We start from the raw sequence: 144,179 nt of genomic DNA on the forward strand, positions 1-144,179 counted from the left end.
CTTGGTGTGCCGCTCCTCCTTCCGTCCTGCTCTCCGCGCCGGGCTGCGCGGCGGCGCAAGTCCCACGCCCGGCTCTTCTCCTCCTCCTCCTGCCGCGGCGCGCACTGCGGATCTCGCCAGGGGAGAAAGAGAGGGACGTTTTGGCGCTGCGACCCCCCCCCCCCTCCGCGTTTTGTTGGCTTTGTGTTTGTTTTGTTGTTTTTTTTTTTTTTTCTCCTAATTTATTTTTTTTAATTCTTATTTTTCGCCCCCTCTTTCTTGCCCTGTTCCGCTCCGGGGGCTTTGCCGGCGACAAGAACAGCAGTGCCCCCCCCGGGGAAGCCGGAGCCCTGCCGATGCGCCTCCCCGGGACCGGGGGAGCTGACTCTCGGAGTGGATTTATTGACTCGCGGTTGGTTCCGAGCTCCCCGAAACAGCCCGGGCTGGTGTCTGTGCGGATTGCAAACTGCGGGGAGCAGTGAGAGACACGCAGGAGGAGCCTCCCGCCGAGGCTGTGTCCCTTTCCTTACCCCCCCCCCCCCCCCCGACCCCTCTCTCATTTCTCTCCCCGCCGCTTCTGTCCTTTTACCTTTTTTCGCTCCTTTCCACGCGAGCCGTAGACACTGTGAACGCGTCTGGCGCACTGGATCCAAATGGGAGTTGGCAGTTTGAGTGGCATCTTCCGAGGCAGCCGGGAGACCCCCGGTCAGAGGGAGGACTGAGGCGGCGGCGATTTTTTTTGTCGTTCTTGCTGTCGTTACTTCGGAGGTAGCTTTGGATCTTACCTCGCAGGAGAGTTCCCTACGTGCGAGTGGCATACGTGACTCAGTAGATCTGCTTGCGGCTCTCACCGAGTGCATCGTCGTGATTTTTCTTTTTTTTTTTAAACTGTTTTTTATTTTTTTTATTTTTTATTCTTTTCTTTTTCGTTCTTTCTTCCCTACCGACCGTCCCGGCTGTTGGGATACCGCCCCCACCCGCCCCGCCGTTGCCGCTCAGGTGCCGGGGCAGCGGCGTTGGCGAGGCTCCGGGAGGGGACGGACGGACCCGGTGCCGCCCGCCACCATGGCAGCGCGGCGGCGCGACGCCTCCGCCTGGAAGTACTGCTGGGGAGTCGCGATGGTCTTGTGCAGAACCGCGCTGGCCAGGTCCATCGTTTTAGATCCCATCTACTGGAATTCCTCCAACCCCAAGTAAGTTCCCATCCCGGGGGCCGGCGGTGCGCGGAGCTGGGAGGAGGGGTGCCGGGAATCACGGGGGGGGGGGGGGGGGGGGGGGGGGCTGCGAGCGGCGGCCGCCGGGGACTTTGGGCCTGGGGCTTCCCCGGGGTCGGCTGGTCGGTGTGACGGCGGAGCTGGCCCGGGAGGGGGGGCGGCGGCAGGCTGGAACCCGCGGGACTTCGGCCGCGGAGCTGCCGCCTCCCCCCCCCCTCCCCGGGGTCGTAGCGGGGGAGGCGGGCGGCCGTGGGCTGCCGGGGAAGGGGGGCGATCCTCTCGGAGTCGTCCGTCTGCGGGTGCAGACTCATCCCACTGACTCCCGCGAAGTTCCGTCTGGTTATAGCAGGGCTAAATTTGGTCGTGGAGTTGATGGTATGGAGGCACATGGCAGTGAGTAATGAAGTAAGCATTACCCGTCACACAACCATTTAGTGTCATTCTTCATTAACAAACCCAGGCGAAAAAGTACATGCGTTCCCAGGACTGCGCTCGCAAAGCCCACTCCTAAAACAGAAGCGTATCCTTTAAAAGACTTCTGTACTTAAACAGACAAAATTCTTGCTGTGGGAAGAGGAACTCTTTGCGAAGTGGCCCGTCTTTCTAAAGAGAAATCCGAGTCGGTGATGAAAAAGTGTTCCCACTTCTCTTTTTGTCCCCTTTCATTTTTGACATGCAAACTAAAAGTTGGCTTGGTGCGGTTGTGAAATCCTCTGAACTTCTGTGATTAGAACCACTGTTTTGGAGAACGCAGATCACGGGGGGAAGAAGTGGTCTGTAATGAGTTTAGGGCGTTTTACACCAGAACTGGGTTAAAATAACTCCTTTTAACTCGTGCTGCGTCTTCACTTCTGTGCATTTGAAAGCAAACCGTATGCACTGTTAGCTGAATTTCGACTTTCCGATGAAACCCCCGTCTTGTTTTCCCGGGGGACTTTTTAGAGGCAATGTTGGGGGGCGATGAGGCAAGGCGAGCAGAGCGAGTGTTTCCTGGCTCGGGGGTTAACGCTGGGTAGGTGGCAGGGTCTCCGGGAGTGGGGTGGAGATTTCAAAGTTCAGAGCAGCATCTCCAGTTTATCACTGACGGCTGGAAAGCGAGACTCCTTACCTACCCTTGCTCCCTCTGAAGGAAAAACTCTCTGCAGATTTCTGCCAGTGTTTTTTCAACAATGGACATATTTTCTGTAAAGAATGTTACAGAGATGCAGCAAAGTTTTCTGACCTCTCTTTAAAAAAAAAAAAAAATTCATATGGAGACCGACAGGACTGCTGCCGACTGCTCAGTCCGGTGGCTTTATTCCTAGCACTGTGTGACAGATGATCGTTTTATCTCTGCGCCAGGCGGGAAGCCAGTTATAATAAAGTTTAGCTCCAGCCTGTGGCTCGGCAGCTTTGCTGCTGCCGCCCAGCCCGAGCCTCCCTTCGCCGTGAGAAAGGTACGATGGAGCATCCGCGAACCAAGCGACCTGGCCGCTGCATTCTCGACAGTCGGGAGGCTGCGAGCCGGGGTCGCGTCGCCCGGGTCCGTGGGCCGGCGGGGAAGGAAGGAAGGAAAAGGGTCCCGGCCGGGAAAAGGAAAAGGGTCCCGGCCCGGCCGGTGCCTCCAGAGGTCACTGTGCCAACGCGGGAGAGCCCGGGCCGCGCCGGGCGCTGCCCCCGGCCGCTCCCCCGGCCGCTGGCCGCGGTGTCCCCCGTTACAGCCGGCGGGGACGGGAGGGCGTCCGAGCCGCCGCGGTCAGCCCTCCGTGCGGGCCTGGGGATACGGTTCCCGTGTCAGCTGCGAGCGGCGCCTTCGCGTTCGGCTAATTCTGAACTCCCTGATTAAAAAAAAAAAAAAAAAAAAAAAAAAAGGTTTGGATGTTGTTAATGGTAGATCTAATGATAGTGCCTAATTACTTTTTTAACTTAAACGCGCGCTTAAAAATAGGCTGTGCTGTTGATGTAATTGAGTTTTCTTGAGTGATTCATCGAGGCTTAATCACCACGGTGAAGGAGTACACTATTAAAATTAGTCTTTTCAATTGCTGGGGCTAGTGATTTATAGGGCACTCGCAGGCCCGGAGTTCGAGGAAGCTTACAAACCCATTACTGATATTGCTGCCGGTGAGACTGCTCCGCTTCTGGGAGCAGGATTTCTTACTAATTCTCATCACAACTGTTCGCCTGAAGGATACTGAATAATTTCTCCTTAGACGAGGTTGTCCTCACTCTGGATTCAGGCTGGATGTTAGCTCCAGAAGTAAGCTGCTGAATGGGTCTTGGCGAAGTATAATAATAAAGCTCCTTCCTCGGTTTGAAATAATAACTATCTTCGGTGCCGGTTAATTTATTCAGGGAAGCTGTGCATTTAACTCTATTGAAAGCCTCAACGCATAAATCTGCCGAACAGGTAGGCAATTAAATGCTGGGAGAAGTTGTTAGTCAGGTAAATATAAAGTATGAAATAATAAATTTTAGGTGAAGGTGAACGTATAAACTGAATTGGTTTTGCACAGAAGTTTAGAGGTTATAATTTCTAGCAGGTGGCTGGGACGGAGAGCACGCAGTAGCCACTTGAACACAGAGCTCCCTCCCCCTTTCCACCCCCACCCCTCCTTCCCTTCATAGAGATCTGCTCTTATTGCCTCAACCAAATCGTAAGATTGAAGTGACATACATAACGTAATTATACCTGCGACTTTATTGCTGGGGAGGTTAAACATCAGTGTTGCTGGATGCTTTTGGTAGACTTTACAGACTTGGCCTCTGAAGAACCTTAGATCTCATGATCCTGAAAACACAAGAGAAAAATTGCTCTGAGGACTTAACTCCTGTTGACACTTTTTAATGGGGGACTTTCTGCCTGTGTTGTTTCTGCCAAGACAAATAATGTATATAAGATAGCACGGCTTACCTCAGTTTCACCTCACAAGGCCTCAGCACTGCCTTTGGCACACAGGACTGCGCATAGTGGTCTATGGGGTGCCTTTTAGTCAGCCGGTGGAGAAATCTCATTGAAAAAACCATTGCTTATGTCCAAGTGTCGCTACTCACTGCGTGCTATAGGCCGGTGAGCAACGCGGTTCCCCTTGGTGACATGTGGAAGGTTATCCTCACAATTGGTGCCTTTGACACTGATTAAGTTAGATTATATAGCTGTTTTTCTCTCCCTCTGATAACCAGTTATATATGGGACATTTCACAGCCCGCCTCTGAATGAATGCTAACATGTCAGAAACTGATAAAATAAACTACAATTGATGACCCTGTTAAATGTTCTATTCAGTAGCATATAGACTAGTCTGCTTCTCATTGTATCTGAAATTCTTATTTTTGTAGGTAAACAAATGCGCATTCACTGCGGATTGAATAGCCCCTTGAACTATGCTCTGCAGTTTGCATTTGGGTTAATCTTGTCGGTTTTAATATAGAGAGGGGAAAAAAAAGGAGAAAGCACCAGGGGTGGAATTGTTAGTGCTTTCACATCCACATTCCTCACATTTTGTCAGGATGATAAACTGTAGGTAATGGACAGCCGTTGTTCCGCAGGACAGGCGAGCCAGCCGGAGCACAAAGAGCTTGCTGAAACGATATCTCACAACGTGTTTGGGAGCCTCTCAGCTAGACAAGAATTTATTTGGGAGCCCTGTGTCGTGGGACCGCACTTTCTAACCTCGGCAATTACAGCTTCAAGCTGGAGAAACAGGAGTGGAAGGTTAAAATGATTTAAACACATGCTCCTAAATTGTACCCAAAACATAGCTGTTGACACTTGGCATGCTAATACAAGGAGTGAGTGGTGGCTTCCAGGCCATTTGATATCTCTGGCATTCGTAGCCAGGTCTCCGAAGCACAAGTGAATTAGCAAAATGAATTCGGAACAAACTGAAGGCCGAATTCTTCAGCTGGTTATTTTCCTCTGCCTTTTATACGTGGAGTATAATTGCTGTATTATTTATAGTAATTATCTTAAGGCATGTTATCTGTAAGTTGTGCTATGTTATTTCACTTTGTTTAATGAACTAATTGCCTTTAGAAAGGCAGTGACTAAAAGTCAAGCTAAAATCACTCAAGTTCTCCCTCTTCCCACATGCAAGAATGCCTCCCTCTCCCCCCCCACCCCCCTTCCCTTTTCCCCCTCTTTTCCTGTTTCATTTTGAGGAAGTCCCATCACTTTAGGTGTGACGGATGGTCTCGAATTCAGCCCAGGCTCCTGTAATGGGAAGTCAGGGGAGGACCCGAGGTGGCTGCCCTGACGTGCTGGCACAGAGAGGGACCTGCGCAGCAGCCAGGGCCAGGGTTGCTTTTGGGGCTTTTTTTTTTTTTTGAGAATCTGATCTTCGTGTATTGCGCAACCTGCAGTACTTGAAATTGCTTGTTGCAAATGAGAAGAAAGTGTTCTTCTGAAAAAAAATAGTGATTAAAATGTTATTCATGTGTGCCTAATGTCTGCCTGCCTTGGCTGCTGACATAAAGAAACCTGTTTTTCTGGTCATTTATCATACATCTACATGGATTTGCTTATGAGCTCATTCTTTGCGAGGCGTTGTGGAAACTTAAATAGGAATGTTAAACTGCTCGAAATATTTTGATTAAAATACGCAGTGCCACAGAATACAGACTTTTAAGTGGAACACTGTTGTCTTGAGCGAGGGGAGGGTTTTTGGGGGGGGCGGGGAGGGAGTGGCAAGGGAGAAGAGTTTTGAGGGGGGGAGTTGCATGAAAAGCAGAGGAAGGGAGGGATGGCAAATGGACAGTGTCAGAAGAGCTTGGAAAAACTCCTGTGGCTTCATTGTCTCTTTAAAGCCAGAGAACACAAAGGCAAATGCAGTTCAGCCTTTCTCCCATGATGGAAAATGTAAACCGTTGACACAGCTCCCATGTTTAACTTGTTTAATTCTCATTTTAAATTCAGTACTATACCAGCCGTGTGAACTCTGAAGATTTCTTTAGTAATCCATTTTGTAGTTCCGAATCAAAAACAAAGTGAAAAGGTCTGACACAATTTGCTTTTATTTTTAGGCAAATCAACCCTGGTCATAGTTAATAAGGGGATTACAACCCAGACTAGGTCTTTACAGATGTAATGTAAATCAAGGGCAGAGTATAAAGAAACTGATCCCTTTTGATTGAAGTATGGTAAAAAGGCATAGAGAAACTAGCAGCAGTAATCTGATTGTATGGCAATAAAACCACCATTTTCTGTCTTTCAGATAAAAATAATGTGGTAAATCCATGCAGTTCATAAGATGTAAAGGCAGATAAAGGGTGATGCCATGGCAACATATAGATTAGCTTGATGTTAGAAATGACACGTCTCTGAAAGGGGTGTTGGAGAGGAAGGGCCTTGCTCCGGGCTGTAAGGTATTATGTGAGAACCACACAAAACTTGGGGGCCGGGATTAGAAAGTATGAAAGGCCTACTTGTGGCTTGGGATGGTTAAAGCAGTAAAGAAAAGCTGCTCAGTTCTTGCTCATTGGTGGCGTATAATATGGTAAAGATAGATTTCATTTACTGCTTTCTGCCGAGATGGGGACCGATTATAACTTGAGATGGCTGCAATTGTTAGGTGTGGAAGATTTTCCTTTTTAACTCCTGCCCTAGCAGCAGCCTTTCTGAAGAATTAGCTGCACTTGGGGTTTGTTGCCTTAATCTGTTTGGGCTTTGGGCAGGGGCATGCTGGCAAGGAACAGAGCAGAGGGGATAGGTAGGACCGGGGTTATCTGGAAAGAAAACAGACCTTTTGATTTCAGCTGTGTTTCAGGCTGGGGTCTCCATCTCACACTCCATGGGAGCAGCAAAGATAAACATGCTGCATTGTCTGTGCCTTGGCCAGGTGATACTTCAGCATCTCTTGTGTTTCCCATCCTGCAAAAATACAAAAGAAAAAACCCAACCAAAACCCAAACCACAAGCAAACCAGCATCCATTTCTATTTACCAATAAAGCTACAGATAAGCAAATTGATCTGGCTTAGTCTCTAGGTGGTATTTATTTCCGAAAGGCAGGCTGAAATCTAGAAATGAATGAGATAAGCATCTGCCTACCCCTTCTCCCCAATTTAAAATCATTGGGATGAGTTTGCCGTCAGCCTCTGGAGTTCAGCCGGCAGACAATTTAGCCATTGTTTTGTCATTTACTTCAAGCGATTTGCGGCTGTATAGGTAGTAAAATACCTCTCCTAGTGCAGCTGCTTGGATTTTTTTTTCCCTTGCCTTTTCTCTTCAAGAGCCTTCTAAATAGTTAAGACTTGCTTTTCCACCCACCTGACAACCGTGAACAGCCACAACTTAAAGTCAGCATTACATTGCAAATCAGGGGCGCGATTCAAACGAGAAATATTTACTTTATTGCCTGCTCATTTCTCTGCTAAGAGGGGAAAGAAAGCACTCTGCATTTGTTAGGCAGAGTCTAGACATAAGGAGAAAAAACACCGAAGCCTACAATAACAGTTGTGTCTTTCTTTAGTGGGAATGAGCCTGGGATGAGCTCGGCAAAATGGAATTCATGCTGTTTCTTTGGCAGTGGCTCGGACACTTTTTAAGTTTGGGGTTTGGTTTTTTTCCTTCATTTTCTGGATTTTTTTTTTATAAAGATGTTGATTACATGCTTGATTTTGTCATTCTTAGCCTACCCTGTAGTAAGCTGGAAAGCTTCACAATTCTGACTGAAAAGGGAACCAGAACCAAAACTGTCAAGCTGCTGGTGCCGAACAAATGCAAAATAAACAAGTGCATATAGGGAGCCGAACGGATTGGCGGAATATACGGGGCCTGAAGAGCTGAGATACGTCTCCTCTCTTGCAGCTTAACCTTCACAAACGTATATCAAAAGACCCGATTCATTTGCTGAAATTCTCCAAAGCGCAGGGGCACTCTCATCTAATTTACAGGCCGGTCACATCCAAGCACCTTGCATTCTGCATTTGACAATGATTGCTAATGGGCCATTCAACTAAAGTATTTGCTTGTTAACAGGGAACAGAGCATGATAAATGTCCAGCAAGCTTGCGGCCTCCTTCAGCTTTTCAAATGCAGACTGGTGCATATTTATGGCAGGCAAATGACAAAGGGAGAAGCTGAATTACTCTGGCCTTATGCTTTCTGTTCGAACAAGGGTTAAAGTAATTAAAGAAATAATGCAAAAACCGATGTCCTTTGTTTGCCCACCATTATCCAACATTTAGCTTTCGAACCTGCCTGTCACGTCACATTTCGGAGATGTACCGGATCGGGCTCGGCGGGTTTGGGAGAGCCAGAGCGGGGGTCGGGGGGCAATTCTTCACGGGGCCCACCCCGGGCAGAGCAGGCCCGGGCTCCCTGGGCCCCTGCCCAGGCTTCCTCCGCAGGCTCCCCTCGCCTGACGCGCACGTTTTTCACTGACATACATCAACTCCAAGATGTACTTAAAACACAGAGGTTTTGCCATTTGCACTCCAGTTCCCTAACTGGGGGGGGGGAAAGACCCCAGCGCCAGCCCCAGGACAGCGGAGGGGCTTTGGGGAGACAGGCCCGCCGCTCTGAGCGCCAGGCCTGACGCCAAAATGGCGGCACAGACCCGGGCAGCTGGGGCTTCAAAACCGAGGCTGGAGAGCGGGCGCACAGAAATTCCCTAAACCTGAAGTGTCCTCAGGGTCACTTTGAATTATTTGCTACTTTTTGTCATTTTTTTTTTTTTTTTTGGTGCTTGTCAATGCACGCCTTTAATCTTAGCCTGATTTTCGACAGTCTTCGAGCAGTCTTAGACGCAGCATTACGAGAGACAATTTTAAATTCTGTATTCAAACGTGTCATTCAGTACTTTGTGTTTCTAGTTGCAAGTAGATAAATAAGTTCAAGGCTTCTGTCTAGCTCCTGTCCAACTCCATCAAAATACCTCCAGTGATTTCAGTGAGTATTACATGCGCCTACAAGGGCTTTACATTATAATTGTTTTTTCGTTATAGGCCAAATTTTAATTTTCTTGTAATGAGCAAAATCTATCATTTTACTCGAGGAAAAAGAACATCCAGATTTCCCCCCCCCCCCCCCCCGCCTCCGTTAACTGTGCTGCAGAGAACTTTTCCTTTGATGTGATTATATACTTTGTCAAAGACAGCAAATAAGGGCAGGACCTCTATCTTTTTTGGCAATCCTGGCCAGCCAACACCCAGTGTTTATTGCGGTATCAGCATGATAATTATAATGCAGCTGATTTAAACTTTGATGTAATAGTCTATGCTTTCTTCTGGTCTTAAATGTAGGTTCCGAGCCAAAAAAGATAAAGGCTCCTAGAGGATTATGTTGCTAGGTGAATCATTCCTGATGTATGGCATATACATAACTATGAGATGGGGTTTCTACCTATAGTGTTCTTTTGAAGTATCTCGTGGTTAATGGCTAAAATAGGATTTACAAGACTTTATTTAGTAGGCTTCAGAGCTGTGTACACTTTAAAGCATAATCAAGTTTTACACATCGTCAACAGAAAATGAGAAATTATATGGCTTGTCTTACGCAGGAGGATAGGTTAGGTGGTGGAATGATACGTTAGGCTGAAAAATCCGTGATGCTGCAAATTACTTCTCACCGTTTTGTTAGCTTTTGTTTGAATAGTGCATTTACTCCGGTACCCAAATCAAAGAACAGCGGTGGGGAAGGTGAACAATGCACTGTAAAGGGAAGTGCATGTTAAAGCTAATAAGAGGGATTTAAAATTTATTATTATTATTAGTTAAAGCCCATTCGCAATTGAATGCTATTTTATTTTGGATTGGGAGTTCTGCCAGACTCCAGCCTGTCAGAGCTCAGAAGACTCAAATCAAGTCCAGGCCTATTTCTGCAGCAAACGGGAATCCTGGCTCCTTGCCTGTGGATTCATTCAGGAAGACCCATCTGGCTTTTGATGTTCTGCAAGTTTGAAGCAGTTTGTTTAAGGAACCTATGCAGCGAGCACTGATGAAAGCACACATAACTGCGCTTCTGACTCTTCGAGTGGTGCATCGTTTCACATTTTCATTTTTGCTGGTGCTTGCCATCTGCTTACCTACTGCCTGAGCAGCAGTTGGTTTCTATACCTGACTGGATAAAAGTGTAAATTTGGAGTTGGGAACATCTTGACTCCTTTTGAGGATTTGCAATCCCATAGCATTCACTGTCCTCACTTCGGTTGGTTTCTTGATGTTTAATTAATTTCAGTTTAGTTCATAAGCAGGCTAGCTTAATTGCTGCACAACACCTGACCTTTAGGTTTTTGGGGGTTTTCTTTTTCCAAGGTATTTCCAAGCTATATAGATGAGCTGAACAGGGAAGGTCACATTGGCAGGCAAGATTACTAGTCTGCATGATAAATATTTTGAAAGAGACGATTTTTAGTGGTAATCGTTCCTTCTATCAGACAGTTTTCAGGCACTTTTTGAAGAAAAACAAAAGCCGACTCTTCATAAATTTGTTGCTTATTACAGTCTTTTCCATTCTGTGATTGGTCTGTGACAGCAAGGCGAGCAAGATGGCACTGACGCCTGACTTGGGAAACCGTCCTTGTTGAGAAAATCTCGTGTTAAGCATGTGCTGAATGCTGAATATTTTTGCTGAAGCGGGACGAATTTAAGCATGAGCTGTCTTGAACCAAGGCCAAAGTGAAAAGTTTTCTTGGGGCTGGACAAATACAGATCTCTCTGAAGCTTCATTACAGTTTTTTTTTTATATCAGAAAATGATGTCAGAAGCTACAGCCCTGTCTGCGTTTGGACAGAGTCTTAATTTTCACGTGGCTTGCCAGTAGTCAGCGTAGCCGTACCAATGGTGATACCTTATGCCGGCTGGGAAGCTCGAGCGGGTACACCAGCTTTGTTCTTGGAGGTCTGGCTGCAGCAGTAGCTCTGCTGGAACCCAGTTTTCTGTGCTTTTGCTTGCATTTCGGTGTAATGCCAGCAGCACATTTCCACTGATGACTGATTGCTGAGAGCAACCTAGCTGTTCCCAGGAGCCTGGGTGACCCCCTGGGAGAGAACCCAGTTTGCACGGAGTGCACAGGCTGAGCATTTTGTTAAAATGCCAGTGTCTGGCAATTTCAAATTTCAATCAGTGGTTTCAAATGGAGTGGCTGGAGCTCCTGCTGTTCCCAGCCGTCAGCTGAACCCCTCTGATGGACTCTTCCACCCGGGGTGGGGATGACTGATCTAGTCTTGAATGCACTTCTGGACCTTTACAGGAGTTTTTAAACTATTCCAGCGTCAGTTTAGCTTAGTTCGAGAGGCTCGGACCTGCAGTGGGCCAAAAACTGGTTCTTGGGAGGTCATATATTACTACTGTCTTGGAGGTGGCAGCAGCCACCCCGTTTTATGCTGCTTCTGCAAGTCAGTCAAACTTTGGAAAAGCTGGTATTTAATGTAAGAACATGGGATCTCCACACTTGCAAGTGGCTGAATCTTGGGTTTAATGTGAGATGCAAGTTCAGGCTGATTGTAATCTCCCATTTGGATTTTTGCTCAAGGTCATTTTCTCTCAAATGAAGACTGTCTTTTTAATATAAAGAGGAAAAGGTTGCAGTATAGCACTGATAGAGAGTTGTAACTGGATTCTGAAAATCTTTGCATAAGAATGATTTGCCAAAATAGCTTTGGTTTGTCATACAGTGCTGTTATTGATTTGGCATAACTTTTCCTGAAAGTTGTGAGTTAATGACTTCTGCTGCTTCCAGTGTTTACTTATGCAGGAAAATGGTATGCAATAATATATTTTCTAACAACTGCAAAGCAGCTGAAATTTTTTCTTTGAATTTGAGATCTAATCACCGATTATTAATGTCTCATCAAGTAACAAGACAGTCCCCGCCCTCTTTTATAGACTTTGCTCGGAGCATGTCTTGAAACAAGACTGTACAGGTGTGAACAAATTGTAGTCAAGAGAAGGAAGACTGCAAACTTTGGTTGGTATCCTTGTATTGTGGCCGACACAAGACATTTGTTTTTGTAATAGGAGCGGTGGAGAAGAGCACAGAATAGCACAGCAATAGAACAATCTGGTTTTATTGTTTCTCTCTTGCGATTTACAGTGCCCTTTTTGAAAAGTAGGTCTTTGGCAAATGCTGGCTGCTCTCTGTCAGCTTTGTAAAACCAAAGACTTTAGTGACTTGTGTAAGAAGCACACACGGTTTGGTTTGACTTTCCATTCCATACTAACTACTGCTCTGCAGCTTTTCAGTAAAGCACCATCTTTCTTGGGTTTGGCACACCCCACCTCTGTGAGCACAGGTCAAGTAGAGCAGTGGGTTTGTGTTAACGCTGAATTCATGGCACAGATTCCCCCCCCCCCCCCCCAAGAAAAAAAAATATCCAAGCCATATAAATACCTGATTATCTTTGCTGCAAGAGGAAAGAACTATTTTAATATTCCCAGTAGCATATTTTGAACAACAATTCTTTAATTAAAACAACATTGGTTTCTTCCTGTACTTCATGGCTAGCAAATGAGAGAAAACACCAGTGTTAATATCAAAGGGAGTCAGTTTTCATTACAGTAATGGTTCAATTGTGCAATGCTGTAGGCAGTGAAATTTAATATTATTGTGACTTGTATTGTAATTGTAAGATGACAGAAGAAAATGGATTAAGTTTAAATATAAGTCTACACAGCGGCACATGGACTTTGTCAAATGGAAGCTGAGGGTTGGGGCAGGACAGGTCCCCCTCTGGCTCTGTCATAATGAATTAGTGTTTTGTAAATAACTGGCCACTAGACTGTAGATTTATTACCTTTTGTAGATATAGGTGGACACACGCAGACATACGTGGATTCCGTACTGACTGTAATTGCAGTGCGGAGTTGCAGAACGGGTTTATGCCTGTAGGCTTGCAGGGTATTTGAATGTCTAGGCTTCTTGTCTTCACCTTTCATGAAAGTATTCTTGCCTGCCAGTTTGTGAAGTTTTCTTCTGAAGGGTACACCCATCCTTTCAGCTAAGGGATCGCTAACACATGAACGGCCTCTGACTGGAAAGCCCTTTGTCATTCTTTTCTTCCTGATGAAGAAAACCAAATTCGAGTTGCAGATGAGCTTTGCTTTTGAAAACTCTCCTAGAGAGACAACTAGTGTTAATGAGCAATATCCCCTTCTTTCCGGGTTGCCCATATACATGGAGATGAAAATGGAAGACGGTGATTTAGACCATCCATTCCTGATCTCTTCCATGGAAGATGAGGGACTGTGAAGGCTCGGTATTTTATTTATTCACAGCGCAGGCGAGCAGAAGGTGTCCCCGAGCAGGGGCCTGCCGGTGCGGTGGTCTGTAAGGGGGGGTTCCCGGTGGCTGTACCCTGAGCCCATACCCCGAGACCCGCTGTGCTGCTCGGGTGTTGTGCTGAAACCTGTCCTAATGGGGAAGTGCCAAAGGGGGCAGTCACGGGCTGTCCAAAAAATAGTTATTTTTTAAGGGTCCTTTTTGTGGCAAAAGTTGCATTTCTCAATAGGCTTCTAAGCTCCCCTGTTTAAAATAATGATCACATGAATATCTTCGGTTCGAAAGGCTTACAGATGTGGCCAGAGCATATCGTTAAGCATTGCTGGAACGGTGTTCGCTGTGTGTATTTCCATGTTCTGTCCCTTAACCCAGTCCTGAAACATGCTACGTATTTGGAAGGAATCGAAGGAAGGAAGCTTTCGTCGGATATATTTAGGACATAGTTATACTAAGCACTTCTGAAAGAATTCCAACTTTGCTACTCATGTCTGGTTCTCAAGTTGTGCATTACCAGCACCGCATTTCTGGAAAAACAAAAGAATGCTGAGGCTAGGGGTTTCAGCTTGAAGTACTAAAGTGTGTAGTGGTGGCATGGGTCAAGAGTTGGGCTCTCATCCAGACCCGCATGCATCATTTGTCAAGAGGTAACTAGAAAGAGCGACTAATTACAATGCACCTACTGAGTGTTTTCTCTTTCAGAAATTCCTCAGAATAAGCCATTTATACAGATTGGCTGCTGCTCTCCACTGCAGCCACTTGCAGTTTTTAAACTCTATGTAGAAAGCATGTTTCTGCTGAAATGCAATAAAAAGGAGAATGTGCCTGTGTGTGTTTCCATGCTTGTGTAGGAGAGCGAGCAGTGATTTGAGGAGTGATTCCCTGTTTGCTGAAGCTGAGAAAGTCCAGCACTGTTGCGAGGGTTCATATTTCTGTAAATGCTGATGAAATGTTAATATAATACACTTTAAAATAGAACATTGGTCATATCCATCCTTCCCCCATCCCCCCCCACCCCCCCCTTACTTAGAAGACTGTCCTGAAGCACATTAGCGGTTCTTTTGTGGTAACAGGAATTGATTTAGTAAATGGATCAGAATTCTCTAGTGCTTTAAGTACTTTTAGCAGAGCAGTAATTGCTTTCTGCACAATAATACAAAAAGTTAATTGCTATTAATAGTGCTTTATGTGGAGGTCATGTATGAAAACTGAATATAAAATCTAGATCTTTTTTAAAAAAATACCTGTGTCAACTTTGGTAAAAAACCAAATCGTACATCTTCTTAGCATTTCAAGCCTTACCTATGTGGTAGATGTTCTAAGCCAGGCTACATGTCCTTGTGCAAAAACCCCGGATCTCGGTTCTCATTGTAGAGGAAAAACCAAACAGATCTTTGCTCTCAGAGGGGTTTTTTTAAGGCAGAGGAAAATGTGCTTCCCTTTTACAGGAGGAAAAACTGCGCATCCATTTTTGCAGCCTGGATTTACATTGGGGACAGAGGGGTAAAAAGCACAAGTTGGTCTGCAGGTTTTAGTTATGCGAGTGGTTTTTTTTGCGTTGTTCTGTGAGTGAGAGCCAAGCACCAGGGGAAAGGGCAGCTTTCCAGCAAAACTAAACCATCTCTTGCAGGCAGCGGTGGTGTCCAGTTGAACCAGACAAGGCCATCTTACAGCAAAACCCTCCCGGCAGCTGCGCGCCGGTGGGCTGAAGGCAGGGAGGGCACTGCCTCTGCTTGGCTGGGTGGGCTGGGGAGAGGGGGCTCCTGGCACCCCCGAGTCCGTGGCCACCCTGAGATGCCCTGGTCCCCTGGGCAGGAACAGCAGAGTCAGCTGCCTCTGCCGGAGCCCAGGATCGGGCTAGCCCTGCAGGAGAGTCTGCGGCACCTCCTTTGGCTCGTTTCCTTTTTCCACGGGATGAGTTCACATCCATAACCTCGTACATCACAGCTTTTAAGGAACCAGGGTTTCTCTTAGAGTGTCTCCAAGAGGATGTCTTTGGTGCTGCCTTGCAGGTGACCTTCCATATCTGCGAAGGATGACGGGGTACGGTTCTTGCCAAGTGTCACGTCTTGGCTGCAGGTTTTGGGCTCTCTCGAGTGCAAGGCGCCTTTAGACTTGTGACCGTCCTAAGCTGGATGGAGCAAAGAAGTGAGTGTCTGTATCTCTGCAACAGCAATAGTCACACCAGTTATTTGGTGAAGGAAGCTCATGACACATCTTTCTAGGAGACCGGTCAGGGCATTTTCTGACATGTTTGAAGAGGGATGGCATCTGTGGGTGTCTCTCTGTACACTGGAAGCTCTGTGCCTTTAAGGCTGTGATGAGATGGTACAATTTGACTGTCAAATCCTGCAGGTCCATGCAAAAAAATGTTTTCTTTGGGGAGAAGTGTATGCACTTTCAGCCCATCCTTGTTTTACGCTTATTAGAAATCCTTTGTTGTATTTTAAATGTGTTCCTCTAGTATTCTTCAAAAGGTAGTGCAATGACTTGTTAAATGAAACAGTTAAAATTTCATACATGCTCCTCATTCCCTGTCCACTTAAAATTTTGAGAAAATGTAATAATGGTGCAGAATCATTCTGTATAGGTTATTAAGATTTCAGTTGTAAACTTATTGCATTGTTTTGCCCTACTGGAGTCAATGGAAGTTTTGCAGCTGATTTCAGTAAGAATGGGTCCAGGAAAAGGCACCAAGAACAGCATCCGTTGGCATGGCTACTTGAGAGGCACGAGATGGTGGCACCACTACCCTTTTGTGTCCAGGGTGGTGATTAAAAGAATAAACCCTTGACCGTTCCCTTTCTCAGTGCCCTGCAAGCATTTCCCCCAGGTAGTCCCAAAGCAGACGGGCTCCATCAGAGGCGAGGAAGGAGGTGGACAAGGAGGTACCACAAACCCCGGAATGGAGATGAGCTACAGTTTCAGGGGACTCTTTGAAATTATTTATGGGCTTGCTGCAGTATTTTATTGCAGGAGAGCCCGAGCCCCGAGAAGAGGTTCTTCCCTTCCAGTGGAAGTGAGGAATACAAGTGCTGCAGCTTTAGAAACTTGTGTTATGGTATTTTATAATCTGGTTTTGTATAATGTGGTACTCGCCATTAAAGATCTTAAGGGATGAGCGTGAATGTATTTGTTTATTTATTTGTTTGAATTCCATTTAGTTTCTAGCCTGCAAGTCCTATTAATGCAAGTAACCATTGCTTACATTAATAGTTTCATTAACTGTGTGGAAAAAAGTTACATATAAATAAAGGTCAGCAGATTAAACTTCTTAAATTTATTTAAATTCAAAACTGTCCCTATTTAGCATGTTCTGTAAAACTTTGTTATAGTATTAAAATAATCTAATAATACTGCACTGGCAAAGAAAAGTAGCTTCCAAAACTCACTTTAAAAATTTAATAATATGAAATGCTGTACTTACTTTGTTTTCAAAGTTTCATTTGTTAGTCTGTGTATAAAACCAGTCTGTCGTCTTGCTGTGTCACACTATGGGAATTTTTCTTGCGGAGACTTCACCTAAGAGTGGTGCCTTTCTTTCTAACGAAATTCCATACCCATTTTGAGGCAGTGACTCCACATTAATCTTTTTTGATAAAGCTTTTTTCCTGTCTGTTCCACAGCAGTTACTGATCCTCTTCTCAGTGAATTCACGTTTACTTAATCCATTTAAACTGGAGTGAGATCAGTCCTATAAAATCACTGCTTCTGCAAAAAAAGCATTTTGGGTTTACAGCTGGGTGTATACCTTATATCCACATGGCATATCTTTGTATATGATGTTGAGTATGACAGAAACTAATGTGAAGGCTCTGTATGGATCAAAGGACTCTGACAGAGAGCTCTGGTCTATGTTTTTGGATTTTAGGCAGTTCAGAGTCTTTGGGAATCGGTAAACTGGTTTTCATCTGGTTCAGCAGGCTGTGATTAGCACACTGCTACTTCACTGAAATCACTAGGACCTTTTCTTGGAACTTTTATTTGCTTTGCATCAAGCTGGTAGGACTTCTGCTTTGCATCAAGCTGGTAGGACTTCTGCCTTGCTCAAATATTTCTCCTGTGGACAAAATGATATTTAAAATATGAAAGTTGTTATTTTCTCAAAAGCCAGATGATGAATACATACACAGTTTAATAACTATTCTTTTTAAACAGTAAGGACTTGCATGTGGAATGCTATTCTGTATTCTGTTTCGGTTTGCACTTGTACAAGTAACGGGCTAACGTACTGTGTTATTAGCATTCATGACATTTCCTTAATAAAACTTTTCAATGAATAACTTTATAGTCAGGCTGGTAGTTAAACTTCATAAAGTTAAGTGGGTAGGATTCCCCAGCAGAAGGTTTCAGGCTGCATTTTAAGAAGCGTCTTGATTGTTCGCATTTTTAGGGTTATTTTTTTTTACATTAATTTAAAGCTAACTGCTTACAACAATTAGTTCAGGTAAGGTATTAAAGCACAGAAATTTGGCATTGTTTCCCCAGTTAAATAGACAAGACTAGCAACGAGTACTAACATGCTTTCTAAAATTGCATTTATTTTATAATTACTAGGATATAGTTAAAGCTGAGAGTGCACATATATATTTATAGTATGTGTATATATATAGTTTTACAAGTTGGGAAAAGCATGACAACACATTTGTTACATCAGTCAATACTGATTAACAAAATCTCTTTAAGAATTTATTTCTCTAAGAATTTTAACTGTCAATAGTCTTACAGTTTCAGAAATGTCTGTGTAGTAAGGAATAGTAGATATTTCCAGTGAAAAAGTGCTGACAGGTAAAGTTCTAATTTTTTTTGAGAATGTACTACAATGAAATTAGGCAGGTTTGAGTGGTTATCATTAAGGAAAACCCCTTTATAATTTAATATGGTTGAATGTGCTAACTTTCTCTAAACAAGAAGTAGATTCTTAAGAAATTAGTTGGAAACTGTGCATAATATAAATTTTATTTTTGGTAAAATTTCAAAATCAAATTTAACTTCACCAGGACTTTGAACGGTAAGGGTACATTAGTGCCAGGAACTGCTGGGCTTTAAAATAAGTGCGGTACAGAAAATTACTGTAACATTGGTGGGAGTGGGGAACGGACTGCTCTGTTCCTATTTTCTGTTTGTGTCTTGTGACTTTTTGGTCTAATATAGTACTTATTTTTAAAAAGGTTTGGAAACTCTGCATGTTGCTGTTATTTGATAAGCGGCCTGACTAGTTGGACGTGGGGGAGGGATTCACATCCATGGGCTTTGTACAGATGTCAAATGTCACCCGCAATACACCAGTTTTGGGCTGACAGTAAAAAATGCCCTCTGTATCCAAAAGTGCAAGACAGAAAACACACTAATTTCATCGTACAGTTTTTACTGTACTTAATATACTTTTCTGTGCTTTCTCATGGTAAGCACTAGGTTATTAATTGCGAGCAAGATTCTTCAAATGCTTTAGCATGACTATATCTGGCTGCCGACAGAAATGAGTCGGGAAACTCGCTAAGCTTTTCTCCTAAGTTTCTGAAGTTGGGGTACAGGGGCCTGTATTGGGATGTAGGTTTCTCAGTAAAGAACATTGAGAGCTGAAAAGCAGACAGTTAGAAGGTTAGCTTTTTATAGAAAGAAATTGTTCCAGTGCTGTCTCTATCCCAACTGCTCAAAGAGCACGTCACTGTCCCAAGCGACTGCTGGAGTAAAGCAGCTTCCTCAGGATCAGTCATAGGGTTCTGAAAACCTCTTGCTCTGTCTTTATTATATTTCTGTTTGGGGAAAAAAAAAAAATCATCCAATTAGTTGAAGGCACGTTCTGATCAGACTTTAAAAGCCAGTTCATTAACTTTATTTTTACAGATGCCATCCTGCAAACATTTCGTGTTGATGCTACCTCAGAATGCTTAAGGCTACCTCAGCACTTGCAGAAATAAAGATTCAGAAGTAATCCCGAAGTTTTTGTTAACCTCTACCAAGGCTGAATGTACATTGTCCTTCCCCCCCCCCCCCCCCCCCCACGTATAAGGTTTTCAAAAATAGGATCATAAAACAGTAGTCGTAATCCTCCTGACATTTAATAAATACCTTCAGAAAATGCTTAGTACCCAGCAAATGACTTATTTAAATTCTTCATGAAAATACAATAGCAAAAGTACTATACTAATGCAGGGATAATCATCATGCCTACTACTCATAGGCCACTGTAAGTTTTGTGGTCGAACTGAAATGCATGAGGTGAAACTTTTTTATTCTCTCCATCCACATTTGTGCTTTATTGTTGTAAGAAAATCAGGAAAGTAAATTGGAAAAATATCTTTCTCGCAAAGGTCACGATCAAAACTGCAAACTGTGGAAAAAATTTCAATACAATCAAGTTCTTAGATTAATCCTTTCATTTTCAGCCTTTTTTTTCTTTCCTAATCCCACCAGCCTTAGATCCTACAAGTTCAGACCCTCAAGTGGAAGGAGATTTACCGAGTTCAGTTCTCAAACCGTACAGACTTCAGAGCCATAGCGAGAATATTCCCCTGCCATAAAGTCTAACAACGAGTGCGTCGGTTTAAAGCTCCTGTAAAATGTGTTTTAGCTGTCTGTTGGGGGTGGTTCTGTCCTCTACCTTTCATGGGGCAATTCCTGGCTGCTTCCCCAGGGCACACGGGGTGCTGTCTGTCCGGTAGCCGTTTCCGAGGGTGGCCTGGCACACCCTCCCTGTTGGCACTCGGAGAGCGTGTACTACTGCTGATTCATTACGCACACCTAGATGTACGCAAAATCTAAAATTAGAGTCGGTGGGGTTTTGTTTTTCAGGGCAGCATTTAGGTCATATTATTGATAATGACAGACAGGTGCATGTTTCTGACCACATGAATTTCATATTTATTATGCATGGGAATCTAAATTGATTAAAAGCGAAGATCCGGTGCTCTGAAATGTCACGTGTTTCATGTTACACATTCCCATTACGTGAAGAAGAATTACTAGCAAGAAGAAATATTTGCAGCGGTGGGGTCACAGCATGACTGGCCTTTGTCCTGGCATGCGGATGGGGGAATCCGAGTAATTCTCTTCTTTCTGGTACACCACCACCACACAGCAGCGAAGCAAAATGGGGCTGTGGTCAGATAAGGCGGTAGAGTCAGTCGCAGGTGATGGAGATCAGCTCAGAAACTCTGTCCTTTTGCCTTTGCCCGGTTGGAGTCGATCCCTGAGGAGAGCCCAAGTCCGGATCCGTGCTGCTCCCTTGGGAATGTTTGCAGAGCTGGGTTCCCCGCCGTCTTCCCTCACCAGGGTGCTGGCTCCACGGAGGATGCGTTTCCACCTTTCCATTTGTTTCACCCTTTTGGCTTTTGGGAGGTGGTGGTCACTGCATTCCTTCGGTGTCTCCCAAAACTGGAGGAGGAGGCACGGCTTGGCCCTGTCTTCAGCGCGTCTCGGTCTGAACAGCCACGGCCAGGGCTCGCTTCTGTAGTCTGGAAATTACACTGCACAACACAAAAGAGCGCAGTGATTTATACATCAACGGTCCCTTTTCTTGCCATAACTTTTCATTGTTCTTTTTCCCTAAATCTGTAATTACGTGTATTTGTCCTCCTACATGTTGCTTCCCAACAAATACAATTCTTACACAGGTTTTGTGAGTGAAAATAATCCCGCTCAGTTAGCACAGATGATGAACTTGCCTTGTGTGGGAGCAAGCAGTTGTAAATGATGGATTTGAAATTTGGGGCGTCACATCATCCTTTTCTCTAATTTAGCAAGTTCTCCCCCAGCACTACTATATGCTGGTGGGCTCCTTTAGCCAAGCCAGAGGCTGGAGGTCACCGATGCCGACAGCTTTGTTCTTCTTGGGCCTTAATACTCTAATTTAGAGTTTCCAGGAAGGCTGCCTGTGAATAAGCTAGATTTACTATGTGTGCTGTTTAAATGCTAGCACTTGGAGAAGGGTGTTCATTAGGCGGCAATTGTTTCAGTTGGTTTTTCAGGCCGATTCTCCATTAAGGAAGATCTTTGGAAAAGGCTGGCAGGCAGGAGAAAGAGGAAAGAAAGTCAGTCTTTTAGGTCTGTGCATTCAAGGATGTTGTGTCATTGGCTGTAGTTCTAAAACACGCACTTCTTGGCCTTAATTGGAACAAATACATCGTACGGAGAAAGAAACAAACCAACCTGCTGTGGCTTTCGTCCTTGTGAGAACAAAGCTCCTCATTTTGTGGATGAATCAATACTATAAGTAATTATTTATATTTTTCTTTCCTGGAGAAGTGGTGAAGTTTGCCTATTAATTAATAGTAGTAGGAAAGATACAATATTGAGTCTAACCCCAAACATTAAAGGTCACTGCCAGTTTGTGTAAGAAGTCTTCATCTACACTAAAGTGGCAGAAGCACACCCATGTTTCACTTGTAGCACAAGAAATTTAAAACGCTAAAATAATTACGGTAATGGTGGAGTTTATGAAGAGAAGAAATCATTGTAGTGTAGCAGTCACACTGTCTTGGAGGCGTGTTTTATCAGAAGCATGTGTGGTCCTTGGGTCAGGTAGATCTCTGTCCAGCCCAGGTCTGTAAGCATGATCCTGGTGAGTGACTGATGTTCCTTTGTGTTGTACTAGTAATATCAATCAGCATCTTAATAGGTTGTGAACTCTTAAAGTCTAAGTTGTTTCCTTTCCCATGTGGCCGCTCAGGGGGTTTGAAAGATTATTCTTGTCGTTCTCCCATGTCCAAAATTAGCAAAATACGTGCAAGAATAGTAGAAATGTTACCAAAGCAGAAACACAGGATAGTAGCCCACCAGAGGTTGTACTAGCTGCTGTAAATGGCCAAATGTGGAAGAAGCGGCAGTGCCTGCCAGAGATGTAAAACCTACCTGAGTTCCCCAAACCAGGGAAAGGACCATAAGACTCAATCCATCTGTAATTTCGAAGATCTAAATAAACATCTTGTTGATACTAAATTGAGTCAGGCCCAAACTATTAAGATCTGGTTTGCTCAGTGTGTGATTTTGGTTTTGGAAACTGTGTGTTTGTTCCTTTCTGTCCACTGCAATTGCCACTTTTCTGGATGGGATTTTATCAAGTGTCTCACATTTTCCTTTTTTTGTTTTTCCCTCTCCCTCTCTCTTTTTTCTCCTGTTTTCCTGGTTTAGATTCCTTCCCGGACAAGGATTGGTACTATATCCACAGATAGGAGACAAACTGGATATTATATGCCCAAAAGTGGACTCTAAAACTGTTGGCCAGTATGAATATTATAAGGTCTACATGGTTGATAAAGACCAAGCAGATAGCTGTGCTATTAAAAAGGACAATACACCTCTACTCAACTGTGCCAAGCCAGATCAAGATGTTAAGTTTACCATCAAGTTTCAAGAGTTCAGTCCTAATCTCTGGGGCCTGGAATTTCAGAAGAACAAAGATTATTACGTCATATGTAAGTTCAAAATTTCAATTGTTCATTCTTTTAAATGTAATTGTTCGTTCATATGTTGCCTTGTACATTATAAGCAAACAAAGAATATGAATGGGTTCGTATTTTTTTCTCTGAAAATATTTTCTTGCCAGCATATTTTTGACATTGTTGTTGACTTCCATGGGGCTTCTGTCTCCTTGGTCCTTGGTTTGTGTCAACCAAATTAGATTGTATTTCTGTGCCCATAAAGGTCTTCTCCTTTTGCGCACAATATGGTCTCCTGTATTCACACCGAAAGTTGCATGCAGCTCAACCATGATGTCTCCTGCTCGCAGCCCTGGCAGTGTGCCGTGTGACTGGCCTTGCCCTCGGGTGGTCTTACACCAGGAGGAGCGGTGGGGTGGCCCGCCGTTCCGAGCTGAGGTGTTCTACCGGAGGTGGCTGGCCGTTGCTTTAAGCGGTCCAGGGATTCTCGCAGGAAACACCTTTTCGGTGCCAACTTTAACAGTACAATTTCCCCATGAGGATTACTGGTGGGCTCTAGTTGAGCATGCCTAGCTGCGATACATACCTACTGTGTCCAGACAGTAGCTAGGAGTGTTCTTGGGCAAAACCTAGACTGGGATGGTCATGAATTTCCTCCTTTTTCATGGTCCTGGACTTCTAAAAAGAATGTGGGTGATACAGGCCCGTGTCCAACAATATAAACGTTGTGCGAGTTTTAGTCTGATCAGGCGTTTATGGCTGAAAGCGAGTCTGGAGGTAACCGCTGTGTTTAGTGATTCAAATTAGTTATGATGTGTAAAGTTAATGATGTGAATCAGGAGTTAGCATAAGCTGAGACCTCAGCAGTGCAACAACAATTTACATTCGTTTAGGTTTTGTCATTGTAATACTATGGTCTGTGGATCTCGTTTGGCCCCATGGGGACTTTTGAAGTCTTGAGCAAGGATCACCAGTTAGTAGGAGACGGACAAATACCATGCATTGGCTTTTCTGCAGTTATGAGGAAGTTAGGTACTGGTGTGTCTTATTTCTTAGAATCATAGAATGGTTTGGGTTGGAAGGGACCTTTAAAGATCATTTAGTCCAACCCACCCTGCCATGGGCAGGGACATCTCCAACTCGATCAAGTTGCTCAGAGCCCTGTCCAACCTGACCTGGAATGTTCCGGGGATGGGGCATCGACCACCTCTCTGGGCAACCTGTGCTGGTGTTTCACCACCCTGATCTTAAAAAATGTCTTCCTAATGCCTAGTCTAAATCTATGCTCTTTTAGTTTAAACCCATTACCTCCTGTCCTATTGCAACAGGCCATGCTAAAGTTTGTCCCCAAACAGATTTCTGCCACCTGCTTGAAAACTGGAGGGCTGATAACTATTTCATGTAAAGTCTGCCACTCTAAATATTTCTTAATTTCTTAATTAAAATTATTGGTAATTTTACAAGTGCTCTGAGCAAGTACTTTTAAAATGGAAATGGCATTTAATACAAATTAACGCTCCCTTCCCAGTTACATCCATAATGGTACACACTCTGTAAAACAGGTTGTATGTCACAGAAACTAAGAATTCACTGTATTAAATATTAAGTGTAGAAATTACTAAATAACAGTTGTGGGAGATATAAAATAGCATTCTTTGGATTTTCAGGTTTGACAAAAAGATCAGTTAATATAGGCTCTTTCTCTGTTTAGTCGGGGGTATATAAAAACCTGATCCCACTTACACAGCATTTAACTTTGACGAACTTCCTGCTGAATTCCAGTGAGATTTACTGGGGTAAAAGCTGCAAGTTTAGATGTTGAGAGACAGTTGTCTGTAACTCCAGTGAAAATGTGTAGCGTAAAATGACCACACTCAAATAGTTGGCTTTAATGATGAAATATGTTCAGTCTTTAATGCTGCTTTTAAAAACATCCACAGCAGACCAGCTGTAGTGGAACAAATGGCACTGTTACAATTATTACCTGAAAATTATGGGCACAAATGGAGCTTTCTGATACCCAGTCAGTTCTGTCACATCTATGTCATGGATTTACCCAGAGAATTATTAAATATGTCTCATTTTCATTAGTTTTGTATAATTGTTTCATTATAGCAATAAGACATAATAGACGTTGCATTTCCTGGAAGATTACAGTATCGTTTGGTTGAAAGAACTTGCTCAGCCTTCAGCCTAATGCCTCAAAAATCACACTGGCCTTGCAGTAATAGTGGAGTGCCTTAGGATATTACTTTCCCTGCTCATTCTGGCATAAACAAATGGCTAATTTATCACTATATTGCTAGCATACTAACCGAGCTGCAGCGGGGGTACCCGTACATTTTAATAGGTTGGACAAAAAAAAAACCCCAACCCTGAAAACCCAGCCATCCTGAAGCTAAAATTCTCGCTTTTCTATCATTCAGGGAGAAAACAATGAACTCAGTGATGTCGGTCTCAGAAACACTAAGAGGGGTAGAAAACTAGGCCAGGGCTCAGCTAGGACACCATTTTACAGCGATACCGGAGCTAGATAGGATTTTAACAGTTTGTGTTCAAAAGCTCATGACCCGACACAGCCTTGTCAGATGCAAGTTCTGGTAGTCAGGGCCTTTACTGTCATTTTTATAAGTAATATAATACATCTTAATCATGTACGCAAATCAGGCCGCAAATCATTTGCATACATCCCTATTCCCAGACCTGTAATTTAACAGGTGTGCTCGGGCCCCAAAGGGGAATGCACTGGGTCTCCCACCAATACTGCTCGCTCTTTCTCTTCTCTTCTTTTCTTTTCCTTCCTTCCTTCCTTTCTTCCTTCCTTCCTTTCTTTCTTCCTTCCTTCCTTTCTTCCTTCCTTCCTTCCTTCCTTCCTTCCTTCCTTCCTTCCTTCCTTCCTTCCTTCCTTCCTTCCTTCCTTCCTTTCTTTCTTTCTTTCTTTCTTTCTTTCTTTCTTTCTTTCTTTCTTTCTTTCTTTCTTTCTCTTTCTTTCTTTCTTTCTTTCTTTCTTTTCTATTTGTTCAGGAGTTTTGAGTTTTGTCTTAATTTATTAAGGGCCTTTTTTGCGAGTTGGGAGTGCTGTGAAGTGAAAGCAATGATGCATTTTGTGTGCCAGCTTTTGATTTTGAAGTATTTTAGGATCTTGTATTCCCTCGACTAAGGGGCATCAGACAAATCTGATGCAAGAGTTTACTGAGCCCAGCATCTTTGCAGTGCTTGCTATGGCTGCATCTGCAGCCTAATCTCACGCTGTTTATGCTGGCAAGCTGTTGTCAGTCCTTTAAGTGTTTAGTGCATTGTCATGTACCTTTATCAACTTGCCATTGTTTGAAAACACAGTTTGTTTTCCTGAGGTAATAGTGTGTGGTTTGTGGAGCCGTATTAAACAGTAAAATCTCTATTCAGATTAGGGGGTTAGTCATTTTGGGATGAGGAGTTGTAACACAGGGTGAAGCAGCTTCCTGAACCCTGTGTACTTTTAGGGAAATGTGATTGTACAGGAATTCTTCAAGCCATAATTTTTATATCATCCAGGTGTATTTGTGATAGGTGTAGCAGAAAGAGATCTTTTCTACTCAATACTCCCTCGGTCTAAGCATATAAAAGAAGCAACTTTTCTCACTCCACAATTCACATTTTTTTAAAAAAGTAAAAATGTAGATGGGTTTCTGATACGTTTAATGGTTCTTTAATCCAAAAATAATCTAATCCACTTCTTGGCAAGATATTCCTCAATATGAGTGTCAGGGTCGAAAGAGTTAATTCTGTGAACAGCAGTACTTGGTAAGATGATACTGATGGTATTGTGAAAGTGAATAAATGATGTAACAGAGTGTCCTTGCTTTTCTTTTCTTTGCCATCATCAATTTTTGGTTACTGGGAAATTAATAGATTCATTTTCCTACAGTTACCTGATTTCTTTTCAGCAGAACTGGAGAAGGTCAAATGTACTCGAGATCTCAGAAGTATTAAAGTTAGATTATCCTAAAATATGCGACCATTTAGCTAACATATCGTGAGTCTCTAAGGAAATCCTTAATCAGATGCATGAAGGAAGATACATCATGCCCAACAACATAAATATCTTCGCGAAGGGCAAAGTTAAGCAGAGGAAGGGTGTGCAGATTTGCAACTCTGATGTTTGCATTAAAAAGTCTTTGTGTGTCTTTGGATGGTGAGGGAATGAAGTATAATTTTCTGCTGTCGTGGATGGCTCGGAAGGAGCAACGAGCGTCTTCTCGGTACTAGGGGACTGATCTGCACGTACTTGGGTGGTGGTGTAAGTGCGTGCTGCAGCACCTCTCTCGGACGCAGCATTTCTCGTACGGCAGGGAGAAGTGTTAGCATGGCGCAAGCGTATACGGTACGCCAGAGTTGTTTACTTTGGGTGAACAGGAGTTGCCCTCAGCCCTTCCCGACAAATTTGGCCCCCGGTCAGAGGGCATGGAGAGCGCGGCGGTCCCCTGGGCATGCGAAGCCTGCGGGGAGCTGCGCCGGAGGGAAGGGAGCAGTGCCGCTCGCCTTCCAGCCGCCCTCGCGCTCCGGAGATCGCGTGGCCCAGCGAGCATGTCCCCTGCTCTCTTCGGCTCTTCTTTTGCGTAAGTAAAGCAAAGATTACGAGCTGGCATCATCAGCGTTAAAAGATAAGTCGCCTGCGATGAAGTCTTCGCCTGTTCAAAATTTGCGAAGGAATGGCTTGAGGCTCGGGGAGAGGCCACAGGGTGGTCCGAGGAAAGGTTCCTCGCAAACGCGCGCTCTGCCTGCGACCTCGTTAGCCAAGCTCGCCAAGCTAACGATGCTCATTGGCTTTGACATTGGCAAAACGGAGTACACAGCTTCCCTTAAATGTTTTTTTGTCAACTTTTTTCAAGTGACCCACTTACGTAATTGGCCTCTGGCTTAAATTAAAAAAAATAAAATATATACATATATATATTTGATCCCTGGCTGATTTAAAGGTTTATACTGGCTAGTAGCGCTACATTTTGGATAACTGCTTTAATGGTACTGTGGCTTTTAAAATTGAAACAGTCATTCTGAAACTTTAGCATTAGCTGGGTTTGAAAAAATCACAAGGCTTTTTATGTTTTCACTTTGTCATTCTGTTACAATTAAAGGGCAATAACTGTCTGAGGAAGAACACATTAAAGGACAGTATAGATTGTGCCCTGAAATACGGCCCAGCTGGGAAGAATAAATCTCTTTGCGTGGCCAAATAGATTTACATTAAAATGTTATTTTAGTATTCTGACCAAACAGTTTAAGCGCTGGTTGATCTGGCTGGCTGGGCATTCTGACACCTCTCTCGGGCAAGTTTCAGTCCGCAGCCCCCTGCAACCTCCCGAACACCTAGTGAGAGCTACCCGAAGGCAAACAGTAGGTTTTCCTTTGTTTGGAGGTTAATTCCAAACTAGCCAAAAAAGGGACAAAAACCGTATCAGAATTTCAATTCCATTTCTTTTGCAACAAAGACATTTTTCGTGCTTTTTTGTTAAAGACTCTGTGGTCCAGGAATCTATTGTTCTTTATTTTTTGGTGGTGGTGGCGGTGTTGATGAAAGCCTATGTGATAATAGCCGCCCCGATTCCAGTTGTAGAAAGATCACATTTTTTTCTTTCCTTTCTCCTCCTCCTGCCTCAGACAATTAGATAAATGATTTCTTCTTAGTGCAAAATGATATCCAGAGGTCAGTCTTTGACTTTGCTGAGAGTCTTTTAAGCGATATATCAGCAATACCACTTAGCTCTTGTTGAATTAAATATAAATACAGCTCATACAAATAATATTATTGGAGAAAAAAATCAGTCTGTGCAGCTTCAGATTTCTAACAGAGTCTAAGACCTACAGGATTAATGGAGTCATGGTCCTTTGGGGTTTTGTCCCAGACCACACAGGTCTTGTAAGGGAATAAGGCTATTTTAGATTGATGGACTTTGTTCATATTTGGTGCCATTACCTAGGCAATACCGACCGTTTATCTCCTTTAAAGTAGACAGAGATAGTTCAGCAGGAAATCTTTTATTATTTCTCTATTCCTAAGGGAAGGAAATGACAGATTGGAAGGCTCAGTTTGTTAATTGATGGCATCTTGTGAAAAAATACATTTATCCTCCCCCACACCCCCCCAGGTATTCCAGATAGATATGGAATCAGATAAAAATGAAGAATAATTATTCAGACTGGAAGAAAGAATTATTCAGGAAATACTTAGGAATTAAACAGGTTTTAAAAATTCATAGGAAGCTGTTTAATATTTTTAGTCACTATTTATTTTCCTCTTTTTTTTAGTTCCTCATAAACAATTTATAAATACTGAAAATACGGTACATTCACAAAGAAAGATACAGTATTCTCACTTAGAAGTCTTTATATATATAGAATACATCTCAACAATAAGGGTCACTTGAAGTGCTTTGCAAAAACCAGCTTAAACCCTGATCTTCTACACGTTGTATATGTTCTTAGATTTACATATACATCCTTAATAGGACTACATCCAGAAGAAGGTTGTGTTGAGTGTGTATTTTATGCTTTATATGCAGGGTATGAGTAACTGTTTAAATCAGGAGAGTGTGTATTGGGGAGACATGCCATGCGGTGAGGAAAGTACCTGTCTAAACTGAAGCTTAGAAGTGCACTAGCATAGTGGAACACATTTGGCTTTTGATTTGTACCTAAGTTCGGTGATAAGCATTTATGTCCTCTTTATTTTATACAGGTGCTTTTATTATATCTGTTACATATCATGTCCTAAAATAAAAGACCAGGAACTGCCTAAGTGTTTATAAAGGCTTTAGTGAAATTTAAATACTTTGTTTGCCTCATTAAAGTCTTCACACAGCTGGATCGGAGGGAAATACGTACTTTTGCCAGAGACCTGCATTAGCTAAAACACAGGGTTGAAATGGTTGAAAAACAGGGTTAAATGTCAGTCCAGACTCTCTTTCCTGACTTTAGTCAATCCTGGAAACTTCAGAGGATGATTATTTCAGGATTTATTTCTGATAAATCAGACTGTAAAACTAAGCCCTAGTAGGCAGTCTTCCAGTTGCTTTTTTTCAGTCTCAAGGAAATGATGCAGATATTTCTGTGAGTAAAAGCAGGATTAGGCTTAAGGTAGTCTTAGCAGTTCTTGGAGAAGAGTCCATATTAAGCTGATAAGGCTGGTTTTAAAAAGCATGTTCGGATCTTTGTTAGCACGATTCATCTGTTTTCCATTCGCTAGATAAAGACAGCAAAAATGACTAAACCGCAGCAGCAGACTAGTCTTTTGTGCGCTCGCCGAGCTGCTGCGAGAGAAGCAGAGGTCTGACTCCAAATCCTGCCGGGGCAGCCGAGGGGGATCTGTTTCTTCAAGGATTCCACGTTAGCACGTAAACGCGCTCGACCACAGCGGCGCGGTTGAGGGCGGAATCACGGAATGGCTGCCTTGGGACGGCGCCCCTGGAGATCATCCCGTCCCGGCTCCAGCCCTTGCTGGAGCAGACTGGGCTGCGGCCAGTCGCCCGGGACCGTGTCCACTCGCCTAAGTCCCGTAAGTCCGGCTCCGTCGCGTGCCGGGGAGCCCGTGGATCCCCTTCCCTCCCTCGGCCGTGCTCTGCTGAACGTGGACCGGTGGCCGGTGGCCGCCTTCACCGTGAGGGCCCGTCGCTGGCTTGTGGTCGGTGTCCACCGGGACCCCCGCCGCCGTTTCTGCCCAGCTGCTTTGTGGGTTTTTGGCCCCGGGGCCGTGCTGGTACTCGAGTCCAGCTGCCATCCAGGGGCTGCTGCAGCAGATCTGGTGGCAGAATCAAGGTGTTAATTAAATAATCTGTGTTGCAAAAGGAAAAAAAAAAAAAAAAAAGGCTTACTAACGTTACACTATTGAGACTCTAGCGAAGTATTAAAATCTGAATGAACCTAACTATTAAAAGTATCGGTTCTCCTCTCTAGCTATGACTTTTCAAAATTCCGAACGCTGGAGGATTAACATACCCTCCCATCAGAGTTTCTTAAAAAGAACCGAGGTGTGCCTGTGTAATGATTTCTGAAGAAGCTAAACCCCTTAATTTCTTATGGCGAGTATTTGAACTACAGGTCCTGTAGCACTTTGGAAATTCAGATCGCTTTATTTCAGCAGTGTTCCCTCATTAAGTTTTACTCGGGGGGTATTTTAAAGTTCTAAACACAAACATAAGCATACTGCAATCAAAACAGTGCTTAGCTTCTGATCTTTGCCAAATGCACAGTCATCCAATGGTATCATAATTGATCTCGGTACTGAGGTGCCAAACTCTGTGTTGCTGAAGGATAGTGAGATGATGTAAATAGCTTTTTGTGTTTTGCAATAAAGCACACTTTTATTGTGCTTGATGTAAAAGCAGGAGATGAAGGTATTCTTTTATCGAAGCAAACATGTGGAAAATTGCTCTAGATTGTTATAGTACAGAGCATCTCCCCTGAAAGGAATGAGGTTCATCTATAGGCCAAACTCTGACTGTGGCACTTTATTGGGGTTACTCCTGGACTCTGTGTGGTCAAAGCAAATAACATCATGTCCATCTAAACTGTTATAACCATGAGACTGGCACATTTTCTCATCTATAGTGTTATATTCTAAACTGTCACTAGGCATTAACTCAGCCACTGGTGAAGTCCTACCACCTAGAGATGAACTCTGCCTCAAAATGATGTTTTCCACTTCAGTGCTACTCGTATAGCAATTACTGGGTCATTAATATCATTGCATGCAATTAGTGACAGTAGAATGAGCAAGAGGTTTGTTATTTATTTAATATGAACTTTCACTATAACCCTTTCTTATCCAAGTGCTACAGACAGCAACCAGAGAGATTTTCAAGGCAGATGACCATCCTTGAAAAGCGGTGTTGCGTTTGTATGATAGAGAAAAGAGGTCCTCGTTTAACGTTAAAGCTTCTGCTTTTGTTTCCAGCAAGCCTGCTTGTCATTAGCAACAATCAGTGTAACCTGAATGCTAACTAATTCTATTAGTTATGTTCAGCTGAACTGTTAAGCAGAGCCTGCTGTGGCAGTGGGGAGATGTTTCTCCCCATCCGCGAGAGGCTTTTGCTGGTAGTGTGCAGGGAGAAAGGACAGACTCACGTAAAACACCTGTTTGTGGTTGGTGAAGTTAACTAGGTAGTGATCTGTTTTAGATGCATACTTTCTGATATATGCTGAATACATCATAATTAGTGGGCTTACATCTGCCACAGTTACTTCAGTGCTCACCAATGTATAATTTGTTTATGTAAACTAGAAGCAACCATGTGTGCAGTAGACCATTATCTGACAACATTTCTCAGAGTATGTGAAATATAGAACTGAAATACTTTCAGAAATGCTTAACCGTCATGAAAGACTTAAATTGTCATTCATGGTGATGCAGTATTGAGATGCTTTTATTTCTTCTTTTTTTATATATAATCTCTAAACCATTCCAAGAGAATTTTGCAAACGGACACTTGACAGCAGCAAAGCAAGCAGGATTTTGTTGTGGGTGGGTAGATGCTGTGACCTTCCGTAATGGATAATAATTCAGCAAATAGTTTACTGTTTAGTACACTTCAGCTGTGGTGTTCCTTAACCCAGAGATAAAGTGGTGCTGTTTTTAAAATGATAGGCAGCAGAAACCAGTCGGAGCTCACAGCTTTTTTGATACTTTCCAACTCCGTCTTGCTCGCTGTCTCTTTTTCCCTTTATGGAAAGATTTGTTGACATAAAGGGCCTTTTCTTTTTTACCACCTGTATTCTTGTTGTATGATGCCGTGTCTCCCTGGAATTAATAGAATCATTCTGAATGTAGGAACTCTCTCCCTATTTTGTGCTTAACGCTTGGGTGGTCCTTCTCAGTTGGACGACATGAGATGCGGGAAAGAGAGTCTATGGATTTCCAGAGATGTGCCTGGAGTTAAGCAGTTGGTATATACCAAGGTATATTACACTACAGAACGGATTGGCTCGGTCTTGTTTGTGTCCTCCTTGTTGCATCCCCCCAAAGAAAATTGAAACAGTAATAAAATCTGTCTCTCTCTTAACATACGAATACAAGCGGGGATTTTTATGGGGAATTATATAAAGACCCCTATATCATGAGTCCCATCGAAGTACCACAAGTCACGCCATTCGCATTTGGACAAGATACATTTTAGAGCAGTGGTTAGAAAAGTGAATCACTCAAGTTTCACTGCGAGCCTTTGTCTTCTTCCAGGCAAGAAGAGGCCTGTTTTTTATTTTACTTCATTTTGTTCTGGTTTTAGCTTGACTGGGGAGAGCATTGCTGCTTACTTGCTGTGCAGAATATAACTTGTGGATCCTGTTCAGATATAAATCCTGAGACATACGACATAGGACTTAATTTAAAAAACAACAAGGATGAGAAGCGGAAAAGAAGAAGGGAGAATTCTTGTCCTTTCCTTCGCATAGAAGCTTTGCCTTGTGGGTGGATAGAGGGGAAAAAGGACTGGCTTCAAGAGTATTTATAAACACTCTGTAAGCCTTAGTTTAAGAAAAAAAAAAAAATCTACCTTAATTTGAAGAAATGTGTGGAATAAGATTGAGAGAATGAGTTGCTGAATGGCCTTTGGGTTGAGAAACTCCTCAAAATTCTGCTGCCACCTTGGCTTTGCAAGTAGGACAAATAAAAAAGCAGATGTTAGGAAAATGCAAAATTATTGGTAAACCATTTTTATATATTTTTCATTACAGTCTCGCGGTCCTAAATCGTATTAATTGAGCAAATTCAGCAGGTTTTTATCTTTTTTTATTAAGGATCCTTTTTTGTCTCTATAAGATCAGTAGAAAAGTTAGGATATGGGTTTTTTTGTCTGTAGATAGAAACACAGACAACATATTGACACTAGTCAGCGCAACTATTCCTAATGCCTTTCAGTTTTAGCACTTGTGGTCCAGGTTTGGGACTGCTGTTAGTTAAATTTTGGAAGACAATTTCATTTTTTTATAAAGTGAAGATTTCAGTGTCAGTCTCATTTTTTGTCACTACAGGCCAGGGTAAACCGTTAGTTGCTAGTAGTTGAAATTAGTATATTTATCTTCTCTTCAAACTTTCTGCAGCTCACCCAATGTAGTGTTTGCCAAGCTACCTGTTCTTTGGTGAGTGGCCTGAACAATTTCTTTTGGTTGTTTCAGATCTCCATGCAGATCTGGCATTGCTACTAAGTGGGAGGAAAAAAAAAAAAAAAAAAAAAAAGAATTTAATTTCATTTAATTAAAACACTCTTTCTATTACCTCAGCTGCCTTGTTCTTCATCCCTGGCTGGTCTAGAAACAACCTCCGTGTTGTGATCTGTGATTTGTGGTTTCGCAGTGTGTGATTTCTGGTGTTCTTAAACCTGTCCCATAAATTTAGATAATTTATGGGAAAGAAGAATTATTTATTCGGTGCTTTACTAAGAGAGTCATTAAAAGGACCAAAAGCAGATGAAAGCAGCCAGAGCACAAACACACAATGCCTGGCCAAAATAGTGTTCTATTACTTAATAAAATAAAAAACCCTCAAAAGCTTTACATGCGCTTAGTAATCCCGTGAGTGCATATGAGATCAAGTGCAGCTTTGCTTTAAGAATAACTTCTTACTACTGTTGGATCTAAAGCTTTCGTGGATTTTTGCTGCTGTTTAGGCTTTTCCATTCCATTTCTAAGCACAGCTGGGGAAACGTGGAGATGGGTAGGGTTATTTGATTTTATTTAGCTCTTGATTTTGAGAAACCTGTTTTCTGATGCTGAGTTCAAGCAGTATTTAAGACAAAAAAAATGGTGAAAATCACTACTATTGGACAGTAGCGATCTACACCGAAGAAACCTGTAATTCTCATTTTTCTATTAACAGATCCACACCAGCAGCAATTAATTCTTGATGACCTTGTCTTTGATACACTGCCAAATGGCTTGTATCATCCAGCACATGGAGGGGGGACAAAACCAATTTTGCCCTCACCCATCAGTTGACATCACTACTCATTCATTCCTATAGTCTGTGGCTTAAGGTCCATTTAGTTTTCACAGGAAAATTAAATACGACAATCACAATTTCTCTCTGCAGCTATGTAGTCCATTTCATATTCAAGCTCTAGAAAGAAATGTGTTATAAAGTTGTGTTGGTTCAAAGGATGTGACATTTAATTTGCAAGTAGGTAATGTTTTTCATAATCCTAAACCATAAAAGTAGGGGTAGTAATTGTGGCAGAATTAAGAGGCTGAGATTTTTGTCTGCTGGTGTTTTCTTAAAGTAATAGTCATGGCATTTTTTCATTTTGTAATGTGTGTTTTCAGGAGCGAAGGAAGCTGAATTTTTGTGACTGTGCCTTCATTTCTAATCTCTTTGTGAATGAAAAGCTATATACAGGCACAAATCCAGCAGCTTAATTCTCCATCTGATTAGAGCAATGTTACCAACCTGATAGATTGAAAACAGCCAAGATCCATGCAGTGGCTTAGCCTGCTGGGAGGTAGAGTAATAACAATCAAATGAAGATATATTAAAATGTAATATTACTTCCTCTCCACGGGGACTGTATAAGAATCATAGCCAGGAACTATTCTTGTCAGCTGACTCTGTTTCGCTTACTGATTCCCTGCCTCTGCATTTATGACTAATGCATTTTGTACAATAAATACTTGTGAAGTTTTAAAAGCAAATAAATGTAGAACATCGTACATTGATTTATGTGAGTTCCGGGGGTTTTGTTGGTTTGTTTGTTTGTTTTTTAATAATTTATATATTTCGAAGAAGGGAAGGGAGAGCTGGAATGAAAATCTTCGGTCTGAATCATTTCGTTTCCTCTTGTGTAAGGGAGAGGATATGTTAAGGCAGTGGTTTACGAAACTGAAAATGTATGCTAGCTTCTCCAAAGTGAGTATGTATCAGCAGACTCTTAGCTATAATTTTGTAAGGAGTCAGTTTTTTCTGAAAGTTAAGAACCCAAAGTGATACTCCTTATAAAATGGCAGCTGCTGTTATATTCAAGGAATGCAGACACACAGTGTTTATATGGGGCTCAAACATCATTTTTGACTGACTCCTGTAAACATTGCCTATAAATTATTATGATTTTGTCAGAAAGTCTTAAAAATTAGTAGAGATTTTAGGGAAATTATATGTGTTTATTTATAGATGTGGATAAACTGCTGACTGAATAATTTAGTGCGCTTTTGACTGTAATTATTAGTTTTGCAATTGACACCGGCGGAACAGGACAGGTCTTAGAAAATCAGAGGTACCTATCCATCAAAAAGATGTGAAAACGTTTTGCTGCCTGTTTAGCAACATTGTACTTACTTTTAGTTTCCTATGTCTTGCTGTATTAAGTGTGGCATCCTGAGAACATTTAATACTCATGAGAAACTTCATATTAATCATTAATTATGTTTATTAATGTTAATATTTAAGTAGTATCTAGTCTTCTTAGCACAGGGCTGTGCATGGTAGTTTGTGTGTGAGTAATGGCCTCTAAAATATTCCCATATTTAGACCTAAATATAAAAAAACCCAAACCTGTTCTTTTATATATATATATACATATATAAAAATAAACTGGATGGAAGGCCTAGAATTTGATCATATAAACATACCAGAGGGTAGTAGCATTTCCATTTTACGTGCAAGGAATTTGTGTTACGTTTCTGTGTTTATACCCACAACTCTGTCACAGACACTCTTTTTTTTGGCAATACCCTTTCAGTGTGAGCAGAGCTCCAGGTACGGGGTCCCATTCCTGCTGAAGCGTGAGTACAGTGGGGGAGCTTACATGATAGCGGGTATAATTTTCATTTGGAGATCAATATAGAAAGGCAGCAGCAAGCGTTTGAGGAATATTTTGGACCCGATCCCTTGTTTGACTTCTGCACACTAAACTGTCAAGGGACATTAGCAGGATGAAACTGTTTTCTCCGATGTCCCAGGTTACTTTTTTTTCTCCGTGCAGCTCTTCAAAGCTTGAAACTATGTGTTTAAAACTACCCACTTTCTTCCTGGTACGCTAGGGATATATGAGGTTATATTTCGATAGCCTTAATGAATTTTGAAAAATAATTTCCTCCAGTGGCCTTGGGTAATTGTCAGTTTAATTACAGGGAGAAGCTGAGATGGAAACTTTGCTTTGTCGCTGAAATGCTCCTCTTTGAAAATTCCCCGGTTCTCGGGACGTAGCAGTCTCTACTCTGAGCTATAACATAGGCTTTTCGAAAACCCCTTGAAGAACTGTGGAAAAATTGAATACTTCTGCAAATTCATTCATCTGACATCAAAGCTATAAAGCATTCTTTCAGCAAGCAGGCGAGGCAGATTGCGCTCACATAGGCACACAACCAGACTCATTGTGCATCTGGGCCTTCCCGTTTGGAGACTGTATTTGAAATAATTTTGCATTCTTTTTGCCGTCTTACTTTCTTACTCTGTACTGTGGTCAGACTGCATCCTCTGCATCTTATTGAGGTCTCCTGCTCTGTGGGTTAAATGGATAGGCCTTTAAAGAATAAAAAGGCATTGATGTTCAGAAGCAGCAGCACTCTATTCAATTAAAATCAAGTAGAAGGTGTTTAAGGAGATGTGAGCCCCCATCGCCTTGATTGAAAAACAAACGAAGAATATAAAAAAATGCAAGACAAAGTCAGTATTTATTAGTTGTACTTTCAGCTGATGCTCAGCTTTGGTGTTTCTATTTACTGCTTTTCTTCCCTTGTCCTTGTGCTGGTACATTGGCAAATAGGTCATAAAAACCACTTTCAGCAAAGACACGTTTGATTTATGTCCAGAACTGGTTCTTAGTATTGATTTTTTTTCCCTCTGGAAAAAAAACAAAAGAAAACAAAACTATATGTCTCCATTATTTTCTGAGCCTGGCAATGCAGTGGCACATTTCAGATCGGCTTTTATCTTAAATTACTCATTGTGCTCTTTTATATTTTAAAAAGTCTTTTTTGTAAGTTGGAAAAAAAAAGAAATAGTTGCATGTACGGCCTTTGTCACGTTTTTACAGGGGGAGGGAACAAGAGGAGGAACTGGGAGGGACCAAGTATGAGGAGAAGGGAATTTTGGGAAAAGAAAGCACAATTTAGGAAGTTTTTATGGTGGCTGTAATTTGAGTTAGTCACAAAAGAGGCAGAAGTGGAACAAAACCAAGAAGTAGATCAAAGGCAAGGAAGCAGGGTTCAGCGGTATGGGGTTTATATCTTTATGGCTAGAGAGAAGATTAGAGCAAGAAAAATACTGCCATGGGGCTAGGAGGACATTGTGAAGGAAAAAGGAAATACACATAGGCTGCATTTGAAAGAAAATCCCCAAGGAAGGTGAAAGAGAAGGAGTGAGAATTAAAAACAAAGATCTGAACAGTGTGAAGCCCTGGCTGAATTAGATCCCGAGCTGAAAGGAGAGGGGCAGAGGCAGGAAAGTGCGGCTTAAGCAGTTCACCGCAGCCGCGACAAGCAGCGAGCTCCGTTATATCCCGTTATATATAACGAGCTCCGTTACATCCCATTTTCTGTTTGTTTTCTCCGCCTGGCGGTCTGGCGCTGGTGCAGGTGCGCGCACCCGCCGGCATGCGCGTCCTGTGCCTTGGATGAACCGGCTCCGAGAAACGACGGCGAAATTCCCACCCCCAGGACAACCGGGGTGGGAAAAGCCCCTCTGCCTTCCCCACGTAGCGAAGCCGGAGCCCACCGTCGGTGGCCGTGTCTGCTTTGCCACCCGTGGCCGGGACACCAGCCCGCACGCCGACACGGCCGGTGCTCGGCACGGTGCGGGACGGCCGCGATGCCCGGAACTGAGGAGCTGTGGAATAGTTTTCCAGCAGTTTTGGGGGGTTTGCAAGCACCAGCCGGCTGGGGCGGCAGCGGAGGTGAACCCCTAGACTGTGACTCAACGTTTTGGGTCCTCCGAGGCGGTTGCGCTTGGCGCGTAAATCGCGCGGCAGCGTCGGCTCGTGGTGGGGTTGCGCGGTTCCAGCCAGCGCCCAGATAAGTGAGAACAATATAAACGCGGGGGAAAGCACCCGTTTGTAACGAGCTAAAAGGTTTCCGTGAGAATAGAGTGTACTCCCCTCCGCCCCCGCGGAGGCTCCTCAATGCTGAGAAAAGTGAGATTGTACTTTAAAATATTAAATGGTTTTCCAATCGGCACAGAATCTCAGCTTTCACCTGGGTCTTTTGTATGCGTTCACTTCTTCCAGCAGGAGATTTGTAATAGAGGAAGCAGGTGTAACGTGGTGATTATAAAGATATTGTTGGGGGGGGGGGGGGGGGGAAAGGTGAAGTTTCAGTGCTTTGCTCCTCTGAGGCTGCCAGGGCTTCCTTTTCAGCTGAGTCCCTCACCTTTTAGCAAGGTGCAGTGTTTTCAGCCAAGTCAGTCAGTCAGTCAGTCAATTGTGCATAGAGAAAAAGGTTGCTGGGTAAATCTGAAACCTTGACAACACATTCCTCCATTTGTATATATTGTACGACTTACCAATGTATTCATTCCTTTGGCTTTCAACATTTCACAACTTTCCATAGGTCAGCCCAAGCAACAAGAACAGGTCCTGGTAGATTGAAAGATTTCCGCTTTCAGACACTCATGTTCACATCACTTTGCCTGTTGATTTTCCGGTTTTTATTTATTTTTATTTTTTTTATTTTTCTTTTATTTTTAATCAGCAACATCAAATGGGTCTTTGGAGGGCCTGGATAACCAGGAGGGAGGGGTGTGCCAGACAAAAACCATGAAGATCCTCATGAAAGTTGGACAAGGTAAAGACCATCTGCTGTTTCATGAACTCACTTTGATCAGTCTCAATGTCCTTTTAGTTTTCAGGCTTCTTTTAGTGGTGTAGAGCAGAGAGCCAGCCGACTCCAGTGTGGTCATTCCTCCTCGACAGTCTGAAAGCAAAGCCTATTTTCTCTTCCTCGGCTACTGACAGATTTCTACAGAAGGAGGGTTAGCGTAATAAGATCTCTTCACTGGAGAGATCCCTAGAAGGAAAGGTCACCTGGGAGTAGTGTGTTTTAGTCATTTTTATTTTTATTTTAAAAACAAAAGCCACAACTCTGCTGCTCAGAATTATTTAAAATACATGAAAGGAGGGAAGCTAATATTTCTATAGTTTGCTTGTTATGAATTCTGATTACAGAGAGGTTTTTGTTCATTGTCTCTTTCACATATAGATAACCTATTGTGCAGGAAGAAAGAATTATTCTTCCAAGTAGAAGTTGGTTTAATAGTCAATCAGCATCCTCAGTTAAACCGAAATGTCATCTGCAAAGCTTTTCTTGCCAATTACAGGAGTCCCTATAGTTTCTGCAGATGGCCTCACAATTTAAACCTCTGAAATAACTAATATAACCATTTCGCTTTAGAAGGGAAATTACGGTCTTATATCTCCCAGTCCTTTGCATAGAGATTCCTCTGTTAAAAACCATTCGTGTCTCACGAGGTACCTAGAGCCGGCTTATAAGGCTCCATACCATCAAGCGCCGAAGCTGCATGAGTTCCCTTTCTCTCCCCCAGATCCCAACTCGGCGGGGCTGCCCCGGCACACGGATCCCACCAAGCGCCCCGAGCAAGAAGCTGGCACCAACGGGAAGAGTTCCACCACCAGCCCCTTTGTGAAGGACCACTCAGGTAGGTGTGCTGGGGCTTGTCCTTGCCGTCGGGCTCTGGCGGAGTCTCCTCCTTTTTCCCCAAATGCCTTTTATTTTACCATTAAAGTGCCAGAAAACCGAATGTTTTCGTGCTGAGAGGAAGCGAAAGCCAGTTCTGATGCTCCGGTGGATAGTGTCTGGGAGCTGCAAGTTTTGGCAACAGCCGCTCTCTCCCCTCTTCCGCTCTGCAGTAGAAGTTAATTACATCTTGGGAGAATATCACTCATTTACAGGAAACTTTTTGGATAGGACATGCGCTAGGCAGCTTTACGATGGTAAATGCTGCCTTACATTTAGTAGTCTGGCAGACGAACGAGTCTTTCTGTCTATCTCTTCCCGTATAATACATTATCAAGTGGTTCTCGACAGCCATTTATAAAGTTTATTTCAAGGCATCTATAATTAATGTCCTGATCTTTTAACTGACCCTATAACGTCTACACATGAATGGCTGGTCTTTCACTAAATTTAAAGATTTATTTATTTTTTTATTTATTATCTAAACAAGATAAACAAGATGGTTCCAAACCAGTATCTTCAGGATGCATTTGAGACATTAGGTGAACAAGAAAAAAACTCTTAGGACCCAAGGATTCCAGTCAAAAAATTTGGTTAATTGGGAATGCTACAAAGCAGAACTTGCTGACACTTGATTCTGGGGTTCCCGAAAATGGCTGCAAGTTTTCCTCGCTAGCTCTGTCATTAGTTACTGGTCTAATGAATCTTTGATATGGCGGTCACTGGGAGGCTTCAGCCATTTCCTGCGGAGGTTCCAGTGGGAAGAGTTCACAGTTAGGTGGACATAGCATCTGCAGCGTTCTTCCACCTGTGAGCGAGCAGCAAGAGAGGGAAACCAGTTCAAATTTTCAAGTGAGAAAGTGTCAAGTGAGTGTTTTTGTGACAAATAATACGACAGTGTGATGGCACCAGATATTCAACAGGCTGTTCGGCACCTGAGCTTTTCCCGACTACCAAAGGCGTGGTGTTGCTTTCTTATAAGTAAATATAAGTTAATACAAACAGATACATGCCATAGGCATTTTGCCTATCTATCTCCCGCACTGACTCAAGCTCCTTTGTTTCATGTGGAAGCAAGAGGATTCCACTTAAAGAGGCACTAAGGACGGTTTAACTTACATCGATATGTGAAAGATAAAATAGCGGAAGAATGGTGTGACGCTGAACAGTACCAGTTGTCCTGAGAATTGTCATTTCCCTGGGTTATTTTCCCCTCGCAGTCCTATCCCACCCCTCTCCGCTGCCTGGGGCTGGCCGGCATCTGTTAAAAGATGCAGTCTGCATCAAAGGCTGCCTTGTCAGTGCCAGTCCTCGCCGCTGATGGATGGTGATGTATGAAACGGGGTGGTTTGGGAGCAGCACAAAAGTGAGACCAACAGACACAAAGTCTTGTTTAATATTGATTGCTGACTTCGGCTGTTTGCATTTAGCTATCTGACAGGGTAATTGGTTTGTCAAAGTTTAGCTGTCAGTTAATTCTTCCAGTCGTGCTTACTCTACACATTTTTAAGCAGCGTAAACGGGTCGCAGGATGGCAATAACTTCTGTCTGTTGTATTTCCGTTCTTTCCAGGATCTAGCACAGATGGCAGTAAGGCTGGGCATTCCAGTATACTGGGTTCAGAGGTGGCCTTATTTGCAGGGATTGCATCAGGGTGCATCATTTTCATCGTCATCATCATCACTTTGGTGGTTCTTTTGTTGAAGTACCGGAGAAGACACAGGAAGCATTCCCCGCAACACACGACAACTCTCTCACTTAGTACGTTAGCCACCCCAAAACGCAGTGGCAACAACAATGGTTCTGAGCCCAGTGACATTATCATTCCTCTAAGGACTGCAGACAGTGTCTTTTGCCCCCACTATGAAAAGGTCAGCGGCGACTATGGACATCCAGTGTACATAGTTCAAGAGATGCCTCCTCAGAGTCCAGCAAACATTTATTACAAGGTCTGAGAAACACACAATCAACTCTGTGGTACAGTTGAGTCGTAGAGGAAACTCACTGGTCAAATGCTTTCTGTTGGGGTTTGTGATGACGCCTTGTGCGCTAGCATTGACTCAAGCACAGGGGGGAGAAGGCGACAGCTCTTTCGCTGGGAGCCGACGCGAGCTGGACAGCTTACCTAGTCTGTAGAATTCCTATCTCAGTGAATAAGTATTCACTAAAAGCTGGAAGACTTTTACGTAGAAGATGCCCATTCCGATTGCTGTACTCTTGTTACATTCATCATCCTCAAAGCCATGTGCTGCGGGCGTTCAGGCATGTACAAAAAGCCAAGGGAAGACGGAGCGATCCGTGGATGTTAATAGCTCTAGGCATCCTGGGAAGATGCTCTAGGATATATCAAGCTTGAAATGCAATCTTCTGACTTTTGTGTGTCTCTCTCAGTGCGTACTGGATTTGTCACACAAACCTTAGTGTCTAAGTAAGACTTGTTAAAGTTCTCTTGCTTTTAGTCGGTCACTGTTCCATTTGTTTCTGTTATCCGGGGCTCTGCCATCCTTCACATAAGATTTCCTTTCACTCCACCTCCTGATTCACTAATGGAACATTAATGTTTGGAGATCCGCACTCCATCCATCTGCTACAGCAGCCTCACTTGAATGGGTAATGCATTTATAGAAATTGTGTTTGATAGTAAGGAGCCTTCCAGCCAAAAAGTTAGGCTGTCAACAAAGTCAAGAGCAGGACTGGGTGGTGGAGGGAAGGGCTGACTGCAGTTGCAGTTCAAACACTGCTGCCTCAAAAATAGAAGCTGGGAAGAAAAAAAAAGACAAAAAAAAAAAAAACATTTAGGTAGCACAGCACTTTGGTACGCTAAGTTTTAAGAGACAAGTAGGAGACACAGTAACGCGCAGTGGATTAGGGCTGCATTTGAAGGAATTCATCGTTATCGAATACCAGTGTGCAGAAAAAAAATAGTACCTTCAATACAGTAGAACAAAGGGGTATTGTTAGTAAGCGAACAAGCTTGGAGAGGACAAGACAATAGCAGGCCGCCGAGGATACATTAGGGCAGGGCTGTTGTGGTACTGGCAATAAAATACACAGCTTTGAAGCTGTAGCGAAAACGTAGTCTGCTGTGGATGACTTTTAAGCAGACTCAGCTGCTATACTATCAGATTGTAGTAAACACAGGGAAAGCGTTTAAGAAAATAGCAGAGAGCCAAATCTGGCCAAGATGATTCTAAGCCAACAGGTCAAATGAATTGTAATTCTGTCACTGGTAAAGTTGTGGAAGAAAATGAAATAAAATTAAAAAAACCAACCAAAACACAAAACCCCCTTTCTCATCTCTAAAAGTAAGACAGAATTTCGTTCTGACTGAGCCTTTTGACACTTTGGTTTATCGTAGTGCTGTCCCTGCACAGCGGGGGTAGGTACTGTGACTGACACAGCCATTCGTTGGTGCTCTGTTGCAAAGTTAAAGCACATATGGCAAACCTCTTGCAGTCCGTAAGAATCAAATAAATTATGACACTGAGATGGAGAAGGAAGATATGTCTTATTTATAATAGGTGTATAGAACACAAGGGATATAAAGTGAGAGTTTTTCTTTCATTTGTTCTTTCTTACTTTTTTGGTTTGGTTTGCTTTTTTCTACTAATATATATTTTGAGATTGCACAGTATCTACACCAGAAGATGTGAAATTCATTTGCGGCAATTAGATAGTCTTAACTTGTCATCATTTTACATATATATGTGTGTGTTTGTATATGTGTATACAAACATATGTATGTTTATATATGCATATATATATATGTATACACACATGAAAAAAAAAAAAAAAAAAAGAAACTGCTTCTGGGAAAAACATCAGCCATCCAAAAATAACAATGGGAGCATATTAAAAAAGAAATAGATCCAAAGCATCTCATAAGAGAAAACTAGGAAATATAAGGCCCAAAATACCAGGAAGTCAATGTTACTGCATCACGGATTTAACAATGACAAGGTGTGCCGGCATTTATTTTCTGTGTTGTGTTTTCCCTTGCCTTACGGGCTGATGTGTTCTGTAGATTTCGTTGAGGTTCGGGGGGGGGGGGGGGGGGGGGGCGGGGGGAGGTTCAGGTTAAAGTTTTGGTTTTACCGTGGCTATTCCCCTAAAGCTCCCACCCTGGGGAGGAAATAAAAAACCTCTACTTTTATATGTGCTATGCAAATAGACATTTCTAACATAGTCATGTTACTATGGTAACACTTTGCTTTCTGATTTGGAAAGAAAATGTAGCAACAGCATTTTGGGGTTCTCAGACCTCCGGTGAGCACCTGCAAGAAAAAAAAAAGGAAAAAAAAAATCTGTCATAGAAATGATCACTCTCTCTGTTTCCTGAACCTGAAAATGATGTTGGGATGTTGGTCCAAAAGAGAGAAACAAAACAAAAAAAAATCCCAACCCATGGTTCTGTGGAAGGTTACCATGGTGACTAACTACAGTACATATGTAATTCTTTTCAACAACCCTTCCTTTCTGTGAATCCATCCATACAAGGTTCTCTTGTAAGTCATTAAGGTTTTATTTTGGGGGAGGGGGAGGAAGGGAAAAGATGGGTTTACCGATACTGATTTTTATTAAATCAAATTACGCTTCATCAGTTGGCTACATTCTAGTTATGTACTAAACTGTGAAAAAAAGAATCGGACGAATTGCTCAAGAGCAACCTGCAACCAATTGAAAAAAAAAAAATGTATTGTGCGTCTGTTTTGTGTCTGGTGCAAAATTATGACAATCTACCAACTGTTCCTTTATTTGACGTTGGTCCAGCTTTGAAAAGTTACTGTGAATGCCTTGCTTGTATGATCATCCCTAGTCACCCGACTTGGAATTTGCACCATCATGTCTAAGTGAAGATGCTGTAAATAGGTTCAGATTTACTGTATATGGATTTGGGGTGTTACAGTAGCCTTATTCACCTTTTTAAATAATAAAAAAAACCCACATGAAAACAAGACAAAAATGGCTTTTCTTAACCAGATTGTGTATATAGAGCAATGTTGGTTTTTTATAAAGTCCGAGCAAGATGTTTTGTATAAAATTTGAATTTTGCAATGTATTTAGCTACAGCTTGTTTAAAGGCAGTGTCATTCCCCTTTGCACTGTATTGAGGAAAAAAATGGTAAAAAAGGTTGCCAAATTGCCGCATATTTGTGCTGAAATTGTGTACCATGAATATTTATTTAAGAATTTCTTTGTCCAGTTTGTAAGTAACACAGTATTATGCTTGAGTTATAAATAATTTCTTCTTTCTGTTTTTTTTTTATTTTGTTTTGTTTTGTTTTGTTTGTTTGTTTGTTTTGTTCTGTTTTAAAACTAGCCGGTCATAAGTTTGAAATCTGCTTTAGTTCCACATTACAATTAGTTCCCAGAAAATGAAAATTATGAAAATCACATTCCACGTCTGTTTCAAACTGAATTTGTTCTTAAAAAAATAAAATATTTTTTTCCTATGGAAACCTTGCCTTCTAAGTATTTTCTTCTTTTGTTTTGGGATTTTTTTTCTGTTTTAAAAGATGAAAATAAAGCAAGCCACCAAGCCTGTCTCCCTCCCTCCCTCCCTCCTTCTCTCTCTTTCTCCTCTCCCCCATCTCTCCACCCTGATTGCTAGTGGTTTATAGGAAAGAAAGCGCCTTCTAATACACTGGCTTCTGTTAACCTACTTCTTCCCCAGGCTTTCTCTTACACCTATCAGCAGATTTTAAAAACCACATGGAGTTCTTAAGCCCTTGGAAGTCCGTGAGCTTCAGCCAGGTGCAGTAGCCAGGTTGCCCGGATGATCTGGGAGGTGAGATTATAACCACACAAATAATTCCCAGACATTATGGAGTTGAATTATACTGTGGGCAGAGTCAGGGGAAAAAAAAAATAATATATATATATTTATCTGAAGGCGGGTGCTGTTGCTGTTCGTGCTGCTCTGGAGAGGAGGAGCGGCAAGCCTGGGGTGGCGGGGTGAGCAAGAAGGGACAGGAGATGGATGCCCTTGGGAGAATGGCGACGGGTTAGAAATGCTGCAAAATCACAACATCTCTGCGTGGTTCTTTCGGTGGGGCCATGCACCGTCCCATCCCCGCTTTACTGTGCCTCGAGTTACGGGAGATGGGGCCGATGTGTGTGCAGGTGACACAAGCCTTAATGCAAGAGCTGTGGCGGTGTTGCTCTAATTTTTCATTAGGATAACCGATTCTCTCATTTAGTAAATAACACCTTCATTTTTTGACACAGCCCGGTCACCTGGAAAGTGAAGCACTGTTCAGTTTGTTAGCAGCGCATAAATGGTGTGATCATCCAGGGAGTAACAGGTGGGGAGGTCTACGGAGGGGAAGGACGCATTTCTCACTTTGACAACAGATGCCAATTTGTCACAGAATTTTCACTGAAGAAAGGCGGCTGGTTATTCATAGCATTGGTCACGCAATTCCTGTTTGTCAAATTATTTTTTCTTTTCTGAATAATCGGGGGAAAAAAGTACTCTGTGGCAGAGGCGCTGTATGTATATGTTGCAATGGCATAAGTATTCCGAAACTGGACATACAGAAAGCCCTAGAGGCTGTGGAGCGGTTGGGTGAGCGTGGCTTCTTGCTGATGGAGCTCATTTTGCAGGTCCAGTTTACCGAATCTGGGCTGGAAGTTGACCTTAGAGGGAACGTCCCGGAGTGGCACTTAGGTTCACCTCCTGGCTCTGCTACGGATGTCCACGGGCGAGTTACTTGCTCCAGCAGAAGACAGTAAGTGTCCGTGGGGCAGCGTGTGAGCACCCACTGGCTGCTCGGGAGCTGATGTGGGTCCGATCCTGCGCCGAGGGCTGGGAGTCGCCTCCAAGGAGGTGGTCTCGCGTACTGGGAGGCACAGGCGTACTCGTCTGGGCTGGAACTTCGCTCCCCGCTCCGGGCTGGCGCACGGGGGGGGGGTTCGCCTGCTCGTCCCAGAGGGTCGTCGTGGGGGTCCCCACGCGGTGAGCGGCTGTGGGTGCTCAGGTCCTCTCCGTGCTGAGGGCTGGTCGGGTAGAGCTGGCTGTTAGAGCTGTGGCTCCAGCTCAGTTGAGGCCAAGGCTGTTGGGTTTGGTTTAGGCCTTGGTAAACGCTGGGAGACAGTGCTAAGAAAAATAATTTGATAGTGTCGAGTGTACATGGCTTTTTCATTTCTGAGCCTCTTTTTTCCATCTATGATAAACACGTATAATGATGTACGTATTTATAACTACCGTGTATACTGACACCCACACGGCCCTATTTTGGTCACTCTTTTAGCAATAAGGGAAAAGCAGCGTTGCTATAAACGGTGTCTCCACGGGGAGGTGGGAAACGGCTGGCAGGGGAACTACCGGTATAGGTACGCCTGGGGACAAGGCTGCCGGGTTAACGGGAGCGCCTTGCACACCGCCCTTTACCAACATAACGGAACCTCCACCGAGCCTGCTGAACTCATTTTCGTAAATGATATGTGCCTTAGACAGTCAGGATAAAGTCATTGACTTATAACCCATCTTTTATAACTTGCAGAGGGGGGAAAAAAAAATCATACTTGCATTTTGCGCTGCTGCTGACAGTGCACTATTAATTATCAAACAAGCACAAAATCAGAATTTACTGCCTTTATTATGAAACCGGTTCCCTGGCAAGAACTAGTCCAAGTCAATAGGCTCTGCTAAGTGGAAAATAAAATTATAATTCACAGTTGTTATCCATCTAGAGTGGAATAAGGATCCGTTACATAAAATAGCACCTCACAAAGTAAGCATAACAGTGTTACTGCCTAGGTTTAAAACGTTATTCCTCTTTCTTTAGCCTTTCTCTTTAGCTTTGCCGTGATGCATTGATCAAATGCTCAGTCAGCAGCATGCTCGTTTTGAATCTATATCGGCACCGCAGATTTTCTTTTTGCAGAAAAGCTTAGAATTGTGTAGTGGTGAGCAAAATAAAGGCAAATGAAAACTCAGTCTTTCTAAGAGACGCTCTCCACCTTTGTAGCCACAACAGAAATTTTGGTGGGGAAAAAGCCCAGGGTTTAAAACCACCATACACTCCTTACACAGTTGGCATGTCATTACATGAAGCATCAGATCAGAAATCAATTAATATTTGTTTTGGAAGAAGACGAGTGTTGGAGGGTATACCACCGTGTATTCATGACTGTGCCGTTCCTAATCCGAATGGTGTTGGATTCAGCTGGCTGAGCTGTCGTCTGTGAAATAAAACAGTATCTGCCTCTCACCTGGCTGACGGAAACACTTTGATGCTTAATTAAGGCATAATGCAACCAGCAGGAGTGACCCCACAGACGAAATCACGGGGCTGACGGTGGAACCGGAGTTCCCATTGGAGGTGGGGTGCAGATGCTGTCCTCCGACGAAGATGATGGGCCCAGCTGTGGGGGTGGTTGGAGAGACAGGGTCTTCACAGCTCTGGTAAAGGCTTCGGTGGAAAACAGGTAACAGCAAGCAGAAGAAAAACGTTGACAGATGAAAGGCGTAGTGACTTGGTCGGTGTTGGCTGTTGTTTCGAGCAGGTGAGGAGATCAGGCCAGGTTGTTCTGCCAGGCACTGAGAGGAGAAAGAGCCTACGTGGGATGGAGAGCCACCATCAGAACTCCGTGCTTTCTGCAAGCTGGGTGCCTGTGAAAAAGAGACCAAAGATCTGCAAGAACTGAGTAGCTGTAGGACTATTAAAAGTCTAAAGAGCAGAGAACCTTGAGCATGGCTGTCATAACCTCTGCAACAGGACTTGCGTTTTCCTAAGTGCATGCATTGACAGCCTCATGTGCTTAGGCTGCTGGAGAAGTGCAGTTAATTTAATACGGGCAATCCGTTGAGTGTGGGAGAATGGTTGCTTCTAGATCAGACCTTCAGTGGATATAAATTAGTGTAGTTCAGTTTGATACCTGATCCTGCTTATCACAGTTCAGAATTGCAGATGCATAAGCAATACTCATACAGATTTTATTATACCTCTTAGCTATGAGAAAGTGCTTTATAAGAGTGTTGTCCTGAATATTACGAAGACTGTACTCAAAAACATACCAACAATGACATGCTTTTATAAAAGACTGCTATTAAATGCCATAAAAATTGTAATTTGCATTTTATTGAACATCTTCAGCAATTTGTTGTATCTGTTCATTAAAAGAAGGTTGGATTACTAGCAAATGTATAATAAAAAATTGTTCGCATTTTAATGTGTCTTTTTGTCCGCTCTTCTAATATTTAAACTCATTCCTTCCTATTCCTGCATTCAATTCATTCCATACGCATGACCAGCAGGTCAGCTGTCCGCTGTTATTACATTATCTGTTAATCCCCACACGCCGTGTTCCCAGTGTTTCCAAATCCTGAAATTCGATCAAAATACCGAATTTTGGCTTCGTTTAAACTCAGCTGTTGGAAGTATATGATCACGTGAACAATTCAGTAATTATTCAGAAGCAATAGCATTTTAGCCTTCATCACCGTGAGGATTACTGGGGGACATGAGGCCAGAAGGCAGAGGAAGATGCAAAAGAATTCTTTGTGCGTCATTCCGAAAAATCTCAAGATTTGGGGAAGCCCAAGTGATGATGTAAGAGTTAAAAATAGTTGCATGTGCTGCTTTTGCTTCACACTCTTTCCTTCATTATGTGCTATGTTTTCTTTTCGTACATAACCAACAGAGCACATGTGAATTTTCCAGGCCCCGAAACAGCGTTCAAGCTGTAGAGATTCATACTGGTGGGTCTGGAGGTCTTTCGAATTTCCACTATTGAGAACGTGGTGGCTGCTTTCCTTCAGCCTGTTGATCCCATTCTCCGATGCCATGCCCTGCTCACCTGCCTGCTCGGTACCCCAGACCTGTCAGTCCCAAAGCCCTCTCTGGGGCTTCCTATCTTCCCAGATAAGGTTTCACTTCTGGACAAAGCTTTTGTTGCTCACCCTGAAAGTTTCTTTTCAAACATTGCCCTAGGCTTTCCTCCTTTTATATGACTGGCTCTGGATTTCAGCTGGTGACAACCTTTTCCTGGGGAAAAAAAAAAAGTTCTGATGGAACACAGGAACAGTCCTTGTACCAAGAGTGTGTTTTCTTCCAAGCCCCTTATTTTCCAATCAGCTTTAGTGTGAATTTTTATGTGGCTTTATCTTTTCCTTCTGTATTTATTCAATTGCATCTGAAGGAAAGCAGTATGCAGTAAAATTCCTAGATACAATTTAAATATAGCTCATTTCAGTCCAGTTGGTTTTACATCTCCATTCATCAATAGCTTAAGCTAAAAATATCTCAGATTATTTTGTCTTGTTTCTTGTAAATTTTAAAAAAAAAAAATCTATTAAAATCTCTTTTCAGAAAAGTGTAAGCAGTTCACTTTGGAAGGCATCATTTGAGCAGAATTAAGAAACAGTGATTGCTGTGCGGCTCCAAATTGAGTGAGCATATTTGAAAGACAGAATGACTTTTGGCAATAGCCAATATATGGTTTTGTTTTGTTTCCTTAAGCCAGCGCAATCTTGAGAAGAAGAAAGTGCTGTTGGTTTTTCTGTCTGTGCACCAGCCTGGTGGCAGCCAGCTTGGGGCTTATTTACGTAGCTTTGTCCTTTCAGTCTCTTACGACGAGCAGTGATAAAACTAAAGTCTGGATGCTTTGGCCACCGGTAGGTGTAACCTATGTGATTACACACAATACAAGGGATTTATACTAAGACATTGTTCCTGCAGGAGAAACGTAAATCCCTTCTGCCAGCTCCCCTCCGCCCCCTTCTAGTGCTGCGTTTTGAAACAGCAGACGTTTTTTTCCTTGGGATTTTTCACCCAGTCTAAATATTTCAAAGATAGCATCAGAACTATATTTATCAAGTTACACAACGCTCTTGGTTTTTCTGTGTAGCTGGCTGCTTGCAACGTTTCCACAGCATCCCGTCACTCAAGACACCGTTAACAGACCGGTGCCTACAAACGTGCAGATGAGACTCAGGAGACTTATTTTTGCATCGTTTTTTTGAGACGTATCTCACCGTCGTGTTTTACTTGTGTCACATGGGGAACGACCCAGGGCTTTTGGCATACCTCCACGCATCTGCCGCGCTGCTGCTGAGCGCGCCGCCGGCCGTGCTTTGCAAGAAACGAACGGCGAGGAGGATCCGGCTTAATTAAACCCTTGGAAGCCGCACGGGTGGCAAGAATCACAGAGGCAGGGAGAAACAAGTGCAACTATCACAGCAGCATCTTCTGCAGACCCGGAGGTGGGCTTCTCGGGAGAGGCTGTTTCTGGGTCGCGGAAGGAGGTCGGGGAAGGCTCCTGCTCTCTATTTATTATTTGACGGCTCCACTTAACATTACTGCCGGCTCCTAGAACAGCGTTTGACCTCAACGTGCTTCCTTAAACCTGAAGTGGAGTTTTTTCATTGATGCAGTTGACTGACGTCAGCACGCTGAAGAAATTGGTCCCAGATTGCTAACCGATTGACACCCGTGAATCGGGTGGCAATTAAATCACTGTAAAATATAAGACCCATTTAGTAACATTTCCAAGTCTTAGAAATAATGGCTCTTGCAAAAATCCTACCCGTTGCCAGCTATTTTAAGATAAACATAATCGTTGAGTGTACCAAGCTCTTCTTCTTTAAAAACAATGAAAATCAGAACTCTCAGCACTCTTAATCAGTGTTCAAATTCTGATTTTTTTAATCTTCCTAAATTCTAGGCCTGAGTGGCTTTCTGTGGAGGTGAGTTTTATAGTTGAGTCACACATCATATAAAAGAGTGTTTTCTTTGATCAATTTTTAGCTTCCCACCTTTGAAACTCTGTTCATTTCTTCTGAGACAGAGAAATCAACTCCTAAGTTCTATCACTTCTTAGCATATTTCTACCTTTAAAAAAAATGGTTCATCTCATTCTCATTGTTATGGTACCCATGCTCCTCAGTCTGTTTCCATTTAGTGAATTTTCCATGCCCCAAACAATTTCCATGCCCACAAACAATACAAAACTGTATTTTGAACTCTCCTTTAGTCCTGCTTTATCCTTTAAAAAAAAAAGAGAGAGAGAGAGTATATATAGTTTGCTAGCTGACACTGCATGGCTTTTTCCTATAGTGTAATCTTAGAAGAGCTGAAGAGGAACTGCGTGTGGAAGAGTTTGGATGTCATCATGGCCAATTGTTTTGTTCACAGCATTGTGGGAAACTGCTCCTGTAAAACATCTTGGATGGTGATAAGCACTTTAAGCTTGCATTAATAGTAGTAGGATTTGAAACTGCTCAGCACCTCTTAGGCATCCTATCCAGAAAGAGAGGATTATATTTTTGGCTGCAGTCACAAAGCTTAAGAGGTTTCTACGTATGTTTCTCTAGAGCAAAATCAGGATGTTTCCTTCATAATACATTAGCAGGAAACGTTTCTCTGAATACTCTGTCATTGTATCTTCCAACCTGGTGCATAAAACTCCATTTTCAAATAGGCCTCTTAATCCATTTTTTTTTTTCCTTACAAACTGCATGAATCTCCCCTGTACTAACAATTTGCCTTATTTCTCAATCCATCTTTTGTAGACAGACCACACTTTGAGCAAAGGCTGGGTCCTTTCCCATGTACTAAGGGTCCCTGCTAGCAGCCAGGCTGTCACCGCCTCCATCGCCTCCAAAATCATCCATTTGCCTTCCAGTTCAGGGCATTCGCCAGGGGTGTGGGAGCCCCGGGTTTATATACACGGCCAGCGTGACTCGGGACAGAGATGGATGTATGATCTCGGGTTAGTGCCCTGCCGGGTGTTTTGAGCGTCGTTCTTTTCTGGAGGAGTTCTACCATCACTTTTGGCAGCTGAACCACTCGGTAGAGCCTCCAACGTACTAAAATTCAGAAACCAGTGGTCCAGGGAGTCAGGCTCTAACCCTGCTGGGCCAGCCCTGCCAGCGACGTGCAGTGGCATTACCTTGCAGCCGTTCAGTAAGGGGGGCGGATCGAGGATATCCCCAAACCTGACGTTTAGGGAATTCCCCTTTAACATGGAGGGCTGGCTCATGTCGCAGAAGAGGCTGCAAGCCCATCTACACAGCCCAAATCTTGTCTGAGGGCTCCGACCCTGACATTGTCCCGATTCGACACGTGTCCCAAGTGGGAGATTGGGTCTTACTGGCAGTGTGCCTGGTCGTAAGCTCTCCCCTGAGCTTTTGGCTTGGGCTGAGACCCCACACACTTCATTAATGGTGGAGGGTGAGCTCCGTCAGGAGGGGGTTTTTCAGAAATCAAGGCATCTGCTGGGTCCAATGTTGGGAACGGGAGGGATGTCAGCAGTGCCCATCTGAAGGATTCAGATGAGGACAGGTGCAGCAAAGAGCCTGACCGCGTCTGAAGATGCGAAAAAAGATGAATCTGTCAGTTTTTGCTCTAAATGGGAAGCTGAACTTTAAGTCATGGCTTAACCAAAGGGCAGCATATGGCGGCACTGCAGCTGTTGGAAATCCGCTCGCACTTCGCACTGGCACTTTGACAAACGCTATTGTGTTACGAATACTGGATGACCCAGTAAATCCAGGGCCGTACTCAGCCCTGGCCTACGCAGGCATCATTCCTGCTGACTTTGTACATGTCTACACCCAAAAAATGTAGGGAAGTGCGTAGGACCAAAGCAAATATATGGTGCTGGTAGGCAATCCTTCTGGCAGGCTGCGAAACAATTTCGTAGCAGGAAGCGTGAATGCTGTAATGTGGAAATGGAGGAAAAAATGGGGAATCCATGAGGTCTAGGAGACACCTGGTGATTTTAAAGACCAAACTTGAATTTCTGCATTGGAGCCAGAGGCAGGCTGGCTGGTTGTTATACGGGGAAAGGGGCTCCCCCCGCCGGGATCCATTTGCCATCCTTCATACTTTGTTTCTCATCTCTCTGCCAGTTTCTATAAGGAAAGAAAGAACTCAGAGGGATTGTTTTCTGGAGTGAGGGCCTGCAGGAGGCCTGAAAAGAGCATTAAACAAATATAGGAGAGAAGAGATCATGTTGCAGGGGAGCGGTGGCTGCCAGTGATGAGATCTTCAGTTTTTTAGTCACTTTAGGTCAGGAACCAGGTGTTTCGTTGTTGATCCCACGGCTGTTTGCCATCCCCTGCCTCCTCCGGTGACGAACAGCCTCAGCCGTACAGCTTTCGCAGCTCCAGATGTTTAAAAATACACTTTTCGAGTGCTTGAACAATAAAGTGCTCTTTTCAAAGCACTGCTTTCTATGTTCAGTGGCTGAGCCGGTGCTGATGCGTATACGCTGATTTTTTAGAAGGCATTTTAAAAGCTTCAACAAGTCTGGACACACATTTTCTTTGCTTAAAAACCTGCTTAACCCCTTCAGCACTGTGGTTTTAGATCCCCTGAGGTTCATATAACTGCAGAGGGCTTAAAATCAGAACAGTGGAAAATAAATAATAGGAAATCAATGCCCTTCTTTTTCTCAACAAGAGTAAAGGCAGACGGGAAGACTGCTGTAAACATATCTTATGAATTCAACTTACTTGTGCATTTTCTACCACTAAGAGCCAGAACAAGCTGGCTTATACCGAATGGTGAGGCAGCAGGGACAATTTTGCAAAGTGTACAATAACTGAAGAAAATACCATCCCACTGGAACATTTGGGGGACTTTATTTTATAACAGTCACAACCCCGAATTTATTAAACGAAATGTCATTACGAACGCTTGGAAAAACAAAGCAAGAGAAAAACATTGTTTAGGGTTCAAGAAATAAAACCTATCCTCATGTCACAGACACGTACTTTATCCTAAAAGAGGCAGAGCTGGTACTGGCATCAAAGACAAGGATGTCAGCGGGAAGTGCCGAGGAAGCAGCTGAGGCCTTTCGCTTCAAAAAGCTTGGCTCTGGGTGAGAGATGTTCCCACCAACAGTCAAGAGTCACAGATGACATTTTCAGGTGTCTGCAGTACTTGGCATGCAGGCAATCGCACGATGTATCCCATGCCGCACGTCTCTTCCACGGGCTTCAGTTGCTTAGGTGTCTACAACTGCTTTCAGTTCTCCACTATGAGGTGGAAAAGAAGTGTATGAAAGCCTCCCTGGTTTGTCTTGTTATTTTAGAATTAGTTCCACGAGATTTGGACAGATTCCTATCTCTCTTCCATTAGCAGAGATGACAATTTTTCACTGCTTAATGCAGTGTTAACCATTTTCTCCGACAAGGACATGGCCGACCCATCAGATTCCTGACAAATGACTGATTTAACCTAGAAATGTCGATATACAAGCTAATGCAAAAAAATATTAAGGATGAGTGAACTAATTAATGAGCAGTGTATTCCCCATGGCAACACGAATAAAATTACTGCTAGGTCAACAGAGAATTTAACATTGCTCCATATGCTTCTTTTACTGGTGTTCCAATAGTACAGGTGTAAACTTTGGGTCACCTTATTGTTTCATATTTAAGTGGGTCATTAGAGGAAGCTGTCCCCTATTGAACTGGGTTTTTTTTTTAATTCCTTCCTGCTGCCATGAAGAGGAATAATAAACTTCTTATCTTGCTAATACATCTAGAGTTCTTATAAAACTCCTGCTTTTAGAAAAACTCTGTATCCCTGGAAATGAGGCTGAATTTTCCCCTAAAATCAGAGGCACCCTCTTAAACATTTGTAATCTGAAAGAGGGAAAGGGAGACTCTGTGTCTTTAATGCCCTTCATCCATTTATTTGCTAAGGTGGGGCAGAAAACCTCAGTCTGAAGGGCTGTGGGAGGGAAAAGCAGCCTTAGGCGCAGCTGATGTAGGTCTCCGTGCCCAGATACTGAAAGAATTGTAGGCATGGCAATGCTCAAACCTGTGCTCAGACCTAAACTTCAGGTGTCTGACTTCTGCCAGAGACCCAAATGTGGTGCGTGAATTCCACATCTAGTGCCTGGGGAGAAGAACTAGGTGAATCATAAGCTGCACAACTACATTCAGCTATTAGGTACAGGCTCTGAAGTCAGTGGGGTTAAATTAAAAATTAAATGGGGACCACTTGGCCTGTGGTTTACTTGAAAGAGAAGAAAAAAAGAGTAAAAGTGTGTATTTCTTTAAATTTTCTGCTGACAGACCAGAGATAATTAGCCTACAGCTGCAAACTGGGGAGAACTGCTCTTTTTTTCTGCCTTGAAGCAGCAGGTGAAAGCCTAGAGAGAGAAGCTGGGTGCCATTGACTTAATTTAGTTGCTTGAATTGAAAGCAGCGTATAACACCACAGAGAAACAGGGAAGCGGCAAATCTTCAAGACCAGGATTTTTAAAGAGTGGCAGTTAATAAACAGAGATGACAATATGGCTAGGGAGAAGAAAGGATTAAAAATATGTACTTATGACACCCCTGTAGTATCTTAGATACCTTGGAGACGGATCAGCTAGACACAAGCCCGGTCTCAGAAGTATTGCAATCTGATGAGAAACGTGATATAGCGATGGAGAATTGTAAACAACAGAAGACAGAGGAGAGTTACCAAAACCATCACGCACTTATATACTGCTGCAGACATATCTTATGTAAAAAAGCTTTCCCCAGTTTTTGGGTGTGCTCCCACACGTCGCTCTGCACCCTACCAAGGGCTGCTCTTCAGCCAGGTACTCGCTCCCGTTGTGAGCCAAAACACGCAGCCATGCCTTGTTTGTAACGCTTCTTGTATTGTGAGAACCTCTATTTTAGAAATCTGTTAACGTGCAGATTATTTGACGCGTGTTAAGGGGGAAATTATTTGTCTGTCTTAATAGGCAATAGTTTAGGAATAGGAAAAGGCAGTAATAATCGTAATAAATTAACGTAATTATCTGCCCACATAATTTCATATGATACCTGTTCTATTGGGCATTTGTTTGAAGAAGTTTTTTATCTGCATGAGATGACATTTATAGACACAAAATTGCTCCATCTTTTTTCAGGAAGGATCTTCAAAGTAGCCTGATCGCTGTACGCTGACATTTTAATAACATCAATGGGAGGACTTGTGGAGTAAGTTTAAGTAAGTGTGGCAAAGTAAGGCACAAGGTTAAAATATATTAAAATGAATGGCTAGAAGTTGTCTTTCCAGCACTTTCATTTGAAGAGGAGAGAAAGCAGTGTCAAAAGACTACTGTGCTGCTTTGTGAATCAGGAGATAAGGTTTCTATTACCAGTACTGGCCACCACCAGTCTCTCCTTCTTCCCATGGGCCAACGCACGCACGAGGTCAGGTCTGGAGAGGTGAAAGGAGGAAACCTCCGTCTGAGACCTCGGTAGATACATTCGAACGTGAGTCCAGCCGTGATGTAAAGCCAGGTATGGCTCCACTGAAGCAACACGGATCTGGCCATACTTATTAGATCAGGTATCCTGCGGCGTGAATACTTGGAGCCGTTGTCCAGAAACAATAAAGCTGCATTTGACCGGCCTTTACCCAAGATGAATATTCTAGCATTCTAATATCTCTAGTTAGAAGAGGGCTCACGAAGTAGGGCACAGATCCAGGTGAAAAGAAGCCGCAGTACCTTGTGGACCGGGCTGGGTCTTGTTATGCCAGGATATGGAGAATTTATTTCTGAGATGCGATAATGAAGCATGCCCATCCTCTAGTGCAGTATATGCTCGAGGTATTAGAGAATGTTGTGGGTTTTCTTTAAAGCCTGCTCTAGCAGCTGTTGAGTTTGATACACCGTCACATCAGCAAATCTATATGCTCTTGATTAAAGTTCTTGTTTTAGAATGACACCTCATATTAACGCACGCGAACAGAGCCAAGTAGAAGAGCAAACGGAAGGTGGAAGAACGCTGGGGGAAAAAACCTGCGGGCCTTGGAATAGCTACTTAGAGATTTTGTGCTAAAACACGTGAAGATTTCCTCTGTCACCGAGCAAAAAAAAGATGGTTTTAGAGGTTTATAAGAAGTGTTAACAACTGCATATTAGGCATTATTTTTCCCTTGTTAAGCATGATAAATCATTAATGTACCAAGGCTTTTCAAAGACTGTACTAAGTGGCAAGTGCCAGCTTTTTGTTTATTTAGTTACTTTTATAAATTAGTGGTATATTGGATGCAAAATCATTTGAAGGATTGCATATTTATCCAGTGAGCATCAATTGTAAGACCCGCGTTAGATTTCTGGTAGCGCAGCGAGACTCAGCCATGCCCACACACCTGCATGAAGTGGGTGGTTTTGTTCCTTGGATCATATGGATTATCTCCATTGTAAACTATGCATTAATAAAAAGCAGACCAGGCACTTACCATATTCCCTTTTGGAATTAAGCAATAAAAGGGAACTTGCATACTTGGCTGCCTTTGAGGAAACTTTCAGAAAAGAAAGTTCAGAAGGAAAACGCCAGGAGTATAATGACTAATAAATTAAGGAAAAACACCGTGCCATTTTAAGTGTAAATTTATCTTGGAAATACCAACGCAAAATGCTACTGAGTAGCTAAGGAAGATGTCTGTGTTCTAAGTGCCCTTTTGCTGGCCATTTAAAAAAACAACAAAAAACCCCAAACAATGAAATCACCAAACCTAAAAATCCTCTTTTGCAGTGAAATCATATATAAACTACAACTGCTGATGAGTCTTACACCTAAAAATTTGTATTTATAGACAATAAGAAATGTCATGCCAATCCCTTTGATTTTTCCACCGATGCTGGCCCCGGGAAAGGAAACAGAAGCCAGAAAACAGTCACGCCGGACAACTCTTTCATCATCAGTTATCATACTGCAATGCTGGGGCAAGGAACAGTTCCATTGGGAGATTAGGAGTGTGCAGAGCTGGGAGTGCGGAGGGGAGGTATTCCTGGAGAAGGATGGGCAGGGAGACTGGGATGCAGGACAGGCTGGATTCGGTAAGCGAGGGCAACACCGTACAGACCCAGAGGAACAAATGCTGGTAGGCAGGGAGCAATGCTTTGTAGAGACCCGCTTCATGTCCTCTTAGTTCCTTATTCCCTGTACTGGCAGCTTGAGGTCGGTGTGGCGTGCACAGGGCGTGGCACGTAGATATTAAAATCTGGTCTCCGCTAATCGGAAATATCGTGAAGCTTTTGACCACTAAGATCCGGGGCACTGGGAAAGTGGAAAGTAGTCCTATTCTATTGGCTGTGTTTGATTCCTTGCTCATTTTGTAGTAGCATATACACCTGGTATAGAACAGATCAATTTTTTTTTGTTTGTTTGTTTGTTTTTTTGTTGTTGTTCTATTACATTTTTTGTTATTTTATTTTCTAAAAATATTTTTTTTTGGTACCAAAAATGTCACAGTAGTATATATTAGTGCCACCTTGTTTCAAGGAAATGTGTATACATTACCACAAGACTAATCGTGTGATTCACACGCCCTTCAGTGCTTCGTGGCTGTAGGCTTACATTACCTTCCTCTTACGGGAGGATCGTGGCTACTGTTTCTTGTTGATTTGTTTTGTGCAATATCTCTTATTTTTCTTAAGGCAATATGCAACTATTGTGGATAGGCACAGAACCGCTCTTTCCCCTTTGTCTCTTCATTTTGAAGGTGTGCTCACGCTGTAAAACTGTGTAATTTCACGAGGATATAAATGAAAGAACAGATTGAGAAATAAGTAACTTCACGTATGTCTCATACTTTAAACTTGTATCTTTCATGCACAGCCAAGAATTAGATGATGGTATATAATTTTTTCCTCTTTAGTTTTGTACTTGAACATTTATTTCAAAAAATCAAGTCCAAACTAATCAGGTCCGCACCTTTGTGCATATACCCATTCCCTGAGGCAGAACTATTAGGCAGATTGTTGTACTACTGTCTTATTAAAAAAAAAAAAAAAAAAAAAAAAAAATTGCCATATTTTTCAGGGTTTTTTTTGCAGATTGGTCAGGATAAATTCCATCTCTTCTCACGTGTTTGGCTATTCAGTCTCATCTGATGTAGCTCAATGAGTGTTCGCGCCCATTAACGCGTGGGCCAACTTTGCAAAGCGAAGTGCTAATTGAAAGAAGCCGCCATTGCCCAGGGCTGTCAGTTTTGTGGCTAGGACGGCTGATTTTACTGACAACATTATCAGCTGATGTTTCCAACCCAGATGATGAAAATGGGACAGTATGAGCTGGGTCGTCATTTTGATACGATTAAAATGAAAATGTTTGTTGAGTTGCCGGGGTTCGGTAATCTGCCAGCGGCCACTGCAACTTTTAGAAGGGAGCGTATCTGTGTCTGATTCAGTTCAGATAATCACGGGTCAGCTCAAACGCTACAGCTGGAATCTTGATCTCTTTTTGTAATAGAGCTCATTTAGGCACATGGGTTCATTGACACCGGGGCTCTTGTGCAAGAATTTAGGAAGGCAGAAAAGGTTCCTGGATTACTTCATCATTGTGAAGGCCTTGTTCAGCTTTTAAAAGGACAGTTTACAAAAGCCCCTCAAAGCGAGAGCCTGGAGGTATCCGAGCCGCACGCAGCGAAGGTGCCGGTCGGTCCCTGGCGTGGGTCACAGAGGTGACGGCAGATAAAGGAGTTTTGCAACCCCTGCGCAGGCGCGGCGTGGCTCGGCGCGCCGCGCGGGGAGCGCACTCCCTCCGCCCAGCAACTTCATGTCCCGGAGGAATGAAATGACAAGTCTGCTCCACGCCGCAGGCCTGTCAAAAACCAGTAATAACGACAACGGGATTCCCTTAGGAGAACTCTGGAGAGTTTTACTGGGAAGATTTAAAATCCTTAAGTTTTGTGATGCAAAGTCGTAATTAAATCCAGTAAGCTCATGTGGCATATGGCGAAATCAAGTTAAGCACTAACATTCAGAAATACTGATTCAGCCATTTTTAACCATTGCACGTGGCTGAAATAGTTAACTCCTGGTATCCCTGTGGAGCACGATGGTTTGCTGGAGAGGAAAAGACAGCTTGGTCCAGGAACTTACGTTGCATTTACTTATTGGTTTAGCTTCAAATTAAATGGAAATTAGAACCCTCAAATTAGACCTTATCACTCACTCGCAGGTGTACTGAGCCTCTCTTAAAAATAATGTGTACACATGCATGTGCCACAGTATGTGCTTTCATGTCCGTGCTCCTGTAATCTTCGTGTGCTTGTATTTAATTAAAACTTATTAAATTAATACTTGGGGAAAAAAGGAGGACAATATGTCACAGCTGCTGCTTTTCAGAACAATAACCATTTATAAAAAGCAGGAAGAATATTTAAAAACAAGTGAAAACTGGTAGCCTATTATAATTTTTTTTCATGTTATGCATTCACACTCTGCAGAAGGACCGTACACTTTATTCTGTGATAGGTTGCAACAATTTTTTTCTAGTTAGAGCTCATTTTTACAAGCTTTGCTCAGGTACAGCAGGATGAAGGATGACTCCTTTTCCATCTAATGAACACTACTCCAATTACGCCCTCAAAATATTGCTTTAAATTTAAGCAATAAGATGGAGCCTCTAAAAGTGTGAATAAAGGCATTTTATTATCACTGCTGATAGCATATAAGCTTTAGATAATTAATTAGCTCAGTTTTTTCTTGCATCACACATCGAGTTTTGCTTTGGTTAACCACAAATTTAGGGTAAGCTTGTCACTAGCACAGCAAATACATGAATAACAGCCATTTAGTATTCAGCAGTAACTGGGCTTTATTATATTCAGTAATATCCAGCACACAATGACTTGGAATGAAGCCATTTTTAGAGTGCAGCTTTGAAACTAGTTTCAGAAATCATGCATAATAGGGGAATGAAATACGGTTGCCATACAGGAGTAATGTTTGGACAGTTGTATTGTAATTGTATGCTGTATTTCCTGAAGTGAAATCCATATTTGAGTACCTGCAAATGTGAACCTAAGTTCCAAAATCTGCAGACTTTCTACCAAGAGTTCCCGTCTGCTTTCTATTCTGCTTGGCTCTAGTGTTATGTCAGAATATCTCATGTCACTGTAAAACAAAAGGAAGGTCATTCAAAAGCATATATATTACCTTGTTAAGCTAAATTGCATTTCCCACTGAAAGATGAAGTTTTTAAAGAAACCCCTCAACATTCCCAAGTTTCATAAAGGATTTTACAGACCATGTTACCTCTATCCTGACTTAAGGATAAAGCATCTTTATCACCTGACTTAGCAAATGAATTGGTTGATTACTCGATTGTTTCTCTCTCTCTCAAACCCTTAACATTGTGCTTTGAAATATGCATTTCTAAGTGCAGGGCTAGCCTGTGGAAGGCCTGGTAACAGCTCAAGGGCCCAGATAAATATGGTAATTCATTTAACCTTTGCGTCAAAACCACTTATTTGTTACAGGCACCAATCATGTGTAAAAGCTTGAAGATGAATGTACAACCTTGTCATGCTTTAACCCCAGCCGGCAGCTAAGGACCACGTGGCCGCTTGCTACTCTCCCCGGTGGGATGGAGGAGAGAATCGGGAAGGGTAAAAATGAGAAAACTCACGGGCTGAGATAAAGACAGTTTAACAGGTAAAGCAAAAGCCGTGCACGCAAGCAAAGCAAACCCAGGAATTCATTCCCCAATTCCCATCAGGTGTTCAGCCATCCCCAGGACAGCAGGGCTCCAGCATACCTAACAGGGACTTGGGAAGACAAACGCCATCGCTCCCAACGTCCCCCCTTCCTCCTTCTCCCCCCAGTTTTATATAACCGGTCATGACGTCCTATGGTGTGGGATGTCCCTCGGGTCAGTCGGGGTCAGCTGTCCCGGCTGTGTCCCCTCCAGCTCCTTGTGTCCCCCCAGCCTGCTCGCTGCTGGGGTGGGAAGCAGAAAAGCCCTTGACGCTGTGCAAGAACTTCTCAGCAATAACTAAAACAGCCCTGGGTTATCAACACCGTTTTCAGCACAAATCCAAAACACAGCTCCATACCAGCTACTGTGAAGAAAATTAACTCTGTCCCAGCCAAAACCAGCACAAACCTGCATTTGGATGTGTAGTTTGTGTGGCCAGGTGCATAAACACATAAAGTACTCATGTCGTGTAAGCAGATGAAATCCCTGCAGAAGTTGGCGGCACAGTCAAGGTGTGACATAGCAGCCTTGCAGCTTGAATACTAGATCAATGAAGCCTTTTAAAGTTGGTTTTAGATATCTGCTACTAGATTGTTAATGCCTGCATTAAATATTTTCTGGTTTTATAGTTATTAATCTATTCGGTTGGCTCATACAACTCAACATTTTTAGTTTTCTTCAGCTATAGCCCTTTTTATTTTGTGCTCTATATCACAGAGATACCATGTCAAACTATACTTTTCTAATCCTGTTAGAGCTGTATCTGTTATGATATTAATTGGTGGAAAGTAATATTTAAGAGTTATCCTATTATACAGTCTTTTCCTTTATCACTGCTTTGTTTTGTATCTCTAGAGCTCAGATTTTCCTCTGGCTTTGATTCAGTACATTTGAAAATTCAGAGCCTCAATAAAGGCATGAATGGAAGAACGATATCCTCACTCCTTCTTTTTGGCTAGCACAAAGAAAGCGTAGTATGTCTCTTCTTTGTTTCTAGGTAAGGATTTAGAATGGCTTTTAAAATATCTCAGATTACTTTTCTCACATTGTTTATCCAATATGACCAATCATAGCAGGCTCTCTGCCAATCCTCTTGTTTAACTTATCAGCTTGCTTAGTTCTGTGGAATCTTTCTCATACATTTTTTTCCCTTCACACTACACTCACCACAGGTGAAATTCATTCCTGGGTCTAGAGCCAGATCAAGGCTCATGTGATAAGTTATTGTTTAAATTTATAGCAATATTATGAGGGCTTAAATTCATTTTAAGGACCTGGCATGGTCCTCTGGACAGGTGTGAGTTTTAGCTATTAAGATAAAGTTCTCTTCAGCTGGAAAACTTGCAGCTTTGGCTGTACTTTCAAACAATTTAAAATTTCAGTCTCTTTTACTATAAATGCAACCTGCAGGGAGTGAAGCCCATGGTAATGTGACGCTTAAGCTTCATTTGTATGGAAGACAAACAATGGCTGATAGAGAGTTTCAGCATGGTGTGGGGGACCAAATTATCCAGTAGTTTCAGTACGAGCGATTCAAGGAAAACATTCAGAAGTTTCAGAAAAGTCAATTGACACCTGCATGCTTGGTATTATCTACAGCTGAATTAACTTTGAGAAGCAGCTACCAAGAAAGTGATTACAATAACGATATGAAAAAGGATGAGCTAATTTCACTGCTTGCCTTCTTGTTTTTGTAGATTAATAACTCTGTACTAGATCTAGTTTAAATTAGATCAAGAAAATACTTTTCTTTAAAATCTTTTTTCTTTTTTTTTTTTGGTTTAAAGAGGAAGGGAAAAGAGTAAGACAAAAAAGCTTACGTAAGTCTAACATTTATTTTACTTTCAACCAAGAATCGACTTCTCTGTTGGAAAACCAAACATTCTCATGTCGACATTTTCTGTTCTATATCTTAGTCAAAAATTCAAGAAGATTGATTCATGGATGATATGGTATTTTTCATTTAATTCTATGTATCCAGGGTCATGTTTTCTGAGGCATTTAATTACAGCTCTTTGCATAATGATAAAGTCAGGATCTGTGCTGGAGACAAGGTCTTGTATTAGACCTTAAGCTGGAAGTAGAACTTTTCTTGTGGGGCACCCTCCGTCCCCTGCAATGCAAGGCCCATCGCATCCATAAAGATCAGTCTGCTTTTTATTCTAGAAAGTTCACTAAGAGGGACAGTAGGAAAAAACAAGTCTTGGTGCACCTTTCCCATCTCACGTGTTGAGCAATCTGTTCAGTCACAGTCCGCAGTTCATAGCTGGTGCAGCGGTACCCACAGCAGTTGTGCTGTCGTCCTGGGGGCACTGGGGGTTACTGATGGGGGGTGCAAGTACAGAGGGAGCGTGTCTTCTCATCAGGCTCCCTGGGAAGGACGTCTCCTTTCATTTTTAGTGACGCAACTCTGCCGTGAAGGTGTCTTTTGGAGGGAATGGTGTCTCGGTGGGAATGGTGTGTCACACAGCGGAGTGTTTACCTGGTCGGACTTGTCCTTTGCTGAGGTTGTGCAGTCCTACCCCCCCACGGGAGGCTGATACCGAGGGGTAAATTTGGTACTGAGGGTACCTGCTAACAAAGGGAGTCTTTACGAAATGCTTCCCAGCAGCAATGTGCCTGTGAAACAAAAGCAGCTATTAACTGAACAGCTTTGTAATAATAATAGTAAAAACCCAAATACAGTAAAGAAAATAAAAGTCAGTAACAAGCAGCAACTATTGCTGACCGAGACAAAAGAATAAAGATGAACTTTAATTAAAGGAAAAAATTCACAGTGTTTTTGCTTCTGTATTTTTTCTTCTTTGAGATGCCTCTCTCTTTCTCAGTGTTCCCTTCTATGCTTTCGTTTTGCCTCTAGTGAAAAATATTCTAGCCTGGATTACATTGTTTTCTCACTTCTTCTCTTATTTATTTTCAAGTGTTGTATTGAAACTTCTGATTCACCATGTATGATATCCAGCACTTGATATATTAGACAGTGTTACTGCATTGACCATTTTTGCCATGCTTCCTTCCTGTCTTAATATCTGTCTTCACAATTAATCAATCATTATCTTTTATATTATCCTGTTTCTCTTGTGCCTTATCTCTGTTTCACTCATCTTTTCCATCCCTGCAGCTGGCCTCCCTCTCCTGTCACCTCTTTGGAGTCTAAAACTAGGCATGTGTCATCAAAGAAATATCTCATATGCATTGATTTTTTTTCTAAGTGCATCTGCTTGTCCCTTTAGTTCTGCTACTTGATCTTTCAGTACCATGAATGATAACATTTGTAAATGTTCAGTTTTGCTTCACCATTTCATCCCTTTACGGGCAAAAAAAAGAGTTTTATTGCATACCTGAAAACCTGTCACCACTTGAAAAATCCCCAGTATATTACAGGAATGCAGATGATGATTTACTGTGCCCACATTAAAAGCTAACTTTAAGAGGAGGTTGTACACCACGTCTACAGAAACTGGCAATTTCTTATTCTAAGACTACCTCCACCAAAGTTAGAGCAATTTGCTCTGTTGAGGAGGAGAAATTAGCTCGGACTGCTGCCACTGGAGTGGTAATGATGTCTGAGCTAACTAGGTTAAGTTAGTCCAGATAGCTCTGTGCTTCAGGGAACTCACTTCTCAGGAGCCATATCCTAGGAACAGTGAGATAATTGGGGAGCAGTCTCAGATAACCGGTGGCAGAACTTCACTTTTTTAAGGTATTGCTGTATATGCTGGAAAATTGAGATTTTTTTTTTGAATTAGTGTTTTCAAATGCCTTTAAAAATCAAGCCTTTTAAACGCAGGATGGTTACACGAAGTCAGGGCAATCAAAGTCATACATCAATGTTAAACACAGTGGTAGTATAAGTATTCTAAAGGGCATGTTTGGAATTACATTACCTCCTGATTAACAGTGACTTTTCTGGCTTCCTTCACTGCGAGGATGACAAAAACTTTTCTATCTTCTTGGAAGTTTTGCAAATCCCTTTGGGTAGCCGAACCTCAACGGTAGCTTCATTGTTGACTTCTGGTGGTGAGATCCTTTTCTGGCTATTGTGTTCGGGAGGGTGGGAAAAATTTATTTTTCCTTTCTTTGCATCTCAGAAAGCCTCATGGGATGTCCAAGGAATCCCTAGAGACATAAATCTGGATCTTCAGCATCTCTTCATTTTGTCTCTTCCAGGCCCCTACTGAATATCTGAAATGGTGATCAGTGAATGCTTAAAATAAATGGAGATTGTTGTATCAGTCTGTACCGTATTAATCAATGATGTTTCTTTAAGCTCTGTTTCACAGCTATCAAACAATGACTTTCTGGTGAGTGAGACAGGATTTTCATAAACAGCATATGGAGCTGACTGCAACCCACATTTACTTTTTACTTTTTAAAAAAATAATTAACCTGACTCTGCCAATGTTAGGTGACGTTGGTCACGTCCATGAGGTCCTTCTGGAACAAACAATAGCATACTCTTCTGACTCGGTTTTTTTCCTCCATTTTCTTCACAGCAGGATTTTTTTCTCCTTAAACATCACACTTATGGTCGTATTTTTACATCCATTAAAAATAAACAAAAAGAAAAAAAAAATGTGGGGAAGACCTACCCAGCCTATTTTGAAGGCATGTCATTTGAGGGGTTTCATCTTGACCATCATCCGTTAAAGGAACAGCAGAGATGAAAAGACGGGGAGCACAATCATTGACCCTCTGGAGCCTGAGAAGGCAGAGGGAAATTCGGAGCCCTCTGCAGTGTGGTGGAGAGGGGTTTTTTTGGCGAAGGTAGGACTTCAGTAGGGAATATCAGAAACTCTCTTCCCGCAGTGACCGTCTCTTCTGCCACGCACAGCTCTAAACCGCGGCAGCCTCTTGGAGAGGGACGGAGTTCTCACGGGTATAAAGGGGCAAACAACAGCAAACAACGGCATAACAGTTTACAGCTCCCTCCACATCTTTTTATTGTTCTTTTCCCCTCCTTTTCCTTTTAGTGGGAGGTACTATACAGTCGAATATCAGATTTTAATGTGAAACATTTGTGCACATATTAAATCTTGTGATTGCTGCTTGCCCGGCACTATTGGGTAATGATTTGGATGATGGCTATCTGCATATTCTGTACTCTAAAATTGTAATAAACCCCCTGATTATTATGTTTTGCTGTCATTCTCCCCACTCTCTGAGTAAATATATATTGAAATGAGGTAGAGTTCAAAAACATTACATTGGACTGTGATGGAATCAAGATGTAAGGACATCTGTCAGAAACAACCTCATGGCTAATATTTTCACAGTAAAGTTTCTCTTTATTTATATATAGAGTGAGAAAATGATTCTCATATATGATCTCCCCTTGTCTCAACTACAGGCTTTTCCTGAGGAAAGGCAGTTGGCTCAGATTTTAACCCTTTGTCCCCTTTCTTTGTTTTCTTTGGCTACTTGTATAGCAAAAATTATTATTTTTTAAATTAGAGCCAATTACGTTACTGGCTGCACATGTCTGACAGACCATCAAGATTTAATTGCCACAAAAATTGCTTGCAAAAAATCAAAGTTACCTACATAGCCTGCAAGATAAAGACTCACTCTGATTTTTCAAGCCTATTTGATAACAACAGGGTACAAAATAGGGAAAATGCGAGGAAACTGGAGATGATAATTATTTTTTATTGGTGCACCAGCACCAGCGTTCTTGTAAATCCTCCTTCACAGATTAAAACAAGAATGTCAGCTCTAAAGATCTTACAGTTTAATAGGAATCTGATTTATTTATGATTTGTTCTTCCCAGAACCAATGCTTACATACAAAACTAAGCTATACATAAACCTATGAAAATACAGAACACGTAAAAAAAGATTAGGATCTATCTGTGCGAGAGAACTATGCAGCATGAAGTATATTTATTATGCCAGTTTATTGGCAAGTGGTTTATATATTTGTCAATGCCTTTGAATGAATAGAATTAGTAGACAACTTAATGTAAATGTTTCCAGCTCCTTCTATCAACATTATCAGAATTAGAATGGTATCATGGGGACTGGCTAAAAAAAAATAAAATGAATGATAAACATGAAGTTATTTAGTCATAAGAATATTTTCCAGCTTTTCAGCTGATAAAATAATGGAGCCTGGAAAGTAGATAAAACAATCAAATAATATAAATATTCCCTCCCTACCTCACATATGTGAAGAATTAAAAGTCCACGATTAAAAATACATTCAAAAATACCTACAGAAGTCTCTTGTTTTAACACAAAACTGGCAAGAGCCAGCTCGTCATTTTGCAGATAAATTGCTTCTGTTGTTATTTCACTCTTGCAAAACAAAGATTAGGGGTTGATTGCAGTGGAATTCTGACACCTGTGAAGCCCATTTTGTTTATTAACTGAAGTAGGTCGTAGCTTCAGCCTTAAGCTTCGCTGGTGGGGCTTATGTTCTTTTTAGCTATAACCTGCCTTGACTCAATGGGTCTTTGATGTGTTCGGTAGACATTAATAGAAAGAACGAGGTATGCCACTGAAAACAAGAGGAAACGATGTCGCTGCGGTACATGAGCCTGTTTAGGGCTGGATCAAACATCCTCGGAGCTTAACGGCAAAGTTCCCCCCGATGCCAGCGGAGCAGGAAACATAAGGGGAACAGACATAACAATTGGTTTTGCTTGCTTTTCACACAGAATACTACTCATAACAGGGAAGGGGACCTCTGTGAAAACAGAGAAACTTGCATAGACGAAGAATCATCCATAAAATAAGCTGTATCCACTGAAAAGAGTTTAACCCTCATGGGACATTTTGTAACTAGTTTTATTTCGGGTAAAGAAAATAAAGCTTATGAGTTGCCGGTTGCAGACTATATGAATCGGTAGCAAGAAGCAGGAGATCTTCAGAATCTGACCTGCATTTGAAAGGAGTGGAGTGGGATGTGTTTCTTAATTTAGGTGCTCCTGCTGCCTCTGAATCCCCAGTACGAGAGTCTGTGCTCGACCTCCCGCATGAGTGCAAGCGTGTGTGTACGTGTGTGTGTACCCAGGGATAGGAGAAAACTAAATGGATGAGTAATTCCCAGCAGATTGGCAGGAAAATCTGAAGTACAGGGAGATAATTGAAAGAAATGGCAGACAGATGAGCTTGAAAACCTGAAATCCCAATCTTATGTGCTATACGGGGAAATGAAGGCTGTTAAGGACTGCCCCAGATCATCTCAGCTGAGGAAACAAAAAAGCTAAACGCTTTCTTGAACTGGAAGTCCACCCAAGAAAGGATCTAGGCAAGCGTTTAAATCTCCCTGGTTCTATCACTATTTCAGTTAGAGGTGTCCTTGCCTTTGAGGAAACCCCAGGCACAGGAGCAGGGAAGGTGCCGATGCACGCCCCGCTAGGTCCCCCCCGGTTTGGGTGGTTAGGGGACCCTCTCCATGGGGTGTACGGTGGAGAGTGACAGCCCTGCAGCCGGGCTGGGATTGGGGATCACGCACCTGCCCCGCAGGCCAGAACAGCCGCTACCGACCGCTGGGCGCTTCAACGCTTCCTTCGGTGGCATCCCTCACAAATGAGATGCAGGACTCGCTCCCTGTCCTTTCTGTGGTGGAAGGGGATGCTCAAAAATGAAGCACTGCGAACCACTCCCCCAATCTAACCCTAAAAGAAACTTCCTGCTTTCCCAACAATGTCATAACTTCAGTTTAATACAATTTTCTACCCGGACCCCATAGAAATGTAGGGTCAAAGTGAAGGAAAGAGGTTGTTGAGGGAGTTTCTATTTTAACTCTGAAAATGACCCCACTGGAAGAGGTATTGTTGTAATTACAGGTAATGGACATAGAAAATTATTTTTTTTCTGTAAACAGATCTCCCAGAAGATATTCCTATATTACCGGCTAGTGGACATAATTGTATAATTCACCAGGGAGACCAAGGCTGTGAATATCTTACCTTCCCCCCCCCCCCCCCCCCCGCAAAAAGGAAAATATATATATATATATTCAATTCTGTGCCCCTGAGTTTGCAGCCAGGTTTCACAAGCAGTTTAAAACTGGTGTCAGCATTAGAATTTCAGCCTTAAAATCAAATTCTTTTGCTGACTTGTTTCAATTAGTTTACAAAGATAATCTGTGTTTCCAGTGAAACTGCTGTGGCAGATAACTATGAGAATGTTAGATCTGGTTGAGTAGTAATGATTTTTTAAAATAAAGTATGGGGGGGGGGGGGGTTAGCTTTTAGTTGAAAAAGAAAATACTATATTGTTTTGTTTTCAGGAGCCATAAATATGAAGGGTAGTTGATTAAAAGCAGAAGTGCTTCTAGAAGTGCATGATCAGTTTTCATATGTTTAGTCAAAAAGTGACTGATTAGATAAAATACATATTTTGTCACATAATAGCCTCAAAATACCCCCAAAAGAAATTGAAAAATAACATTCTTGGTTTACAGTGATCATCTGTATGGCCATTCAAAGAGCATATACCAACTCATTCCTTTCTATCTAAGAACCGGATCACTGTTGTTTGAATTTGTGATTAGTATGAGCGTCTCTTTGAACTTTCTGTATCAAAAAGTCATCTTTAAAGATGCAGATGTTAGTAAGGTTAATATTTTGGACCAACATACTTTTAAAATCTCCTACGGAGTCAGAATGTCTCCAGCATAATACGTGCAGTAGAGCATAGCACCACAAGCTATTATTATACAGGCAAAACTTTCAGAGAAAAACACTCCTCCTTGACTAGCTGTATTAACAAAAGAATCAAATTACAGGAGCCATCAAACCTTGTGCTTGCATAAATAGGTAGATCACCATCTGTACTTTGGCAGAAATGTTGCTTTATGGTATAGAAATCTATGGTTGCATACAATGTAAGGGTTTTACAGCTGCTTCTGAAATATCCAGCTTTGACTATTGTTAAACAGAGGAAGAAAAACTGTATGAAATTGATTAGTGTAAGTCGTTCTGATCCTTCCAAAAAATTTCCCGCATTGTGCTGTGTAGCTACTGAGCCTATTACATGTACGTATAGCGCAATCCATCCATTCAGTGAGACATACTTAGGCTTACTGCAAAGTTATATTAATAAACAAATGTTGTGAAGGTTGAGCAACAAGAACTTTCTTCTAATGAACAGAACTTTTGTCCCAGATTGTTTTGTTGTGCTCTTGATAAAACATAGCCTTTTAAAGATTGCTGGTATTTCAGCCTCTGTGTTGGTGTATTTTATGCATAGTTTTTTGTGTTTATGGTTAAAAGCTATAACATGCCATTTATGCTTTTTTTTCCCTGAAGCATATTGTGGTCAAAAATAATTTTTCTTTGTCAGATAGTATAATTTAATGTTACCAGCTTATCTGTTGTATTTGTGAACATCCATGTAAATTACATGCTGGTTCGGTGGATATGCACCAACCCAAGGAAAGATGAACTTGTAGACCTGGCAAAACGAAACCTTGTATACAATATCCTGAACAATTCCCTCTCATTCACACAGCAGTGATTACAGTTGTATCTTCTTCTCCATTTAATTTAGGAATAACTTTATGGGATTAGATCAAGTGTACCTGATCGCCTACTACACCTAGATGAGAGAAGAAAGCTCGAGAGAACGAAAACATTGAGGAAAGATGCACACGATTTGAGGATAATTGCCTTAAGCGCCCAACATTTGACCAGAACACTAACACGTCCAGTAAGGCTGGCTTGCCTGCCAGTTATTGTGACGGTGTCACAGCACGACGATCCCTGTTCATTTCAGACTGATCCCACGTAATTGATATACAATATATCAATCATTTAATAAATCTGCGTTAGGAAGCTCTTTGCAATTTTGCATCTCATGGAAGTATGACATCAGATTTCACGGTCTTATCCTATTTTACGACGTGTTCCCCAGTTGCTGTAGCAACGCTGTTGCTATGGCTTACGCAGTGGGAGTCAGTAGGGTCAGCAAAGATCAGAGCCCCGCCATTCTTCATTCAAAGGCAATTGTCCCTGAAAAATGTGACTTACTTCAATATTTAAGGCCTGGGTACTGATATTAAACCAGAATGATACTTCTGTTAAAAACCCATAATTAACCTTGTCTTCAACTCTAGGTCACACACTAATAGCAATTTCATAAAGTGGACATTCCTCTGTCTTTCATTCTCGAAAGCCTAGACAGGTTTTAAAAAATATGTCTCTTGGAAAAATACATGGGTAATCGTTGCAATTTATTTTATGTCATTATCTAAGCCCTTGAGACCTCACATTCCCAGCTCCTCTCCCTGAGGTAATTGCATACATCTTGGGAATGTGTGAAATGGTGTTAATATTCAGTACACCATGCCTTCTCGGAGGATCTGCAGCCTACAATGGTGCACTGTCTAGATGTTTCTCTGCAGAAACTATTTTTGGGCAAGTGTAATATGAAGCAGTTCTTTACAGTACCAGGGTCCCAGGATGTTTAATGATTCCCTGGATCCCAACAAAGTTTTTAACGATTTCAGTTGTAAAGATATATCCTGCAATTTGGTGGTGCAACTAACATCAACTGATACATTCCACCAATATTTTTTTTTGCTTTCCTCAAACAAGAATCAGCAACACCATTTCTATCTGTAAGTCATTCTTCTGTCTAATGCCTGTTTATTAATATTTATGTCCTCTCTGAATTTTCTGGGAGAGAAATTTGCTTATAGAGAGACTGTTTCAGATTGAAAGCTTTAGGATGCAATGACTGAACTATTTACACTCTCGTATCTTGCACTGTCATTACCTTGTACAAACTGCATTCAAAAAATACCCTCACTCAAGGGCAAGGCAATGAACAATCAAGTTCCAGGTGCTTAAATGCGTTAGAATTGAATTTATTTTCTGTAGAATTTAACTTGAAAAATAGTATGAGTGACCTCATTTCCTGCTTACTTCACAGTATCAGTTGTAACTACATAAGATACAACAACTTCTTGAAAAAGGTAGAGCAAACATTGTCTTCACAGTATTTTTCTTTGTTGCTCCTTGATTAGAGTTTCTGATAAAGAATACATTCTCATCTCTTAAAGGCACAGCAGTCAATAACATTTCTCTCCAAAGTATTTAATTACTTTACAAACTTACTGTGTAAGTGAGCCTTGAGCAGCCCTGTGAAGCCTTCAGGTACACCCATTCAACAGAGAAGACAGCTGATGCATGCCACGGATACAATTTTTTTTAAAGAGTAATCTACTTTTCGAGTAATCAAACACATATTCCGCACAAGAAAGTGAGTACTTTCACACCTTTGTTTGATCAAGCTGAAGCTTTGGCTGTTTTCCAAAAATTCCACCTAATAGACCCTTTAAAAACAAACCTATTCTCCTATCCTTCACAGATCCTGAGCAGCTACCTGAACGCTGGTGACTTGCTGCAAAACCCCCCAAAAAGAGGACAGAGCACTCGGGGTTCATCTCATCACCCATCAGCTGTGTGGAAGTGAGGAGTCTAGTTTAAGTTTTCTATCTAAAAATCTCTCTGTAGCAATGGAGAGAGATATGGCATTCATTCTGTCCTGATGAGGTGTTTAGGATGGATGGGTTTTGGAGGGGAACTCCCACTCCTACTGCTTACCTGTAGTCCAAAGTGCCATGAAATTTGTTGAGGAAGAATATTTTATTGATCCTATGTTCGTGGAATTATCCAGTCTCCATAGGCTGACATCTTGCTGTAGGTTTCGGTGGAGATCTCCTTCTTTTGAGCAACCCTATGTATACGCCTTTCTCCTTTGCGTTTACCTTACCTGATTATTTTAGGTATCTTAAATGTTAAGCTGTGAGTGTTCTTATTACAGCAATGCTTTGTGTTATGTCTGAAAAGAGAAGGCTCCGCTTCCTCTGAAAAGGTGACGGTGGTACACGATGGTCAGTTCTGTAAATCTTAATCAGAGGTGTGGCTTCTGTGAGCTCTGTAGTGCTATTCAAGCAGTATTTGCCCATGACAAGTTAAAGAAAGCATACTATTTGTTCCTCTGATGACATTAGCTATGCAGATGGAATATGAAAAATAGTGACTTTCTCCAGCTACAATTTTTATTCTAATTCAATTTAAAAGGGATATCAGTGATGTGACGTGCTCAATTCAGAAATCATATGAAGCTTATGACTGATGTTGGCAAATGTGATGATTCCACGCTTGTTTGGTTATTAGAAACATTGATTTCTAAACAGCCAATTACTTTCTTGGGTAATTCATACTCAGAAACTCAAACGTAATTTTGAAAAATGTAAGTTATTTCAACATCTCACAGTGAAATGAAAGTTGATATAACTGAGGGACTTGTTAATGTCATAACATCACACAAACTAATGCACATGGGAAAACAAATTGTTACACATTTTCTTTGACTCTGAACTTGGATCCAAACTTCAGTCATATGTCAACTCATCTTTTCCAATTAACAACACTGTTTGGAATGACTTTCCGTTTTTTCATGTAATCATTTTTAATGAACCTTCTGATCAAATACACCTCATTATCTTTCATGAAGAGCTGAGACAGTCAAGCTGATTACTTAAAACAGTTAAAACTGCTTTACATTCATTGAGCTTTGATGCGGTAAAAAAAAAAAAAAAGAAGGAAAATAGAAATATTTGCTTTGTTAAATTCTTAAAGACCTTTAAATGTAAGTTCAAGTCAGACTATCTTTTGCACCATAAGTAGCAGAATATAAATAATAATTTTTATCTTCCGTTTGCAACTTACAAAAGGTCTTTTTTAAAGGTAATGCACTTAAATATAATAATTTTTTTTCCAATATATTTTCCTGTCGTATCCAAACAGCAAGCTATTTAGAAATGTATAGAGAAAATCAGGAGCCAAAGTCAAAGTGTATCGCTATTTGATACAACAGTGTTATCATGTCTAAATTCTTCTACTATATTTCCTTGTCAGCCCAGACTCTTTTTGTTTGGTTTGTTTTTCTTGGCTTTGTAGCAGCCAGCTAGGGTAATTACTGATCTTTCTATATGTCACCTATAACTCCAAATTAATACATACCATTGTAATTGGATTTGAAATACATTTCTTCTAAAAGGGTGAAATGACCAGTTCTTACTAGATAAATCATCACAGTGCTGTTAACAGTCAGTTTAACCTCTCCTGCACCTTTGTGGTTTTTGAGAGGAATATTTTGCAAGTAGACCAATTCACTGAAATCAACGGGGCTACCCTAGGTGGAAGAGTAATTCAGAATAAGTAGGCAAAGCAGAATTTAGCCCTGTGAAATGTGTGTTATAAATAGGATCTAATTTCTTCTCTCTCTCTCTCTTTTTTTTTTTTTTCCCTGTTCCCATTTTCCCCATCTCTTTTGTAATTATCTCTGTTTAATTAGAAATAATATAAAACTGAGTCACAGCTTTCCTCTCACCCCACAGGTCACTAAATACTGTCCTCCCTCTTTCTGTGTCGAGGGAAGCTGAATGGTGTTTCCTGAATGACATTTCAATAGAAACCTACAAATACAGTTTAACAAAGAGATCAAGGGATACTGTAAGGACAAGGCAGATGCCTTTTTCTTTTCTGAAGGTGTGAACAGCCCCACTAATTATACACCTACGCACCGGCCGCCTCCGCCTCGCTCTTCCCTCCGCCTGCCCTCTGCGCCGAGGGCGTTCGAAGCCCGTCGAGGCACCGAGCAGGTACCATGTTTATTCCTCCTCTAAACAAAACGTGGGTCCCCGTCCTCTGCCAGCTCACTGTTGAGTGAGATAAGCGGACCTCCTATTGCTGAATTATGATCTTTCTTTCAGGCTTATGCCCCCAGGATCTATAGCAATCCCTCTAACAGCTTGAAAAATGGAAGCGTTTTCAAAGACAAGCTCGCTGGTGCCATGACTGACAGACTATGAAACCTTGTTGTTATTCACACTCTGAGAAAGGACCATCCGTTTGATTTCGGCTCGTCTTTTCATCGAATTGTTTCCCAAGCAGTTATTTAAGTGATGATAACAATTTTTTAATTGCAGGTTTAATTACAGGGAAAAGTCAATTATCTCATAGGTACAGCATTTTACATAACGAAGGAGCCAATTTAAAAACAACAACAACAACGACAGCAACTAAATTATGGCTCTCTCAAATATTTAAGTTCTTGAAATTTCATAGTGTGATTTTTTTCAAGTAATCTTTGTTTGGTACGGCTATTAGAAATGATTTATCGTATTTATATAATATCAGGAGTTTCTGATAAAAGTAGCAGCCGCTTCTCAGAAAAATATTTTGGATGCATTTAAATGATTTCTTAATAAATTTACTGATCTCTAATGCTGTATCAAAGCTTCCACTGGTGTAAATCAAGCCAGCTGTGGTGAGGGCTGTGAAGGCCCCTTTATATCAGAGCAACTTTTGGCTAATTTTATCAGGCATGTCTCGGGTTGGGTAAAATTTGCGAACAATAAGGTGAGAATCCTGAAATGCCTGCCCAAACAAAAGTCACATTGACCCTTCACATTAAAAATACAGTGCTTCACTGGAAGTTTTGCCTAAATAAAGGTCGACCCCATATTTTGTGCAATATTGGACCATAAGTATATTCAGTTACAGCTTTTGATGTCAGTCTCACAGGGAAAATCCCAGTCATTTTTCAAAATTTTTTCCAGATCACTACTACAATAGCTGTCTGTTTTTCAATACAGTAAATATTTATAAGGAAAACTGCCTGTCCGAAATAATATACCAGCTGTCTGCTCCAACATCCCCCTAGTGATTCTGTCTATTACTGTACTGCTGTTCTAGTCAATCACTCCAGTTTCTTGATTCAGCAAAGTCTTCAAAGTCTCTCATTCCCGCAGCCGGAAATGGAGAAACCTGTTGAGTTCACAGCAGATCCAATCCGAAGAGAAAAGGAAGAAAGAATGATCTCAAAAGGCGTTTAATGCTAACAAAATAGAAAAATGCATAAAAGCAATATCAGACAAGAGCCGTGTTAGACAACAGGGCACCGTTGGTGGAAACACAGGGACAGATTGAGTAAATGTGCGTAATCTGCATCTACCCAAACAGGAGTAGGAGGGAGCCTTCTCCTCTCATGTAAACCACCATGCGAGTACAGTCTGGCTATGGTTTTGATGGCACTAATCCCTGATATGATACCATCTGATGGGTGTGCGGTTCAGCTGTGGCTTTCCTGTTGCAGGACCAGTCATACCGTAGGCAGTCTGCTAGCACCGCCCAAGGCTGATGGAGCGGCCACGCTTCTGTTTCCTACCACCCTCCGTCATAAGCCACGCGAAATGCCGGCAAAATCTACGCTGATGACGCTGGCCATAAAAAAATGCCTCTATGGTGACCTCACTACCAGCCTCAGCTACCACCCCTTTTGTGCGTTCAAGACTGCGGAGCAGCCGAAGTCACTGCAGAGCAGACAGGAGGCTGGGCACATGCGGGCATCGCTGGGCACGATCCTGCAACCCCTTCCAGGCTGAGCGGACCAGCAGCGGGATGTAGAGTATTCTGCGAGACCACGCCAAGGCAGTGTTGTGCCTTTGGATCCCCTTGGGGGGAAAATCTCAGTGCCCTTTCTTCACACTGGCCCACGAAGAAGGGGTGTACGTTGGTGCTTTCTAGGAGTGGGCAAGGTGGAACGTTAGGTTTTCTTAAATCAGAGTTCAGAGGTTCACATTTAATATCAGTCTTTGAGTGTAATAATGTTCTCCTTCTCTCACAAAGAGGTATATGTGCTGAGTTTAACCTGAGGTGCTAGAGAAAGGAGCCCAGACATGGAGTATCTTCAGTGCTCCTGATTTCTGACCATAGCTGTTTAGAAGAAGGCTGGGTGCATTTCAAGGCTTATCACCTGGAATGCAGTACTTCACTGCCTACTTATGCATCTGTTTAACGCCAGGATCTCTTAATACCCATTAGACTTCTTGTTATATGGGCTCCCTAAGCAGCCCTGAAAAAGGAAACAAGATGGAGTCTGGAAGGTCTGAGCATGCTACCTTACAAAGACTGAAAACAAGTATTCTTCAGTTTTTACATGGTTGTCTTTACAGGGCAAATATGCACCTTCCAGCCATGCATTAAGCAACGTGCATAACGACTGTTACTTGCGGTTGTTCTCTCTCTCACACAAGATGGAACCTGTGTAGGCAATGCTATGGGCCAGGAATGGTACATCCCCTGTGGCATGGTTTTTTTCAGTGAAAGCCACAAGGTTGGTCACTCTTGGCTTTTGATAAAAGAAATTAAACCACTCATTTTTTACCACTGCTTGCTTTCTGTTGCCATTGGCCATGAAGATCACGTAGAGCTCTTCTTTTAAGCTGTGTCATGTTCAGAGGAGTAGGTATGGTGTAAGTATGCGACTGATATACTGTATGAATCTTGGGCTGATTTTGAGATCTGAACAGAGATTGCAGCAGTCACAGAGATTACAGTAGCCACAGAAATGAGATTTTGGAAGGCCACCTCTCCCATTGTTCTTTGGTTAGCATGTTTGATGGGGTTGCCATAGTTTGAATCTCTAAGCAAGAAGGATGATATTTTGCCCACTAGAGATTTCAGGGCATAATGGATATCCTCTTTGTTTTTTTGGAGTGAGTTTAGGGCTTCGAATAGTCTCTCCAGGTTATTTCTGTGAAGAAATGAACCTCAAGAAGGGCTAAAGGAGTAGTTGTCCTATTTATACTGTATATATTTGGACAAAATGCAAAAAAAAGTCTTAAAGTATAAAATTCTTTCCTTCAGAGCACGTCTGAAACTCTCTGCAGCAACTTTGGTCTGCCTTGGTAGTTCTGCCAAGGTAGTTCTGATGGTAAAACATGGGAAATATGGTCAAATAGAAAGAACATAATTTCAACTGTGACAGCTAAACATATCTAGAAGTAGTATCTGAAAACAATTAATATCTATATAATTGTATGTGTGTGTGGTGTTCCACTGTGAGTGTTTTTGGAAATTCACACCAAAAATTGTCTCAAATTAATATTCTAATAAATTCTTGACTAAGAAGTACATATTATACACAGTATTGTCTTTGCTTGGACTTAAGAAGTCAAGTGTAAAGAATTTTACAAGTCTTTCAAAAGCTTCCCCTGATCCATTGAACTTAAATAGATTAGTCTCAAGGGAAAGTCAACTTTCCAGACACTGCAATTACAGTGAATGATAGCAAGCCAGAGACATCCATTTAATGAAAACCTACAGACCAATACAGCTAACTACATAATTCTCTTTTTCTTCCTCCCTACACCAGGGATTCTGTCACGTGCTGCTGATCTGATCTACTTAATACCAACATCTCTGCCCAGTCCAAGAGTCAAAAAAATGAGTAGTAAGAGATATTTGGCATACAGTGGGAAAATGTAAAATTACAGGTGATTGAAATTAGTCATTCACTCACTAGAGAGACAGACAACAGAACACTAGGAAGAGATATTTTACTCTGTTTCTGGAGGTACTCATCCAGATATTAATAAAACTGCTATGCAAGAACATTGAGGACTGAACATTATAACTTTCACAGAGCAACTTGCTGAAGAGAATAATTATATGCAAAGCATGTATTCCTCTATACAGCCTGTTAAGCAGTGGGATTAAAAGTGCTAAGCACAAGAAAGCTCCAAATATAAGCAATTCCAGGGGATAAACATAACGTTAAGAACTCCAAACCCCACCTATGCAATGACTACAGCTCTGCAGCCACGTTTTTTTGTGCTATACTCCTTTCAGCTGTCAGAAAAAGCATGGTTTTGGGCTTATTTCTAAAGGAGCATGACTGCTACTTGGAAGAGATGTTAAAATAGGCCAGAAAGTACTTATAGAGTAGGAAGCGACAGTGCTGGTTCAGTGAGCCATAGCCTGTCCTTTCAGTCAGTGTTGGTATATGGGAACTCATTAGCATTATGTTTTTGTTGAGCTGCAGCATAGAACTAATGAAAAATGACAAAAGGGGGAGTGAAGGTGGTGTTATCTGGGGGAATTCCCCAAACAGGAGGGAGATTCTGAAAGGCAAACCCTGCTGTCTCACTGCAAACACCAGCTGCTGGTGAAGTTTCTTAGGCTATTATGGGTAGATGTAATGTGGAGAGGTTCTGAGAGTGCTACAATTATCCAGGAGTCAAAACTTGATTTTTGTTCGTTAGAGGACCACAGGATGGACACAGAGGAATCTTCGTCACCTATTTCCCATTCCCCATGTCTGGTATAGCTTGGCCAAAGTTAGAACATCTAATTCAGATTGCCAAAGCATGTTGAGAAAGACATCACAACTGTATTTGGCTTAACACAGGGTTTTAAAATGGGCGTAGAAAATGGTTTCCCTGAACGGTTTCAAGGGTGGCTCATTTTGGGGCCTTCTGTGTAGTTTTATACTTGTTTTACATCGTGGTGTTTTTCACTTCTGTCCTAGCATTGGCTGGGATAGAGTCAATTTTCTTTCTAGTTGTTGGTATAGTATTATATTTTGGGTTCAGGATGAGCAGAATGTTGATAACACACTGATGTTTTCAGTCGTTGCTAAGTAGTGTTTAAACTAAGTCAAGGATTTTTCAGCTTCTCCTGCCCAGCCAGCAGAGAAGGCTGGAGGGGCACAAGGAGTTGGGAGGGGACACAGCCAGGGCACCTGACCCAAACCGGCCAAAGGGGTATTCCATACCATGTGACGTCATGTCCAGTATATAAACTGCGGGGAGTTGGCTCGGAAAGGTGGATCACTGGTCGGGGATCAGCTGAGCGTCGGTCAGCAGGTGGTGAGCAATTGAATTGTGCATCACTTATCTTTCTTGGGTTATATTTCACTCTCTTTTTTAAATCTTCCTTTTCATTACTATTACTAGTATTATATTTAAATTTTTATTTCAGTTATTAAACTGTTCTTATCTAAACCCACCAGTTGTTTTCAATTCTCGTCCCCATCCCACCGGGCAGCGGGGACGAGTGAGTGAACAGCTGGATGGTGCTTAGTTGCTGGCTGGGGTTAAACCGCCACATCCCTCCATCTTCTCATAGAGAGGGTGCAGAATTTAGCACCATCTGAAGAGTCTACAATAGCAACTTGACCATCTCTTGCTGACGGATAACTCTCAAAACCCCCACTGTTTTGGTGCCCTTCATTTGTTAGAGGAGTGTATCCTGAAAAGATCTGAAGCACATGGAAATTTGTAAAATAAATAATAGAAGAAAGATGGTTCTGGGTGATTTTTTGCAGCTATATTTCACGAGAAAAATTGTATAAGCAAGCAATTGTCCATTGGAAAACTCTTGAACAAGCTTATGATGTGAAGCTACGGTTTCTGGAATATAAATGCTCACCTGTAGCAGCTGCTAGTACATAAATTTTGTTATGTCAGTGGCTGCTCATAAACCTTCGTCATGGTTTAGCCTTCTCCTCTCTCCCTTATGCAGTAGCCCTTTCCTGCTGAATCCTTAAAATAACTTTTTAAAAATATAAAGATAAGCAATTTGCTGAGAAGTATTAGGGAGCCTCCATATTAATACACAGTCCACTTACATCCACAGAAAATTAGGAAACGAAAACTTATTTACTAATATATCAGTCTCTTGTTGCCTTCTCCAGAGGCCCGTGCCATTTCATGGCCATTTCATGCATACCAGAAACTACGATCATCAACCATACCCTGGCTTTCTGGACTACCTCTGCTCAAAACAGGGCACTAATCTGAACACAAGCAGCAAAGAAAGAGAATCAGAAATAATGTTCCTGTGCTTGGCTGTTGATTTTCAGGACTTGTGATATCACTAAGTTACTGAGTTTTATATGACTGAATGGCTTAATGTATTGCCTTGCTTTTTACAATTTTGAGCGAGATATTTGTAGTATGGAAGAGATCTAATTACAATGATTACAATGAATCCTCTGCAGTCCTGAAAATCAAGTTGGGGTGATCTGGCTGCCCAGCGTGAACACTGGGTTTGTGGTGCTAACAGGGCCATGTGTTACTGGCCCTGTGATACCTCCTTAATGATTTTAGATATTTCAGAAGCTGAGCTATTTACCAGCATTTAAATTTAGATATTTAAGTTGGAGGTAAAAGAGGCTAATGTTTGAACTGCAACTGAACCATATATTTTCTCATTCTTGTAATAACCTTTAAATAAAAACTTTAAATTATCCATCATCACTTTGTGTTCCTTGAAGCATGCATTTAATGACAAGCTTGTAATGCTACATAACAATCTATTGTATAGCTTATATCTGATGCATTTGCTTTTTCCTCAGAGCCACTAAATATCTTTTCTAAATGTTCCCAACCCCAACCTATATCTTATCAATCTTTGATCCTAACAGTTTCTCACACCTCTGCTGCTTAATCAGAATCTGTCTGGATGAGGCAGTAGCATTGCTTCAAAGCTCTTTAATCATTGTATTGAATTAATGCAATTACATGCCTGATGCATTAGAAATCTCACCTCTGGTCTCCATATTTGCAGCTCCTTTTGAGTCCTTTGTAGGCTTTTTTTTTACCATCCTGGAGGCAGGATTTCCAGCCTCCACACGCTTATCTGTTAATGTTACTAAACAGAGCAGTACATAGAGAGATGTTTGCAGTAGAAAGAAGGAGGAAGAATAAATAGTGCACTAGAAAATAAAATAAGTGTTGCTTTACTTTCTTAACTAAATGGAGTCACTATAGGTATAATTGGAAAGGGTTATGTATTCAAGAAGGAACTTTTTCTGTTCTAATACCATACTCTCGAGGTTTGAAATCCAAGTGCTTAGTTATACATGTAAATTGCATAAAGTTATTGTTCCTTGCAATAATGAAACACTGAGCCCCTTGCATTTCAAAGGGAAAAGGCTTCAAGGGAGTTGAAGGTAACTCAAAGAGAAATATTCACAGGAATAAAATTTAATATAAAGTTACAAAGAAATAACATTCTTTTGTAAGCAAAGTGGATTCTGATAAGGGGCAGGTGTAGGTTTTTCAGTATTCCGCCTGCCTGCGAGATGTGGTACCACTTTTCAGCATATTCTCAGCAGGGTTGGATCAATACAACCTTAATGACATCAGTGGAACAGCAATAACAATTTATGTTATCTGAGGATCTGCCCCTTCATATTTAATGCTTAACCTATTCAGTTTTGTCCTCAATTTGTAATGGTTACTATCCCCAAAGAGTATTTCACCATTCTGCTATGATCCATGCTTGCTTTAACCTGTTTTAAACCAAAATACATGAAACACTGGCAGGTATCTCTATAGAAAAAAATATTTCAACCCTGTCACTCGTAGACCAGTACTGACAAACGGATCAGCAAGGTCTAATTAGAAATGCAACACTGATGCAAGCCAGATGCAGAATGATATGGGCACTCTATCAATGGGGGTTTAGCCGATGTCTTGTTGTAAAGCTGATTGCCTGCTGATTTCCAAATTTCATCAGAACTACATACTTTTTTCAAAAATTCTTTATTCTAAATTTAATTCTGAATAGCTAGGTAAAACTCAGATTAAAATTATTATTGCTATGATATTTGGTTATGGTTTAGTTTTAATGAAAAATGCCTTTTCAGTTCATGACATCAGTAATAAACATAACTTTGCTTTGGCTTTGTTCTGTGGACTTTGGTAAGGAAGACCTTTCAGTATTTTCAAGGGGATTTAATTAGGGACATTTCTGAGAGATTCAACGAGTAGTTGTTAAACATATGATATTTACAATTGGAGGTTTTCAATTAGAAACTGTTCCTTTTCTGGTTCCAGCTGTTTGGCCTAAAATGTGAGAGGGAGGATTTTGGAAATCACGGAAATGTGTGAGGAGACTGAGAAGATGGTTGGCTGGGGGACAACAAAGAATAGTGGGGTCAGGATACTGAGATGATGTAACGTGAGCATGAGGGAACCGCGGTCACCGGGGGATGCAGTAGGAGAAGAGGTTGCAGGCGAAGGGGAGACTTCAACAGGGTCAGAGAGACAGAAGGCGGTGGGTGCGTGCAATGGTTAGGCAGACAGGGAACCGAGGTAACAGGAAGAAAAAAGAAATAGAAAAATGATAATTATTTCCCCCATGTATTCTAACCATATCCTGTATAGCCTTAGCTCCCACACTCAAAAAAGTCCTTTTGCTTGGCTACCATCTGCAGCACATGAGCTCTGGTTGGGTCAGGCTTGTACAAAATATGCTGGGGTTTAACCTTTCTCCAGCAGACATTATGATTAGCCCAGTTTAAACTGGTGTTCGTTAAAACAAATCATAAGCAGAAACTGCTGCCAATAGGGAGTTAATGTTGAAAGTATGCTTCAGTGCAGTCCAGCCAACAAAATACCCTTTTCCACACAAGAATTCATCACCTTTCGAAAACCCAAATGTTAGGGAAACTGGTAATGAATGGTTCAAGAGATGCAGCCATTTCACAACCGAAATTTAATCCTTCCCTACTCTTTGCTACTCTACTCAGCATATGCCCACCCATCCCAGCTTAAACGGTCCCAGAGAAAAGCTTGCAACAAATGTATGCAAAGGTCAGAATAGCAAATTGGTATAAAAGGTCCACTGTGGGAATCAAGTATGACAGGTGATCAGTGCTAAGGAAACAAAGAATGTACTGTAAAGGCATTGCCCTCTCTCCCTGCCCCAAATGGCCTTGAAACGCTCTAGCTCAATAAGAAAATCTAATAATGTTCTGCCTTATTAATAAACACACCATTTTTATATTTCAATAGATTTCATTAGGACACTAGATTTGGCTTTCTCAATGTTAGTGCAGGCTGCATATCGAATTGCTCCATATTTTTTGCCCATCCTGCAATGAAAAAGCAATGTTCAGCCTATTATAATGAGGGCATGAGGAAGGCAGAGGATGATGAAATTATCTTCTTTCATGTTACACATGTAGGTAAAGGGACCTTTTCCAAATCTGTGCTCTTCTTAGGGAGGATCTTCCACATCTCCTAAGACTGAACATGTTTTATGCTGTTCTTCTCTGGACAGAAATCAGACAAATCAGAGCAGACTATTTTTTTTTTTTTTTAAGTGAAAAGCAAATGCCTCTGGCCAGCAGTAATTGCATTTGCAGCTCTGAGGTTGCCTCTGGCTCTGTCATGCATCTAACTAAATATCCTTTTTCTCAGTGAATCACAGGGTTTCTTTGTTTTCAGCTAGTTACAAATGTCTTGTGCAATGCCTGTCCTGAAAAGCTATGAAAAATACTTCATACATTGTGAGTAAGGATGGCAAATTTAACGCTCATGCAGCCAGGTGCAGGCTGCCCACTTTATGCACCTCATTTAGGAAATGCAATCCATTTTTCTATTAATTGTTGCCAGGTGACTCTCTGTTTAGTCTGTACAGTCAATGGAGAGAAGGAGACACCTCATTTACACATCTCGACTTGCTCTTAATAGTGGACTCTACCCAAAGCAGCTGGTTTTGGAGGTCATATATAGATTTTGGATTCATTTCTTGGAGTCGTGAATCACAAAATTACAGAAAGCCCTTCCTATTTGGGTCCCAGTTCTAACTTTAATACTCAAGGAGACAGGATCCTGTGGTGATTCTGGCTGAAGCCTCCTGAGACTTTGTCCTATCCTGGTGTGGAAGAGGTTGCTCTTCCCTGGATGTAGAGGGGCCCAAAAAATAGCCATTTGGCCTGAAGGAAAAAAATCAAGTGATCTCCTTGTGCTTGAACAGTTGTTGGGGCACTACCAAAATGATTGAGAGCTGCCCCAGATTTTGATTTCATGGGCCTCTAAGTCTCAAGAAGGACAGGCAGAAATGGTTCCACACCTCCGGAGGAAGAATATTTCCTGGAACGAATTGCTCATCTGCGGTGTCCCTTCCAAACAAAGCAAAGGAACAAAACAACCTCTTAGCGCCAACCACAAGCAGAAAACTGCCTTTTTTTTTAAAAAAAAAAAAAGAAAAAAAAAAGAAAGAATTAATTCTATAACTGTGAATATCTGGAAAACTCTGATGGTCTGCAACTTCTCAAAACTTTCAGTCTTTTAGGTAGACAAAACCATTCACTGAGCAGTATCCACATAGTGTCACCCAGTAGCACATCATTGTCTTTTATGTGAAGAGTGATTTACAGTAATTACATACAGTTGTCAGGAGAAAGAAAATTTAAGACTGTTGATATAAATTTAACCCATTTTCTCATTTGATAAAGAAGTCACCTCTGTTGAATAGGATTCAGTCTTCAACACAAAGAGTTTTCATTTTCTATAAAAAAGATATTTAACGATCCAGCATGCCAGTTCTTAGAATTCACGATAGAGCATTTGTCAACTGCTTGATATAAATGACAGATGTTTATATGTAACAGAGCAGTGGAACAAATTTTACTAAGAAGGGTATGAACCAGATGTTCACAATATTGGCTTTTTGAGAGGAAAATGTCTTTTTACATTGTCTATGACTCATGAGCCAAAAGAAAATGTATTTATCACAGGAACTCACACTTGAGACTTTATCCTTTCAGCAGCAACATAAAAATGATAAAGTATCGGGTATAAGAAAGTATCTAAACAGCACTTACATTTTACGAATACTTGTGGGACCATGGTATGAAATCTTTCACACTTCCTTTATCTGCATTATTTCAGATTTAAATCTAAACACAAAGGGTTTAAAAACATTACTGCCTGTAACATCTGCTCAATTATTTTTAATCAATCATAATGAAATCCGAAGGATTTTGAGGAGTAAAAAATGACACAGTACTTTGTTTTTTTCTTCAACTTTATTATTGTGTGCAGCGCAACTGAAGCATTTTAAATTGTCTGCGTTCCTCCAAGTGATACCTGCTTACTATGCTGAGAAAGAGTTAAAAAACTTCATTTTCCTTAGTCCTTGTGGTACTTCTGGCAAAGTTTTCCTCCTCTGTTAATCGAAATGTGAATGGTAATCCAGAAGCTGCAGATTTTACCCCAATTAACACTCAGGGTAGCTTGAAAAACAACAACCAAAACCACTTTAATTTCGACTTGCAGAATGTTGGATTTAATCCCCTGCTTTATAGATTGAATTGGGGCCATAGACTAGGGAGAGGGTCCCTTGTTAAAATAGATTAATTCTTTGAAAGTATGCAAGAGTTGGATGGAATGGAAGAGAGTCCCCTTTGATAAACATTCAGCATTCAGTTCCTCATTAGTCTGTTAGGGTTATGCATTTTGAGAGTCAAATGAATGTTGTTGGGCTAGGGAGACTTATTAACAGACGTCCATGACAACCTCAAGACTGAGCATATTAGTCCAAGGCCAGCAGTGTATCTAAAAATGTTCAGAAAATTGGCTGTATTTTGTGATCTTTTCACAATATTCTTTATGTCTTCTCTACCCCCATTATACACTGTGTTGCTTATGGTCACATTCCACACCAAAAATAGGATTCTAAAACCTCTGAGAACACTTATTTTGGCAAAAACATTGATATGAATGCTGAATTTGTCTTCCAACACACTTGACATAAATGGAAAACATTTGTGCGTGCACTTAAGACAGCTTTCACAGGTGCTTAAAGGAATCTTAACCCCGAAATAGTGGCAAGACAAATTCATACTTTTTGATTCTTGTGTCCAAGGTTTAATATGATAGATTAAAAAAAAAAAAAAAAAAAAAAAAAAAAAGAGGAATGTCTTGTTAATTGCAACAATACCTTTTTTTTACATAGCTAAATACATCCTTCCTAGGATATATGATTATTTTAGTAAATTGATGCTACTCTGTAATGTTTAAGAAAAACCAGTGATGTAAATGCCAAGACAGAGTGCAGGCCCTTTATAATGTCCTTTCCAATCTGCAGGAAACAAAAATGAATTATCAGTGATGGTGATAGTCCATGTGATGAAAAACAATAAAAGAACAAGTTATAGCTCAACACTGTTCATTCAAATATTTAAGGTCCTTATGAAAGTATAAGAAATGGGAAGAACATATGATTTTCTTAGATCACTTTCACTGCATGAGGCATTGGCACTGCACTTCACTGGAGTGCAAAAATGCCAGCAAAGCTATAAGTCAGGTATTTGTAGTTTATTTTATTAGTACTAGGCTGAACCACGAAATAGATAAAACAGTTTTATGGCTTACATCTGGTTGAATAATAAAACATATGGCTCTGGAGTAAAGCATGTGCAGCTGTAATTTACTGTAAATATCCAACTCAAGATAGCTATGGAGATAAAAAACTTACGGCATGCACTCAGGGTTTATCCCACTATCCATCACTACTCGAATATTTATGATACTCCGACATTTGTGGTTTATATGTTAATTAACCATTTTTTAGGAGTTTTCTTTAGGGCATTCTCTCCTATGTACAACAGATATGAGTTCACAAGGAACGGACACTACTGGACTCATTTTTTTCTCTAGTATATCTGTTTAGCAAGTCCTTAATTACAGAGTGATTAGAATAAAGGAGCTACTATTGATATTGTAGGACATTTTCCAATATAGACTAAAATGTGACATTTTTCTCATTTTTTTTTTTTTTAAATGCTTTCCTTAATCAGATTTTCTATGAACATGGGCAAAGAGTTTCTTCTCTTGTTTTTATTCTTTTGGGTAGTTCTGATAATGGGACCAAAGAACTCCCTGCTGCACTTTTCTCAGTTCACTATCCCCTCCCAAGGGCCTCTGTCAGACCTTTGCTGTGCACTTAAGTCTCCTTTCAAATCATTGAAGGATCCCCTTGAAGGATTTCTGCTAGCGGAGAGTATCCTTGCAGGTACGTGTCATACCTGAGAATAAAGGAATGCCATACACACGTAGATGGACCTCTTCTGCTCTTTCCTCTAGTGGAAATTGTCTTCTTCATTTTCCATACCCTTGGGTGAGAGATGCCATGGCATTGAGTGGGGAACTGAGTTCGACAGTTTCCACCTTTCCAGACGCAGTAGTGAGTGGTGAGATCTTCTGAAGGTTTCCTCCGTGTACAAGATTTTTGGTTGGGAATACTGCCTATGGAAACTGAGTTTGCTGATCCATTAGTGAAATGCGAGTGTCAGAAGGAATGTCGGTGAGTGAAGTAGTGAAACTAATTGCAAGAGAAGGCTTGAACAACTGAAAGATGAAACCCTGTATTTATCCAAAGAGATTCCTGTAGTCACAATGAATCAAGGATGCAAATGCCACCTCTTAGTCTGTCTGAAAAAAGCTTCAAGGGTATGTGATTGCTCCTGCAGAGAAAAAAAAAAAACCAAAACAAGGAGAAATCAGAAGCGTTTATGAGACCTGGAGATACTGGGTCTGCCATTGTAACTTATTTTTCCTTTTCCTGCTCTGCTAAGTGTTTGGCCCAAGACCTTACTCCAATCAAAAGCAGTGTGGCTTTGATCCATACCTGCGGGATAGTTCATTATATAGTGCTGTCTTTTGGAGCTGTCTCTGAAAAGCAGTTGCAGTTTTCAGGCAATGCAAAATGCAGCGCTGATCCTTTAAGTCAGGCAAAGGGTAATAACAAATACATACTTCTAGAGGAATCCCAGCTGCATAACCAAGGACTAGTTGCCTGCCTGTTTTGAAGGACATTTAATGATATTGTCTATGAAGTCTAATCAATTTGTGTCCTGGCTATTTCATGTATCAGTTCTTCGCTTCTGTTACTCTAAGGGGTTTGCAACATCCTACATTTTAGATGGACTGTGATCTAGCCGAGGATATACTTATGCTTGGCTCCAGTGAGTTGCAAGAATCTGTGTTAGAAATGCTTGGTTTAGCTTTAGATTCTCCTATGCACTGATGTATTCTTTTGAGTTAGCAATGGGGCTGAAGTTGTTACTATGCAAGAATTTTTTTTTGCTGAGTGTCTAAGTCCCAGTGCAAATATTCTTCTGCTTCAAAAGTGATTTTTTTAACTCGGTGGGGTGTCTGGCCAGAGAAGCGATGGGCACATTTCAGGGTTTATGACATTGCTATTGCTATTTTTCTTCAGCAGCTGGGGGGAGCAAGAGAGCCAGATTCTCCACCTGGCCCCATATTAGAATTCTCACCCCAATCATTTGCTATAAAAGAAAATAAGGAAATCAAGAGGATGAAAATTAATCAAACAAAGAAGAAAGACTTAGAAAAAATCACTGAGAGAGGCTTATCTTAAAGCAATTTCACAAGAAAATAAGATCAAAACCAAAGCAAATTGCATGCAACCTATGAACCCAGAAAAGCAACAATTACACAACAAGAGACTACACAAAAGACTATGCCCTATCATTAACTCTTCTTACTCAGCTACGTACTCAGTCACTAATTATGACGGAGTCACGGACAGAAAACAGATTGATCAATGCAGAAGCTCTTGGAAGACAAAGGAAAAAAACCCACAAACCCAAACCAAACAATAAAAAAACCCCTTATCAATAAAATTTCTGCCAAGCTACAGAAACAAATGAAATGCAAATTTAACAAATTAACCATGTGATTAACACACAGTAGGATCACTTCAGGCGTTTTGCTTTGCTTCTTGCCAGGATGTAATCCTACTGAGAGTTATTGCTGCCTCAACATTTCCACAGTGGTATCATAAAAAGAATTCAGTGACATTAGAGAATCTGCAGCCCCCTACTTTCAAAGCTGTAGTTTGAAACAAATCTGTGTTTTAAACATTAAGGCACTTTTACTACTACTTGTTACATACCTTAAAGGGGAGAAGAAAAAAATAGGCAGTCTTCTGGAGCTGATTGTGGGCTTGAATTTGACATCACTTTTATTCTGTTCCTTTTGAAAGCTGTCTTTGAGTCAGTGTTTGGCTCAACCTCCTCAGAATGATAAAAGCCTTCCATCAGTATTGATGGGTCTGTAGGTTGGGACGCTAAAGCTTAAATGATGTAAAATGAAGGCTATATAACCAAAGTGTATACAGAATCCAGAATTAAACAAAAAATTCCCTCCTTGATGCATGCAGTTGTGCCCAGTATTAAATAATCCAGCTATTGATTCCTTTAATTTGTGGGAGGAAGAGAAGTCTTCAGTGTGCATCTCGGATTTTAGGAAACAGAAATTCATTTCCCTCCTTTGTGACCCCAGACATTTAAAAAGGGTTTGTAATGGTTTAACACCAGGAAGCAGCTAAGGGCCATGTAGCCGCTCACTCACTCCTCCCCTGTGGGATGGAGGAGAGAATCAGAAGGGTGAAAATGAGAAAACTCATGGGTTGAGGTAAAGACAGTTTAACAGGTAAAGCAAAAGCCGTGCACGCAAACAAAGCAAACCCAGGAATTCATTCCCCACTCCCCGTGGGCAGGCGGGTGTTCAGCCATCCCCAGGACAGCAGGGCTCCAGCATCCCTAACGGGGACTTGGGAGGACAAACACCATCGCTCCCAACGTCCCCCCTTCCTCCTTCTCCCCCCAGTTTTATATTACCGGTCATGACGTCCTATGGTGTGGGATGTCCCTCGGGTCAGTCGGGGTCAGCTGTCCCGGCTGTGTTCCCTCCCAACCCCTTGTGCCTCCCCCCAGCCTGCTCGCTGCTGGGGTGGGGGGAGAAGCAGAAAAGGTCCTGGCTCTGGGTGAGCCCTGCTCAGCAATAATGCAAACATCTCTGTATTATCAACACTGTTTTCAGCACAAATCCAAAACACAGTCTCATGCTAGCTATTATGAAGAAAATTAACTCTACCCCAGCCAAAACCAGCAGAGGGTTGAACAGCGATCTATATTTAAATCAATGTCACCAATGCCATTTAATCACATATGGGCTTCTTATTTTCAAATAAATGAACAATGAGTTTTATTAGTAATAGACACTTACACTACCTTTTTTTTCTTACTTCAGTCAGATGTAGGTTTGTGTCCTAGAAGTTTTTGCATGTGGATGTAAGGAAAATGTAGTGTTGACTCAAGCCAGTGGGGGATGATGGCTTAGACATTTTTGTGGCTGGTGTCAGGATTGCGAAACATCTTTAGTGCCACTTCACAGGAGGTTTCACATCTTTTTTCAGCCTTTCCCTACATAACGTCCAGTTATTAGGTTTTATGTGAGTGAAGCGATTTTCACTCTGAATGCATATTAAAGAGAACACATGTTTTCATTTTATGGACCTGTAACACTGAATCTTTACTAAAAGAGAATAAAATACTTATGAAATGTTGTTACAGAGAGTGCACAGAAAAAGCAGTCTGTGTCTTATTGCCAATTCCTTTGAGCAGTTATATTCCTACTCCCATGAAAGTATCAATACGCACGAATTTTCCCTCATCAGAGTTACACTAAAAATTGCTGCTACACTGATAAATCAGTATATAACCTTAATATAGATGGGAAGAGGAGAAGAGACCACACTTGCAGCCATGGTGAAGTACTGCAGCATATGGCAGATAGAGAGGGGGTTCTTGTACCCGAAGCTGAGACAGGCTGCTGCCAGCATAGGTGTAACGCAGCACAAAGACATGGCTTCCATGCATTGTGCTAGCTGGTGCTCACCATTTTGGCTTCTTCTGTAGCAGTAGTAAATTAAACATGTCTGGGACTGTTCTCTGGCCAGCTGACAGGGAACAGCTAATGTCGATGCCATTAAACACTCTCTCCTGCTAGGAATGGTCCCTGGCCAGTGCTAACTCCTGAGCCATGCCCAAGAGTTGCTTGGGAGGGTACTGACTGGCATAAGCCAAAAACATATCACAGGCTGCTGTGAGTCTGGTAATCACTTAACAGTCTTTACCGTTGATTTTCAGTGCCTAGGTATGTCCCTTGGTAGGTGTCCTGGGACAAATGATTTTATTAGTGGGAACGTAGCCTAAACACTGAGCACAAGAAAAGAATGGGCTGGTGTCTTGACGTTCAACCTTGAGTTTATTAGGTGAAAATCTCTTATGTTTATTTCTTATCTGTGAAATGAACAGAAGCATTTCTGTACTCCACAGGGTATCAGGCAAATAAATATAGTAAAGGCTAGGCATGAGATGATAGTGAGGCCTGTGATTTCCCTAATTAGAGAGAATAACTGCATCCCTTCCTGTCCCACACCGTTTGTTCCATTCCAGAAGTTGCAGGGAATGAAGCAGAGTAAAGTGGGATAACAGGCTGCCAGCTCCGAGTATTCCTTTGCCATCTGGGGAAATGTGACAATTTTTCAGCTCTGCTTTCTTCACCAGATTGTGGTTACTGTTTTCGATCAATATGTGTAATATAGAAAAACATGCCCTGCCTTTCCCCCCTACTGAAAAGCCAACATTTTATTAGTCCTACAATTCTTTTAATACAATTTGTAAAGGAAAATTCTACTCTTTTTAATAATCAGCCAGCCTAAATTCCAGCCTGGAATGCAGTCTCAAAGCCAAGGCACAAGTATAAAACCACTGCAAAGGAGGGAAGAGATTTACAATGGAAATTCTGACAATCACTTTGCAATAATAGGACTTGGAGACACCTGCTTTAATCAAGATGGTGTGAATATTTAAAGTGGTCTACTTCTTGATTTTCAGTTCAGCTGATAAAATCATAATTTCCAGTGAAATAATTTTTTTCTTAGCGATGCATGAGAAAGAGAGAAAGATCCTAATTTTCTATTCACTTGGTAGAAATAAATTATAGCTTCTTTAACCCTCTTGATTCCAGGGCTGGCAGATGGAGCTGAAGGAATTACTTCTGGTTAGGAGTGGGTTTTTTAAGTGATAATGCAGTGTAGAAATATGGCTGGTTTGGGATGAGAGTAACTTGGGTAGTATGATCATGGCATGGTTTCTCGGTGACATGAGAATGATTTCCTAAACTTTCTTTGGATTTGGTAGCCCCTGGTGTGCTGTAAATAACACAGAGTAATTTGGGCTTCTGAAGAAAGACGGTTGTTGACTGGGGAGGCTGACTCCCACTACTTCGGGCTTTATTTCCATCAGTAGTGGAGTGGTCTTACTGATTTTCAGGTGCTGTATGCTGATTCTTGCCATGCTGAATGAAGATATGTTACTAAGGGTAACAAATCCATAAGAATCCATAAGGACAGGGGTACCTTTTCAAACACTGAGTTACATCTTCATGCAGGATAGGTCAGGAAGCTCCACTTGCATCCACAGTGCTGTGTCACTTAGTTCAGCCAAGGATTGTCTTCAGCACTGCAAAATAGTTGACTTATTCAGTGAGCTGTTATAGAGAATATATGACTGACAAAAATGTGAAGTCTGAATGCATTGTGAAGTACAGCTCATGTCCTGTGAAGAAAATAGGGAAAAATGTATGGCTGGGATAAAGGGGGATGAAGGAAAAATAAGACTCCATAGAGAGTTAAAGTTATCTAACGTACCAACACCATCAATAGGATAGGATATATACCATAATCATAATTATAATATCAAAAGATTAAAATGCAAAGAGTATAGAGCAAAGGGAATGCTACTTTAGCTGTCTTGGTAGCTTAAAAATTAAATTTTTTTTCAGTAGTACTCTGTTTTAGTGCTGTGGTGCATTCTTTATTTCTCTAGTCTCTTGGTGTATTAGCATAAATATGGGAAGACCCACCGGTGTCCAACTTTCAAGTTTATCTGAGCTTTAATATAAATTATAATGTTATAATATTTAGCCAAGTGGCTTTTTAGCTGCTTTTTCCCAATTCATTCCCAGTTGCTTCGCTGGCTAGTATCTATTATTTAGATAATAATGTACAGTTCCAAGAAATAACATGCAATCTCTACTGGATGGAAAAGTAATTACTTTTTGACTATGGCCTAATTGTACTGTTCAGTTCTGCCCTGCTTTATTTGATCTGATTTGACCTTCTTATTCTGTGACCATAGAAACAACTTGAAACACATGAGGCACAGTTAAGGATGTCTTTCTTTAATTCCCTCTGTTGCTTTCTTGCTATTATTTCACTAGATTTTCCTCCTGTTCAGGTCTTCAAGATTCTTGCCAGGGTTTGAAGTTACCTTTCTTGCAGTGGCTTTTATCTTTCCTCATGCTTTTCCTTACTCAGTGGCTCTTGACTCTTTAATTGGTGCAAACATAACTCTGCCAAACAACGATGGTCAATGACCATTAACTCTTCTTCAATCCCTCAAACTGTCATACTAAACATTCTTTGCTGCTTTGATATTTGCAAGTAATACTTGTTATCTAGGTAAACAATAATGACTTGTCTGTCCTAGACTTGGCTCAGCTTCTTGGTTTAGTTAAGAACTTGGATTTAAGAGGAAATCTGATAGTGACATAAGCTGACAAATGTGCAAACTCTTTGGACGACAGAAGTAGAGTTCAAGATGGTCATGATAAACTGTGAAAAGAAATTTGCGAAGTAAAACCAATATAGATAAGCCTAAAGTGCTATGCTGAGGAAGAGGAAAAAAAAAAACCCAGGAAAAAAAAAGAACAAATATGAAAAAGGGATTAAATAGGTGGTGATTAATATACAAAAAAGAAGGCAGGAGACTACCTGGGATCATATCTATTGTACCTTTATAAGACTTAGTAACATTTATGTCTATACTACTGCAGTCAGGAGAAATTCCGTGGCTTCTAGTCTATATGCTAGCTACCTGCAAAGCCACACTAGGATGGGACCCACATGCACACAAGCATCTACCTCCCAAGAGCTCTGGCTCCATCCATAGAAAGTGTGTTTGTGCCACACTGCTCTTTGAAGAATGATGACGACAGGACCCTGTGGTGTCTTACAGCAAGCACTCATCAAATACAAAACCTTGAAGCATCTGTTGTGCGGCTACTGCAAAAGAAGAAAGGAAATCCTGTTCAGGAATATACTGACTGGAGTCCTGTATGCGTGAAAGGGGAGGTAATTTTTTACTTCCCATTAGTATTTAAGTTTCATCAGCCCAAACTTCACCTTCACATGCAGCTATCACACTTCAAGAAAAAGTGGTGAGAGTCCCCAAGAGGTTAGATAGATGCCCTGTGATGACGGGGATTGTTTTTTCCTAGTCTAAAATAGGAAAGACTAAGTAGGGACATGATTACATTATCTTCTAGTGTGTAAAAAATGCTGTAAAGAGGGCGGTGACTAATTGGTCACAATCACCCACTGATGGAAAGATGTGAAACATATTCCTTCACCATTTCTGAGGGAAAAGAATGTCTACAAGAACCAAAAGAGGCTGGAACAGGCTTCGTAGAGAGACCATGGACTCTAGTGTATAGGGTTCATGACAACACACACCATCATATAGAACTTGCCCCACTGCAGTTGGATGTACTAACAAAGTCTCTTCCAGCTCAATAAATGAAGAAAGTGACGGCATGAGACAATACCAAGATATTGTATTACTTGGCACCAGGACTGCATTATTTGTCTTCCGGGCAGGAAGACAATACAGTGGCTGGAGCAGTGGTTTTATGGATGTTTCTGACCAAAGCATTATGGAAAAGCAGTGATGGGAAGGACCTCAAAGTACCCTTTGCTCCAGCCCTTTAAACTGGAGGAGATCCTAATACCTCTGCTGCTTCAGGACTGGTGCGGTGCACTGTAATTCTACATTGATTCGTTCTTAGTGTGGAATTTGAACATTATTGTAACTTCCTTTTGCTGCTATTTTGTTCTTCAATAAAAACCCCACCTTTATTTAACTTTAAGAATAATTTACACCTCTGGGGAAGCTACATTACTATAGTAATAATTAACCTTGGGCCTGCACTTCTGATTTTTTTCATAACTTCAGTAAAGATATTTCAAAGGATGTAATTTTGACACAATTTTTTGACACCCTCCAATAAAAGGTATATTATTTTAGTGAATTTTTTTTTTGAAGCTTTATGAAATATTTTGGCCAGATATTTTGCTAGTAGAAAAATTTTGAAATGAGAAATTTCTACTAAAAAGACAGTAAAATCACAGAAGCTTTTTATTAAAATTATGTTCTCTTTTTCACCCTCTGCACTTTTCTCTGTTTCTGCAATAATTTATGTTGTTGTAAATATGTTGTAAACAAGTCCATCAAGTTTAGTGCCTAGATTGTACCACCATAATGACTGAAGATCATGAAAATAAAATCTTTTAAACTTATCAAAAAGCAAAGGTAATGTGCCCTCCAGGATCTGCTGGTAATTGAACACTATGTTAAAGGTTTTGATTTGATGAGTATTTCTGTGAGATAAGTGAGGGTATGGATTTATACCAAGTTACTCTGAAGAAACTGCCTTTGGATGCACCCTTCCTCTAAGCAAAAGGAAAAGTGGTTTACTGCAGTCATCATCAGCAGGAACTTTCCTTATATTTACCGTGGCCTGTGAATGTTTAGAAGGGCTGTTTTCAGACAATTCCTGCCCCCAAACCCGTATTATAAATGCACACTCTGGCTCGGTTTGCAATAAACTCTTTATGTAAGTATGCTTTAAGAAAAGCAGTTTATCTATAGGGAACATCTCTGAATTAAACTGGTGGAGCAATAGCACTGTTTTTGATGCCACTGAGAGCCCTTGGTGCTTTTTGCCGCTAAAGTATAGAGTGGTGTTCTCTGGAGAAGTGGTGTGTGTTTGTGTGTGTGTTTGAGTGAGAGAGAGAGAGAAACACAGAAAAAGAGAGAACGGGCGAGAAAGAGAGAGGGGGAGGAAGGAAGAAAAAGCAAATGAGAGAAAGAAGGAAAGAAAGAGAGAAAGAAGGAAATGAAAGAAAGAAAAGGAAAGAGAAAGAAAAAAAGGAAGGAAAGAAGGGAAGAAAGAAAAAAGTGGAGAAGGAAAGAGAGAGCAAGCAAAAAAGGAACAAAAGGAAAAGAAACCCTCGTGTTTACGAGCGTTTCGCAGGTCTGCTGGTTCCAGCAGTGCTATTAGAACCCACAGCAAGAGCTGTTTTGGGTCCTGGGGCAAACGGGCTCTTCTCCCCCTCCCTCCTCACCTGGAGAAGCACCTGGGTGGTCCCGTCACGCCGCTCCCCTCTCCCCACCGCCCTCCTCCCTCCCTTCATGCACTGTAGCACACAAACCTTAAACACGGAGCGGCGGCGGCTGCCAAGAATTGGGAGAGGCTGAGCCAAGCGGAGGAGAGGGCTGCTGCCGGAGCAGGACCGGCGTCCCCCCGGGCCCCCCATTCCCCCCGTGACGGGGAACCCCTCCGGCGTCGCCCAGCCCCGCCGCGTCTCGCCTCAGTCCTAGGCCCGGCTTCACCCGCGTGGTGGGAGACGGCCTTGTGTTCCCACCGTGCTCGCGGTGGGCCTGAAGATGAGGGCTTGGTCTAATTACCGCGGCTTCATCACAGGTTGTTGGGCGTCCGCCCGGGGCCAAAGCGCGGCGTATCCGTGTTTCACCAGCGTTCAGACGGTCTCGTGAAATCGCGGAGCGTTTGTGTTTCTTCCCTGCTTTCGTTCGTTGGCAGGAAACAAAATGGCGCCCCTCCTGGGTTATACAAGTTTTCCAGGATGGAATCCCCTCTCCCCTGGAGATTGTGTTCTTAAAGTCGAAATTAAATTTTTAAATCCACAGAGATCCGTTAGGCTGGAGAAGGTTTCATACGGTCCCATTCTAGTGAGTTGCAAATAATGATTTATGTGACTGAAAAAAAAAAAGGCGTTTTGTTCAACGAGGTTTCATTACACTGGAAAAACACTGATCATGATAGTGCCATTAGCCTAGTCACACTGGAAAAGCTTGAGAATTGTGCCTGCGAGGGAGAACACTGAAAACACCCTCCTACTTTTCCTAAAGCATGAAGGGTATATTGATTTGCTTTTTATTTTGAATGAAACTCTGCCATATTCTACAAAACATATGCTTCTCCAAGACAAGATGTTAATCTATATCTAATACATGTATAACGTTAAATATGGCGTGAGAGGCAATAGAGATTACTGCAGTTCTCTGGTTCACTGCTTTAAGGGAGGGAAACCTAGCACAAATCTAATTTTACAAGGAAATTGCTGAAAGAATGGATGTAATAGAATGGATATAATAGAACAAGGTATTTAAAAATTCTATGCTCAGATGGATAATAAGCACTTCAAATTTGTATCTGGCCACTGAGAAATGTGCACTTACTCCAAAGCAACTCCTGCTCTTTAACAGTCACTAGCCAGAGCATTTAATGTCTGACAATTTGATTTTTAGTATTAAGGTGACTTTGGTTTGAATATATCTAATGCTGAATGATCTAACAGAATTTTTGAAAAATAAAACTCTGTGTATTTCTGACTTGAAAGAAAGCAAATACTAGACTTTTCCTGAGCTGTATTAGAATAATCATCTTTTGAGGATGGTGAAGGAAATACCTTAATACCCAAACAGTATGGCTGAAAAGCAAATAATCATACTTTCTGGCAAGCCGGATATAAAATGAAAGACAAAACAGATTTCTATTGCACTGTGTCTCAAGGATTTTTACAAGCCCGACAGAGGGCTGATTTGTTGTTTAAAGCACAAGCTGACAATCATTACAAAAAAGGGGAAAAGGCAGCTCATTTGCTTTGCTGAGAATATCAGCATAACATGAGAAGAAAAGTTGCTAAATGGTTAAAAGCAATGCGTGGTGCATTGGGTCCAAGTTAACAAGTAAGCTTGTGTCTGTCGACCTGACCTGAACTGGTGCTTGAGGGTGACTCAGCTGTTGCTTGAGAGGTGACTTGATCAAACAAGATCGTAAAAACCAAGGTTTCAGAGAGACACAAAGGCCAGCGGTCCCTCAGTGCTACTGCTGTTTGATTCAGAGATGGGAGACCTGGTGTGTGCTGGACGAGGCAGTGACAAAAGGACCCACCCTTTGCAATTTTAGGACAGACGTTTGCTATGTAGGAGAAGTTTGAGTTGCTAGTTCAATTGTCGCTAGGGGGATTTGATTTCACTAGCTGAAAAAAAATGATAAATGTATTAAGTTGTTTTGCACGCTGTGACAGATTAAGGGTAATCTTTTGAAAAGCTCCTACATCTTATTTTCAAGAGAGTCACCGAGGTGTTTAAAGGGGCTTTGGATCAGTGCCTCAGTTAACTGGTGTCTGATTTTCCCTGTCAGTTGCTCCAACAGAGTCATACGGCACTCTGCAAGCTGTCTTGCTGTTCCTAGAGGAATCACTTTCTGACTCACATCTTAGCAGCTATGCATAATAGGGGAGGATTGTACTCTGCGCCCTGGGGGCTAAACTGTGGCATTTGTGCCGCTAGTCTGTGCAAGTGGTATTAAGTCAGTACGGTCTACAGCAGGTCCTCTTAGGCCACGTGAGATACCGGGGGTCCGCACATACTGAGGCTGGGAGAGGAGCTCCTGCAGTGTGCCAGCCCTGTTGCATGAAGCGTAGTGGGCACCGCGTTAACAGCAAAGTCAGGGCAGTGCTCCTGCTCCTCGTCTTCCTTACGGCCCCTCTGTCATTGGCTTGTTCAGGTGTCTTCAGAGAAATGCAAAGATATTCTGCAAGAGTAACACACGCGATGAAACGGCGTAAAGCACGCGCAGAAGATACCTGGAATCAATAAGTGTTAGGCTAAGCACTTGCGTGCTCATCACTCTGATGAATGAGGCAAGCAAAAAGCTGCTGCTGCCTGGACCAGTGGTGCCAGGAAGGGGCAGGACTGGCCCTCACGGCTCTCCCAGAGGTCCCACAGCACCCAGGAGGTCCCACGCTCTCCAGCGATGACACTGAAGCTCGGCTTGAGATTCCTGCCTGCGACCTTACCGCCCTAACTCCCACCGCACCTGGCTTTGTCCGTTCCTGTCCATGCTTGTGTTTTCCCTCCTGAATCCTTTAGTTATAGATTGTCCCACCTAAGCAATCTCAACTTTGTAATTTTGGCCTTTCTCTTCTCTGTGCAGTCGTTCTCACAGCTCTTTCTCAGCAGAACAAGCCCAGATTGGGGCAGGGGAAAGCTTGCTGTAGGAGCTACAGACTAGAGCATAAACCCTCGAGCACAGAAAACAGAAACTGCTGCAAAACCAGAAGTTGCTGCAATGGGATAAGTGTACTAAAAGGGTGGGGATCCTAGTGGTTTTTTCTGCTTCTACACTCTTTATGCATTATACCACATTCTTGGGATCTCTTTTTTAGTGCTAGCCTTTATTTTGACCTTTGTCCTTAGATGACAAAGACGAATTCTTATTTCTGTTCATTTACAAAAAGTGTACCAAAGGTGTGCTTTCCAAACAGGGTTGAAATTGAGCAGGTAGCAGCTTCCCTGCTCCATATTCTAAGCATTGTTTCCAATTATATTCCCCCTGCAAACACTCTCCCAAGGTCATACCTCAACTGTTTGCCCATAGTTTTCTGAGTGTTTATATTTCTGGCTCTGAGCATAACTCAAACAGCACCACCAATCCTATCTAAAAAACCCTTTCTTGGTCTAGAGTTCACCCCAGTTTACTACAGGCCAGCTGATTTGTAGTAACTCGCACGGCTAATGTGATGTAATTCATATTAGCACAGCTGTCGGTGAAAGAGGAGAAATCAACCTATGTCAGTGGAAAGTGGCTGACATAAGTCATATTTGTATTAGGGGTTGAAAATAGATACCTGGACTGTTACTGGAGATTCACCAATGTCTGTAATTTTTTTATCCAAACCAGTTTTTTAATGTGCTTATGCTTTTAGCTACGTACCAGCCTCTGTGTTGAGTGGCACTATCCAAATCTTCAGCTTTGCTCTAGAGTCATAATTCCTTCCACAGTTTTCGTGCGTGAAGAGTAGCCATCTTTGTCAACATTTTGCTCTATCGAAGCCTAACTTATCAGGCTTAGTTATCAGTACTAATAGTACTTATGCAAATAGAAAGATTGAATCACAGAGGTAATGACATGTGCCACTTATATACAATTTACTCTGGACAGTATCAGTAAAATCAGATCCGTATAAAGCACGTATTAATGCACTTGTTATGTGTTCTGTCAAAATTTTTTTTGAAGACAGATTTTCTGAAGCAGTCTTTGCATTGTGGATGAAAATGTGATATGCAAGCCTGCTGAAAAGAAGAGCGCAAGAGTGCAGAAGAATTCATTATATCTATTGAGAGGAAGGGAATAAACTGAAATAAAAAGCATACCACTGACGCTTCTCATGACAGGCAATCAGATAGGGAGGCCGAGTCCATCTAAAACTTCTAGGTGCCTCAGGAATTGAGCCAGTGCAATTCTCTACAGGTCAGCAGGGGATAATAAGAAAATCTGTCAAAGTTGAGGGAAGAGTCAACTTTCTAGACCACAAACCTGATCCGAGCAGAGTCGAGAGACAAAGAGTTCAAAAGGTTAATGCTGCTATGCTTATTTAAGTGAACATTAACACTGTTGTGAGAGAACAGATGGAGAAGAACTGGGGGAATTATTTGACTGGTTAGGTTGATAAAACAGCGAACAGAACGACAGACATCTCACGCAAAGAAGCTTGTCACAGTGAAAGTGTAAGATGAGGTCTTCTTTTTCTGTTGCTTACAAGTAGTTTGAATCAATGGCCTCCCAATCATCACAATTATGTGCTCCTATTTAAGAAATCAGTGGGGAAACATCTGGGTTGTACATAACATTCACCATCATGTCTTTCGCCAGATAAATTAACAGCTTTGTTTTGCAGTGGCTGTAGAAAGAGACAAAAACGTTGGAGCACAATGGCGCTTACCATTTTTCTGTCAAGATGGAGCCACTATTAAGGATGCTACTATCAGTGATGATCAATGTGAAGCAGACATATTTACTGGGAGTCTGTTGGAACACAATACAAGGGAACAAATGGCAAGGTGGGGCCATTTTGTGGATAGATTACAACCTATTGCTCATGACCTGCCTTTATTACATCCCTTTCTTTCCATCTGAAGAGAAGAGAAACCCAAATAACAGCGGGTTCTGTTGCTCTGATGACAGCTTGAGAAAAAGTAATAAGGAATTCCTACAGCTATAAAAACAGAGTGAGGAAAGGGAGCCAAGTTACCCTTGGAGCTGTCACTCTTTGCAAGGCTCTTTTCTTTTCACTTACTTTTGTATAATACTTTATGGCTAAACAGCTATTTTTATAGCCAGATGAGGACATAACTCATTCTTTGAGGAGTCTTGGAGAATCAGCAAAGAATTTCTGGTAAACCTTCAGATGGCAAGTGTTATTTCTTGTCTGCTTTGATACTGTGTATCTTGAATTTTCAGGCATCTGAAATTATGGATTACCTCATGTTTATTGGGTCTGTTGTTTGGGCTTGAGCTACGTCCAATTTGAACAAACAATGAATCCCAAAAAGTGTTTTAACATAATTTATTTTTTGTAATCATTTGTCTTTCAAATACAGGGCAACAACCTGAAAAGTACTACACCAGAATACATGAACTGGTTTGGAAAGCACAACTATTTCATAGTCTTCGTTCCTTTACATCCTATTTTAACTTTTTGTTTTCTTTTCTATAATGCAGGAAAAGCCAGAACTGGTTGAATATTGTACAACAGTATTCATGAACATTTGCAGGAATTTGAAATGGCTGTTTGATCTATCCATATCAAGGCCCCTTGTTATCTGCTGCTCCTGCAGTTTCAGACAGAAAGGTTTTTGTTCCTGAGGAGGTTTGAGGAATGGCTGATTTGTGTGAATACCCGTATTTGCATGCGAACGAGGCTATTCCTTTACAAACAAGAGCGTTCATTATTCCTCTGCTTAAAAGGATACACTAACCCAATTAGTGAGCTGGAAGAATATCCCGTGACTTAGCTAACCAATAACATGCTCCAAATAGGAGGCAGTGAATACTTAAACTGCGCAGTATCTGAACCCCCAGGTTGGCATTTCCCAAACCTTTGAAAGTTGAACCCTCCCATTAGGAAAATAAGAACAATTGCACTCTTCACCCCTCCCATGTGTTATTAAAAGCATACCAAAATGAAAAGACACTCGGAGATGTCTGTGTGGATCTGCATGTTCAGATACTTCCTCTCCTTCCAAAACACGCTTTGAACAGTGTAGAAAGAAATGTATTGTTGATGTTTAAAACAACTTGCTTAACTCCTCTTGAAACAAAGAATGCCATCACTCCTCTAGAGCCACTGCTTCAGGCTTTCTGCAAACTCAGGCAGTTATCAGTTACAGTCGAGCAACATTTACTGTAAAGCCTATGAAAGAAAAGCTGAGATTAGAGAGCAGCTGCAAGATTGAGACTGTACCTTTACATATTTCCTCATGTTCTGCTTATAGTCAAATATAGTCCACATTTGATGGTGCTGAGACAAGTTAGAGTCTACTCACCTAACTCGTGCAAAATGCTGATGTCAGACAGTGACTACATTAAAAAGAAAAAAAAAGCTCAGAGGAATCAACAGGATCAAGAGGCATTTCACATTTTGGAGATCAGGCTCAAAGCCTATTCACAAATGATTCTCAAACAGAAAAAAAGGTTTTATTTGCTATGAGTATTACTGAGGATGAATAATCCATCCAGCTGTGCTAAGTAGCATGAGAAAAAATGAGTTCTTAAGTTATTTCTGGCTAAGATATAAGGAGGTTTATATGATTTAGGTAAGATCTGGAAAAGTATCCAAACTTCTGAATTTATACTCAAGCTTCCACACCTCTGGGTTCAGGGTAACAGGGAAGATTTATAGAGCCTGGCACAAAATGAAAAAGCATGCATCGGCTGCCCAATCATCAGCACTCCCAACCCTTTCCACAGCTGCTATTTACCTCCTCCTCCTCCTCTTCTTTTTTTGTTTTGGTTTTTTTTTTTTTTTTTTTTTTTTTTTTTTCACTCCAGGCATTTCTTCCCCCCCCCTCCTCCAGCTTAACCCCTAGGACATTTAATTAATTTTCAAAATTATGCTCTTTTTATCTCAGCTTCTTTAAAAACTGTTATTTCTTTACCCCACACTATTCACTTTATCTTATCATGTGGCTTCTTACATCTACACTGCAGATGTGTGTTCAGGGCTCTTTCTTTGCAGCTCTGCCCCAGCACCTCATCTTTCATCACTCCACCTCTTTGCTACTCTTTATAGTGCCTCCTCTTCATACCTTGTTGCTGCAGCTGAACCTATGACACTTCCACACTCTTGCCTGGGCTTAGGAGAAAAGCAAATATAAACCAGTTGAATTCCAGGAGGTGATATTGGCATGAGAATGTATACAGGCACTGTAGTAAAGCACTGGTAAAACAAGACCTCCGTGTAAGCCATAGAAATACAACACATAGGCCCCATTCAAGATAGGATTATACTCTGTTGCTGGAATTTGAACTTTTGATTTTTTGGCATTGACATCTATCTTCAACCAGTATTTGTTCTGGGTTTAAATCAGAGAAAACCCATGTATCTTACGGAAGTACTTTGATGACAAAATGACCTATCTTAGCACTGTAAAATATTCAATGACTGTGGTAGAAATTTTTCCTGATTTTACAAGCTGCCTACCAAAATCTTCAGATAACTGAGAACTAGCGACAAGACAGACACCATATAGCTCAGGGAAACAGAGGAAAAGTATCTCTGGAGCTGTTTAATGGATAAGAAAAAAATAATGGAGGTTCCATATGTCCTTTTCAGGGTGTTGTGTTGCTGGGATATGTGATGTTGCCCCCAGAAGTCCCTCCTGACTTGCTTTCTTCCACAGCCCATGGTCTGATCACTCAGTTGTCCTGAAGCATCACCAATTGCTTGCAGTTAAGCTTGAGCTTAAAGACCCTTCTTAGGACAAACAGAAAAGTATGGCTATCAGGAAGCAAATAATCTGATCTTATTTCCTCTTCCTTGTGTTCTCTTATCTTCTCCCTTTATTCTTTTCAAAAATAGCCAGAGTTTATAAGCACAGTGTATTGGCTTTAAATGACTTATGCTGTTTGTATGTATTTCAGAATTCCTTCTTTGTTTGACTAGTTTCAGGTTCTCTGCTGAAATAACGTACCTGCATACTTTTCAGGTCAGTCTTGTCTTTAGCTCCACAAAATGCCTTTCAAATGGCTTTCCTTAATAAACACTAATGCTAAATATTCCAGTGTACGAAGTACTTATATATCCAGTTGACCATAGTGTCCCTGTATCTTTCAATCTTTTAAATTAAGCAAGGAGGTTTAAGATTTACAAGCTAACCACAAGCAGTCATTCAGTTGCTAAAGAAAATAGCACATAGAACTGCTGTGCTCTTCTAGCTTCATTCCTTCAATTTGCTTTCTGAAAAAACACACAGAGAAGATTCCTGTTGCTGGATGATCCCATCCCTCAGAGTCAAAGTGGAATCAAGATGGAAGAGTTGGCCATATTGTCTCCAGTCCCCAAAGTCTCCAGACAAGAAGAAAAGGCTTGTTCTTTGTCACTTCTTGAGCTTGGAAGAAAGGCTTAAAATCTCCCCTTCCTCACCCTTGAGGTGAATGAGGTTGCTTGAGGACTTCAGCCAGCCCAGACATGGTATTAAAGTGCAAATTGTACTTTTGTCTCCCTCCTCTCCTAGGTCTTTCTGGAAGTTTTGGAAAATTTGGCATGTCTTCTTAAGAAAGTCTGTCCCAGCGTAGTGGAAGACACTTGTGTACATGTCCTTTATACCTGCTTCATGTAAAGCCCCAGGGCTGCAGAGCAAAAAAGCAGGATCAGATTGCTTCACCGAAGACTGTTCCCATCTTTTCTGTTAATGTTTATGTAAATCCCTGTGTAAGTGATTTCAGCTACTGAATGGACAAGGCTGTGTGTAGTCACTGTAAAACTCCTTTACCGGCTAAGGAGAAGGATTCTGAGCTGCCTTTCCCCAGCTCCCAGACTCTCTGTATCACCTCCGTGCTTCTGCCAGCTACAGCACACATCTGTATCTGTCCCTTTTGCACACCCAAAGTTCCAGTATTTCAGGCTGAGAGAAATATCTCCTCCCTTGGTGTCAGTGTTTCCACAATAAAGTGGCTCTTGTAAAGCAAATGGAAGCTTTTAACTGAGGGTGAATTGCATTCCCTATCTAAAGAAAATGAAGATGCACAAGAAACAAGCATAGCTGTAATTAATGAGCAAGTTGCACTATTATGCTCTTTAAAAAAATGGTCGAAATAGCAACAACAGAAATTCCCCAAGTACTAGCTTAATTGAAATCTCCAGGTCAGCTTTAAATCAAGTAGCCATCAAGTTATGGAGGACACTGCTAAAGGTATTCAGAAATCCCCAACAATTAGTTCTGTGCCTACAAACCTGGACATTCCAGTTCCTTCACTGGAAATACACCTGAAATGAGCAACTCCTCCCAAAACACTTGATCCTGCATTCTGATTTACGATCTTATGGAGACGGGGATATAGCAGCAAGCCCTAGTATTTCTTTTGAAACAGCCCTTTCCACTTTGTTTCATTTAACTTACAGCAGAACTGGGCACTGGTCCTGACTGAAACCTTAGGGCATTTCTGAAGCACTGATAAGCAACTTAATTAACAACAACGGACATTCTCTGAACATTCAGAACTGAAGCATAATGCTAATTTCAATAAAATAAATGAAATATTTTATTTTTTTACTGCACTCAGTGTAGTACTAGCTTTGCTGGTACTATCTTAATAGCAAAACTACTGTTGGTGCCAGTGTAGGCAGGACTTTTTACCCATTTTTCTTACCACAGCATGTTCTCAAATGTTAGTTTAGCTTGGACAAAAATAATCTAGAAGTTAGAGCTGTCATTAGTACTTGGAAGGTGGCCCTAATATGTGTGGAAGCCTTGCTGAGGTCCATGGAAAGTGGGTATTGCTGATTTGGTCCAGGGTGATTACATTTTGATCCATGTTCTTAACCCCAAATAAGTACCTTTTGCACAACTGTAGCAAAAAGAGCTTAAAGCAATTTACAGCAACAGTGAAAGACTCCGCTGGGGAACAGCAAGACATCTATCCACTTTCTGCCTCTGTTCCCAGAGGGCCAACTTGAAATGCCTTGGGGGAAGGACAGGCTGTTCTGGCTATGCCAGCTGTTCTCTGTAGCATCATTATTTGCTGGTGCAGCTAAGAGCGGTTCTGAAAATGCTCTAACTTGCACAAGGAATTGATTTGTATGTAGGAGCTTCCATGACCAGAGGACTGGGGGGTGATGGGGGGCTGGTGGAAAAGTCATCCTTCTAAGGTTCACTAAACACTTCTCTGACACTCCGGGGGACTAGACTTTAATGTATCGCTGAAAATTAAATGAAGAATTTTATTTCCACTCCCTTTTATCAATCATGCTGGTTTCCTGTGCAAATACAGACATTTTTGTCATTAGGCTAAAAATAAAACCTTTTGAGAACTCAAGCAACTGGTCTGTCTAGTTCTTTTCATGTGATGTTTTTGCTGGTACTAGCAATAACAGGATGTGCTGACCATTTCTCAGTGTAATAATCTGGTCTAGTCACTGATATAAACAACTTGCTCTTTGACCTTACAATCTATTCAGAGCAGGCCTAACCCAAGACAGTTTAAGTAACAAAAATATTGATAAACAATTAGTGATAGGTGTCTTTCATAGACCTGACTAAGGTAATATTGTCATTGCTGTTGCTTTTCCAATTATATTTCACTTAAAACCCCAAGCATGGTTATAGCTCTTTCTCCAGTGCATGAGCCTAGGGAGTCTAAAGTGTTGTGCAAAAGGCATGTCCACATTTGGGGCAACTAAATCCTTCCTTGCAAATTGGTCATGCTAATAACTACAACGTATGCATATGAAGGAGAACTAAAAAAGAGTTTGTATGGGATTGAGGGTCCACTGTCATTTCCCTTGTCCCTCCCTTATTTCCTCTTTATTCACCAAGCTCTCATCAAGCCTTTCATTGCCCTTCTCCCCTGCTGACTTGAGGAAATGTTTGTGAATGGTGCTCTCAGAGTTAATTTTAGGGTTTAGGTCGGAAGGGTCCATGTTTCTGTTTCCATCCTGATCAGGAAATACAAAGCTACGGTTCATATTCATGCTCAGGTTTGCAAAGAACCATTTCCCCAGCACTTATTTTAAATCTTGTTCTTCTGGGAGGAAAAAAACCCTTCTGGTTTGAAATCAAGCCAAATTAGTTTCCCTTTCCTGAAGTATTTCTTGTGTTTCCAGAAAAAAAAAAAAAGAAGAAAGCTGAAAGTCAGGAAAACGTATTAATCCTATGTGCAGACTTACATGGATGTGCATGTTTTGTTGAGAAAAATAATCGGATTACAAATAAAGTTTCCAAACCTTATCTCATGCACATTAGATCCACAAAGGGAATTTTAGTTCTACTGGAAAACTTTTCCCTGAATTGTAGGAATATATCTTTAAAGTGATTCATTACTATAATGAGTTATAACAAAGAGCGTGACTGTAGCGAACTGCTGCTTTACTCAGCTACTCTAGCCATCCTGTGGGCTGAGTATTCACTGCATTTATAAGGGTTGTGCCATTTATATTATACTCAGGGAGTTGTAGTTAGACTATTTAAAGCAGAAGGCGATGTCTATGGGGAGACTGGATGTGAGACAATGTTTTATGCTGCACAAGCCAAAGGCTTGTAAGAATTTCTTGTTCACACGCATTCCTTCCGTGCTAATGCATTAACAAACTCTGGTGAAATATCCATCATTTATAAATAAATGTTACAAATAGTCCCACAGAATATATAAGGGAAGCCTGAAATTACAGCCAGAAGTAGGGTTTTGTGTCCCACTAGCCCAGTGCAGATACAGTCTCTGAGGGATCTTGTTGGAGCTGCCGCCCTGGTAGCCCATGCCAGGGGCCATCAGGCACCACCTACAAGCTGGCTGGTGGTTGCCAGAGCATGCTCGCCTGATCCTTCTGATCTGAACATGTCAGAGGGAGAAAAATCTTCATACAGCTTCAGTCTGGGGGTGAAAGATGGTGGCTTTGATTCTTTGTGCTCACACCGATCCCACAACTGTTATTTTCTGGGAGATGCTAACTTCAGTGGAGTTGCCTGAGCCCAAAGCCTGGAAAATCAGGTCTGGTGCCCCCATGAGAGATGGAATAGACGACTAACCTTCTTTAGCTTATATCTCTTGAGGGAACAATTTATGGAATACGGGATATGGGAGATTTATTTGGAAACCATATGGAAACATTTATGTGTTGTTTTGGTGGGTCTGGGATTAATGTAAGAAAATATGATACTAAATATTTGTTGGCAGGATGGTGTTGGAGTGGAGGGTTCATCTTTCTATGGGTTCATTCAAAAGTGTTTGGGCTCTTTTTCCAGTACTAGAGTGTACTGGGGACCAAACATTTACAAGATAAATGGACATATATACAGCTCAGTTGAAAAGGCTGGTTTTCATAAAAAGAGCAAACAACAACAACAAAGTAAAGACTTTGGCCTGGAATACAGCATATGAAATGGCTTAATTATTTCAGTTAGTGCTGTCATGCCCTACTGAAGTAATTTTTCCAGGAATCACTCGTAACTGGTAATTCTGGTAAACAGTTGCCTTATGTCCATGTAGCCGCTTTCCTTTACTGTATGAGAAGCACCAGACTGATGTGACGATGTCAGATTAGATCTGACTTTCCAATCTTGCTCTGCCTGCTCAGCTTGAGGGGAGATTTAAGCACTGATGGAATAACCCAAGGAAGATTCCAGTCCGTGGTCTCACCCAGAGCCTCTGGAAGTGCACAGGGAAAAGCCAGCCCCCCTTCCCACCTGAGTTTACATCACCACTCTCTACTGCTAGAGCTATTTGGGTTTCAGTCTACTGCAGCACACAAGTTCCTGTGTGAAGGCTCACAGCAGCTTTGCCTTTAGGTAAAAGCAATGTCAGTTTTCTTTGTAGGGATTGCAGCTGAGTTCGCTGCAGAGATTTAATAAAGAATGATGACCTGTGAGGCTGCTTCTCTTCTTTGAGCACCTGTAAAAGATGATTAATTGTTCCCCCCAGAAATATTTTTAAAAAATGTTTTCTCGCCTTCCTTTTTCTACCTGTCTCCTCTGAGACTACATCCAAACTTAGAATTTGTCACAAAATGTAGGTGGTGGAAACGCCTTACCTGCTGCCACACAATTGTATATTATTTGGAAGAGGAAAGTGGAAAACAACATACATAGCAAAGTGAAGTGTGTACAGACCAGTACCATAAATTGTATGAGTCTTTCTCTAGATTATTCCTTTATCTTTAACATTACAGAAATTAATATAATCAGATAATATTCTCAGAAACCTTTAATGAGCACGGGAGATAGACAGAAGGGCCAGTTTGGAGAGTGTTGCCAAAACTTCAGCTATACAGAACACCGAGGCCATAGGGGCTTAATTTTTCCTGGAACGGGAGGAAAAGTTAGTGTGATATTTGCTGAGAATAGCGTCCATGTTGCTTCATGCTAACGAGGAGCCCCGTGGTGATAGTGATAGTGATATGAGTCTTCTAGGGAAGGCAGATTAGAAAGGGCCAGTTGTTTTAAGGCCAGGTGGCCCCAGGCCAACAAGGACTACACCGTCAGCATCCCCAGGGCACCTGTAGCTTGCACTTCAGCTGGAAAGTACCTGTCTTCTGCTGGGAAGAATGAATTCGGAATAAAGAGAAAGATGCCAGAAATAGTGAAAAGCTCTTGGGGGAGGGAAGAGAACATCAAGTAAAAGAGAAAATGAGGCTTATGAAGGGCTAGTGTTTCCTCATACAGTCTGGGTTACTTGGACGTATCTGCGGTGGTGAGCAGCTGACGTTCAGCTCTCGGTCTTTCCTGCTAAGGGACTCCACGGAGGAAGTCCAGGGCCTGCTGCTCCAGTAAAAAAAGCGTAAGCGACTCCAGGATCCTTAGAAAGCACGGAGCTAGCCGTGACCTGGAACAGGGGCTCACGAGAGAGGAGGGTGCCAATGCTCAGGCAGCATGTCAGGCACGTCAGCCGGTGAAAGAACTTGTTGGCATTGCACCCCAGCTGGTGCAGGTAGTTGGCCTTTTACAATTTGGTGGAGGTGCTGTAACACCTAATGTATGCTGCGCCTCCAAAACTGCTGGGGTCGGCATTTTTCCTGCAAATAGCAGCACTTGCCCTGAAAGCGGGTAAAAGATTCTGTTTTATGAAAGTGTTTCTGACACATAGCAACCTGGGGATAACTCAAAGGATGGCATGCTTAGGCAATGAGAGTCCTGAGGAGGCTACTATAGCTAATATCATTGCCTGGGGAAGTATTCAAAACACATGTCCTAAAATAAACACTGCCTGCTTACACACAATTGTTTCTACCGCTCCAGTTCTTTGACAGGAACACTGGCTTCTAGGTTTAATCCTTTAAGACTTCAATATTATTATTATTTTTTTTTAATTATTATTTTCTCTTTCCTGTTTTCCACAGCTTTTCAAGAGCATCTTCTTTAGTCTTGTGTTGCCTTTTACAGCAGAAGCCAGGTGGTTTCTATTAATTGTTAACTGGTCACAAACGAACCAGTCCTATTAATTGTCTGGGCCTCACTAGTTCTAGGTGTCCTGCTACTAGAAGGAGCAGGCTGGTTTGTTGTGTCCATCTTTATCATGATTTTGGCTGCTTTCCAGTATATGCTGTAAATAAAATGGTAGGCATATGTGCTTATTTCCCTTATGAATCATGGAAGAACATGTGTGCATTGAATATGCTGCTATTGGCAATTTTTATGCAATGTGCTCTATTTTCTTTATTAGAGCAACATATATCTTATACTAGATTGCAATACACAGTTGTTTATTTATGTACAGATAGCGGTCTCTAGGTATTCAAATCTTTCTACAAGCTTTTTGGTAGGTCACTTTTTGTATGGGACAGACTTTAATTCTAAGCCAATGAATAAAATCCTCCAAATGTTACTTAACAGAATCAATAATCCTTGTTTCTCCAATGATGCTGACTTTACAATCCTTCATTAAATAGATCAATGCATTTCCATCACATTGTTATTCTTATTTTACTGAGAAATTAATCGTGTGTCTACCTCTTCGGGAAATTGCATAAACAGGTAAAGAAAAATCAAAGTTGGCCTTTATCTTTCTTTCATATCTGAAGGAAAGTACCTCATAGAATTTCTGTTAAGATCTGCAATAAATATTAAAAATTCAAATGCTTCTACTGTAAAAGGAGCTCTAAGAGGTCTTTCTTCCAGGGAGACCAAGTTTCTCTGAGCCACAGAAGGCTCCAGGATTATTACCGAGTAACTACAAAATCCAGTTATTTCAACTGAATTGCAGTTCTCGGGGCTTGACCTCAACTGTGACTGAATGTTACAAATCATATGGTATGCACAATGGAAGCGGAAAAAAAAAGTCAGTAACTGTGAGATGGAAAAGACCTCAGAGAAGTAAATTTCTATGAACAGGCTGGTGTTCACAGTGCTATCCAAATTAGCTTTCTGAGTGCTGCCCTTTACTGCTATGAAAAAACCCCAACATTCCCACAAAAACTTTAGTATAAACTCCCCTTATTAACCTGGCTGCCACTAACATTTCCTCCCTGGGTCTTTTTTGCTCTAACCCACTAGAGAATGGCTCCCACTGTAATCATCAGCAGTGGGGAATTAAGCCACAATGAATCAGGTGAACTTCAACAGGGTTCTAGCACTTACGAACATAAAAGGTCACCCAAAGAATTGCTAATGCTTAATCTGGCCTTATCAACAGGGAAAGAAGCATGTTTTGAAGTGAAGCACTAAAGAAATAGTCTGAGAAAAACCTTACAAGAATAGTAATATTCAAAAAGGGAAAATATCTGTTAACACATCTTATTCTGTGGCTGAAAACCTTTGATAGAAGATGTCCTTTTTTTACTAGATGTAGCCTGTGTTTGATTCTGTTATTCATCTGAATTAGCCTTAGCAAGCCCGTTCTTTTTCCTTGCTTGTAAAACTGATAAAAGAAGTTTTATTTGTGAAAAGCAGCTGTTGGGATTAATTGTTGCATCTAAGTGATCGGATCTTTAAGATTTGGTATAACCTAATCTGCAAAGAAACTTCATTATCTGGGAAGTTTCCTGATGATAAATATCTCTTGTACTTTTGTTAACAGTCCTTGGATAAAGAACCGTAGTTACTTACCCATGACACTTATAAAATACTAATTCTGTCCTCCTTTTTCATATAAAATGTCAATTCTTTTCACCAATGACAGAGTTTTTATACATTTTTCATAATAAGTAGAAATAAGTAAAACAAGTGAGCAACTTGTTATTCTAGCATTTATACCCTAAATTATGTAGAAATTGATCAATCAAGTGAAAAATATTTGCTTTTGAACATATTTGTCATTCTTTTGCTTAACTTATAAAAAACTTACACTTAAAGAGAATTATAAAGAGGAAAGAGAATTGGAAAGATAATTGGAGAAGGAAGTGATTTCTCAGATCAGTTTTTTTGTTGTATATATGGAATGTAAATTGAGAAACGTAGGGGCTTATAATGGCTTGGATTACAGGAGCCTCTCCCTCTTTCTGCGGAGCCCTGTGTGTTTAAGGCACTTGCTGGTCTTTTATGGTGTCTAGGAGTTGCTAAATGAGTATAAAAAACTGTAAAAACCTTCCACCAAACTACCGCGGTTATTTGCAAAGATCAAAGAAGGATTTTGTTTGTTTATTTTTTGGAGAGATGGATTGAAAGATTTTAAAAGGTGACAAGCCAGTCAGGAGGGTTTGGAGTACTGAAGAGATCCCTGATAGCTGATAATTCAAGAAAATACTTCATCAAACAGGGCTGGCAGGCATCTCTTCACTCCTTTGAACCTTCAGTGTTGATAAGATGTCATCTGTAAGAAAATTTGTTTTTCAGATATCTGATTTATAGGTAGTGGATTTTCAGAATGAGGGACATAACAAAAAGTGACCATGTCTTCATTTGAACGAAGGACTAATATCAATGTCACACAGATCTGCTTTTCAGCAATTTTATTCACAAATCCAGTGGCAAAAAAAATATCTCTGGAGTCACTTAGAAACCCTGACAGTAGTAGATTGCATGTGTCTGGACTATTCATAGGAACTTTGTAATTAATGACCGAATGTTTCGAAAGATCTTGTTAGTAGCAACACAAGGAGAAATGGGGAAAAGGATGGTGTATCCATATTTCCCCTGCAAGGCAGATAGTGACTTTACAGAGCATTAAGATGTTTCAAGTCCTTTCTAAGATTTTTCTTGGATGAAGCAAACAACTGGATCCTGGAATACTTCACTGCAGTCTGCTTTTGTCAAACACAGAAGAAACAAGAGAAGACTGACCTCCCTCTTGGCTTACAGAAAGTTTTATATTTGCTAGGATTATGTATTTAAAACACTTTCTATAACAAGCCAGGCACTAATGTTATGAAGTCACTGAGTGTACATGTATTGAAGAGATTATACAATGCTTCCAGCCAGCAGCAAGAGGTGGACTGAAGTTTTTCTGGAGACCCAAACAGTAATTGTGAGACAGCTGAAAATTGATCTTTCCCTGCTTGAAAATAGCAGAGGGTCTGCTGGTTGGAGGCAGGAACCCCCAAACAAACTGATGTTAACTGATAGAAAGAAGTGGAAAAAATGCAATTCTATCTCGTAACATACAAACCCAGCATACCTCAGCCATTTAGTCACTCACTTCTTCCATCACACTCTTATCTCTGTTTTATTATGCTTTATCTTTTTCACAAGCTATTCTGGGTCTATGTCTGTAACATATTTACATTGGGTTAGTTTTTAACAAGATTTTTTTTTTCCCCCCTGCAAGTACCTGCACAGTACAGCTTATTCTTCTGGTGTGACAATATTTATAAATAAAAAATAATAAAGGAACAGAGTTTTCCTTAATAAATGGATCCATAAAATTTAGGCTGCAGCCTTCTCATCCACTTGCTAAACATATCTATTTCATCTACAAGAGAAGCAGAACCTGGGATGTGAGTGGCAAAGCAGAATCTGACCTTGACAGCATTTGTAAATGTGACCTAAGGAGAATTTTTTATCTATGTACTAGAAGCATGTGAAAAAGTAAACTGGAATTGATGCTATTGATTTGGTTCTGGTATTTGTTTCTTTGCAAGCCTACTATAGTTTCCAGGACTTTTGGGATTTTTCAGAACAGCATGGTTTTTGCTTCAGAAGATGGATGTGGGAGAACTGCAGCAAGTTGGGCTCGTTTCCATTATGCTTAGAGGCCTTTTCTGCTGTCACTGAGGTTTAACTGAGAGGTCCAAGTTAAAGCACCCATCTGTTAAACTTTGCATGACATAAAATGTGTTACTCTAAACCTATGAGAAAATTAGAAATAAATCCTTTAATTCTAGGAGTGAAAGAAATGAAAAGTAGTCAAGCAACAAGCAAAGTCAAAGGGAATAACCAGTGCCAGGACAGGGGAAAAAGCGGGGATGTAGCTGGCAGCAGGATGATGTGGGTTATGGCAGCGTAGGTGAGAAAGGGTCTTGGACAGGTCTGGGTAAACGCAGTTTTGAGGAAAAGGCAGCACCTTTCACCAGTTACAGTACAGAGCCAAAACGCTTTGAGGGTGGACTGCTTCTGAGGTAATGAGTGAAGGGAAGGCCTGCCTCAAAGGCTGAGAAAATCCTTTTGTTTTTCAAGCAGTGTGTACGAGCTACTTCTTTTATGGATCTTGCAAGGCATTGCTCTGAGGAGCTGGGAAGGACTGGCTGGTGAGATTGACTTCCCTGGCCCTTGGTGAACCCCCACCCTGGGGTCCAGCGGTGAACCTCCCTTCCTTTGCTATCTCAAGAGCATGTCTAATTTACACAATCCATCTCCTTCTGTACAACTTCCACTGGCGTCAATGGGAGCTGTGTGCCTGAAGCCAAGGGCAGAATTTGGCTCAGAGCGAGTGTAACAGCTCCAGTGCTTTGCCAAATGAAATACATTTAGAGTCTGACATGCACAGTTGGATGCAGTAAGTAAAAAATCAGTTTTGCTGGATACAAGGCTTCACTGACTAGTGCTACTTCCCTCTCACCATTGTTGAAAGATGTGCTTTATAAGAAAAACTGTGCTAGATCAAACTGGAGACTTATCTTACCTACTGTTCCTAGAGCGATACTTTATGCAGTTCCTCAGTTTCCAGTGCTTTGTGGCTTAGGACTTTCTGTGTCAGAGGACACATTTTTTATTTGGCTCTGCATCGATTGTAATAAAAGTTGTGACAAGTTTAATTGCTTTCTTTGTCATGGTTCCTTGAAACACAGTTCTTTCAACTCGTTCCAAATCATTTCCCAAAATTCAGCAGCAGTAGCAGCACAGTTGACTGATATGATCTGTACCTCATTTAAAACAGCCATTCAGCTTGTCTAGTCACTGCTGAACAACAAGTATTTTACTGCTAAGACACTGTATCTCACAGTTCACCAGTGTCAGGAACACAGGTTCTGATGTGGCTTTTTCTTGTGAGGTTCCTCTCATTAAAAGCTATGCTGAACTGCATGCAAATTACTACCTTGTGGAAGTAGCCTTTTAGTTATCTTCTTTCTTTTTCACATCATGTATAGGTAATTTCTATGGGATTGCCTCTTCTTGTAGTTATAAAGACAAATTGAACAAAATTACACATATGGACGAGAACTCAGCTATTCAGACTTTTACAGCCTACAGGAGTCTTCCATGGGAACCATTAGTTGCGGCTGTTTGTTCTTCCCTAAAAACACAGTGGCTTAGTCTATTTCCCTATATGAGTACCTAGAAAAAAATCCCAGTACTTTAAAGTGTTAACTGCATTCCCCTAAAGTGAACTGAGTTTGTTTCTGGGTTGCCTTTTTTGAGGCTTTTGTTTTGTTATGTTTCTCCTCTGTGAGACTTCTGCTTCTCTTCCCTAGTGGTTTTTATCTTTGCCTTTAAATTTACAGTTGCCACCTCTGGTGAGAAAACCCAAATGAGGAAATTCCTTCACTAGAAATTATTTCATAAAACTCACCAGTTTGTTCAGCCTCCTTAAAGCAGCCAGTCTGCACTCCAGTAAGGAATCTGGTCTCTCTGACCTGTTAAAGTTCAAGACTTTTATTGGTTGTTTCCTTTAAAGCGACAAGGCAGAAAACCTTGATTTTGGATTATGTGATAGTTTACAATACTTCTGTGCAGTGCAGCATACAAGGCCAGATAATTTCCCCTTAAAATTATGTCAGCACTTTGTGCAATGTTCCCGGAAAACACTTCTTTTCCAACTAGATGTTTCACGAATGGAACTGCCAAAATTTTCACAGATGCAAAAGAGATTGGCTTAACCAAATCAAGGTGGAAATGTTTTGATTAAAACAATGGAAGATGTTTGGGATTCTTTTCCCCCTCAACATGTGGATTTTAATAACTGCTGTTTGTTATTAATTACAGAACATACTGCACCTTCTAATAAACACGTCAGAGGAGAATCAAGCTAATTTGGTTTATTCCCCTTTGGATATGGTTCCCATACACACAATATTTAGACTAAATCCTGTGACTCCTTTTCATCCATTGACAGCTTAGGGAGGCAGGTTCTCAGCAATCTGAGCTACGGGGGATCTGAATCACTGATCATGCTCATAAACTAAAATGCCTTGCTGTACATGACTGTGAAGTTAGGCGCCTAGAATAGACCAAAGGTGCCTAGCTCATATGCATTTCTTTGAGCAATTAAACCTTAGCACCTGATGCTGAAAGCCTGCACGTATGTGTGAAGTTAGCTTTCAGCATGTGAGAAAGTTTGCAGAGCCTGAAAGAAGGAGAGAGAGAAGCACCGGTAAGATTAGAACATTATGTAACATGGTGACTATCACCTGGGAGTATCTTAGAATATTGTATGCAGCATCTGAAATATTTCCATATAAGATTACATTAGATGATGTACAGCTATTAGTTAGATGTGCCACTACTGGTGCTTTTTTTCTTTAGTCACTTTTGTGCAGCACGTACATGTAATACAGAGGAAGCAACCTATATGGAACAGACAAAGAAATGGAGGAATCAAAGGCCTGTATTTGAATAATTAAACAGCATGAAGTTATTGCAATCCAAGCATATTTTTAATTAACCAGAACCAATCAAAAAACCTTAAGTAAAATATAATTAATTTTATAAAAGTTTCAGGGCTTCTTAACAGAACAAATCTCTTGTGTGAAATATTTAGGTAATGACTATCATAAAGGAGACTGCTTTAGAGTGCAATAATGTGTTCTGAAAGAGTCTTCTGTGTCAGTTAGGAAGAAGATGTCATTATACTTGGCAGTGTATTCATTGTGCCTAATACTCAATGAGCTATAACTGAGTAAACCTGGAATGTACGCCAATACTTCCAGAGTACCTGTCAGCCTGCCCGTAAACCGGCAGTGTCACTGTGATTGTCCCCAAAATATTTTATAAAGTTTGTGCTCTCACTCTCTTTCTTTCTTTTTGTTTTTCTTTCTCACTTCTTGACATCCTGAATATACCGGAGACAGGCTGAACTGATGAAAAAAAATCTGAGATAAGCATCTAAGAGCCAGTCTATTACTTGTCACTTTTGTAAATCCAACCCACGGCCACCCACAAACAGAACAGTTTTTTTTTTTAATTTATTCTTCTTTCTGGCTTCTGACAGATTTCCAAATTTATGACTGTTTTAAATACCAGAATTCCCAGAAGTGAGTGAAGTCAGGAAATACCCACTACAGCTTTGATACATTCGTTTTCCAGGGGTACTGCTGTACAGGAGTGATGCGAGAACACCGTGATTCTCTGCCGTTCGTTGTGGGCTGTACCTGCATCTGAGAAGGTTTGCTAAAAATACCGTAAAGTTCATTATGTACTACTATGGCTAAATATTCTCATTAATTTTGAAAAGGCCTGCAATTTATATTGGTATTGAATGCACTGATTGCACAGTGAAGGAGCAGATGGTCTTTGCCTTGAAAATACAAGAGAGGAGTGGGGTGAGGGTGTGTAGGTGGAAATGAAGGGCTCGCCACAGGAGGAGAGCGGGGATGGGAAGGGTTGAGTCACAGGGGAGGAATGAGCAACGGCCTGTCGGGAGACACCCTGCGAGTTCCAAGCATTTTTATTTTTGTTTGATAGGGTTTTGGGTAGGTGGAGGTGAGTTAACCAGGACACCGACAAGGCAGAGAAAGAGACGCGAGGGCATTTCGGGATGTGGAGGAGAGAGGGGGGAGCGGGCTTGCCGTGAAGAGGAGGGCAGAGAAAGGGAGAGGCGCGGGGGCGAGGTGGGTTGCAACAACCGGCACGCGGGAAAGGATAATTAAAAATCATGGGTGTCTGTCAGCCGTTAAGCCTCCTTTACCTTTGCTGTGTCAGGCTGGATCCTCCCGGTAGTCTCTTCCTCATTCCAGGCTGCTCCTGTCATTGTTTAACACAGCTGTGCACGCACCGTGTGCGCGGACCGAGGCCGTAAAATTACACAGTGTGCTTAACTGAAAGATTGAAAAATTACTTTACAGTGACAGTCGACACAATGGTTGACACTTAGGGACTGATCTTAGTCTGCTGTACTCAGTAAGTGCAATTTAATGTTGTAACTTTTAAGTATGAAACCGATGATTTTTCCTTTGGCAGATGGAAATTGTTCTTACACCACATTAACTTTTAGGGCTGGAAGGGGAGCTTCTCCCCTCACCTATCCCTCTTAAAGATTCAGATAGCTAATAATATTTCTCACTTAGGCTTGAGCTAGAAAGCCTGAATCTCAAAAACGGTCCCTGTGTGTGTATTTCCTTAGGTCAAGTGATAGATTGAATTCCCTTAATGTTGAAACGTTTTGCTTATGTGCTGAGAATTTTTATTTTTGCTTTCAAAACTGATAGTAGATGCATGGTAAATAAATATTGTGCTGAGAAATCCCAGATCAGCTCCAAGTCTTTTGTCACTGCCACCCTTCCTTTCTCAGGGAAACAAAACCCAAATAAGGTCCAATTTTATCAGTCTTTCTCCTCGCTCTCCACAACTTGTTTGAATACAGAAGCTTATTTTTCTGAAAAGGTACATTAAACCAGAAGAGTTTGAAATGGAGTCTCTGTGTTCCCTAATTTCTTCCGTAAAACATGATGAAAACAGCAAAGTAGATCCAAACAGCATCTAAATTGTTTGAATTGTGACAGTATCATGTCTGAGCCATACAGGCTGCATGCCTGGTTATTTAAGTTCTCTTACCGGCTGCCAGAATTACACTCATGGGACCGCAATATCTCCAATACATAACCTTATTTTCCAGTCAAAAAAAACCCCCAAACAAACCCACTCGAAATAATAAAGTAAACCCAGACAAACCACTCTCTGTATGAAGCCTTTTTTTTTTTTTTTTTTTGCAATTCAGTAAATTCAGCCCTTCTATCCATAAGCTCAGCATTTGCATTGTCAGCACTTACTCTTTTAAGTGGAATTAGAAACACAAAACATCAATGGAAAAATCAAGCTGATTTCAATATTGTTCAACAAAGCAGGAATCATCTGACACTGTAGGAACTTCTTATCCCATTTTCTCCAAACAGCAGGGTAGGAGCACTTTAGTATTAAGATATTTCATTTTCTCTAAAAATTATACTGAAGACTGCAGTTTCTTGTATGTAGTTTATAAACATTTGAATTTCATAATTGTTTCCATATAATTCGGAGACAGAGCCCACTAGAATTCCTGACGTATTGAATATTCTTACTACTGAAGTCTCACTTTCAGTACGTAGTGTCAAACTTGCATCTTTTGATCACATATGCTGAATCTCTCACATTAGAATATTTACTTTTCAAACAGCTTCTCTCATGAAAGTGCAGCTAATGGCACACTATTTGCAGTCTCCGTGTTCAAACTAACACCTCTACCCAGAGATTATTAAATCAGCACTTACATGCCTTCAATACAAAGGGAATAGTTTCAGGATGAGCACTGGATGTCTGATCTCCTTTTACAGAGATTATCCTTTTTTTCGCCCCTGCTCTAGGCACTGCATGAGTGAACTTATTCCTGAAATACTGTTGCAAGAAATGGCTTCTTCCACTCTCTTATTAAAGTGTCACAAAACATATCTGAGAACCAGATATTCCACTACAGTGTATTAGGAAATTTAGGAGATCATGTAGAAATTCTCACAATAGAAAAATGCGAATGTTCGTCTTCTACCAACCTACAAATTACAATTCCTTGTAAGCATTACTTTTTTCAGCTTTGTAGAATTAAAGCCTTTTCATGAATTAAAAACATGAATGTTAAAAATGAATGTGTTATAAGTTTAATAGATTTAAAAATCTAAGTCTGAATCCGATTGAATGAGATGTGATCATATTGTCAAAAAGCCTCCTACCTTTTTTAACACAAAAGTGCTAACATTGCAAACGTAACTTCAGACATCTCTGGTTTGTTTTTACTTTCCTTTTCCATTCGTAGCTTTTCAAATTGCAGCCACTGACTCCCAGCTAGTGAAGGAGAATCTCATTCCCGTGGAATGATCAGGCACCTCATTTCAAGAGTCAGGCGACACTTACCAGGCACATCGGGTGGGTCTTTTGGAAAGTCTAGTTGACGACATCAGGCTTGGGTCTCAAATAGTTAGATGCTTACTTTGGTTAAAGTCTTACCCTACTGCCGTTATATAAATAAATGGATTCAGATGTTGTTGACGAAATAAATACCTAAATAAATTTGAGTCTTCTCCTTATTTTGCCCAGATCTCCATTTTACATACAGATCCCTGAACTGAGATTCCCGGGGGGGATGAGGGTGGCACAAGGAGATAGCTAAAGCGGAGATACAACTCCTTTGCGTGTGCAAACAGTTAAGTAACTGCAGCAGTGCCTGTATTCTCCTGACTAATCATTCTGACTTACCTCCTGAGTTAAATAATGCTCCAGGGGAAACAAGCAGGGGACTTAAATATCCCATCCTTGTGTACTTCCCAGGAAAGTGAACGTTTAGATCGATAGGCTTGCCAGACAGACATGAAAAGACTCCTTTCCAACTGAACTAGCAAAGTCCCCATTGTCTAGTCTCTACCTAGGCCTACCTCTGTGAGGGAAATCGAGCTCCATCTTGGCGATAGAAAGCATCATGAAGGAGAGCAGTGAACAATGCTAACGCATTCAAAGTCCTACATTTCTGATACACATTATTATTTATATTTGTTATTGCGATAGTACCTTGAAGCTCCATCCAAGAATAGCCAACAGCTCAAGAATCACTGTATGGGTTGTCACAGACAGCCATAACAAAATGCAGCTTGTGCCCTGAAGACCTTAAATTTAAAAGGGATGACAAATATTGAGTAGACGATTGGGACCCGAAGCTAAGAGAGTTATCAAAAACATTTGCTACACATCACAAATCTGTGGCAGAGTCATGAATAGACCACTGTTGCAGCATGTTGACTTGCGTTTAACCATAAAAATGACTTTTTTTCACTGTATGTGTTAGAGATTTAAAGTTATGGCACCAAAAGCACATAAGCAACCACTGCAATGCTTATTACTCAGATGTTCAGATGTCTCCTAGAATTTACAGTTGCAATTTGGATTAGATCCAAAACTGGTGTTGGTTACTGCGCAGCTGAGCATTGTAGTGAACACCTTTTTGGCACCTAAAAGGACATCAGGTGCAGTTTGGAACCATGAGGCTAATACGTAAGCTTTGCTTTAAAAAGCAAGAAGCAAAGAGAAGGGAATTACTGTCAGTTTTTTCCCTGGGAGGATGTGTCAAGTGAAGACCCTTAGGGGTCTCTCCTAGATCATATACCTTTCAACATAGCCATAAATTGTCTGGACAGAGAGCAACTAACAGAAAGATAGAGTTTGCTAAGAGTCATAAGTTATTAAATGCAATAAGAAAAAAAGCTTCTTGCAAAGGTCTTTGTAGAAGTTACTGAAATGAGTGAATGGGCAACTGACTGACAAGTGAAAAACAATACAGTGAAGCTGAAAATGGTTATAGCGAAGGATGAGGGCAATGATTAAAAGTGTGGAATGGCTTCAGTACAATCGGTAACTAAATGGACTAGGACTCTTTAGATTGAAAGAGGAATTAAGTGGGATATGAATGATTTCTGAAAAAGATGGGTGGCCCAGAAAAATTGTGTTGGAAACCAATTATTTGCTGTTTCTCCTAATGCAAGAACTAAAGGAAATCAAATGAAATTGGCAGGGGCTAGGTTGAAAATTAACAAAAAGAGAGATCGCCTCCATGGTAGACAAGTTGTGGAAATCTGCACCTTAATTTGTTGTAGACACTGAAAGTTTACCTGGGTTCAGAAAGGTGATTAGACATAGGGTAAAAAATACCCATAGTATTCAACACAAAGTTCCTGACTCTGGCTCAGGAAGGCTTTCTGCTGCAAGTTTAGGGAGGATGAGAAAGTAAATAAGGGAACTACGACTATATTCTAGTCCTGTTCCCTAGGCACCTGCTGTTGGCCACAGTCGAATACGATATTGCAATGGGTGGATTGTTTTGCCTGCCACTTTACAGCTGTTCTTAAGGTATTATAGGCAGTGAATGGGCACGATTGGGTCTGTCAGTATAACTCATAACAGCTCTCATGCTGAGACGGCAACGATCTAACCCAGCCATACGTACGCTGAGGACAGGTCTGTCACAGTGGTAAAACTCCCATTTGACCCCAGTGGTAACGCAGGATCCTGTTTGAGCACGCGGCCATGCTTTCACTGGAAGATGATGGACCTTAGCAGGAAACACTTAGCACCAAACAGGGTCAGGCCTCAAAGCATAATTAGGTAGGAAACTATTATTAGATAAACGTTTGCTTTGAACAGATTGCAAAATCTCACTCAGGCAATTTGGCTGTTTTTCCCTGACTGAGCAACAAAGGAAAGACAAAGGCAGGATCAGCTCTGCAGTAGGGTTCTGCAGAGTTCATTCTTGCATTGCGTGGCTCAGAAAATGAGCTCAGTCTTGCTGAAGTCGAGGCTGATTTGCGATCACGCTGACTGTCCTGGATCTTGCTGCCTTTACAAGGCAGATGCTGGCTGGAGTGGAAGCTTTGCATGAGCAGGTTTTGGAATAGGTAATGCAGACCCTTTAGGGATCTTCTGTGGTGTGTAGTCCCCTTGAGAGAAAATGGTTTCCCTTCACCTGTCACATTACCACTCCAGATTCGAAATTAAAATTTTTAAAAAAACCCAACACCACAAAAAACTCAGGCTTGATTTAAAATTAGAAAGGAAAAAAAAATTAAAAAATTAAAGCATTCTACTTCTTTAAATGACCTTGCAATGTATTTGGCAGCTTTGACAGGAAGTTTGCAGGGTGAGGAAAAAAAAAAAAAGAAAGGAAGAAAAATCCAGTGAAGTTTATGAGTGTTTTTACAAACTGTTATTCTCCCTCCTCCAAATCTCTGGCATCGCAGGTGAAGCATTGTGCGGCTGGTATCTTGACTTACCATTCGCTCTCAGGCTCTGCAGGGAGTGTCAGGCCATCAGCACTGATGTTCAGAGCAAAGCTGTGAAAACAAACTGCAGCAGATTAGTTGGGCTGCTGACCAGGTTATTTAGTGCTAACCACTTTGTGTGCCCTTACATCTCAACCAATTACCCTTTTCCATTCTTTTATTTGTGCATGCACTTATCGAGGAAAACAGTGTTTGCAAGGGGACAATTTATTAAATAGGATGATTCATTTAAGAAGCGTTTCTTTGACTCTAGAATGCCAATATATTCTGCTCTTTAATTAAGAAGGCAAACAACACAGAAGACAAATATCAAAGTGCTAGTTATCTGAAATTACTTGATTGTCTGAAAGAGAAATTAAAGACAGTTCTAGAAATGTTGGAGCCTGATTCTGCCATTTTGAACAGTTGTTCTTATACTGATAGCTTGGCTGTTTATAGTAAGGTCACTCAGGAATTGAGTGCTATTTTGTGAAAATTAGTATTAGTGTATAGCCTTTAAAATGAAGATATAAAAAGGTGAGGTAGATACTTCAAAGCTGAACATTTTCCTCTCCATTTATTTTTTCTCACCTTCCAGAAATGTTTTAAAATGATTTGTCAACTTGATTTGTGCCTTTTTTATAACTTAATATGTTTGTGGTTAGAAGCAATGGCAGATGAATGAAGTACAGCAGTCATTTCTAGGGTGAAATCACAAGGAATTAAAGAGGAATTGTTACCCAGCTTTTTATTAAAGGCACGGGGGATCATGTTCCCTTAAAAGAAAACACTATACAATGTACTTTGAAAATCAGTTTCGTTTTTTTTTTTTGACATTTTAGAACTACAGCACTTTCTAAAGGGTTGTCATTTGTTCTTAAGTATTGAGACTTAGCATCAACTTTTTATTTAGTGCAGCAGCAGAAAACATTGAGCTTGCCCTGGCTTTGTTGTAGATGCTTCAAGTTACTAATGCTTCAAGAAATTCACTAAGGTATTTATCCTGCTTTTGCTGCTTTAAGGCTTATGCTCTTTTTTTTTTTCTCTCTTCCACCCCCCCCTCCCCGGGGTTTCTCTTGAATTGTACACAGACAGTACTTGTTCACAACTATCCACGGAAAACCCTGGCTAATAATTTCATTATCAATTGCTCTCACGGATGGTAAGATTTGCTGTTACCACACACATATATGCTACAAGGTTAGTATCTGTGACAAGCCTGACCCAAGATTAATAATTTGCATCTTGTCCAAGTAGTTGATTTCAAGCTGACTTTGAGAAGGGAGGAGAAAATCAAATCCTCTCAAATACATCTCTCCAACTCCACACAGGATGGTAGATTTGTCTTCTCTGTGCAGAAAAATTGGCATGACAAATTGCCAAAAGATCCTCCAGAGATGTGCGCCAGTACTAGAGATCCCATTTTAGCCTTTTCCCATTTTGAAGCATCAATTTTAAGCTTTCAAACAGAGAATGCAAGCAGGAAGGAGAGATTACCGCAGGAAGAAAGGAGTTAAAGAGGTGTCTTGAAATCCATTGCTAGCCTGCATAAATATCACTGTGGTTAATTCCTCCATTTTTAGACATTCCTCACTCAAGTTATTTTTACTCATCAAATTCACACTTCATACCTTAAAAGAAAGGTTGAATAAAAGATTCTTGCTCCAGGCTATCTTAATGAACCTGAGATGCAAAGTCTAATTTTAAAAAGTAGCTACTTTGACAGCACTTCCAAAACCAATACTTTACACACAGTCCTAGCTCAAAGCAAATGCTCCAGGAATAACTTGTTTATTGTTTATGTATAAGCTCACTTCAAACTATTCCTCCTGGGGTGGAGAGCAGCTGGAGTAGGCAGGGCACGCATTTGTTTTCTTTCTTTCCAATGAGATTATCTCAAAGACATTTCTCCCCTTCTCCTCCTTTGCCTTTTTCACATAAAGCAGAATTAAGCACAGCTGTCAGGGAGCAGGAAAGGTGAAACCTCATCTTCATGCAAACCTGTACCTTTTCATTAAACTAATTCACTTAAATCAGCGCTAAACTGGTGTAGACACTCTTATTTAGCTTTGAACCATCTGATTTGCAATTGGCTTTACCAAACTGGAACAAGTGTATCTACACAGCCTCTTATTCCTCTTTAATAAAGCAGGTTTTAAACCATCAGCAAATCCCGAGCATTCCAACACTCTCAGAGAATCAGCAGACTCCAGCTTCTTTTCTCAGTGCTTTAATTCATCATGCACTAAAAGTCTGACAAATGAGTGGGGGAATGTCTATTTATTGCTTGTAGGGTCTACTGGAGCAGAGCTGTCTCAGATCACCCAAATCCCAAGATGCAGTGAAAAGACTATGAAGTCCATGTCTTTTAAATGGGAAATTTGCTGAATATTAGATTATAGCCTGAATTTCAGCTTTACCATAAGTACATTTAATGAAGTTTCTCTGGTTATACGATTAGACATGACATTACTAGACGGTTTTAAGGAACTCCGTCCTCCTCCCCAGGTCTACTGGAGAATCTATCACAAATGCAGCAAGACTGCAAAGCTAAATGCCTGCTCTGAGCACTCTGGGTGGCATCTGGGACACCAGTATGCTGCTAGCTGAAGAACCAGTTCCTCCCCACCCAAGAGGGACTTCTCCGCTCTTGCCCTACAGATGGCCTAATTACAAAGAAAGAAAAGAGGAATATTGTGGAGATGAAAAAGACATTTCCCTCTGCCAGCTCCGCATTTTGGCCTGTGTGGAAGTGATTTTGTTGGTTGGGAAATACAGAGGGACACTCGGTCTATGGCTTACGCGCCCCAGCCAGCCGTGCCTCCTGCCTCTTCGTGACCCGGTGATGGTCCAGGAAAAACACTTGCTTTTAGCTGCCATCTTTTCAGGAGCCTAATGGTGCCCCCTCCATCATTTTTAGGCTGAGGCTTTTTATGCCTTACATTCAGGGTCTGCTTTCTTCCCCTGCATTAGGACACAGTCTTCAGGAAGTCTTCACATCAGAGCACCAGGACTTTAATGACCTTTGTTTTGGAGGAACGTTTGGCTTACTCTGATGCTCAGACTGATGTTCTGAGTAAGGGATGGACTGTGGGATTGCTCATTCTCTGTCACAAGAACAAGAGATTTGGTTTTCCAGGTGGGCATGTTCTTTACTTCTGCTTAAGGGGCAGTTTTATGTGTCAGCTCTCCACATAGCTTTTCTCTTGTATCAAACATGAGCAAATTCTAATTTCTCACTGACACACTGGCCTGGAAGTGACAACTTCTAAGTTAAGAGGATAGGGAGAGGTGCTGAGTTTCTGCCTACTTATTATGAGAGCATAATAGGTGTGTAGCATCTGGTGGTTTTTTTTGTTTGTTTGTTTGTTTGTTTGTTTTTTTGCCAAGGTCCCACCAAATCTTGAATGGAACTTTTCTACCTCGTCAAGCCACTTCGCAGATGGGCAGTCCCTTCCACTGTTGAAGCCTTTCTACCAACTGTGTCAATTAGGTCTCGTGTATTTATACCAAAGATCAACTGAGATGACTATATGCACAAGCCACCTCAAAGATCTTTGTAAGAATATGATATGCTACCTCACCTGGAAATACCTGTGAATTGTCCAAACTCGGGGAAAAATGTGTGAATTTTACCGATTTGGGTGGGCCAGTTGCTAAGCTGTTGTTTCAGTCCTGGGAGAAGAAGCTGGAGCAAGGAATCAAGAAAGCAGGCTGTCATGGAGAAAGGACATTGATGTAAGTGGAATAGAGGGCAGCTAAAAGAGGGATGGAGCAAATAGTGCTGAAAGATGCTAGCAGAGATGCTTGGGAAAAAAAACGTGAGCATGTATCCTGATTGCAGTCATTGTACAATCTTACAGGTGGCAGATTTATACGACTGAGAAATCATCTTATCAGAGCACGGTGAGGTACATCCCAGGAGGCAACTGTAGATAAATGCAATAAAGACCTCAGATCATTCTGCAAGAAAAACAAAATAAAATGGAACAGGCAAGGCTTCCTGAATGCCTGAGCATTTGGAAATGGCCTGAAACTACTTCTATAGAGTTACGGCAACGGTAGGAGCCCTGCTTGAAGACAACTGGGGCTGTTCTTCTCTTAATTCCACTCTGGAAAATGTTCGTGCATTAAACCCAGAAAGACATTTTGCAAGTGAGGTAGTGAACATATGCCTTTCTGAGGCAGAGCTGTGCCTTGGGGAGGAAAAATGTGTGTGCACGCACGCATCTGTGTCAAGGTGGCTAGAATCATTATAGCTCTGTGATGTCTGTCTTAAAACACCTCCTCTGGATTGTGTCAAACGCTAATGAAAAAAGATAAAATTAGTCTGTCTGAGGAACACATGTGAGACTGCTTGCAGATTTGACTGAATTTTGGTGATGGTTATTAGGATGCGTGTAGGAAAAGGAAGAGAGTACAAGAGAAAGAGCAAGGGTGTTTGTGGGAATTGTCATTAAATCCAGACCAAGATTCAACCTTGACAAAGAAGATACTGCACTTCTGCTGTAATTAAGGAAATTAAGTCAATAAGGGGTGCATTCTCTCAAAGTCAGAGGACTACAACACAAGCTTGTTTAGAATTACCTTTAAATTGTGGTACACTTCACAAAGAAATAGATGTGAACATTTTAGAAAGCAGTCATCAAGCACCTTGTTGTTTGCCAAGAAAAATAGGCAATTATGAACATTATGTCCAACTATGCATCACATCGGCTCCAATCAAAACCATTTAAATCCAGTCAAGCATTGCTTTCACACATAAAACCCTACCCTATGCTCAATTGTACCTCAGCATACCAGGTATGCAGCCTAGGATGTTGGCCAATAACAATATTCCATTGTCTAGGAATTTTAATCCATGCATCTATATTTATAAATGTCATAAATTTGATTGCAAAAGATTACAATTATCAAACCCTTGCTGTTTTCACTTTACAGTCCAAATCTGTTAAAAAGCCTTTGAAATGGAAAGCAAACAAATAAACAGAATCTGATGAAAAGGGGGCACTGTCAAGCTTTTAAGTGGAAAAACCGGACATAGAAAATGACTTAACTTTTCTACAGTTCTTTACCCCTCCCCAGGTGATGCTGCCTCTCAGCAGAGTGAAGTTATTGTATGGAGAAAATGGTTTAGGCTGCACATACCCAGACTGAGAAAAAAATTACTTCAATATAGATACATTAAAAACAAACAAACACAAGCCTTACAGGCACTTTTGTGGTCTCACAGAAACAATGAATTCTATTCCTCCTACTGCTCTGCTGTGGTAATTAATTAGCTTTTTTTCCTACAAAAGCCCTTTATATTGCAGACTTATTCTAAAAATGTGTCACTTGCTGGTATGCAAGCACCAGGTCATATCAGCAAGTGTCAATAGCACTGGGAGTCTTAGCACAGTTGAGTGACCGGTGTTTTAAGATTGTGTCAATTTGACCTGCTGTGAGTATGCTATTGGATTTACAACACTGACGGACCAGCTGAAGTAGGGCTCTCCACACTGAAAGGAACTGGAACTGAGTTACTATTAGCAAACCCAGGAGTTTTCTGTTTCCTAAACCAGCTGCTCAGGGATTCAACCTTCTGGGTCTATGCTGCTCAGCCCTCCACTGGATGAATACTTCCTTTCACCTTCTCCATCCTAATTTGCTTTTTTTCCGAGCGCAGTTTGCAGTGAGAGACACTTGCCTGACTTCTTTTCATAGTAAAAATGATGGCTAAAATATCTCTGACAAAAATCTCTTCCCAAAAGCAATGTTGCTGTCAAACACTCCAGACAAACTATGTGGCTAAATGCTCGACTCCTGAGTACAATGGCCACAGCTTAACTGAAAGTAAGATTTTATCACTGGTATTAAAAATGGCAGGTATAATCTTAAATAGGAAAAAGGAGGGATCAAATAGCTTTGGGCTGTCACTTCATGACCAGATGTTCCAGGAATCTTCGAGAGACCCTTACCCAGGGAAAAGACATGTACAGTAGCTGACAAAAAGTATTTTTTTTTCAGATACTATCAAAGGTGAGGCTGCACAGAGGTAGCTGATTTCATTTTATTGCAGCCAGTGCTGGAATGTACCTGCCAGAAACAGGAATGCTTCCTTCATTTAGCCTGATTTATCATTACAAGAACTAACAGAGCTCCTTCACAAACTACCTGAGCTTAGCGCTGGCACAAGTCCAGCAAAGTTACACAACCTGCTTAGCACCACAACGAAAATAATGCTTCTATTTTACCCTTAAAATAATGCCCACCATTTTCACAGCATTGTACCAGAATTTATGAATTAATTCTGACAACACAGAGGGACAAAGGAGATCTTTTTTTTTTCCAGCAGAATAGAGAGAATAGGAGCTATATCTTGAAAGCCACCCATGACCCGGAAACTTCAGGTAGGTATCTAAGATACGGTTTAGACCCTGAGCTGAATTTCTTGGAAGGGCTGATAGGCACCTAAATACCTTTGGAGTGTGCTGGCAGCAGACAGCGGGGTTCTTAGGCAGAGATGTAGGCATGAGCCGCTCCCTCCTCACACCCACCTGCTGGATGACTTGCACCTCTACCTAATTTGGAGGAGCCCTATCTATCCTTTTCTCCCCTTAGGGCCCAAGAGAATTTCCCTGGTTATTTGCCCTGTGGAGCCAGCTCTGCCTTTAAGCATCTGTGGTCTAGCCACTTTCTCTAAGACCCTTTCGCTGTGGGTCCAGGGTAAAGCGGTGTCAGACCGGGAGCTGGCTTAGGTAGACGCTGTTGGCCGCCTTTCACATGCTTTTTGTGTATTGCATATGTGCGTGCGAGGGGAATGGTAGTCTTATGCAAACCGTGATCATGTAATCCAACGCGTCAGTGCTCCACGACTCTCTTACGCTTCACTTTGGTTCTCTTTCCATGCTTAAATCTAGCAACCTCACATGCACTGTTTTTCTTCTTATCTTTACGCAGTAACTAGGAATTTGCATTCAGAAAGATATTAAGGTACCTAAAAAATACAGTTGCTTAAATTCCTTTGATTTTAGCAGGAATTAGCAAACTAATTAAGAGCTGGATGTTTGACTATGTTTGTAGATCTGAGCATTGGTGAGTGGTTAACAGCCATCTCAGTTTGTCAGAAAAATAAAAGATTTATGAGAGGGGGGTTTTGGGGCAATGTGAGAAAATACTTTGAGTGTTCTGAGAATCCTAACATTACTGCACAGGCATTAATCTGATTTAACTTTTCAGTGTTGATCTCTATTGTCGGGGTTTAACCCCAGGAAGCAACTCAGCCCCACACAGCCGCCCGCTCGCTCACTCCCCTGGTGGGGCTGGGGAGAGAATTGGAAGAGTAAAAGTGAGAAAACTCATGGGTTGGGATAAAGACAGTTGAACGGGTAAAGCAAAAGCCGTGCACCCAAGCAAAGCAAACCCAGGAATTCATTCCCCACTCCCCATGGACAGGCGGGAGTTCAGCCATCCCCAGGACAGCAGGGCTCCAGCATCCCTAACGGGGACTTGGGAAGACAAACGCCATCGCTCCAAATATTCCCCATTTCCTTCTCCTTCCCCCAACTTTATATGCTGATCATGACGTCCTATGGTGTGGGATGTCCCTTGGGTCAGTCGGGGTCAGCTGTCCCGGCTGTGTCCCCTCCCAACCCCTTGTGCCCCCCCAGCCTGCTCGCTGCTGGGGTGGGGGGAGAAGCAGAAAAGGTCCTGGCTCTGGGTGAGCCCTGCTCAGCAACAGCTAAAACATCCCTGGGTTATCAACACCGTTTCCAGCACAAATCCAAACCACAGCCCCATAACAGCTACTATGAAGAAAATTAACTCTATCCCAGCCCCAACCAGCACATTACACATAAATACATTAAATGGTCAGCAAATCAAACTCTGAATACTATATTAGTTTAGAGCACAAACCAGGAACAATACGAAAAATGAACCTGGAGTGCTTTTTACTTGAACTTTGTATGTAACCGTATTAAGATGCTGAATATTTCAAAAGCTGAAAGTATTTATAGCTTTTGACTTTTAACCATATTATATCCTTTGCCTTATTTCTTGTCCTCAGCAAATGTCAAGTGGGTGTTGTGTAGAGCTGAGAGAGACCAATCTCGGGAGAACATCCGCCTTCAATAAGTGGAACTCCAGATTACACAAAGCTGCAGGCATAAAAGCAGCTGCAAAGCAAGTTCAGTCTGAAAATGAAACAATTTTCTCTACAAAAATGAACATGAACTTAAAAGTAAGGACTTAACTGAAATAATCATGCTTTTAGAAAGTGTTCTTTATATCTAACAGTATTTGCAGTCAAATTAAATCTGTGATGCGGGTTTTAGTTTTAAAACTTTCTATTTCCTTTTCCTAGAGTTGGCATATTTATATAAAAAAGCCAGTCCAAATATGCACTCTGTTCCCAAGAATTATGATCTACCGGGTAAGCTTGAATTTCTGAGAATTATAGCATACCTAGTAAGGTTGAATTTCTTTGTAAATTCAAGACATTCTTTTAAGAGGAGCAGATAAATGCTCCGAGCAGGATGTTTTTTCAGAGATGTAACTCAACACCAAGGGACTGTATCTGACTTATCAAAGTATAAAAGAGCCCAGAACCAGGGCTTGTTTTGTAATGCATGTACAGAGTGCAGAGCGCAGGTGATGACTTGAGCTGTGAAAGCTTGTATTATAAAACCTGCACCCACACATTCTGAAAGCTTAGCCAGGTTTATCAAAAGGTTAACTAAAGTTGTGAACCTTTCAAGTAAACCTATGGTTAATTTTGAGTGAATCTTGACTGATTTATGGTTACATGTATCTGACGTGCCAGGTTCAGCTTTTTTTCTTACTGTGTTACACTTGGAGTTATTTTGGTTTATTTGAGCCTGGAACTCAAACTGAGTTTCATGAGAGACAATCCCCTAGAAACTAAAACAATGGACACTGATAAAAATCTGAGGACTGAAATTGCTGAGTTTCAGACAGGTCTGGATGCAGCAAAGCCTCTTTTTCCGCCCCTTTAAAATCCTGCAGTCCGCACTGAGAATAAAACTGAGGTGTGATTAAGGGAGTTTTGGCTGAGTGGAATGATTGACCTTTGAGAAGATAAGGGCAGAAGAAGTAAACAAATGCAGTTTGTCAAGAGGAGATGCAAAATAGTTGTATATGCTCCACATCGTGTTGTGAGCTCAAGTTTCTTCCTAATTTCCCATGGCACAGCTCTGTAGGAAAAATCAGGACACGGTGCATCCTCGGAGCCAGAAAATGGAAACAGCACATCTGGGATACTCTTATGTCCCATCTAAGCTTGGCTGCCACAGCAAACAAAACACAGGTCTGCAACTGTAACGTGCAGAAGGCCCAGACCCACTGGTGTCTGTTGACGGTTTTTCTCTCCTCTTGGTTTTGGTGTAACTCCATGCCTGGTTTGGGGCTGGCTGGGGCACGTGGAGGCAGGTAGAGGGTCGACGCGGCCACACAAATGCACTAAGACATGCCACGTGGTGCTGGTGTTGCTAGCCTTTCACCCCTCATGTGAATCCATGTCTCAAACCTCCATGAATCCAGGGTCTCCGTGGGGCTGGAGGCATCTCCCCTGCCAAGCCGGCAGCGGGGCTGAGCCTCCCCCAAAGGGTGAGGTCAAAGCCCCTCAGGCTCTGCTCCGCAGGAAAGGGACAGGCAGGGGAGGGAAAGCAGCATCCCTCATTTTTTTTCCCCCAAGACAGCTGTACCTGGGTCTCCTGGAAAGGCAGAAATGCTCCCAGTTCTTGCAGCTTGACATAGCTTTGGTTGGGCTTCTGCTCTGACTTGCCCTCTGGAGGAATCTGTCCATGTCCCATGGGAGCCCAGGGAGACCTGTGTTTCTACATAAGTATCCAGATAATGTGCCTGAAGAGAGGTGTTCTCATCATCTTCCAATGCCTTAGACTGTTACATAGTTTTTCATAATTTTGTTTCACTACTTAAGTAGATTAAACAGATAATAATGACCTTGAAGTCAAGTATGACAACTTTCACATTAAATTTCAGCCTCGTGTCCCGAACTCTGCTCAGTCTATAAAAGGCACAAGTGAATATATATACAATATGGAGTCTATTGTTTCCTGTCATCTGGAGTATGATTTTTATTGTTCTAGGTGATTGCTTTTTATGTCTAGCTTGAAATAGAGTTCTTGTAATTGTACTGTTTACTTCTCTGGAGAAGCCAGTTTGTTTTCCTATTCTCTTTTGAAATTTAATGAATTCCTTCATGAAAGGTGAGGAGCTGAATAGAAAAGAGCTGCTTATGGGCCAGATTCTTCTGGCTGTATACTAATATGTGTCCCCACAGTCTCAGTACACAAGGGTTTCCCTGCAGCAGCATCAAAACTTAAAGATCAAGAAGCAGTCAGGACATAGAGAAAATAATTACTAATTATTAAATAACTACTACTACTACTTAATGAAGCACTTTGCACCAAAAATAAGCTGACTCTATGACAATCTATTTTTGGTAACTGTGGTAGTACAGATAAAGGAAGAGGATGGGACTAGATCATTTATGAAGAGAGTTATAAAAACAGCTAGCAGATAGTTAAGTGTTGACATTATCTTTCACAGGATGAACAAATGTCAGCTATATAATGAAATGAAAACCGACTATGTTCCAACCTGGGCTTAAATGTTTGGAAAGGAACACCTTCATGATTTTCTTAATGTGTTCCGTTAATTAAGTCAGTAGGACTGCGCTCCCAAGTCCCTCAGGCGTTGCTGAAAGTGTCCCTCTACGTCGAGCTGACAACCTTTATTTATGTGATTCAAAAAGCATACCCAATCCCACCCTGTACTCCAAGAACCCCGCCAGGTATTTAAAGCTGCAAAACTAAATAACGGTCTCACAGACTCGTGATTCACAGCTCTACCCCGTCCTTCTTTCTGTCCGTCTCGGACGTCCACCAGAACAAGTAGGTCTGCAGTGCCACCTCCGGGGCACGGTGCCCCCAAAGGCAGGGAGAGCACCCTAAGGCGATGGTCGCGGGGTGGGTGGCCGGAAGACGTCGCGAGCGATGCGGGGTGTCGCGACGAAGCTGGGATGGGGCAGGCTTCACGCTTTCGAGCTGAAGGCTGAGGATGTGCTACGTCGGGCACTGCGAAGGGCGGTGGGGCGGCTGCGCTGCGTGACGGTGCCGGGAGAGGCATGACGAGGGCAGACCTCAGCAGCGGGGAGATGCTCTTATAGCGTGGGTATGGATGGGTTTTACCAGCTGGGGAGGATTTCACTGGGCGTTAACAGAGCCACGTAGCTCTGACCTTTCAAAGAAGGCTTACGTGAATGGGAAGCTTTTGTTTTTATGATTGCAATGGAAGGACCATGGAGACTAAGTAGATGGTTGCTAGTCTTGCAACTCTGTGTGCTGAAAACTTGGTATTGTTTCTGACCCATGGGCTCTATGATGAGTCCATAGAGGCCTCTGAGGACACAGATAACCTTAAGTCCAATTTGAAAATCCCTGAGCTCTTGAATACGGCAGCTTGGTTGCGTTTTTCATTCTGCAACCCTGTATCACATACTGTTTGGTAAAGTCAAAATATTTGAATGGACTGAACTGACCTCAGTCTAGGCAACGAACAGAGTGACTAACAGCTATAAGGTTGTCAGCCTCTGTGTGGATATGAAATAGAATAATAGAAACACAGAAAAAAGAACTGGCTATGACATGAGGTGCTCTACCCATGGCTCTTTTTTTTCCTTTGTCGCAGCAGCCACCCTCACCCTTGCCTGGAGGACCTGAGAAAGGAGGTGCAGAGGAAAGTCTCCACTCTTCGGTCTCTGCACAGGAGACCATCAACAGCACTGTCGGTGTGGGACCACCACACCAATGAATTAAAAGTGCCTGAAAATGTTCCCAGGCTCTGACTGCTGGACCAGGGAACAGACCACATTCTTGCCACCAAATTCCCTCACTCGCTCAAATGAGGTGGCTGCATGAAAAAGTCACTGTTGGAAATGGTCCCAGGAATATTTGTACTCCCAGGCTGGGTTGGGAAACTTTTGAAAGAGTACTGGATGGCATGTGTGCCAAAAGTGTGCCAGGAAGTGGTTTGAAAATTTAGGGAATGTCTGTATTGGGAAAAAGTCCCAATAAGAACAGATCTATGGAAGAAAACAGCCGGTGCTGAGGATGAGATCCACACTGACATTCACACTCTTTGTATTTCAGAGGCTTTTACTGTTGCTTAGCTCTAGCCTGCTCCTGTGGACTGAATGTCCATTAGCAGTCAAAATGCATTAGATGCCCTCGAGACCGCTTCTCCTGGTTTATTTTTATCTGAAAGGAATTCATTTTGCACATTCCAAATGTGATGTGAACCAAAGTGCAGGAAGTGGGAACTACTGGAAGATTTGCTTCAGTAGTGCCTCCTGATCTGAACTAAAATGCTACCACAGATACACCCAGAGACAACTGTGTCCCAGTGTCTGAGAAGATTCCCAATCGCAGTTTAATTTACCAGTTCACCCAGTTCAATTGCACATAAAAATTGTGTGAGGCTTTGGCATGCAAGGTGGAAATTCGATTTAAAATTTTATTGCTAAAATTGGGTAAATCTCTACTGAATGTTTGAACTGTCAATCTTCAAGTGCCTAGAATAAATTTGGAAAAGTTTGCAAGTGGACACAAAAAGCACAACTGTTATGTATAGACGGTGTTCAAGAAGTGTTTTAAATGTGGCTTGCTAGCGTATATGAGAAGGGAAAAGAAGGAGGGAGAGAGAGAGAGAGGGAAGGAGTGAGACTGTGAATGTTAAAAGGAAAGGGAAAGGCCTAAGCAGGATTTCTTCTTATAGATTAGAAAAATCTTCACAGTAAATTTACAACCAAAATTTCCAGTCCTGACTAAAGCAAGCGATGTTTGGCACGCTGTATCTGTAGGTCGTGAGCTTTAATTACACCACATTATCTTTCACTGTAAGATCTGGACAGCAGTTGCCTTTAGGTTGGAATCCAAACTGATAAGGGGCTTTTTATCATTACACAGTACATCAGACATAGTTTGTAAGGAACAGATAGTCATCTGCTGTACCAACCTGCCTATTCTAGTTGAAGTTGCCTCCAGGGAACAGATACCAGAAACTTTACATTTAGAACACTTAAAAAGAAAGATTCCTGGCAAATGTGACGGCATAAGTGGTATTTAAAGAAGTGCTGTATAATATAGTACCTAAATCATTTTATAGTCCCACTGCTGTTTTAGTATGCTAGTAGGATATCTGAACCACTTGCTCTTGACTTGTACCTTGTCTGTAATGATGTTATGCATAATGCAGCAAAAGGAATTCTTCATTCCTGAGCAGGGGAACAGAAGTGCTTTTTACAACTCATCTCTTATGGATCAAAGCAAACCTCAAACTTGCCTTATCATGTAAGCCAGGCTAGCGTCCTTGAGCTTTACTGTTACACTTACACATGCTTATCCCGTAGTTTTTGCTATGTTTGTGTTAACTGAAATTGCATGTTTATAGATTGCACAGGCTTGATTTCTGCTGTTAGGTGTTCAATGTGTCTGTTAAAAACACTTATTTTCAGGGCGTACTGTAAAATATAGGCAGAAATGATTAAAAAAAAGTGTAGATACTTACTTTGGGCTAATACTGGCTAAAAAAAAAATAGTCTTATACCAGAAATAGTCCTTGGGGGGAGAAAAGGGATTAAGAAAAAGAAATTCCCAATAACTAAATGATAAATGGTAAAGTATTCTTTTTGTGTACACTTACTATACTTTTATTTTCCCTACTACTGCTTGTGCTTTCTGTATTTGTAAAACATAGCTTAAAACCAGTAGAGATGCGAAGGCTGAAAGTTGGGAAATGGATCCTTATTGTGGTCATATGGTTAAAATGAATGAGGTATTTTGTTGCTTACTACACATACGTTTCCTTCTGAAGCGTTTAATACCTTCATTGTATATTGTGTATTTGAAGTACAAATCATATAAGTGATAGGGTAACTGCTTTTCAGTGCTAATCAACCCCATAAATGCTGTTTTAAAAACAAGCAAACAAAAGGCACTATAATGTTTGACCTTAATGCCTTTTGGTGGTGATCTAATACATTATGTGTCTGGACTGCATTGCTTGTCTCATTTAGATTTCAAGGTTTTTAGGGCAAAGTCTATGTTCCATCTGGGTTTTGTGCCTTGCTGAGCAGTTTGACAGTTTCTATTAAATCATAATAATTTGAACAGCAAAAACTGTAACTGGTGTCTCTGAGAAAAAAAATAATCCCATGAAGCTTCCCCTGTGGAATGGTCAATACATACTTTCTTAACTAAAGAGAGCCATAATAGCCAAGAAACTTCTTATTCCTAGTCATGTATTTACCTCTTCCCATCAAGTCTATATGGTGCTCTTGCTGTAGGAAAATAGCTTAACTGGTTGGGTGGTTGTGCTGCTGTTGGCTTCCTAGCTTTCCAGCCTGCAGCTTTTACTTTTTTGCTAGTTCAGCACTACTTCAAAAGAATGCTTATTTTCCAGGAAAAAAAAAATGCCTTAGAAAGGATCCTGGAAATGCACTCTGGGTGTATTTATGTGTTCAGCTACTCTCTATTTTCATCTGTTGTGTTTTTGCAAACCAGAAAGGCATGAGCCAGTTCTCGTCCCAAAGCCATGTAGCTATGTCAGAAACTCAGGTAGAACTGTGGTAATAAACCAGGATTTGCATTAAAAATATGGGTCCAGTTGCCCAAAGAGCTCTGAGACTGGAGCTGGCATTCTCCCTGCTGGATTTGGACCCATGGGCAGAAGTAGCGTGCAAGGGACTACTTAGAAATTCCCCATGGCTGAATCAAGGACTGGCACACTGTGCCGGTGCCAGCCTTCTATTAACTTTCAGGCCTCTTCCCCAGTGACAGATCTCTGGGTTTGGATGCCTAAATTGTGGTATTCTCTTCTTCCATGGTGCTTAGAAAAGAAACAGTGGGTGCCTACTTCAGTACTGATGTTAAATATTTACCTAACATTGCCAAAATTAGTGATAAAAAGAGAATCTGTGCTTCAATGGGAAAATTATATTGGCAGTAAGTTTTGTTTGTAACAGTAAATCAATATTTGTCTTACCAGTGTATGCTTCCTGGTTTTCTTTTTCTGTAAGCTCAAAGAGGCAGACGTTACTAATGGAAAGCCCAGAGTAAGTTTTAGCTCTCATCTAGAATAAATGGCTCAAATCTCAGTTAATTTTGCCCATGGATGGCCTATTTGTTCTTTCCTCCAGTTGACTGTACTGGGGTTTTGAGCCCGTGAGCAAAAATATTTTTAAAGTAGCTTCTATTCTAAGTCTCATTTTGGCATTCAGCTCCTCAGGCTTTTTTTGAACCCTAACCCTCTTTGTACAAACAGCAATACTCCTTATACGGCTGTGTTCTGGCATCATTAATACCAATATGAGTTTTGTTGTTGACTGAATACAGCCAAGATTTCACCTTTGCTCCCCAAAAAACTATGCAAAACCCCCTCATATTTTCATTCTCTTATTTGTTTTTTAAAGTCTACTGAACATGTTTGGGCTGGCATAAACATGGGGATGCCATAAACACTGGACTGGTTAAGGAAGATGTCTGGGCTGGCATGAATTAAATATGGTGCATGATTTAGATCAGGAGTCTGCAGACTTCATGGTGTAGAAGTGGTGGCAGCAGCAGCAGTCCCTCTCATCTCTGCACAGGAGCAGAAGAAGGAATAACTGTTCATCCGAAGTTCACATGTACCACAGTCAGAGAAACTGGTCTAGATGTGTCACTTAGAGCTCATTTATGCGTTTCTTCAACCTGATCAAAAAACCTTGGTACGTGTGTGCATGTGTGTATGAATATAAATAAAAAGATTATTCTCTGAGCTACCCACTAAATATTCAAACAGATGACAAATCCTCTGTTAAAAAAACACTAATATTGCCTGGTTTAATAATTTCCCCATAAAACAGTTACACAGAATCCCTGCATGTCGATGCAGAAAACAAACTACAATATGGAGTCTATGTAAGCTTAGATCTGCTTTGCACAAAGACAACACGCTCAACTTTTTCATGTATAAAATACTCCAACTCTCTCCCTTACACATATACTAGACATGCGCTACTCCAAACTTGAGTCATTTTCTTCTCAGGGCAAAGAGTAAAGATATTCTGCTGTTCTGTTTTCAAGTTTTTGAGAGGTGCTTGGTGTTACGTTTTAATTACGTGAAGAGATAGGTTCCATAATTTATGAATTATCATTACTTTACAACACGGATCCAAAGACTTTGAAGCAGATTGAGGTCAAGTGTCCTTAGTGCTCGTGACGCCTGTTGTGGTCTTGAATCTTTCAGACTTTGGCCCTAAATCAAGTAAAGAGTACTGCAGAGAAACATGGAGTTTACTGAATTCAGCATTTTTCACTGTTACTGATTATGAATTACAGCAACTCCAGTGTTAATTAGACTGAAATAAATTAAGTTCTGGGTGGATTTCATGGAGCTTCTCTTCAGGAATTAAAGCCTTTCCCTGATCTAGTAAGTGATATCCTTCCTTCCCTCATCCTCCCTGCCAAGGATAAATGTAAAATCAGTTATAAGCTTTTGTACCTGTTTATGTATAGCATGAAATTACTCTCATCTTTACATGATTAATGCTATTAACTTCAGTGGACTACTAAAGTAGCGGGTCAGCTGGATTTGACTGTGTAAATATGCACTGTGTCTTGTGTACAATGTATAGATGCCATCTCCTTTAGCCTCTATTATTTTATTTTTTTTATGAAGTGTCTCTTTCTGTCTGAAAATCAGTTATAGCAGGAATTAGACGTGCCATCTGTATAGCAGTTGCTGTTGTTATTTCATCACCTTTCCAACTTCAAAATTTGTACATAATGTAATGTAATGTTAAACTGTGCTGTAAAAGGTTAGGTACCTGTTATTTTAAAAGATATTTCCTTTTGAAAAATACAGGTTGAGTACCTGCTCTCGTTGATGTCAGATAGACTTGACACTCATTTCAATGGGAGCAGTGTTGGGCCCATAATTTAATTTGATGACTTGATTGTGAAGTCCTTCTTCCTGGACCTAGTTGCCACTGAGTATGTATCAGTGACTTTGTTGCAAATGAGCAATCACATTTATTTCGTATCAAAAATGGGGGAGAAGGTAAAGACAAAGTTCTACAATACAATATTGTCTTTTGTCTTATTTTTATAGCAGTTATTTGCACTTTGAAAATTACTCCTTGAATCATGAGTGATTGCAGTGAAATCAGTAAGGTTGGGGCCTGATCATACTAAGAGATTCTGAATGTGGCTCTGATCCAAGGCTTATTCAAGCCTTTTGGGATTTTTTCATCGACCATGAATATAAAGTTGATCTGGCCCTTCATTAGGAATCCTTTATTTCCCCAGTTAGTACTAAGGCTTGAAATTTACCATGTACAGAGGGACAACACAATGCCTAAGAAGCACAAATAACCATTAAACCCCTCACATTAGGCCTTAGTTCGGAAGGAAGTGATGCAGAGGTCTTTTGTTGGACTAGTGTATGGGGTGAATTGTTGTGAGGATGAACCTTTGTCTAACTTACCCTTTCTTCCCATATTTTTCTACATTTTTCCTGGTAGCATTATCATTTTATGAATTAAAAAATAGAATATTGGTATTAAGATAAATGTGTCATATCTTTCTCTCATATGTTGGAACTTCTGTACTCTACTCCTAGTAAGAAACAAATATTATGATAGTGAACAGCACGTGGTGGTGGATTCTTATATTAAACCCAGTTTGTACCTCAAAACCCTTTTTGCGGATTTCTGATTTGCTGCTATAAGACATTATGATTATTTCTAGTCTTGTTGATAAAAAAAGTCTTCTTTTCCATAAGGGCAAAACATGATTCACAAATACACTTCAAAAACAACCATCGTATTAAGTGAGACCCCTACACAATGAAAGTTGGTTTCATGCTGTCCCATAACCCAAGTAATTATTATTTCTCCAAATATTTATACTTGATAGTCATACTTACCAAGAGATGCCTTCTTGCATAAACTCACATTTAGTATCTTTCAGGCTAAACTAAATAGTTTTACTTAAAAGGAAGGTAAAATCAAGTCAAAGTCTCATAAAACCTTAGAATGGCAAAACTAGTTTTAAACCAGCTTTTTCCCCTCCCCTGCTTCGATCCACTAGCAACTCAACTTTTGCACTATTCAAAGAGCTGTCTTTTGTGAATGGCTTAGATTTGCCAATTAGCATGAGAATGCTTCCTCCTTGCATAATGTCAAAATCACCATCTAAGGAAGCCTAGTCATTGTATGGCTTGCAAAAATACTAAACCGTGTACGAATGGCGATTTACTTTGGTGTGAAATGGTCTTTTAGAACATTTTCAGAATAAAAAAAGAAAGAAAAGTTTGGTGTGTTTCTTTTTTTTTTAAA

At 41.4% G+C, this 144,179-nt stretch overlaps 1 protein-coding gene across 1 annotated transcript; it reads left to right on the forward strand.

The window, feature by feature from the left end:
- Window positions 1–1,019: 1,019 nt before the first annotated feature.
- Window positions 1,020–44,220, forward strand: EFNB2 (ephrin B2). Its single transcript, XM_049816004.1, has 5 exons — window positions 1,020–1,172; window positions 22,521–22,804; window positions 39,416–39,508; window positions 40,266–40,379; window positions 41,990–44,220. Exons 1-5 carry the CDS (start codon window positions 1,045–1,047, stop codon window positions 42,370–42,372), a joined length of 1,002 nt encoding a protein of 333 aa, XP_049671961.1. The 5' UTR covers window positions 1,020–1,044; the 3' UTR covers window positions 42,373–44,220.
- The last annotated feature ends 99,959 nt before the right edge of the window (window positions 44,221–144,179 follow it).

This window comes from Accipiter gentilis, chromosome 13 (assembly GCF_929443795.1).
Source record: "Accipiter gentilis chromosome 13, bAccGen1.1, whole genome shotgun sequence".
Lineage (NCBI taxonomy): Eukaryota > Metazoa > Chordata > Aves > Accipitriformes > Accipitridae > Astur > Astur gentilis.

What these genes read in the sequence shown, in the direction of transcription:
- EFNB2 (XM_049816004.1), top strand. Translation starts at nt 1,045, where the DNA reads ATGGCAGCGCGGCGGCGCGACGCCTCCGCCTGGAAGTACTGCTGGGGA. An exon ending in CAAAGATTATTACGTCATAT is followed by an intron (nt 22,805 to 39,415) that starts GTAAGTTCAAAA and finishes ATTTTTAATCAG; the next exon opens with CAACATCAAATGGGTCTTTG. An exon ending in CCTCATGAAAGTTGGACAAG is followed by an intron (nt 39,509 to 40,265) that starts GTAAAGACCATC and finishes TCTCTCCCCCAG; the next exon opens with ATCCCAACTCGGCGGGGCTG.